The 142,057-nt window shown below is 41.6% G+C and overlaps 8 protein-coding genes across 25 annotated transcripts in view; 2 read left to right on the top strand and 6 right to left on the bottom strand.

The window, feature by feature from the left end:
- Window positions 1-32,676, bottom strand: part of stx3b (syntaxin 3b) — a 36,597-nt gene extending 3,921 nt beyond the window's left edge. For 2 of the 10 annotated variants that reach the window (XR_009790411.1, XM_061787103.1), the window contains exons 1-10: window positions 32,212-32,672; window positions 12,672-12,746; window positions 12,490-12,589; window positions 11,881-11,955; window positions 11,678-11,748; window positions 11,494-11,602; window positions 11,336-11,409; window positions 4,579-4,713; window positions 2,836-2,946; window positions 2,513-2,623 (exon numbers count right to left, since the gene is read on the bottom strand). Coding sequence is in view for 9 of the 10 variants with exons in the window: in XM_061787103.1 (XP_061643087.1) it covers window positions 2,513-2,623; window positions 2,836-2,946; window positions 4,579-4,713; window positions 11,336-11,409; window positions 11,494-11,602; window positions 11,678-11,748; window positions 11,881-11,955; window positions 12,490-12,589; window positions 12,672-12,746; window positions 32,212-32,241 (891 nt within the window). In the remaining variant the exon portion in view is untranslated. Of the gene's footprint in view, window positions 1-2,512; window positions 2,738-2,835; window positions 2,947-4,578; window positions 4,714-11,335; window positions 11,410-11,493; window positions 11,603-11,677; window positions 11,749-11,880; window positions 11,956-12,489; window positions 12,590-12,671; window positions 12,747-12,865; window positions 13,154-32,211 lie in introns of those variants that run through there. The other 8 variants (XM_061787106.1, XM_061787104.1, XM_061787105.1 and 5 more) reach the window with 8 other exon arrangements.
- Window positions 32,677-33,183: 507 nt separating this feature from the next.
- On the bottom strand, window positions 33,184-39,644 carry ran (RAN, member RAS oncogene family). The gene is made up of 7 exons (XM_061787112.1): window positions 39,527-39,644; window positions 35,824-35,896; window positions 35,656-35,740; window positions 34,407-34,532; window positions 34,126-34,313; window positions 33,876-34,046; window positions 33,184-33,801 (listed from the first exon to the last, which is right to left on the bottom strand). The coding sequence occupies exons 2-7, from the start codon at window positions 35,857-35,859 to the stop codon at window positions 33,757-33,759; spliced, it is 651 nt and encodes a 216-aa protein (XP_061643096.1). The 5' UTR covers window positions 35,860-35,896; window positions 39,527-39,644; the 3' UTR covers window positions 33,184-33,756.
- Window positions 39,645-47,573: 7,929 nt separating this feature from the next.
- On the bottom strand, window positions 47,574-54,890 carry ndufs8b (NADH:ubiquinone oxidoreductase core subunit S8b). Its single transcript, XM_061786713.1, has 7 exons — window positions 54,787-54,890; window positions 53,613-53,661; window positions 53,465-53,524; window positions 53,298-53,387; window positions 48,410-48,582; window positions 48,204-48,332; window positions 47,574-47,996 (listed from the first exon to the last, which is right to left on the bottom strand). The coding sequence occupies exons 1-7, from the start codon at window positions 54,832-54,834 to the stop codon at window positions 47,865-47,867; spliced, it is 681 nt and encodes a 226-aa protein (XP_061642697.1). The 5' UTR covers window positions 54,835-54,890; the 3' UTR covers window positions 47,574-47,864.
- Window positions 54,891-55,014: 124 nt separating this feature from the next.
- tbc1d10c (TBC1 domain family, member 10C) lies at window positions 55,015-63,506 on the top strand. Of its 2 annotated transcripts, none has more exons than XM_061786703.1 (10): window positions 55,015-55,277; window positions 55,437-55,580; window positions 56,781-56,880; window positions 57,023-57,130; window positions 58,101-58,207; window positions 58,299-58,413; window positions 58,497-58,562; window positions 59,227-59,416; window positions 59,902-60,059; window positions 61,715-61,851. In XM_061786703.1, exons 1-10 carry the CDS (start codon window positions 55,252-55,254, stop codon window positions 61,715-61,717), a joined length of 1,017 nt encoding a protein of 338 aa, XP_061642687.1. In that variant the 5' UTR covers window positions 55,015-55,251; the 3' UTR covers window positions 61,718-61,851. The 2 variants fall into 2 exon arrangements, with proteins under 2 accessions (XP_061642687.1, XP_061642686.1); XM_061786702.1 differs by having other exon boundaries at window positions 55,030-55,277; window positions 61,689-63,506.
- On the bottom strand, window positions 61,238-71,697 carry rad9a (RAD9 checkpoint clamp component A). Of its 6 annotated transcripts, XM_061786708.1 has the most exons (13): window positions 70,947-71,565; window positions 70,764-70,834; window positions 70,616-70,689; window positions 70,472-70,520; window positions 69,544-69,658; window positions 69,324-69,423; window positions 68,166-68,272; window positions 67,950-68,056; window positions 67,788-67,852; window positions 67,592-67,678; window positions 64,449-64,665; window positions 63,619-63,709; window positions 61,238-61,383 (listed from the first exon to the last, which is right to left on the bottom strand). In XM_061786708.1, the coding sequence occupies exons 1-13, from the start codon at window positions 70,978-70,980 to the stop codon at window positions 61,373-61,375; spliced, it is 1,128 nt and encodes a 375-aa protein (XP_061642692.1). In that variant the 5' UTR covers window positions 70,981-71,565; the 3' UTR covers window positions 61,238-61,372. The 6 variants fall into 6 exon arrangements, with proteins under 6 accessions (XP_061642692.1, XP_061642691.1, XP_061642696.1 ...); XM_061786707.1 differs by lacking the exon at window positions 61,238-61,383 and having other exon boundaries at window positions 63,339-63,709; window positions 70,947-71,559; XM_061786712.1 differs by lacking the exons at window positions 61,238-61,383; window positions 70,764-70,834; window positions 70,947-71,565 and adding an exon at window positions 71,620-71,669 and having other exon boundaries at window positions 63,339-63,709.
- A 129-nt stretch (window positions 71,698-71,826) lies between these two features.
- zgc:113229 (uncharacterized protein LOC550612 homolog) lies at window positions 71,827-79,532 on the top strand. 2 transcript variants are annotated; one of them, XM_061786705.1, is made up of 6 exons: window positions 71,827-73,073; window positions 73,137-73,261; window positions 74,386-74,803; window positions 75,071-75,179; window positions 75,283-75,467; window positions 78,194-79,532. In XM_061786705.1, exons 1-6 carry the CDS (start codon window positions 72,288-72,290, stop codon window positions 78,443-78,445), a joined length of 1,875 nt encoding a protein of 624 aa, XP_061642689.1. In that variant the 5' UTR covers window positions 71,827-72,287; the 3' UTR covers window positions 78,446-79,532. The 2 variants fall into 2 exon arrangements, with proteins under 2 accessions (XP_061642689.1, XP_061642690.1); XM_061786706.1 differs by having other exon boundaries at window positions 75,071-75,193.
- Window positions 79,533-82,886: 3,354 nt separating this feature from the next.
- On the bottom strand, window positions 82,887-103,475 carry p2rx3a (purinergic receptor P2X, ligand-gated ion channel, 3a). 2 transcript variants are annotated; one of them, XM_061787962.1, is made up of 13 exons: window positions 98,312-103,475; window positions 96,000-96,135; window positions 95,159-95,230; window positions 94,701-94,770; window positions 93,215-93,311; window positions 93,053-93,130; window positions 92,841-92,982; window positions 90,340-90,476; window positions 90,163-90,256; window positions 89,315-89,380; window positions 89,156-89,233; window positions 88,933-89,070; window positions 82,887-83,548 (listed from the first exon to the last, which is right to left on the bottom strand). In XM_061787962.1, exons 1-12 carry the CDS (start codon window positions 98,434-98,436, stop codon window positions 88,942-88,944), a joined length of 1,224 nt encoding a protein of 407 aa, XP_061643946.1. In that variant the 5' UTR covers window positions 98,437-103,475; the 3' UTR covers window positions 82,887-83,548; window positions 88,933-88,941. The 2 variants fall into 2 exon arrangements, with proteins under 2 accessions (XP_061643946.1, XP_061643945.1); XM_061787961.1 differs by lacking the exon at window positions 82,887-83,548 and having other exon boundaries at window positions 86,445-89,070.
- Window positions 103,476-103,608: 133 nt separating this feature from the next.
- ssrp1a (structure specific recognition protein 1a) lies at window positions 103,609-141,445 on the bottom strand. Its single transcript, XM_061787960.1, has 18 exons — window positions 141,362-141,445; window positions 139,972-140,045; window positions 132,438-132,623; window positions 121,219-121,324; window positions 115,118-115,311; window positions 114,937-115,037; window positions 114,653-114,782; window positions 114,028-114,131; window positions 113,066-113,194; window positions 112,743-112,964; window positions 112,336-112,408; window positions 111,144-111,276; window positions 109,643-109,688; window positions 109,430-109,562; window positions 109,177-109,344; window positions 105,140-105,237; window positions 104,864-105,047; window positions 103,609-103,999 (listed from the first exon to the last, which is right to left on the bottom strand). Exons 2-18 carry the CDS (start codon window positions 140,023-140,025, stop codon window positions 103,931-103,933), a joined length of 2,130 nt encoding a protein of 709 aa, XP_061643944.1. The 5' UTR covers window positions 140,026-140,045; window positions 141,362-141,445; the 3' UTR covers window positions 103,609-103,930.
- Between the last annotated feature and the right edge of the window lie 612 nt (window positions 141,446-142,057).

The following is a 142,057-nucleotide window of genomic DNA, read 5'->3' as shown; positions in this document are numbered from 1 at the left end:
CTTACCTTCACAGGTCAATACAAACTCTTTAAACACACAAGCTCACAGAGAAATACAAGTGTAGAAAATAGTGTGTGTGTGTTGTAGATAAGTGTGGTCTAGTTCTGCAGTGGCTGGGGTGGTGGGATCAAAGAGGAAAAGGTAGGATTACAGTGAGTCCGGGGAAGGGTACTGATATCCCAAAAGCATGCTTCAAGAAGAATTTGGCTTCTATGCTTTTTTCTTGTACCGACAGGATGTTTGTGAAGGAAACTATTATAAACGGATATATGGTGACACTTTCATTAACTGCATGTATTTAATACTGTAGCACTACTCAATATTACATATAAATAATAATCTATCACCATGAGGGAAACCTATGCAAATAAACTTTGGAAGTTACAAAATTGGGAAAATGGAATGGGTTCCTAGACATGTGTCCAAGTTTGGTGGCATTTTGTTTTGGTCATGCCGCCCACTAATATTTTTGGTCATCTCAACTATAGCTAAAAAAATATTGGTAACAGCTTGGAGTGGAGTTATATACCACAACAACAAATGAATACCTCTTTGACTGAAAAGGCAGACTTTATGATATACAGTGCAGTGAAAAACTATTGGTCCCCTTCTCAAATTCTTATATTTTCACATAGTTTCCCCACTTTAATGTTTGAGATCACCAAACAAATGTAAATATCAGACAAATATATCCCAAGCGAACTTAAAATGCTGTTTTAAAATGGGGATTTTATTTATTAAGGGGAAAAAAAGTTACCTGGCCCTGTGTGAAAAAGTAATGGCCGTCTGAACCTAATAACTGGTTGGGCCATCCCTCAGCAGCAACAACTGAAATCAAGCGTTTTCTATAACTGGCAATGAGTCTTTCACATCTCTGTAGAGATATTTTGGCCCATTCTTCTTTGCAGAATTGTTTGAACTCAGCAAAAATGGAGAGTTTTCGAGCATGAACGGCGTATTTAAGGACATGCCACTCCATTTCAATCAGATTCAAGTCTGGACTTTGACAAGGGCACTCAAAAACCTTCATTTTGTTTGTTCAAGCCATTCAGAAGTTGACTTGCTTGTGTGTTTTGGATCGTTATCCTGCTGCAGAACCCAAGTGCGCTTTACCTTGAGGTCACAAACTGATGACTGAACATTCTACTTCAGGATTTTCTGTTAAAAGAGCAGTATTCATGGTTCCATCAATCACAGCAAGTTGTCCAGGTCCTGAAGGAGCTAAGCAGCCCAACACCATCACACTACAACCACCATGTTTAACTGTTGGTATGATGTTTTTTTTCTGAAATGCTGTGCTACATTTACACCAGATGTAATGGACACACACCTTCCAAAAAGCTCAACTTTCATCTCATCAGTCCATATAATATTCTCCCAAAGGTCTTAGGAATCATTCAGATTTTTTTTTTTTTTTTTTTTTTGCAAAAGGTAAGACGAGCCTTTATGTTCTTTTTGGTCAGCAGTGGTTTTCGCCTTGGAACTCTGACATGGATGCCATTTTTTCCCAGTTTCTTCCTTATTGTTGTGTCATGAACACTGACATTAACTTCGGTAAGGGAGGCCTCCAGTTCTTTATACGTTGTCCCTGAGTTCCTTTGAGTCATTGCTGTTCTCTTGGGCTAATCTTTTTGGCCGGCCACTCCTGCGAAGGTTCACCACTGTTCCATGTTTTCTCCATGTGAGGATAATGGCTCTCCCTATGGTTCGTCGGAATCCTAAAGCTTTAGACATGTCTTTTGTACCCCTTTCCAGACTGATAGATGCCAAATTATTTTATTTATCAAATGTTCTGCAATTTCTTTGGCTCGTGTCATTTTGTTGCAGCTTTTTTAGATCTTTTGTTCGACTTGACTTTGTTGGGAAAGATTCTATTTAAGTGATTTCGTGATTGAACAGGGGTGGAGGTAATCAGGCTTATGTGTGATCAGTGAAAAGTAACCAAAAATTGTGATTAGCCACAATCAATTGATGATTTCACAAGGGGGGTAATTACTTTTTCACACAGGGCCAGCTAACTGAATAGTTTTTTTTCCTTAATAAATGAAATCATTTAAAAACAGCATTTTAAGTTCATGTGGGTTATATTTCGATTCTGATATTTACATTTGTTTGAGGATCTTAAACATTAAAGTGAGGAAACTAAGCAAAAATATAAAAATTTGAGAATGGGTCCAATACTTTTTCATGGCACTGTAGCTCTTGTATTAGCTCTCATTAGCATGAGTTAATCTGAATGCTTTTTTTAAAATGACACAATTTTAGTCCTCATTCAAACAAAACAGTGTTCCGAATACCATTTTAATGCCTGACCACATTGACAACTTTAGACTTATTATGGTGCTGTATCATATGGCCGCTTTGATTTTATCGTCGTTATCGGCTGGCTGACTACAATAAAAATAGGATACTCAGTTCAGGCCTTGCTGTGTCACAGTTTGAGTTGACTAAACAGATTTATTTCCATGCTTTTGGGAAATTTGAACCACTAATTTCCACAGTGGTAACTCACGCGTCGAGCCTCTTGCTGAAACTTTGCCGCTTTCTTAGTGTCTGCAACGGCTCGCTCCACGAAACCCACCGATTGGTCCATGTTGCTCTCAATCCGGTCAATCATTCCACCCTTTCGTGGTGCACGGTGCCCATAGCAATTACAAATGAATTAATACAAAATAAATTCATAACATAAGAGGGGGCATGTTGAGATGAATGGATTTTAACTGCTGTGTGGCTAGGCCTGTGTGCGCGTGTAGGGCGACAGAGAGCAGGCAGTCAGAATAAGTGAGGAAAAAAACAGGAAGTTCAACTGATTATCAGTTGCCTCAACAACATTACCTTGCGTGCCTTGGTCTGGTACCTTAGAGCCTTTTTGGTCTGCTCTTTAGCAACCATGATGTGGTCCTCTGACTTGGAAACGTTCTGCTCTATGTTGTCTACTATGTCACCCTGGAAAAATATAAGTAGGTCAACTTAGATAAAGTTTAATTAGCAGGCAAAAGAAATACAGTAGTGTCTTAAGATACAGGTTAAATTTGTTCGGTGACCACGCTCGTAACTTCAAACACTCGTATCTCAAATTATTTTTCCCCATTGAAATGAATGGAAAAGCCATTAATCCGTTCAAACCTCCCCCAAAAAGGTTTGTAATGTAATTTTATTTTAGAAAGAAAAAAACTGCACTCTGTAATATTGTACTTTATAAAAACATTCATTAATAATGTAATTCAGTAAAATGTAAAGAATTGAATAGTTTTTTTGCCACATTTTTTTGTTGTTGCTTCAATTCAATGGATATTGTGCTGCTCCTTCTGGTGTGCGGACCTTGGCCACCTTGGAGAAGTATAGACATAAGGCTATAAATGGAGCGGCTCAAAAGTCCTCAGTCAGTCGCAGAAATATTAGGGACATCTGTGGCTCAGATGGTCGAGCGGGTCATCCGGTGACCGACGGGTTGCCAGTTCGAATCCTGGTTCTGACTGTCCGCTGTCGAAGTGTCCTTGGGCAAGAAACTGAACCTTAAACTACTCCCAGTGGGCGTGGCAGTGCCTTGCATGGCAGAAACTGCCCATTGGTGTATTGGTAAATGTGTGAGCATATGTAAAGCACTTTTGGCACCGTGATGGTGCAGATAAAGCGCTATGTAAGTGCAATCCATTTACCATTTAGGCATACTTCACAGAGGACACTGATGCTATTCATTAGCCCATCTATTGCGTTTTGCATTGTTTGTTAGCATTAAGCTAAACAGACTTAGCTAAAGCAAAGCTATGTGATTGTTTTAAATACAAGACGTGTAATTCTCTTTGTTTCATGTTAAGTTTGACAGTAAACTTTAACGGACAGTGGCATTAAACAACTTCAAGCCTCTTTTTTTAGAAAAATATCTGACAAACTGCTGCTTGTGTAGTGAATTGCGTTTACTGCCCCCATACAGCACTCCAATCTCAAAATACTGCATGTCAAAGCAAAAAAAATCTCTATAGTGAAAAACCCATATCTAAAGGCACCACTGTAAATTACTTGAGGGATTAAATACAAAAATGCAAGATAGTATTTGTTAGTTTTTTTTTACGGTCAAATGCACTCGTATCCATATCGAAGTCAGAGAGAAAGAAGAGTTTCTGAGGAAACAGTGCAGTTAGACACATACACATCAAATGTCCCTTACCTCAATAGAGACTTCCGCTCAGAAAGCATGATGCAAGCAAATATATGCAATTATGCCAGATGTGTCGTTTATATGCAAAGATTCATTACTGCAAAGCCTATTGTGAGAGCTACTCTGATGCTTTGCGTCTAACAAAATGCTTTCATGTTGGCCCACAAATGATGAGTGATGAGATGAAGGTGGTAGAAGACAGTATGAGGAAAAGTAAACATTTCATGGCACTGAAAAAGACAGAATGGAGAAAGACAGTCAGAGCACAACACAGACAGCACACAAAAGCAGAAATGAACTAAATGCAGACTCAGGATCCACAAACCAGAGGGACAGAAGTCAATGAATGGAAAGTGTGAAGTACTCAGATGAAGGTACTGATTTATAGATGGGAGCTATGATGGACAGGTGGGGCATACCTGGTTCTCCACAAGCATGGCTATGTCTACAAACATGTCGTGCAGCTCCTTGATGCTACTTTCCAGGCGAACAATGTCTTTGTGCCGGGCTTCAATTTCACTCAGGGCTTGTTTAGAAATGCCAGAGTCCACAATCTGCAGTGTCAGTACAAAAATAATAAACATACAATTAAATGTTTGGAAACAAGGCTCCATCTTGTGATACACTCGCTGCTTTATTAGGTAGACCTGCACAAACAACTGAGATCCTTTACTGTATCAACTATTCCACTTTTAATCAGATAGTAATGCTCAGTTTTGAAGTCAGAGGAACATGAGCTGGTAGTCGCTTGCAATGGTGGTGAAGGTATATTTGAAGTCCCTGTAAAGTGAAAATAAGTATGTCTACTAAATTTGACACACCACATACTGTAGATCAGTGTGGTTAAAACGCTGCCAAATTTGAATGTTTAAAAAAATAAATCACCAATAATATAAAGAGGCTTCAAAATCATAAAATGTATATATATATTTTTAATTAAGGTGTTCTCTCTACTCTCAGATGCTGTGGGCATCTCCGCTGAACTCACTGAAACCACAAGGTCAAACAAACACTACTTCTACAGCCTGGAAAAATGGATGCTATTTTGTCGAGCATCGTTCTTATGCCTTCACATAACTATAAGTTTGGGCCCCAAAAAAAATATCTGCTCAAATCCTCCTGTGGTTGGAATATATCTCACTGGGTCGTCGCGGGGCTTTTCCACAAGGCGACAACGAGGCGCTCCAAAGCGGCCACATCAGCCCTAAGTACCCGTCCACACGCTGGCTGTCACATCGGACTTCAGAATTATTTTGTATTTAATTTTTTTTAAAACTCGCCCTTCCACCATCTCTCCATGACACGCACACACTCACAGCTGACAACGAGGTGCTTAAAGTGGTCATGCCAGCAGACTAGCCCAAGGGAAGATGCATTTTTGGGGTGCACGCACAGCTAGCCGGTGGGAACGACTACCCCGGTAGCGGTCGGGTGCCACCCCGCTGGGGGTCAGGGCCACCCTGTGGGTGTTCCCAAGTATTGTGTATTTAAAAGCAGAAAAGTTCGATCAGCACCATATGTTTTGGGTCATTGTCTCGCTGCAAGATGAATCTCCTTTCCAACCTCAAGTCTGTTGCAGCCTCCGGCAGGTTTTCTTCCTGGCTTGCCCTGATAAACAAAATATATGGATCTAGGTTTCTCTTGCCCGGAAGTGGGTCACCGCCGCCCCCCTCTGGAGCCAGGCCTGGAGGTGGGGCAAGAAGGCGGGGGCCTGGCTGGGTACAGCCCGAAAGGGTAACGTGGGTCCCCCTTCCCATGGGCTCACCACCTGTGGGAGGGGCCATAGGGGTCAGGTGCAGTGTGAGCTGGGCAGTGGCCGAAGGCGGGGACCTTGGCGATCCGATCCCCGGCTACAGAAGCTGGCTCTAGGGACGTGGAATGCCACCTCTGTGGCAGGGAAGGAGCCCGAGCTGGTGTGTGAGTTTGAGAAGGTCAGACTAGATATAGTCAGGCTCGCCTCCACACACAGCTTGGGCTCTGGTACCAGTCCACTTGAGGAGGGTTGGACTCTTTTCCAGTCTGGAGTTGGCCATGGTGAGAGGCGCCGAGCAGGTGTGGGTATACTTATTGCCCCCCGGCTCGAAGCCTGTACGTTGAGGTTCACCCCGGTGGACGAGAGGGTAGCCTCCCTCCGCCTTCGGGTGGGGGGACGGGTCCTGACTGTTATTTGTGCCTATGCACCAAACAGCAGTTCAGAGTATCCACCCTTTTTGGAGTCCTGAGAGGGGGTGCTGGAGAGCGCTACCGCTGGGGACTCCATCGTTCTGCTGGGGGACTTCAATGCTCACGTGGGCAATGACAGTGAGACCTGAAAGGGCGTGATTGAGCGGAACGCCCCCCCCCCCCCCCCCCCCCCGATCAGAACCCGAGTGGTGTTCTGTTATTGGACTTCTGTGCTCACCACGGATTGACTGTAACGAACACCATGTTCAAGCATAAGGGTGTACACACGTGCACTTGGCACCAGGACACCCTAGGTCGCAGTTTGATGATCGACTTTGTGGTCGTGTCATCGGACTTACGGCCACATGTCTTGGACACTCGGGTGAAAAGAGGAGCGGAGCTGTCAACTGATCAACACCTGGTGGTGAGTTGGCTCCGATGGTTTGGGGAAGATGCCGGTCAGACGTGGCAGGCCCAAACGTATTGTGAGGGTCTGCTGGGAACGTCTGGCAAAATCCCCTGTCAGAAGGAGTTTCAACTCCCACCTCCGGCAGAAGTTCACACACGTCCTGGGAGAGGCAGGGGATATTGAGTCCGAGTGGACCATGTTCCACGCCTCTATTGCCGAGGCGGCCAACCGGAGCTGTGGCCGTAAGGTAGTCGGTGCCTGTCGTGGCGGCAATCCCCGAACCCGTTGGTGGACACCAACGGTGAGGGATACAGTCAAGCTGAAGAAGCAGTCCTATCGGGGCTTTTTGGACTGTGGGACCCCTGAGGCAGCTGATGGGTACCGGCTGGCCAAGCGGAATGCGGCTTTGGTGGTCGCTGAGGCAAAAACCCGGGTGTGGGAGGAGTTCGGTGAGGCCATGGAGAACGACTTCCGGACAGCTTTGAGGAAATTCTGGTCCACCAGCCGGCGTCTCAGGAGGGGGAAGCAGTGCACCATCAACACTGTGTATAGTGGGGATGGGGCGCTGCTGACCTCGACTCGGGACGTTGTGAATCGGTGGGGAGAATACGTCGAAGACCTCCTCAATTCCACCGACACGCGTTCCCATGAGGAAGCAGAGTCTGGATTCTCTGAGGCGGGCTCTCCTATCTCTGGGGTTGAGGTAACCGAGGTGGTTAAAAAGCTCCTCGGTGGCAATGCCCCAGGGTGGATGAGATTCGCCCGGAGTTCCTAAAGGCTCTGGATGTTGTGGGTCTGTCCTGGTTGACACGCCTCTGCAACATCGCGTGGACATCGGGGACAGTTCCTCTGGATTGGCAGACGGGGGTGGTGGTCCCCCTTTTTAAGAAGGGGAACCAGAGGGTGTGTTCCAACTACAGGGGGATCACACTCCTCAGCCTCCCTGCTAAGGTCTATTCAGGGGTGATGGAGAGGAGGGTCCGTCGGGAAGTCAAATCTCAGATTCAGGAGGAGCAGTGTGATTTTTGGAACAGTGGACCAGCTCTTCACCCTCGGCAGGGTCCTCGAGGGTGCATGGGAGTTCGCCCAACCAATCTACTTGTGTTTTGTGGACTCGGAGAAGGCGTTCGACCGTGTCCCTCGTGGAGTCCTGTGGGTGGTGCTTCGGGAGTATGGGGTACCGAACCACCTGATACGGGCTGTTCGGTCCCTGTACGACCGGTCTCAGAGTTTGGTACGCATTGCCGCAAGTTGGATTCGTTTCCAGTGAAGGTTGGACTCCGCCAAGGCTGCCCTTTGTCACTGATTCTGTTCATAACTTTTATGGACAGAATTTCTAGGCGCAGCCGATGCGTAGAGGGGGTCCGGTTTTGTGGCCTCAGTATTGCATCTCTGCTTTTTGTAGATGATGTGGTTCTGTTGGCTTCATCAGGCCGTGATCTCCAACTCTCACTGGAGCGGTTCGCAGCCAAGTGTGAAGCGGCTGGGATGAGAATCAGCACCTCTAAATCTGAGACCATGGTCCTTAGTCGGAAAAGGGTGGAGTGCCCTCTCCAGGTCGGGGATGAGATCCTTCCCCAAGTGGAGGAGTTCAAATATCTTGGGGTCTTGTTCACGAGTGAGGGAAGAATGGAACGGGAGATCGACAGGCGGATTGGTGCAGCGTCTACAGTGATGGAGACTTTGTATCGGTCCGTTGTGGAAGTCTGGGCATTCCTGCTGAGGCTGTTGCCCCCGCGACCCGACCTCGGAGAAGCGGAAGACAATGGATGGATGGATATATTTTCCCAAAAACTTTCAGGATAAAAGATAGTATCATTGATAGTTTTTTTTTTTTTAATGCCACTGAAATAATGATTAGAGCATAATTGTAAAATTATGAATTGTACATGAATAAGAATTGTACATATCTTACAAATTCTGCCCTGGTAATCAAACACATGAGCACAACTGTGCAGAGGTGTGGACTCGAGTCACATGACTTCGACTTGAGTCATCAACAGTAATGCTGGTAACGCGTTACTCCAAAATGACGCCATTTTGAGTAACGAGCAAAGTAACGTGTTACTTTTTCCGGGAAAGTATTAGACTACAGTTACAGTACAACATAAATCAACAATTAATGTGACAGCTAAATAAGGTATACATTCCAAGAACCACTGTTAACATACATACACAGAAACGACAACGACATTTAACGTAACAAGGAGGACGTTAATTATCGCAAAAAAAACACAAAAAAATCCACATTGCATCGCGGAAATCGGGCGGGCTTGATGTCACGTATGCTTGCATTCGCTAGCTGCTATCACGCAAATAGTTACACGCTGGGCTGGTTGTGGGCTGTCTGGGCTTCCTGTGCATGACAGTCTGGTTTAGCCAGTGTAGTGTTCTCAATCAATCTTGTACTGTATTTATTTTTTTATTCACATTATTTACCAATCGATCAGCACACATCTAACATCTATTCGACATGAAACTACATTCTTCTTTGTGTAATTTTCTTTGCCTCTTTTTGACGTAATATTTTTTTTGATACAAGAAATGAAAAGTTTAAAATGGAATCTATATATATATATTTTGCAATTGCCTCACTAGAAATGTTTGTAGACAAGAAAATGCATTTTCCTGCTATATGCACAATGTGATTTTAAGAAAAATAGTGTTGATTATCTTAAAGCAGAAACCAATTGGTCGTTCATTATGAAGTGAATATCTAATTTTCTCGTGTATTCATAATTGCTCTTTAACCAAGCCAAAATATATTTTATCCTTATACTTGATTATTCCAATGGAATTGTCAGTAGAATACTCAATTACTAATGGCAGCACTACTGGATGAAAATTCTTATTTGTGCCAGGTCTGTTTAAAGTCACTTCAGAAAGAAAGTGAGGAAAAAGTAACCTATTATCAATCGGTTTTGAAGGGGCAATAAACTAAGATTGGCTAGGGTTAGTTTTTCTTATGAAGGTTCTACGCACTTGTTTATCTTTTTTTTTTATAAATAAATATGGATTTTAAAATATATTAAATATATAAATGCAGTATATAATATTCATTTATTCGTTCATTTTCCGTAACGCTTATCCTCACTAGTCTCGCGGGCGTGCTGGAGCCTATCCCAGCTGACTCTGGGCGAAAGTCGGGGTACACTCTGAACTGGTCGCCAGCCAGTCGCAGGCCACATATAAAAAAACAACCATTCGCACTCAGATTCACAAATATGGGCAATTTAGAGCTTTCAGTTAACCTACCATCCATGCTTTTATCTAGACTTGACTATTATTATAATGGTCTTCTGAGTGGACTCCCCAAAAAGAGAATTAAACAGTTGCAGCTCATTCAGAATGCTGCAGCTCGGGTTCTGACCAGAACAAAGATGTCAGAGCATATTACTCCAATTCTAAAGTCTTTACACTGGCTTCCAGTCAGCTTTAGAATAGACTTTAAAAGTTCTGCTACTGGTCTATAAATCCCTAAATGGTTTAGGTCCTGAATACATGAAAGAAATGCTAATGGAACATAAACCCAGTGGGGCTCCAAGATCGACAGACTCTGGTCAAATAGTGGAGCACAGAGTCCAAAGCAAACATGGTGAAGCAGAATTTAGCTATTATGCCGCACACAAATGGAATAAGTTGCCAAAAGAAGTGACATCAGCTCCAAGTGCGAATGTTTTTAAGTCCAGGTTAAAAACTCTTCTTTTTTCCCATGCTTTTTAGAGGATTTCCACTTTTAAATGATATTTCTTGCACTGTACGGTGGGAAAAAAAGTCTCGTGTCCATTGTATTTACAAAATGATAACCCGCCTTTACTCTTACTATGATTGGCTAGCACCAAGACAGGACTCCTACTTTTAGTGGATAATGATTTGCTGAAGCACTTTAGCAACACACACATATGTAGGTAAGAGATGCTGCGCATCAGTGGACGCAGATTCACCATGCTTTATGCGTCCCTCATCATTTTTGTGCATCTCAGACGCAGGACGCACCTCAAATAAGATCCCCGTAGATGTACCCTGTCAGACATTTTTTTTCCGGATTTATTCAAACATGCAAGGGATTGAAAACAGTTAATTAACTCTGAAAACTAAAGTTAAATAGAAGTTAATAAATTTAATAAAATACTCCTCTAAACACTCTTGTACCGGATCTCATTAGTGTGTGTAGGCGTTTCAAAGTTTCCAGTGAGTGCAGAATTGCAGTCAAGCAGCCTCAAGTGGAATGTCCAATTTCCATCCCATAGGACATATTTCAAAGAAGCAGTCTGCTGTGGCCATTTAAAAAAAAAAAATAAATAAAAAGCTTTCCACCCATGTTGAGATCAATCCATGCGTCAGCGGAGGTGCACTGGTGAGCATTTATTAGTGGCAATGCTGAGTTCCATCATTTGTGCAGTAAAACTAAAAGTAACCCTTCTCTAAGACTGTCTGTCGGCTGGATTCAAGGCTCAACAATTCGAACTGACTTTTGAACTCACTTGACCAAACCCAAAGCTAAACATTAACCAGTCGTTTTGTGTATAAATGAAACACCGACAGCTTGGATCGAAACGGTTAATGAGCAAAGCAAAGTGCAACATTTAAAGTAACACACTCACCCCTGCAGTAAACACAGCAGCATTGCCGCTCTCCAACATCTCCTCAAGTTCTTCATCCGTTGTCGCCTTCCCAGCTGGAATAAAGATAAACTTAATTGTTTGAGACAAAAAAAAAACATGACTGTTACACTTCTTCCTGGATTCTTCACATCACTCACTGATCTCAAGCTGTCTCTGAATACGTCCTTTACTCCGCTCCCTGAAGTCCACCTGGGCTTCATTATACTTTGTCATGACCTCCACAAACTTCCTCGACAGCACTGCATGCTGGTAGACAGCAAAATTAAGTGAGATGCTGTTACAGAAAAAAGCTATTACCCCAAGTCAAATTAGATTTTCAACCTGTGATTTACGTATCCGCATGTCAGCTGACACCCGCTCCTGTTCTTCTGACTCCAGATTCCTCTCGATAGCTGCAATTAATTAAAAATGAACTAAAAAAAATGAATTAAATCCAGTTGTGAACATATAAGGAGTGCAAAACCTAAACCTAAGTCCCTCTCATGTTCTTGTTTGTGTAGGTATATTGAAATATGCAGCCTCACTCTTGAGTTTGTTTCTAGCGTTGTTTGCCATTTTCTTGATGTCATTGGTGATTGCCTCCAAGTTATCCTGTGTTTCTGAAAGGAAAAAATACATGTTTGTCACATATAAATATACATTTAACTAATGTATTTACCTTTAAAACAAAATGTTTTTAAGCCACCCTCCATTTATTATTCTGATAATATTTATTTAACAAACGTGTGTTTTTGTGTGGATACACAAAACATGCAGTTTTCTCAGGGCAGAGTACACTCACCAGACACAACATTAGGCACACCTACAGTTTAATATCATCCTGTACAAAAGCTACGTACAAAATTCAGACTTAAATAATAAAGAGGAAAACTCTCAGTTGTAATTGAGGCATTCAATTCAAATGTGTTTAATCTAGCCAGTTTGTAGTGGAGTTGAACTATACGGCATGCTCTGCAACCCGCCACAGTGGAAATTGACCCAGATGTGGCGGTTTGGCAGGTGTTAATGGTCCTGGACAGGACCATCTAAAAAAAATATATAACATTTAACATTTAACCATGCGTAAGTACTGTAGGATAGGTAAGCAAAAACAAATGGCATTATCATAAAATTGTGGAATCTAGATGTCTTACGCTGCTCTGACGTGGGAGCAGAGAGAATGACGGAGAAAAGCTTTTTGACTACAGCCACATTCTCGTCAATTTTGTCGATGCTGTTCCTGATTTCCTCAATCTGAAACATCCAAAACAAGCCAGCTGTCAGCTAATGTCTGAAAAAGTTAACTTGCACAGAAATCTGAACTTTGAAAGCTCACCTGGGAGAAAAACTCATCCATGAAGGCGGCGTTGTCCATAGCAATCTCCACTTCATCGTCATCTTGATTGCATGTCTGAAGCAGCAAAAGCAGAACAGATGTCAGTATTTGCAAGCCAAAATAAGCGCGTGACGATTACTTCACGAATTAAAGGAGACATTTTATGCAATTGTTCCATAGAATTAAAACAGTACCCATGTTTCTTTCCCATTCACAGGACAGGGAGGAAAAAGTAGGTGAACCCTTTGATTTAATAACTGGTTGACCCTCCTTTGGCAGCAATAAGCTCAGCCAAATGTTTTCTGTAGTTGCAGATCACACGAGCACAACGATGAGGATGAATTTTGGACCATTCTTCTTTACAAAACTGTTGCAGTTCAGCAAGATTCAGCAGATTCCTGGGACGTCTGGTGTGAATAGCGCTCGAGGTCATTCCACACCAACTCAATCGGGTTACAGGAAACGTTTGGTGTTGGTTATTGCTGCCAAAGGAAGGTCAAACAGTTATTAAATCCAAGGGTTCACTTACTTTTTCCCTGGGTTCCTGTGAATGTTTACATACAATTGTTTGTGTGGCGGTGGCACGGTGAACAACTGGTTAGCACATCTGCCTCACAGTTCTGAGGACCTGTGTTCAAATCCGGCCCACATCCCCTAAAATATGAGTGGTAGGTTAATTGAAGACTCTAAATTGCCCTTAGGTGTGAATGTGAAAGCTTGTTTGTTTATATGTGCCCTGCGATTGGCTGGCGACCAGTTCAGCGTGTACCTTACCTCTTGCCCAGAGTCAGCTGGGATTGGCTCCAGCACACCTGCAACCCCAGTGAGGATAAGCGGTACAGAAAATGGGTGGATGGATGTTTGTGTGGTATTAATATAAGCGGACTGTTTATTCTTGTCATTTAGATGAAGATCAGACTACATTTGTTGACCAATTTATGCAGAAATTTAAGAAATTCCAAAGGTTTAATATACTTTTTCCTCCCACTGTACGCATGTGACACAAGCAGTGGACACATTACTAAAGACAAATACCCCTCAGGCCCCAAGCTCTCGTCCCCTTGTCGTCAACTTCACTATACAAGAGAGTACATGCTGTTTATCAGAAACTAATGGTGTTAGCTAATTCTGAACGGCTTGCTTCCAGACAGTTTTTTTTTTTTTAATGCTCACACCCAAAAAAATCTTGGTTGTGCACTCTGCTCCGGATACCCAACTATTTGTATGCCATCAATTAAAAAGTTAATTTGTTTACTTCTCCGTCTCCTGAGTTTGATGTGTGGAGGGGAGACATTTTATACATATCCCTCCCCTCTAAGCAAGCTAACACGATAAAGCAGTAAAATGTACACATTTCCCATTAATTCTGGATGTTTCCTCACAATGAAAATGAACAATATATAAACCAAATACAACATAATGCAATTCAAATGTTTTACCATTCAAATGACATCAAACCAATTAAATTACAACACTTTCTGGAGGTCAGAACACAGGACCATTAAAGCCAGTCAGTGCACAGTATGTGGGTCAGAACATAGTACAATAATAAGAGCCAGCTAATACAGTCTGGGGCTCAGAACAGTGGCCTATCAGAACCAACATGAACAGCCTGAAACTCAGAATAGGACTAGACCCACCTAGATACAAACTAGGCCTACCCAAAGTCCACTCTTTGTTGCTCTCTCTGTGTGGTTTCTCGTGGCCTTTTAGGTTGAGGCAACTTTCACCAGATCTCTTTCAGAGACATCTGCCACACCATTTTCTCTAAAAGCAAACATCTCCCCGGATTCTTCTGAGAAATTGCATGCTTATGTCGTCATCTCATCATCAACTTTCTAAGCCATGCCAATGTAACAGACAATCCTGTGTTTAGTTGGAAAATTGACCATGTCACCCAGAGACAGATCTGTGCTTCCTGGTTGACTTAGTTCATCCTTGGAGCGCTCTTTGATACATCAAGTGGAACAGGAACATCACTCTCTGAGCTGCTAATATTTTCTTTTTGGTTGCTTTGATTTATGAAGAGAGACAAAGTTTGTCTCTCTTCATAAATCTTTTTGATTTCCTGCTTTTCAGGAGTATTAGTTAGATTATCTCACTTTACCCCACAGCCACCATTTTAGAAAAAAAAATGATGTCGTAATGACTTAGCAATTCAGGCTAATCTTCAGCTACATCAATCACATGGTTTTATACATTGGTTGGAAGATGGATGTTTTTCTACCAGCATTAATTAGCTTTGATACAACAATTGATTAAGTTGAAACAAACCCACTATTTTAAAGAATTAAGGCACTAAAATTATCATGACAACAGTTTACTGCTGATTAACTTTAACTGAGGAGGGGAAAGGGGAGGAGGACTACAGCTGCTCAATGAAGAAGACGATTCATCCATAATAACACGGGGAAATTCTGATTGAGGTGTTTTCTTCTTTTGCCTGTTTCTTTTCTAATTCATTGGTTGATTTTGGCACAAGAAACTGATTCAGGGAAAGTTGTCTTTTTCTGTTAAGAAAAAAAAAAATGAAAGTGGGACATCACATTGTCATTTAAAAGTTGGAATTTCTCTGTTGGCTAATATGCTGCACATTTCTTTTGATCCATTTTATTTTTTATTGCCTCGCTCATGCTATCACCAGCGAGCGCTTTCTCATGTTTTATCAGTCTAACAAAGAGCAAAAAAAAGTCTACCTTTTTAGTTGCATTGTGTGACGCACAGTCAATGACTGTTATATTATGACTGATTATAATTCAGTTACTGGTTTAGTTCATATCATGTCAGAAAATAGGGGGAAATTATATTTCTTTTCCAAAGTGAAAGCAGATATTTGTAAATGTCCTTTTTGTTTGTTTGTTTTGTAAACACAAAGAATCAGCCTGCTTTCATAGAAGACTACATAAATCAGATAATATTTACTGTTAAGAGGCTGAAATAAGAGGAATCCGGTATATGCACCACCTACTTCTGCATTCGGCAAACCGGTTAAAGGCACTTCCTCCACTCTCGAGTGAATGGGGAAGGGGAAAGCGTTTCAAAGCACCTGTAGGGAGTTTAAACCTCTACAATGACCCCACCGAGCCACCAAAGATGACAATAGATGGTTTTTAAGCTTTGTTTGTGTTTACGTCTCATATCATATTTGTATAACTAACTTTTTCCAAAGACACCAGTCCTAAATCATATTTTTTTAGCAAGTTCGGCTTCAAACAATCGTGTCATCAATCCAAATTATGCTCGTTAGCGTAGCATACACAGGAAGTCAGGTATTCTGTGTTCTGCATATCCCGCATATAGCGGATTGGACAATTTTAAGTTAAACAATGGGTCTCAACGGTTAATCAATTCTCCAAATAGTTGTTGATTAATAGCCCAGACGTGCATATTTTTCCACCGAACTAAAACTACCAAAATAACATAATGTCATATGTTGATTACACTGACGGTCTGCGGCGCCCAAGTATGCACAGCTCAAAGTAAAGAATCATTTAATATAAACAAGCAATGCCCATCGAGCTTTGCTGATTATCCAGTTGAACTTGACTGGGAGGTCACTTTATTACACTACACTCACGGTTTGATAATGACATAGTGCCATCAATCAACTATAAATGGGAAATAAGCATAAATGTTAAACAACATACATTCAACAAACTACTGGTAACACATAAACACATTAATAAAGATAAATGTCTTAATGTAATAATTCAAATTTGCATGTTGCAATGAATTATGGGAACCGCGTGGCTTTTCCGTCATCATGCTAGCGGTTACTAGCCCAAACGAAGCGACCCTATTGTCGCCCAACCTCGCTGCTTTCGGCTGTTCGGGGGTGAAATGCTTGTTGCATGGTATTTTGCACGGCCCAACATACCTACAGCTAACGCAGCTGAATATGATGGCCCGGACCACGTGTCTCCATCCTGCCTCAAAGTCTGCGCGGACCAGCTCACGCCAGATCTTCAACAGATCACTGGAAATGTGCGAAGTTCCATCCTGCTTCAAACGCTCCACCATCATCCCAGTCCCCAAGAAACCTGCAATCTCGGGTCTGAATGACTACAGGCCTGTCGCTTTGACATCTGTGGTCATGAAGTCCTTTGAACGTCTTGTGCTGGACCACCTCAAGAGTGTCACAGGTCCCCTGCTGGACCCCCTGCAGTTTGCCTACCAAGCGAACAGATCTGCGGATGATGCAGTCAACATGGGACTGCACTTCATCCTAGAACACCTCGACAGTGCAGGGACCTACGCAAGGATCCTGTTCGTGGACTTCAGCTCAGCGTTCAACACCATCATCCCTGAACTCCTTTCATCCAAGCTTCTCCAGCTCAGCGTCTCACCTGCCATCTGCCAGTGGATTTACAGCTTTCTGACGGGCAGGACACAGCAGGTCAGGCTGGGGGAGGCCACCTCATCCACACGCAGCATCAGCACTGGGGCGCCCCAAGGTTGTGTCCTCTCTCCGCTGCTCTTCTCTCTCTACACGAACGACTGCACCTCAGCGAACCCGACTGTCAAACTCCTGAAGTTTGCAGATGACACCACTGTCATCGGCCTCATCAAGGACGGTGACGAGTCTGCATATCGACAGGAAGCGGAGCGGCTGGAGCTGTGGTGCGGCCGACACAACCTGGAGCTGAACACGCTCAAGACTGTAGAGATGATCGTGGACTTCAGGAGGCATCCTTCGCCACAGCTGCCCCTCACGCTGTCCAGCTGCCTTGTGTCAACCGTCGAGACCTTCAAGTTCCTGGGAATTACAATCTCCCAGGACCTGAAGTGGGCGACCAACATCAACTCCGTCCTCAAAAAGGCCCAGCAGAGGATGTACTTCCTGCGGCTTCTGAGAAAGCACGGCCTGCCACCGGAGCTGCTTAGACAGTTCTACACAGCGGTCATCGAATCAGTCCTGTGTTCTTCCATCACAGTCTGGTTTGGTGCTGCTACAAAAAAGGACAAACTCCGACTGCAACGGACAATCAGAACTGCTGAAAGGATTGTCGGTACCCCCCCTACCCACCCTTGAGGACTTGCACGCTGCCAGAACTAAGACAAGGGTGTGCAAAATCCTCTCGGACCCTCCCCACCCCGGTCACCAGCTCTTCCAGCTCCTTCCCTCAGGTAGGCGCTACCGATCAATGCAAACTAGAACTAGTAGACATTCCAACAGCTTATTCCCTCTTGCAATCAACTTCTTGAACAGCTAACTTACAATTCCATTACAACAAGCTGGCAATTTTTTGACTTGAGTTCGTTGTCACATTTCTGTATTATGTATTACTCGTGCACTCACTGTAGTTGTCTCGCCGTGCTGCACTATTTGCATATAGTGGCCACTCATGCCAGAGTAGCATCTGCTCCATTTGCACACTGATTGAGGAGTATCTGTAACATTTGCACAACCATTGTCCCAGATTATCGCAGTACTCGTCACTTTAAACCGCATACACTCCTTGAAGTCTCAGTGCCCTTTGCACAATGGTCATTGCACCGGACTATTGCGATATTAGCCATTCGAACTGACGACTCTGCATCTTTTTGCACAATTGTTGTTTGTTGTTGTTTTTTGTCAATGTCTTTATGTCTCCAAAGTGTTCTGTAAATTGACTGTCTGTTGTACTAGAGCGGCTCCAACTACCGGAGACAAATTCCTTGTGTGTTTTGGACATACTTGGCAAATAAAGATGATTCTGATTCTGATTCTGAGCTGCAAAGGCTAATGTGCGTCCTTTGTCAGTGCAGCATAAGTCATGAATCATCGCCTCCATGACAGCAGATAAACTGCACTTTTAGACAAATATCTTCATCATCACGATTCACAAAGGATAGGCGGATGATAAGAGACCGATGGGAACACCATGCTAATGACGAAGCTATCACATGACGTCGCAAAACACCAATATAAGTGATTCGGTACAGTACACTTTTCACATTGGTCTGGCTGGAACTGCGTTACAGCAGAGATGAGCCAACTTTGAAGAGTAAAGTAACACAGGCAAATTAGTATGTTTCTCTTCTTCTTTTCCTTACGGCTTGTCCCATTAGGGGTCGCCACAGCGTGTAATACTTTTCCATGGAATTCTATCTCCTGCATCCTCCTCTCGAACACCAACTGCACTCATGTCTTCTCTCACGTCATCCATCAACCTTCTCTTTGGTCTTCCTCTAGCTCTCTTGCCTGGCAGCTCCATCCTCATCATCCTTCTACCAATATACTCACTCTCTCCCCTCTGGACGCGTCCAAACCATCGAAGTCTGCTTTCTCTAACTTTGTCTCCAAAACATCAAACCTTGGCCGTCTCTCAGATGAGCCCATTTCTAATTGTATCCAACCCGGTCACTCCTAGAGAGAACCTCAATATCTTCATTTCCGCCACTTTCAGCTCTGCTTCCTGATGTCTCTTCAGTCCCACCGTCTTTAATCTCTACATCATGGCTGGCCTCACCACTGTTTTATAAACTTTGACCTTCATCCTAGCAGAGACTCTTCTGTCACATAACAAACACACCTGACACCTTCCTCCACTCGTTCCAACCTGCTTGGACTCGTTTCGTCACTTCGTTACCAGACTCGCCATTGCTGTGGACTGTTGATCCCAAGTATTTAAAGTCCTCCACCCGCGCTGTCGCTTCTCCTTGTAGCTTAACTCTTCCCCCTCCACCCCTCTCATTTATGCACATACATTGTCTTACTTCGGCTAATCTTCATTCAATCTTCAAATTAGTACGCATTTACAGAGGAAAATACTGTAATATTCAATGCTAGACAGCCATAACAGGGACCGGAAACCAGAAAAATATTAGTACGTCACCTCTGCTTCGTCACTTGAAAAAATGAACATGTAATTTTAAAGTAAAATTACATAATAAATCTTTATAAGATAACCTTTATTAGTCCCACAATGTAGATATTTGCATCATTTCAGCAGCAATAATGGATACAGGAACTACATAAAGAGCATGAAAGAGTTGCTGCAAATGCGTCCGGCATTACAAGTTTGATGCAATGAAAACTTTAAAATGACAAATATGGAAGACATCTTTATTAACGATTATAGAGGATTAAGTACGTTGTAAAAACTGAACAGTATGCAAATTTTTTTAATTATTATTCTATTACATAATATAATCATGCAATAACTGTCCTACGGTAATGTTCTTGACATAATTTTAAAAATATGGAATTCTGACAATTCTGGAAGTGAATTTTCTATAGGTTGGCAGCTCTGCAGTTATAGCCATAAATGCAATATTACTAAAAAATTGGCATAGTTTTATCATTAATAACTGATGGTTTGATTTATTTTTATATTTTCATTCATATAAAGCGCTTTGTGTTGCATTTTTTTGTATGAAAGGCCGCACTTAGAAATAAAATTTGACTGATAGGTTGACAATTTCTTTCTGTGTTTCGGCTTTTGGCCTTGGGTTCCTCAGTTCGGGTTTCAGTTTTGGTCAAGAATTTTTATTTTTGTGCATCATTATTGATGCAATTTTCAATTAATTGTTTCATTATTGCACCTACAGTATATGTATTAGGGCTGCAACAATTAAAATCGATAAAAATCAATAAAAATTGAAAATGAAAAGTGTTGGTAACGAATTTCATTAGCAATTAGCTGTGTCGCGCGACTATGATGTCAGTTACCCGCTGCATTGCGTCATTATGACGTCAGTCAACCGCTCCGTTTCACACAGCAATGGACCCAGACGCTCCCGAGTCATGGGCATGACATATTTGCATCTCTTAACGAATCAATATGCTGAATTTGGATAGTGTCAGCACTGCTGGTTAATGATTGCAGGTTGATTAACCAATCACAATCAAGTTCTGATGCTTTAAATGCATGCAGAGGCAGAGTGGAGAGACAATGGGCGCCTATTTTCAAGTCAAAGTAAGTGTAAATTTTTTATATAAAAAAATACATATTTAGGCTCGTGCCAGCCAAACAAACTTGCTCCGAGTATAAATTTAAGTCTGACAAGTGGTAATATTTGAAGTTATTTTGAAACTACATCACTAATTACCTTGGGATTTTTGGGGGGGATGTGCCTCCCAGTGGACATCCGTGGAAAGGCAGGGTAAAGGCACTCGTCTGTTTATTCACTTTATTGAGAGTTAATTTAACAAAATACGTGTATGTTGTTTTTCCATAGATAAAGTATGACATCACCACTTATCAAGATTTTAATTTTTATTTATATATTTTGTTCATAATGTTCCTGTAGTTTATACAATTCAAAGACTTCCTTCAACATTTGGTAAATGGAGAGTTATCTGGACTTGACTACTTCAATTCAGAAAATGAGTATCATGATTGTGTTATTTTACTTTTTAGATCTGAATCGAATGCATAAGAGGTCAAGAGTGATAATGTGATTGTTTTGTTCCTAGAGTCACAGAGTGGTGAGGTTTCAGGCACGCATGAAAATATTGACCTGGCATATGAGACTGAGGAGACAGACAGTGTAGTGTAGATGATGACAAAAAAAATATTTATAAACAGCTTAGTATAGCATACATTTTGTTTTACATGTTTTGGTGTGGTTGGTCCATGGCCTTTTTAAAGCTATTTGACCTCAATATTTAGTTTTCGATTTTTTTGGAAATAATAATTTACTTTAAAAGGTGCCATATTTTGCCAAACCAACCTTTTCTACTATTTGGGATGTAATATTGTCTTTGTGGTGCCCCAGTAAACATGTGAAATATCAATTTAAATCATCCTCGCATTCTTAAGGACCAGACATTTTTCTGCCGAAAGGCCTGAAATCAGGTCATTCGAATTTCTCAAGCTTATCTAAGCTACAAACAAAGATCTCCAACTTCCCTTTCCCGAGCCAGCGCTGTCACCATAAACACGTTTGCTCTCACAAGTGGGTCTCCTACATGGAGGCAACCAATCAGAGGAAAGAGGGCGGTCTTGGCTAAATATGGACAAAGCGGATACAAAACTGGGTCAAACAGAAGTACCATATTCTCACGACCATAAGGTGCACCGTATTAAAAGGTGCAGTCTCAGTTACGGGGTCTATTTCTGTATTTAACACATACATAAGGCCGTATTATTGGGCGCAGGCATGGTAAAACATACGCTATCTTAAAACATACGGTAGCTTGCATGCATGCTAAAACATACGCTATCATGCATGCTAGCGTATGTTTTTAAAAAGGCAGCGGGAGCAAAACTGACTTCGGTTGTACTTTATTGAAGTATTTAACAATGTACTCACGTTATCTTTAGATCAATCCTCATCCATAAATCCATCAAAGTCCTCATCTTCTGTATCCGAAATGAACAGCTGGGCAATTTCGCCATCAAACATGCTGCGTTCACACTCGTCATTGTCGGAGTCAGTCTCGTTTCCGGGGGCTATTCAGCAATGATGCCGGCGTTTTCCTGCTTCCTCCACTTGCGAACCATGGATTCGTTGATCTTGATTTCTCTCGCGGCTGCTCGATTCCCATGTTCCTCTGCGTAACTGATAGCTTGCAGTTTCAACTGTCCTTAGTAAGCGTAAGCCTGAGCCAAACCTATGTTGCTTTGCACAATGCACATACCGGCACTATATACCTACTGGGGCCGTGCCTTTAGCGTCCTCTTTCACGCACACCCTTCCCCCTTTAATGTCTGCATGCTGTCCTCAGTCACGTCCACCTTTCCTCTATAAGCAGCGTGTCGGCAGGAAATACTCCCAGTCAGTCAAGCGGAGCCCTCATCAAAGTCACACAACAACATTTACAGGTTTTGGAACTCAGTGCACACACAAGGCGCACCACATTATAAGGCGCCCCCGTCCATTTTGGAGAAAATGTAAGACTTTTAAGTGCGCCTTATGGTCGTGAAAATACGGTAGCTGTCAGAGCCTTTGGAGACTACTAGGATGACAAAACGAAGGTGTTTTTTTTTTTTTATTAAATTGACACTTTTATATGATGTCCATGTTAGAGAGTCACTATATCGATGTCTAGCCCAAATATGGGACCTTTAAGAGCTATGGTATGTTTACGCAGCAACCATTTTGTGCACTTTTCTGCATTGCCAATTTGAAATAATGTCCTGTTTTTGAATAAAGGGATGGAAATTTAAAAGGTTTATCCGATTCATCGATTAATAAAAAAAAAAAATAGATTATTAAAATAATCGTTAGTCGCAGCCCTTCTATGTATACAAGAAATGCTGATATTGTTGAGTAGAGTATCCATTGTTACATCACAATCAATAAAAATGTACAAACAGCTAGAAACACACACACTATGCTACAAAACTTGGGAGCAATATTAGACGAGGATCCAGAAGTGTCAAGTTAAAAAAATGGTGCTAAGATTATTACCTTTTACATTTTATAGATTGTGTTTTGCAGGCAGCATTGGACAGTATGTTCATGATGTCTATCTCATAATCAAAGGGGTTGGATCTCGGCTCCGGGCCGCCATTGTGGGGACTGCATGTTCTCCCAGTTCTCCTTGGTTTTCTACAGCTACTCTGGCTTCGTCCCACTTTCCAAACCACCATAAATTTCAGGTAATTTGAAGAGTCTATATCCCCATAGGTGCGAATGTGAAAAGTTGTCAATATGTCCCCTGGAGTTGACTGGTGATCAATAATCCTTCAACAAGACAAGAAAGTTTGATAATAATAATAAATTAGATTTACATAGCGCTTTTGATGACACCCAAGGACGCTTTACAAATAAAAAACAAAAAGGGGTTGAGCGTATATTGCGGGAGCCGGTGTCCATGCAACGTCAACCACAGAGACTGAATGCCGTCCACCGCCGCAGACCTGCAGATAGTGCCTCACCACCTGAATTCTGATTTTGGCCTGTTTTATAGCCACTTCTCTTCTTCCTCACTTTGCTCATCACCACATTTGCTAGTCCCCTCTTGAAGTAAGAGAGGGGACTAAGGGGCGTTGAGCCATGTAAGGGTGTTACACTACAAAGGATTCTGCATCAACCAACATGGGACAAGACCTGAGGAGGACCACTCCAATTGAGGTGTCGCTATGGAGGATTCTGCATCGACCGACCAGGACAGGCCCTGACGAGGACCACTTCTCCGTAGTATCTACCGCCAGTGTTTCATTTCATTAAATTGGCTTGATACTGTTTAAACTAAAATTGTACAGCATCAAGACATGTGACTAATGCAGCCCACTCCCCATCTATTACAGCCTGGAAGGGGGAGCTCTGCCTCTATTGGCGATCCCTTCCTGATGTTTTTTCCTTTTTGTCCCCCAAATAGGTTCTCTCTGAGTTATTCCTTGCCCTGATGAGGGGGTTTAGACTAAGAAATGTTGATTGATTTTTTTGTGAACTGTTGTGCTTGTGAAGGCCTTCGAGATTTTTGTGATTAAGGGCTATATAAATAAACTTGACTTGACTACTTTGCCTAGCTGTGATAGGCTCCAGCTCCCTGTAACCCTGAACAGGATAAGCGGTGGGAAATGGATGGAAGGATCTGTTTTGCACTTTTTGCTTAGCTTTCCTGAAGCAAAGACAAGGTATCAAAATAAGATTCGTACAAAACCTCAGAGTTCAAACCGCCATGATGAATGACATCACGGAGGAGTAGCAGAAAAACTATCGTGTCCATTTTATTTATTGAACGATAAGTCGATATAGTAATTATCGTGACAGGCCTACCACTGTGTTTCATTTAATAAGGACTACTTAAAGGTTCAATATTTTGGCTATTTAGACTTCCATAGAGTGACTCTCAAACATGGACTTAGTATAAAAGTGTCAATTTCATGTCATATTTTTGTCCAAAAAAGACCCCTCTGACAGATACTTCTGTTTGACGCAGTTGTGTATCCGCTTTGTCCATATTTGGCTAAGACTGCCCCCATTCCTCTGATTGGTTGCCTCCGTGTAGAAGACCTAGTTGTGAGAGCACACATTTGTTATGTTGACAGCGCTGGCTCGGGGCGGAGGGGTAGGCGGAGAAGTAGCTAGTGACATAGATATGGTCAAGAAATTCGAATTAACTGATTTCAGGCCTCTCAGCAGAAAACCTTCTGGAGCTCAGGAATGCGAGGACGATTTTAATTCATATATTTATTGAGGCACCATAGAGCCAATATTACATCCCAAATACAAGAAAAAGTTGGTTTGCTAAAATATGGGACCTTTAATGACTTTTGAAGTTTATCTGTCGCCCTTTGCTTTTTGTAACTGCTTGGTAAAAAGAACTCCATCCTTATCAATGTTTGTATTTTTACACCTTTAACATTCAACTACTGAACTCCAACTTGGATTGTAAATGCAGCTTTCGATATTTGACTTTGGCCTCTGTGGTTACATTCAGCAATCGTGAATTTTTCTGATGCCTCAGCGAGTCATTCCCAGAATATGAAAACCTAAAGAGAACATTCTGAAGCGTGAACAAGCTTGATAAGAGAAATCGCTCACTTCCTTCCACTACCCTTCACTCAGCGAAATGAAGTCAGGAAGCGGATGACGTCCAAAACAAATGCAAGTCAGAGTTGGACAGTAACATTGAGAAGTCTTGCTCATACATGGACTCAACTTTGATCGGAATCAAATCAGCTTTATTGGCCAAATATGTTACAAGACACACAAGGAATGTCTCCGGTAGTTGGTATTGATCATGCATAAATGGTCAAATAAAAACTCCATCCACCCATCAGTATTGTTCATCCATGTGAGCTGAAGCCTATCCCAGTTGACTTTGGATGACAGTCAGGGTACACCTTGGACTGGTCACCCGTCAATTGCAGGGTACATAAAGACAAACAACCATTCACAGTCACAATGGCACCGATGGGGAATTGAGTGTTTTTGCAATTTGGGAGGAAACCGGATGACCTTTAGAAAACCTATGCACGCACAGGGAGAAAATGCAAACTCAACTTGGGAAGACCCCATCAGTACAGTATAGTATGAACCAAATTTTACAAAAACGCTATAACCTGACCTAGATGTCATAGTACTGGACCATTGTACCTTTAAACTAGTGTTACAGTGACTTGTTACATGGGTGGTATTGTCTCAAAGGTAATGTTTTCACTCTAGACATTTACAGCTTGGGAACATGCATACCTTTTTGAACCTGGAAAAGATACGGACACATTACAATTATATTGGTGTCCAAACATTAACCCTATGTTTTCCAATACTGGCACTTTTAAATTTACACCTACTAGTACAGTGCAGATGGAAGAAGAAGGGGGAAAAAAATTCTATTGGTCATCAAACACACAATGAAACATTACTACTATTGTTATGAGCACAGACGTCCATTGTAATCCAATCATTTCCCTTATCTACTCCACATCTATTTAAAGGTGTTAAACTGTCAGACTTTGTCTCCATAAATTGTGGAAAGCAAATGACTCAACAGCAGCAAACAGAGGCCGGGCAATTCCACGTTTCAATTTTTATTCTATGTACTGGCAATTTTTAAAGTAACATCTTAATATTGTCTACCGTATTTATCAATAATGTGAGAAAATCCTAATCCAAAGTGTCCTAACTTTAATTACAATTGTGAAGGCAAAATGACATCTCAAATTTTAACATTCTTAATTAGCGCATTGTATATGCCTTAAAGGAGGTGTGGGGTCTTAAATGGTCAATTTTTCACCAACAAGTACATTTTATGTATTTTTTGCTCAAGAAAATCAAACCGCCAGTCATTTCCAACCCATTCCAGGTTTGGCATTGGGTCATGAAACCTCTTAGCCAATGTGGCTAAACTGTCTAAAAATCTCCCAGCCACACGTGTAGTTAGCCACAACATCATGTGCGTTTATGTGGCTAACCCTTGAGGAACACTTAGCCAGGCCTCACCACTGGGAACTAAGCTGAGAAGTTTTAATTGTGTGGGCCCAATTAAAACTGCCTAGTCATCAATCAGGAGTAGGGCTGAATGATTTGGGAAAATACTCTTAATTGCGAGGTATTTTGTTGTTATTTCTTTTTAAACAAATATTGCGATTTAGCATGTGATTTTTCAGGAGCAGGTTTGTCATCTTTAGCATTATTCACTAAACACGTGAAATAAATTATTCTATAGTATGACCAACCCAATATTGGCTATAGACAACAGATAACACTTTCCTGTTGGCAAGGCCTAAATGTTATCATAAACTGATATGAAGAACAAATCTTAATTTGACTATTGAATTGCAAAAAGAAAAACCTTCCGTCACAGTAGAATATTGAATTATTGATTTAACTCCGGCGGCTGACTGGTTAGCACGTCTGCTTCACAGTTCTGAGGACCCGGGTTCAAATCCGGCTACTGTGGAAAAAGGAATCTACTATACTATAAAGTGGCAGTATTTCGTCATATTTTGTATATTGTTGCAGTCAGGTGCAATCTCTCCACCTCCAAAGGGGGGTGGAGACGACGACTGGAGACACTACATAGCCGGTGTGGACAAAGGAACATAAAGTGGCAGGATTTAGTCATATTTCATATCATAGCTGTCGGGCAGAATCCCTACATCTCCAAAATGACAACTATTCAGGAAATTAAAAGAAAACAAAAAGAGCTTGCTTGAGTTTCCACACACCACTTTGTTCAACTTGGTATTATACCTTTTATTCTTTGTCCGAAATTAACTTTCTGACTCACCGGCCAAGTTGGCCGGGAGATGAAAAAAATAAATAAATCCACCGGCCAAGCATATTTTTTTACCGGCCAAAAGATTAAATCATTTTATGTGTTATTTCTATAAAACGGTATTATAAAATAATTCACAAACAGCGAACAATTAATTAATAACTGATCGATATAGATATGATATATATGATTTTGGCTCACAACACAACAACTGTTTAAATTTTTTTTTGCCAATTACATTTTTTTTGTTTGGATTTTCTGTTTCTTTTTATTGAGGGGAGTGGTGGGGAGACCACACCCAAAAACTTTTTATCCCCGTTTATCCCCAAAATTTGGGGTTTTCATCTTCTTCATCTTTTGATCTGAAACCCAAATGTCTTCAGTACACAACAAAACCAAAGGAATTGACCTTGCCGTTCCAATACTTTTGGAGGGGACTGTATGTAAAAACAGCTCAGTAGAACATCACTTAACCTTGTTACGACGGCGACTTTGTATTGTCACTGCATGGATTGAGCGGTATTAGGTCAGTAAACACCAAAGTGCTGACTGCTACGTCAGCCCAGCGGGCTAAGAAGTAGCATGGGTAACGTGGGTCCCCCTTCCCATGGGCTTACCACCTTTGGGAGGGGCCATTGGGGTCGGGTGCAGTGTGAGCTGGGCGGTGGCCAAAGGCGGGGACCTCGGCGATCCGATCCCTGGCAACAGAAACTGGCTCTAGGGACGCGGAATGTCACCTCTCTGGCAGGGAAGGAGCCCGAGCTGGTGTGTGAGGTCGAGAAGTTCCAACTTGCGGCCGCATGTCTTGGACACTCGGGTACAGAGAGGGGCGGAGGTGTCAACTGATCACCACCTGGTGGTGAGTTGGCTCCGATGGTGGGGGAAGATGCCGGTCCAACGTGGCAGGCCCAAACGTATTGTGAGGGTCTGCTAGGAACGTCTGGCAGAAAACCCTGTCAGAAGGAGTTTCAACTCCCACCTCCGAGAGAACTTTGATCATGTTCCGGGGGGTGGGGGGTGACATAGAGTCCGAGTGGACCATGTTCCGCGCCTCCATTGCTGAGGCAGCCGACCGGAGCTGTGGCCGTAAGGTGGTCGGTGCCTGTCGTGGCCGCAATCCGCGAACCCGTTGGTGGACACCAACGGTGAGGGATGCCATCAAGCTGAAGAAGGAGTCCTCTCGGGCTTTTTTGGTCGGTGGGACTCCTGAGGCAGCTGACGGGTACCGGCTGGCCAAGCGGAATGCAGCTTTGGTGGTCGCTGAAGCAAAAATTCGGGAATGGGAGGAGTTTGGTGATGCCATAGAGAAAGACTACCGGACGGCTTTGAGGAAATTCTGGTCCACCATCCGGCGTCTCAGGAGAGGAAAGCAGTGCACCACCAACACTGTGTATAGTGGAGATTGGGTGCTGCTGACCTCGACTCGGGATGTTGTGAGTCGGTGGGGAGAATACTTCGAAGACCTTCCACGCCTTCCCATGAGGAAGCAGAGTGTGGGTTCTCTGACGCGGGCTCTTCTATCTCTGGGTTTGAGGTCACAGAGATAGTTAAAAAGCTCCTCGGTGGCAAGGCCCCGGGGCTGGATGAGATTCGCCCAGAGTTCCTAAAGGCTTTGGATGTTGTGGGGCTGTCCTGGTTGTCATGCCTCTGCAACATCGCGTGGACATCGGGGACAGTGCCTCTGGATTGGCAGACTGGGGTGGTGGTCCCCTGTTTAAGAAGGGGGACTGGAGGGTGTGTTCCAACAACAGGGGGAATCACACTCTTCAGCCTCCCTGGTAAGGTCTATTCAGGGGTGCTGGAGAGGAGGGTCCGTTGGGAAGTCGAATCTCAGATTCAGGAGTAGCAGTGTGGTTTTCGTCCTGGCCGTGGAACAGTGGACCAGCTCTACACTCTCGGCAGTGTCCTCGAGGGTGCATGGGAGTTCGCCCAACCAGTCTACATGTGTTTTGTGGACTTGGAGAAGGCGTGTCCGTGTCCCTCTGGGAGTCCTGTGGAGGGTGCTTCGGGAGTATGGGGTACCGAACCCCCTGATACGGGCTGTTCGGTCCCTGTACGACCGGAGTCAGAGTTTCGTCCGCATATCCGGCAGTAAGTCGGACTCGTTCCCGGTGAGGGTTGGACTCCGCCAAGGCTGCCCTTTGTCACCGATTCTGTTCAGAACTTTTATTGACAGAATTTCAAGGCGTAGCCGAGGCGTAGAGGGGATCCGGTTTGGTGGCCTCAGTATTGCATCTCTGCTTTTTGCAGATGATGTGGTTATGTTGGCTTCATCAAGCCGTGACCAACTCTCACTGGAGCAGTTCGCAGCCGAGTGTGAAGCGGCTGCGATGATAATCAGCACCTCCAAATCTGAGACCATGGTCCTCAGTCGGAAAAGGGTGGCGTGCCCTCTCCAGGTCGGGGGATGAGATCCTGCCCCAAGTGGAGGAGTTCAAGTATCTTGGGGTCTTGTTCACGAGTGGGGGAAGAATGGAACGAGAGATCGACAGGCGGATCGGTGCAGCGTCTGCAATGATGCGGACTCCACATCGAGAGGAGCCAGATGAGGTGGCTGGGGCATCTGATTCGGATGCCTCCTGGACGCCTCCCTGGTGAGGTGTTCCGGGCATGTCCCACCAGGAGGAGACCCCGGGAACGACCCAGGACACGCTGGAGAGACTACGTCCTTCGGCTGGCCTGGGAACGCCTCGGGATCCCCTCGGAAGAGTTGGATGAAGTGGCTGGGGAGAGGGAAGTCTGGGCATCCCTGCTAAAGCTACTGCCCCCGCGACCCGATCCGGATAAGCGGTAGAAAATGGATGGATGGATGAATAAAATAAAATAGGGGAGGGGGTGCGGGGGTGTTAAAGGGGCCAGCTTGTACAGTACGGCTGTCAACAGAGTGGAGATTGTGACAAATCACATTGCCCATCTGTGCGAGGCCCCCTGATAACTACTACTAGTGCATTGGTTTTATATAGAGCTTTTCTAGCTATGTAAAGATGCAAATAAACTATTTAAAACCACAATAGTAAGGTCAAGGTCCGATTTGCGAACATATCACATTATTGACACTCAAGTAACTGCTTTAAAAAAATATATTGAAAAAAAAAAATCAGCTTCCAACAGTTTGTTCTTGTTTTATTTCAACATGTGGAGATGTGATTCCGCTGCTGCTCAGTGCTAGGGCAGCTTTATTCTAGTGAATAGACTACAGCAGTGATTCTCAACTGGTGGGTCGGAAATGGGTCCATGACCCATTTTGAGTGAATCGCAGACAGTCAGTAATAAATGACATTGGTCATATTCTGATTTTTTTGGGTACAGTACAGAGGCGTATCAAGTTCCCATACAGAAAATATCAGATAAGGAACTTGAAATGTTACTCACGTGTGCTCTAGTCACTACTTTACTCCATAAACAAATACAGTGCAGCTCAGCCTCTAGCTACTGGGAGTCATGCCTAGAAATTTGCTTTTGGCAGTGTGTCAAACTCAACTGAAATGGCATTTAAAAATTTGCTATCAGAGGCCATTTTCAAACTAAAAACAATGTTTTATTGTTTTTCTTGCATAAAAGCGGGTCGCAACCACAACAAAATGCAGGTCCTAGGGTGACAACAATTGATAACCATTGGGCTATCCTGAAGGCAGCGGGCCACCTCAAAAATACTAACTTTTAACAGAAAGCTGTGATGTTTTTTGACAAAAACTATTATTTAATAAATATAATTGCTTGATGGACTGGTTTTAGTGTGTTTAATAAATTAAACCTGAAGTGTATCTTTAAATTTTTTTGTATATGGCCCTTGGAGGAAAAAAGTTTGGACACCCCTGCAGTATGGGAACATTTGAAATGTCAAATACACTTGACCTTTGCGTAACCAGCAGTGTTTTACATCACAATGTTATCGCATGGACCAGGTGTTACAAGTCGTGTCTTGTTGTACATGGTTTTTAACAATGGAAAAGCTTTAAAAGCGACTCGTGGAAAAGGGGCAAAAGACAACTGGCAAACGTCAGGTGACCTTACAGAGTAGATCACATGAGCGATATACAGCCAGAGAGTAGTTCCAGATTTGATAGGGATCATTGCACAGGAAATAAAACTCTAAGTTGAGTTCAGAAGATGGAAAAAAGAGATCCAGTAATTAACGTGGCTTCATGGGCTCCAATAAGTTCAAATCTATGAACTTGCCACCACAAGTTTGGCTGCTATTTGTTCTTCGTTTCCCTGAAAAACAGGCCAGCTGTGGGAGACACAGAAGCCCGGGGTGATACCACAGTTGAACTACTTCAAACACAACAAATATTTGGCCAGGACTTTTACGTAGCTATGGCAACACATCCCGAATTGGTACATGATGCAATAACATTAAGGCCTCGCCCCCTTATTATAATGGCTCATATGATTTAGTCACTAATATTTGAAGTAAGGTGAATGCTGAAGAAAGTCAGTGAGGCTCTGCATTCAGTCCACCGTTGGTGAGGAACAATATATTTGGTATTTTCTCCTAGCAAGTGCTGTTTTTCTTATCTTGAAATTAACAGTCACGACGTGGAAGAAGCCTTACCCATATCAGAATATATGCGACCTCTTTAATTAAGACTCTAAATGGCAGTAAAGCGTCAATTGTAAATCAACTGCATGTGGAATCTGTTTCATTTGATTGCTCACTAATTACAAGTTAATCAGATATCATGACCATATATAGATCACGTAACATACAAATTGATGCAAGAATTTGAATTGAATATTGTCCGCACGACACAAGTCACACGTTCATTTTCAAACGATGTAAATGTTACATGAATAAACTTGCAATGGTGTTCAATATTTAAAACTTGTTTGCAATTCCCGCGGATTATATTTTCAATCACCTCGGTCCGAGGTTTTATGCAGTGAAGTAATAAAGGGACCGCGTCAAAGAAATACGCTGCACACTGTTGGACTCACCGCTCGCAGTTGTTCCAATCGGTCCTTCATCTTTCAACGTGTACAAGGAACTCCTCCGATCCAAAGAATTGAGCAAAAACAATTGGAGAAATTTGTCCTCGGTCTCTCTCGTCTTGTTCTCAGCCAGCTGGCGAAGCTAGCTGACCGACATGAAACCCACTGCCAGTGGCCTTGAAGGCGAATTTAAACTCTTTAAAAGTCCTGTCAGCGTTGCTGGATAAAAGTACGTTTTTTTTTCTGAAAACCAGAGTCCACTTGTCGTTTTTCCATACAATATGGCTGCTGGGTTCGAAGCCAATGTTTTCTCCTGTGTAAATCTCCTCTGGGGATTAAAACAACAGTTGTGTAGAACCGTATAATCTGTCTCTCCGATGGCCTCCGCCGGTAATCATTCTAAAACGCACTTTTGCCACTCGCGCATGCGCACACGAATCCCAGAGCACAGGGATGAAGCCACACCCACCGCCACCTGCACTGCCGGTGCATTCGAGTGTTGTGGGATCAACGACACTCAGAAGTGCCCCTGGGACACCTTGCACAAATTCAGGCTAACTGTTTTTATTGTTCCATCCAATGATATTAAGGTTAAATTCATCTTTGGGTATCCAGAGAACGAACTAAACAAATTTTTTACCTGGCTCCAGATTATCAATACTGGCCTCAAATTGTTACACAATGATAAAATTTCTTGATCACGTTGACAATCCACAGTAAATTATGTACCAAGTTGTGTGATGAAAATATATGGTTCTCTACTCCACAAAAACTGTCCAGCATGAATAATGCGGTAGCCCAGCAAAATGTATTTTGAATGGGCATGCAAACAGCATTTGTAAATCCAAATCAGCAGTGGGCATCTTGGTCCCAGTGTGTATAAGACTATTATATAACAAAACAACAACTACATACAGTTGCACTCTGAACATGACTGACCCCTGCTGGTCAAATGAATGAAGACGCGTTGAACTGTACTGTTTTTATTTTTATTTTATTGTACATGGGGGTTGGGGAAAACAGGCTAAAGAACGTTTGTGAGCCAGGCTGACATTAACATTGAGTGTAACATCCATACTTTGTCCCCCCCCCTTATTTACCAAAACGTACTTAAATTGCTCCAATATAAAACGCCTTGTGGCAATCCTGGGCTTCATCTAGCACTGAAAAGCTATTCTTCTGATAATGACACCACAATGCCGCCCCCAGAAAGAAAAGTGAACATTAATTCAGAATGTTTTTATTCAAGCTTTCCTCCTTTATCGTTTCCAACACACCGTACAACAGCATTACAAGCTGGCTAAGTGCAGTGGATGGTGCTCAACAAAGAAGCATGTCATGCTAACAACACTAAGGTGGATGGTGTCTATACAGTGAAATTCAACAGCAACTTTTCCCACCGAGATTTGCTTTTTCGAAACTGAGTTTTAAGACGAAAATAATTCAAAAATAAAACAAAAATCTCAAGGGTTTAACAGTTATTTGGGGGGGGGGGGGGGATTCCAACAACTTGACTTCCACAGAAGGAGAGGAAAGGAGACTCGGAACATGTTAGAGGTCATCTTCTTCCTCTGGGAGTGCTGTATTTGACGCAGCCTGGAGAAACAAAAAATGAGATTAAATCAATACTTTTGAGGTCTGAAGTCGATTTTGTCACATATTTAACTTACTTGAAGCTCCTCCTCATACTTGGCAGCCATGGCTGGGTCCATCGCAACTTCTGGGGGAGCGAGAGCAGGCATTTCCACAAACTCCATGTTAGGATCCCCAGTTAATTTCTTTGCTAGCCACAGGAAAGGCTTCTCAAAGTTGTAGTTGCTCTTGGCAGAAATGTCATAATACTGCAAAGAGACCAGTCAAAAGGTCACATTCGGGATTTGCATGATTTACGCATGATGCAAAGTCAGTTGAGAGGATTACCTGAAGGTTCTTCTTGCGGTGAAAGACAATGCTTTTGGCTTTGACTTTCCTATCTTTGATGTCGACCTTGTTACCACAGAGCACGATGGGAATGTTTTCGCACACGCGCACCAGGTCGCGATGCCAGTTGGGCACATTCTTGTAGGTGACTCGCGAGGTGACGTCAAACATAATGATGGCACACTGGGCTGTGAGAGAGAACAGTTTACTTTGGCTTGAAAAGAAGTCTACAGGTCGGTTTTGATTCCTTTTAATGCCATGTAGAGTATTATGAAGGGCACCTTGAATGTAGTAGCCATCTCTCAGCCCTCCAAACTTCTCCTGACCAGCTGTGTCCCACACATTAAACCTGATGGCTCCTCTATTGGTGTGAAAAACCAGCGGGTGCACCTCCACTCCCAGAGTAGCTACAAATACGAGAGGTTACACAATATATGTATTGTCATCATTACCACGAAATGTAAGTTTAGGACTGAAAGCGTATTCAATTGTTTTTTTTTTTTTTTTTTACATCTCAAAAGTATTTTTTGTCAAATGGCTGCGCTATTGTCAGACTAGAACGGCTCCAACTACCGGAGACAAATTCTGTGTTTTTGACATACTTTCCAAACACAGATGATTCTGAATTGGCAAGCAAAAATTCAATAAGTGAGCAAATAGGTTAAATTGTTTTTACTATAACAAAAAATGATTTTTCATAATTAAATTTTTGAGCTGCAGGATTTAATAATTTTTGTTTTAATTTTTAATTGACCGAGTTTGCGTGACCAAGACGTTTGGTAGTGAGCAGCAGTAAAGTTATGTTAGCCTTCACAAACAGTCCAGACCACCAATTCAGCAGCCATACATTTCAAGTTTGGTTTATTTTTAGCCTTGTAACGTGTCTTTTGACGTAGTACTGTAACTATCTGACAGTACCTTAATTACAATAAAGTAATGCAACTACAGTAAGTTCGGTCCCTTTATTTCTGTCATGCTGTAACGTTGGTTTGACTAATGTGTCACGGCACACCGGCTGGGAAATCACTGGACTCGAGAAGATACTCAGTCTACAGTACACAAGTATATACAGTAAATGAAAAAGCCATTTAAATAGACATTGTTCCATCTGGTGATCGGATTGATTTTTTTTCTTTTTTTTTTTTCAACTCGCTGATCAGTCCCAAAAATCATGATCGTGTAAAGCCTACTTTAAACACTTGGATAAGCACTGGTTTAGAGGAAAAAATGCATTATCACTTCACGAACACCATGATTTTTATTTATCTTTCAACTATTGCGTAATAATATGGAACTGTGTATTTGTCTCGGGTGACCGATTGTGGCAGTTAACAAGCGAACGAATCAATACTAACGTCACCAGTACCAATTAAAATAACGTTTGTCACATGTGCTAGTTTAAAAAAAAAAATAAACAATTCACTCTTTTTTTGATTGCCAAGTGAAAAAACAAAAATGATACAAAGATTTACACGGATTACAATCCCCTCAATGCAGCTTGTTGGTTTCTTCTCAGTAGCTCTCACTCACCAACATATTTCTTTTCAAACTCTCCTGTGAGATGTCTCTTCACAAACGTTGTTTTACCGGTGCCTCCATCACCCACTAGCACAAGCTGTGAAAGCAGTTAAAACTGGAATTATTCACCTTCACATCGTTTGGAGAAAAAAAACATGGTATTTAGCAGAAATGACCTACCTTAAAAACAGCCACTGCAGTACCATCAAGAGACATGTTTGCAAACTACTGGACAATGGCAGCTGTCAATGACCTGTGTATGAAACCAGGGCAAGGAAGAGTTGTGAAAATTGCTGCCACTGTGCACGTGGTGGAAACCAAATGCTGTTCCCACCGTATACTGACAGTAAAAAATAACTGAACATGAACTATTATTTTGCACTATAAAAGTATCATTTGGATTTATTTGTCTTTTTTTTTTTTTTTTTTTAAATAAAAAAATGCTTGTTAAGCATTGTTACGTAGCAATTTAAATATATTTTAATGAAGTTATTTTTCAGGATTTTGTGATATTTTATTCAATTATAGTATATTCCTACGTTTAAAGTTACTTTATGTAACCAATTGATTAATTAATGGGTTAGTTTTTGTCATACCTACTGTTGCTTGCTGAGTAATATCACTTGATCAAGCCTTTTCTCACATTCCGTACTCAAAAATAAGTTAACTATGTATGATTATTGCTGATAATCACATCGGACCGATATCGGTATCAACCAAAACTCAAGGCTGCAATATCTGTATCGGATCGGAAGTTGGATCAGGACACCCCTTCACGCACCTAATATCCCCCCCCCCAACGGATTTTTACTTGTGTTGCAATTTACTTTGCTGCGGACTTGACTACTTGTGGACTTCCCCTCAATTCAATAACAAGTACAGTCCCCTCCAAAAGAAGTGGAACGGCATGGTCAATTACTTTGTTTGTTGTATACAGAAGACCTTTGAGTTTCAGATCAAAAGATGAATATGAAACAAAAGTTCAGAATTCCAGCTTTTATTTCATGGTATTTACATCTAGATGTGTTAACAACTCAGGACAGAGCACCTTTTCTTTGAACCCACCCACTTTTCAAGTGAGCAAATGTATTGGAACATGTGACTGGTGTTTCTAGTTGCTCAGGTGTTGCCTTTTAGAGTGATTGCTTAAACAGTGCTTTTTTTTTTGGGTGTTTCACTTTTGAAAACTGCATTTGCTGTTCTGCAAACGAAGACCAGAGCAGTCTATGGGAGAGAAGCATACCATTGTGAAGCTGAGAGAAGAGGGAAAATCAATGAAAGCTATTGCAGAAACAGTGGGCATAGCCAATGCAACAATTTGGAATGCCCGGGGGGAAAAGGAAACTACTGGTGTACTGTGCAACAGACATCGAAAAGGTCAACCGAGGGTCTCAACAGCAGTTGACAAACGTGAGCTGTGACGAAACACCTAAAGACAGTCAGTGACATCACTGCAACCTCCACAGGGCTGGGGCGAAGGTATCACAATCCACTCTTCGAAGAAGACTGAGAGAGAATAAATATACAGGCCATATGACAAGATGCAAACCACTCATCAGCTAAAAGAACCAGAAGGCCAAATTGGATTTTTCAAAGTACAGAGATGAGCCACAAAAGTTTTGGAACAAAGCTTTATTGACTGATCCGACCAAGATTAACCTCTACTAAAGTGATGGAAAGGTCAAAGTTTGGCGAAAGAAAGGATCTACTTATGATCCCAAACACACAAGCTCATCTGTGAAGGATGGTGGAGGTAATGTCATGGCTTGGTCTTGCATGGCTGCTTCTGGAACGGGCTCACTAGTCTTTATTGATGATGTAACTCATGATGGTAGCAGCAGAATGAATTCTGCAGTCTAAAAAAAACATTTGGTCTGGCAATTACAGAAAAATGCATCCAAACTAAATCGGGAGAAGCTTCATCATACTTCAACAAGACAATGACCCAAAACACAGTGCCAACACACAAAGGACTTTATCAGGGGGGAAAGAGGAAGGTCTTAGACTGGCCAAGTCAATCACTGTACCTTAACCCAATAAGAGCATGCATTTTACCTCCTGAAGAAAGAAAACCCCAGAAACAATAAGTGAAAGAGGATGCAGTAAAGGTCTGGAAAAGCATTTCAAATGAAGACTGCAAGAGTCTGGTGAAATCAATGGGTCACAGGCTTGAAGCAGTTATTGCAAGGAAGTAGGGATGGGCGATATGGCCTAAAAATAAAACCAATTTTTTTCACCCAAAAAAAAAAATATGATTTGTTCCCCCCCCCCCCCCCCCCCCCCCGTTTTTTGGGTACTTTTTCCTAAAGAAAACAGTGAATACAAATGACAGAACACTAAAGTTTTGTTTTTATGAAAAACTAATATAACCCATACTTCCCTCCTGTAATTAAAGTTCAAAACCTAATCAATGCCAAGATGCATAAATTGCAAACTTACAATTATTGTTAGGCTTTGTTTTCAAATAAAGAGTACCACTTGTATCCATGAATAGCTGAACAAAATATTATATTTTGGTTGAGGGGTAGGACATTAGGTCTGTGCTTGTTGTCTATATCTTTTATACATTTAAACTCGTGTCTGGCTGCATGGTTCGACGGGACCACGTCTGTCGTTGCAGAATAATACGAAACACCCTCCATCTCTCTGATTTTCTCACACGTACTACTGTACAAATACTGTAAGGGAACTTGAGTTAAATACTTGTGGCTAAGTAGCATATACTGTAGCTGGCGCCAAGTGTAGCTACTCCACCACTTAAGACGGAGCAGAGCTTTTGGGTGGCATCTTGTTGCGTTAAACTAAAAAGCAAAAAATATATATCCCGAGTTGTTTAACACATCTAGATGTAAAAACCACGAAATAAAAGCTGGAATTCTGAACTTTTGTCACATATTCATCTTTTGATCAGAAACCCAAATGTCTTCAGTATCCAACAAAAACAAAAGGAACTGACCTTGCCGTTCCAATACTTTTGGAGGGAACTGGATATATTTATGCCGTTGCAGCTAATGTGCATTCATCCTGTCTGATGAGTTTTGTTTAATTAATTTTTCATTAATTAGCGCCGAGTGAAATTCCTGCGCGTTTGTCCAATAAAATTATTCTGAAAATTAGGACAACAAGGCGGTGATTAGCAGGTTTGTACGCCATCCTCGGCTACATGCTACGTTGTGCTATCAAAAAATCGAGCCAAATACGACTTGCTTCTTTTTTGATTAACGGAGTATTAACAGCTACATTTCAACATCATCAAACATGGTCGTTACCCAGTGACGTCCATTTGCCCAGTCCTAGTAGGTTTCATTGGAGCCTAGCTAAACTTTAGACATGCGCACTTTAGCACATATTACATATTAGGTTACGATAACATGCTATGAAGGCGGGTGGCAAAAAAACGAGAGGAATCTAGCTGACACGCACGTAGCTTTGTTCGAAGCCATCCAAACGCACGAGTGCACTTTAGCTGAACAATCGAAATGGAAGAAAAGTCCCACACTGTAGCAGCATTCAGGCGTCAATCAGCCCACACGGCAATATATACCGTGGATGAGGGGACTTCGATACACTTAGAACTTGGGTACTAGCGAGGTTTAAGCCGACAAAGCAGCGGAAATAGGGCAAACGTCTGTTGCTAGCCGCGCGAGCACGCAGCATGGGCGCCTTTCTTGCTTGACGCCGTGCTAACAGGCTAACTCGGCTAGCAGTTACACAAACGGCCACCGAAATGCTTCCAACTGCAGCACAGAAGGACGACCAACAACGCAGCAGTGGTGTTAAAAGGCACATTCGGACTTGCTGGGTTGTTAAAACACACTTAAAAGGTTTGTGTGAACACTTAGAAAGTGGACAGGCCTACGCCAGAATGAATAGGCGGACTTACCCAGTGGCGTCGAACGAAGAGAGGAAGCAAATGGCTGCGTGCGCGGGAGATTCGGCGTGGCCTATGAGTCAGTTTCCGCCCTTATCGATCATGTGACCGACGCAGCGGCAAAAGCTCCCTCCAAAGGCAGCGACCAGTTCTTGTGACGTCACCACTTTCGACAACCGCGTCGCCTTCACAGTTGTGTCAGACGTTTGATGTCACCTTACGTGTGCTCTCTGTCGTGTTTGGAGATAAACATGACAACGTTTCTGAAACCTCCAGTTGATTCCAAAACACGCATTATTATTTTTTTTTGGTATTCCACACAATTTCTCTAACATTTGAACATTTTAGTGTGAAATTTAGGGAATACAGTAGTTCCTAAGATCTCCTTAATAAGCTGGTTATTATTTAATGAATAATGATTTGAATCAGTCAAAAAATGTGGAAGAAACTGAATGTACGAACCCCAATTCCAATGAAGTTGGGATGTTGTGTAAAACATACCTACTCTAGATAAAAAGAATACAATGACAATACAATGATTTGCAAATTCTTTTCAACATACATGCAATTGAATACACTACAAAGTCACTATATTTAATGTTTAAACTGATTTCTTTTTTTTTCTTGAATTTGATGCAAGAGTGACCACTTTGTGAACAAGTGTGTAAACAAATAGTCCAGCAGTTTAAGAACGTTTGTCAACGTACAATTGCAAGGAATTTAGGGATTTCATACTCTACTGTTCATAATATCATCAGAAGATTCAGAGAATCTGGAGAAATCTCTGCAAGTAAGCAGCAAGGCTGAAAACCAACATTGAATGCCCATGACCTTCGATATTTCAGGCAGCACTGCATTCAAAACCGGGATCATTGTGTAAAGGATATTGCCACGTGGGCTCAGGAACACTTCAGAAAACCAGTCAGTTTTTGTTTTAGACGACATACTGTATGCTGCAATCCAAGCAGCGTCTTTTTCAGGGACGTCCCTGCTTATTTCAGCAATACAATGACAAGCCACATTCTGCACATGGTACAACAGCGTGGCTTCGCAGTAAAAGAATGCAAGCACTAGACTGACCTGCCAGCAGTACGGACCTGTGTCGCATTGAAAATGTGTGGCGCAATATGAAACGCGAAATACAACAACCGAGACCCCGGACTGTTGAGCAACTGAAGTTGTACATCAAGCAAGAATGGGAAAGAATTCCACCAACAAACCTTCAATAATTAGTGTCCTCAGTTATTGAGTGTTGTTAAAACGTGATGTATCAGAATCAGAATCATCTTCATTTGCCAAGTATGTCCAAAAAAAACACACAAGGAATTTGTCTCCGGTAGTTGGAGCCGCATTAGTACGACAACAGACAGTCAATTGACAGAACACTTTTGAGACATAAAGACATTGACAAAAAAAAAACAGTCAATGAACAATAAAGGGTTGCTAGATGTCTGGTAATGCCAGTAATTTTTTTTTTTTTACAATTGTGCAAAATATGCAGAGTCCTCTAGCACTTAGAGCAGTTCGAATGACTAATATTGCAATAGTCCGGTGCAATGACCATTGTGCAAAGGGCGTCGAGACTTCAAGGAGTGTATGCGGTTTAAAGTGGCGAGTAGTGCGATATTCTGGGACAATGTTGATTGTGCAAATGTTGCGGATACTCCTCAATCAGTGTGCAAATGGAGCAGATGCTACTCTGGCATGAGTGGCCAGAGTGTGTGCACAAGTAATATATAATTGGCCCCACAGAAATGTGACAACGAACTCAAGTCAAAAAATTGCCACCATGTTGTAATGGAATTGTAGGTTAGGTGTTTAAGAAGTTGATCGCAAGAGGGAAGAAGCTGTTCGAATGTCTGCTAGTTCTAGTTTGCATTGATCAGTAGCGCCTACCTGAGGGAAGGAGCTGGAAGAGCTGGTGACCGGGATGCGGAGGGTCAGAGAGGATTTTGCATGCTCTTGTCTTAGTTCTGGCTGCGTGCAAGTCCTAGAGGGTGGGTAGGGTACCGACAATCCTTTCAGCAGTTTTGATTGTCCGTTGGAGTGGAGTTTGTCCTTTTTTGTAGCAGCACCAAACCAGACTGTGATGGAAGAACACAGGACTGATTCGATGACCGCTGTGTAGAACTGCCTCAGCAGCTTCTGTGACAGGCCGTGCTTTCTCAGAAGCCGCAGGAAGTACATCCTCTGCTGGGCCTTTTTGAGGATGGAGTTTGATGGAAAAATGTAAATAAGTTATCATGTGTTGTGCTTTTCTGCTTACTTCTAGTTAGAGAAATGTTTTATCACTGCGTGCAAAGTTTTCTCCCACAGGATGAGTCATGTGCTTGTAGGTGCAAGGACAAATTTGAGCTGGAGTCTTCCTGTGTCTTAATAAGAAGTATATAATTCTACTGTCTCAACCACAACAAAGAGTGTTATGTGCTGATCAACAAGCATGTATTCCCCCACCTTTTTGACGTTGTAACTCATATGTAACAAGGGAACTGCCCTAAAGTAATAAAAAGAGAGAATCCGGCAGAGTGAACTCAGAAAATGGTTGGAGACTGTAACTAAGTACACTCTTGGCCGTTTTCTCCTTGCAAGTCTGAAAACTGAACTACCTCTGTGTGTGTCTTGATTTTTTACAAGTGTTTTAGGTGTCTTGAACCTGACATTTACTTGGTCCTTCGAGCTGGATACCAACATACCCAACGAATCCAGCGGGCGGGTGGATTGCAGTATAAAGACCGTGGCCATGGCGGACTCCATTTAAAGTGAGTCCAAAAGACCCTTTCCGGGAGTGAAATCGGCCCGCCAGCTGGAATCCAAAGGTTGACGGTACTCTGAGAAGACAGACAGGGGTGAGTTGAGTTTTCATTTAAAAAGGTATGAATGAATAAGGAAAAGGTTTGCGAAACCTGAGAAAAAAAAACCTTTGAATACTAGTCAATGGCGGGTCAGACAAGAAACTAAGAAGGTTTCGTGGCGTCGTAATTAAATTCCGTATAGGACGGCGGAGTCCTCTAACGAGCTGTTGACAGACGTAGTTAAATTCCGTATAGGACGGCGGAGTCCTCTGACGAGCCAGTGTGAATGAAAACTGTTTGAATGAGAGTGTAAACGGGAAATGGGAAACCACTAGGTTTTCCATTCCATACCAAAACAGTGGGATTGTAAACAGCAGACTGGTGTGGATGCGCAGGCAAGAATTCTCCACCTGAAAAGGTTGAAGTGAGAATTACCACAACAGAAAATTTGAATCACCGTCCTACTGAAAAGAATCCGCATAATCCACAAGGCAATTTGAGGCCCAGGAGAGGTAAATTTCCTGCACCTCAATACCCTTTTCAAATAATTCACATGGACTTTATTGCATTAAACCAAAGTGAAGGGAAAAAGTATTGTTTGGTCATCATTGATGCATTCTCTAAATGGATAGAGCTGTTCCCCACAAAACATCCCGACGCACTAACAGTAGTGAAGGCGTTATGTAAAGACATTATACCGCATGGACCTTGACATGATTGTTACTGCTGTTACTTTGTTATTGCTTTTCGGATGCTGTATTATTCCATGTACGAGGACACTGTGTGTCAAGATGGTGGGAAAGAATATGATCCAGCCGGAATCACAGATGTTGATGACCTCCGAAGGAGCTCCTACTCCTGAAGTTCTGCTCACACAAGACGACGACGTGTCCAGATGGATGAATTATTGATGAAGAATATACAGTGTCTTTTCTCTTAGCATGTTACGGGACGTGTCTTTTTCCCTCCTCAAATCAATATTTGGGGAGGTTTTTGGCCTGTCTCAAGAGTAGTACCACTATGTAAACAGGGGAATTGTTGGATTGTTCTATTTGTACTCCTTTCTTTAACAAATAAGTTCCATTTCCAAAACATCCAAGGGCAGAGAGAGGGGTGCCCACATTTTTAGGATGACTCCCTTTTTCTTCTTTATAGCACCCAAGGTAGATTACTGAAGAATGATGTTCTTAGGATGACTCCCTTTTCTGATAACACCCAAGGCCAGAGGTACCTTCTGCTGAAACATATATCAAAACTTTCTCCCAGGCAGATCCCACTTACATAGATGCAATTGGAATTCCAAGAGGGGTACCTGATGAATACAAATTAGTAAAATCAAGTAGCATCAGGGTTTGAATCTACAATCTGTTGGTGGTGTACAACCAATAAAAACGTAGACCGAATAAACTACATCCACTACAATGTACAGCGTTTGGGAAATTGGACACAGGACGGTTTTGAGGCCGTACATGAACAACTGGCTACCATATCTTTAATGTCATTTCAGAACAGAATTGCACTAGATATGTTTCTTGCGGAGAGAGGAGATGTGTGTGCCATGTTTGGAGAACTGTGCTGTACGCACCGCTGCAGATGGCAGCCTGACCAGGGCCATTGATGGCCTGCGCACCCTCAACCGCAAGATGAAAGAGCTTTCTGGCGTGGACATCCATGTGGGACGAATGGATGAAAGTGTTTGGCAAGTATAAGATGTTGGTCTCATCAATTTTAATATCATGCTGCAATACTGACATTGTGTGGATGTTGCTGTATTCCATGTTTACGAGCACTTCTGAATAGATGAATCACCACCGCAATCCAACCTATGAGCAATCGTGCAGAACAAATGTACCCCCTTCTAACAAAACAGAACCTGATGACGATGATGATGGGGAAATGGAGATCGGGACATTATTTGATTCAGCTGAGGAGATCAAATAAAGCATTTCATGTCTTGTGTTCATGATAATGATCTACAGCCAAAAATCAGAAGAAGCGGCTGCTAAATAAGTGATGTGAAACATGAGCAAAAAAAAAACATGATAAACAGGAGGGAAATGATGGAAAAATGTAAATAACTTATCATGTGTTGTGCTTTACTGCTTACTTCTAGTTAGAGAAATGTTTTATCACTGCGTGCAAAGTTTTCTCCCACAGGATAAGTCATGTGCTTGCAGGTGCAAGGACAAATTTGAGCTGGAGTCTTCCTGAGTCTTGATAAGAAGTATATAATTCTTCTACTGTCTCAACCACAACAAAGAGTGTTATGTGCTGATCAACAAGCATGTATGCCCCCACCTTTTTGACGTTGTAACTCATACGTAACAAGGGAACTGCCCTAAAGTAATAAAAAGAGAGAATCCGGCAGAGTGAACTCAGAAAATGGTTGGAGACTGTAACTAAGTACACTCTTGGCCGTTTTCTCCTTGCAAGTCTGAAAACTGAACTACCTCTGTGTCTGTCTTGATTTTTTACAAGTGTTTTAGGTGTCTTGAACCTGACAGTTGATGTTGGTCGCCCACTTCAGGTCCTGAGAGACTAATTCTCAGGAAGGTCTCGACGGTTGACACAAGGCAGCTGGACAACGTGAGGGGCAGCTGTGGCGAAGGATGCCTCCTGAAGTCCACGATCCTCTCTACAGTCTTGAGTGTGTTCAGCTCAAGGTTGTGTCGGCCGCACCACAGCTCCAGCCGCTCCGCTTCCTGTCGATATGCAGACTCGTCACCGTCCTTGATGAGGCCGATGACAGTGGTGTCATCTGCAAACTTCAGGAGTTTGACAGCCGGGTGCGCTGAGGTGCAGTCGTTCGTGTAGAGAGAGAAGAGCAGCGGAGAGAGGACACAACTTGGGGCGCCCCAGTGCTGATGCTGTGTGTGGATGAGGTGGTCTCACCCAGCCTCACCTGCTGTGTCCTACCCATCAGGAAGCTGTAAATCCACTGGCAGATGGCAGGTGAGACGCTGAGCTGGAGAAGCTTGGATGAAAGGAGTTCAGGGATGATGGTGTTGAACGCTGAGGTGAAGTCCACGAACAGGATCCTCCCGTAGGTCCCTGCACTGTCGAGGTGTTCTAGGATGAAGTGCAGTCCCATGTTGACTGCAACTTCTGCAAACCTGTTCGCTCGGTAGGCAAACTGCAAGGGGTCCAGCAGGGGACCTGTGACGCTCTTGAGGTGGTCCAGCACGAGGCGTTCAAAGGACTTCATAACCACAGATGTCAAGGCGAAAGGCCTGTAGTCATTTAGACCAGAGATTGCAGATTTCTTGGGGACTGGAATGATGGTGGAGTGTTTGAAACAGGATGGTACTTCGCACAGTTCCAGAGATCTATTGAAGATCTGAGTGAAGACTGGCGCGAGCTGGTCCGTGCAGACTTTGAGGCAGGATGGGGACACATGGTCTGGGCCTGCCGCTTTGTTAATCTATTGTTGTTTGAAGATGCGTCTCACATCCTGTTCGCGGATGGTTAACGCAGAAGTCGGTGGAGTGATGGTGGTCGGAGGTGCGGCCAGGTGGGTGTGGGGTTGGCTAGTGTGCGATTGTTCTCAGCTTGGGGGGATCGTCGCTTGTAATTAGTCAGCGATTGGAATGCATGCCAGACTGATTTAGAGTCATTAGCGCTAAACTGTTTTTCCAACTTTTCTGCATCGTTCCTCTTTGCAATGTTAATTTCTTTAGTCAGCTGGTTTCTAGCTCGATTATACAGGGCCCTGTCCCCGCTCTGATATGCGTCCTCCTTAGCTTGGCGAACTTGCTTAAGTTTGGCAGTGAACCACGGCTTGTTGTTGAAAGTGCGAAATGACTTTGTTGGTGGTAAACCAACAGTGGTAAACATGCCCCTGTCCCAGCTTTTTTGGAACGTGTTGCAGGCATCAAATTCAAAATGAGTGAATACTTGCAAAAATAAAAACAACGTTCATCAGTTTGAACATTAAATGTCTTGTCTTTGTAGTGTATTCCATTGAATATACAGGTTGAAAAGGATTTGTAAACCACATTTTGTTTTTATTTACATTTTACACAACACCCCAACTTTATTGGAATTGGGGTTTGTATAAAATGTTTCTAACATTTTGGAATTTTACAATTAAAATGTTGGAATTTTGGGAATGGGACATGTTCCCAAGATGTCTAGAATGACCTGAATATTTTGAAGTTCAAATAGATTGGATCAGTCAAGAAATGTGGAAGGTTTAAAATAACTGCCTATTTGTGAATTTTATTATGAAAATTAAGGAATTTGAGGCATGGGAATAGTACCCAATTTGTACTGAATGAGCTGAATATTTTGAAGAACAAATGCTTTAAATCAGTCAGGAAATATGGAAGGATATAAATATGGAAAGTAGTGTATCTCCTAATTTGGGACTATTATTGTGAGAATTTATGTAAATTTCTGTAAAGTGTGGAATTTTTGGAATGTGAGAATGCTTGGAATGTGGAAATTAGTTCCCAAGGTTCAGTATTTTTTAATGAGCTGAACAGTTTGAATTCAGAATGGGAACAATGGAGAAAATTTTGTTGAATAGGGTTATGACATACAGTACATTGTATATATGTTTTTCCATAAATAGGTATCAGACTTTGTTGAAGTTATTTTTTCCTATTGCTGCATAATTCTTTATCCTTCCATTTTCTAGACCACTTATCCTCAGGTGAGCTGGAGCATATCCCAGCTGACTTTGGACCAGACCGGGTACATTCTGGACTTGTCGCTAGCCAATAGCAGATCATTCGTTATTAAGATGAAAATATACCGCCAGATAATGTTAAACGTTACAAGGTTAAACAAGAAAAGTATTGGACACGGCTCCACCAACAGCAATCAGAACTTGTAAATTCAATAGTTTAACCATTTATAGGGGCACTACAATCAGAATCAGTTTATTGCCATTGTCAGTGAAAGGTACATTCACAACTAGGAAATTTTCTGTCCGATGGTGCAACATGAAATGCAGATGGCATGAATACAAATGAAAACATATATAGACTAAGAAGAGGAAAAATAATGTGAAATGCAAAAACAATGTGCAATGAGGCTCATAAAGTTGTTTAAAAATGTAGCCCCCAAAAACTATCACTGGACTTTTCACCATTTTTTTCTCTTAATGCATAATCATTATTTTTTCCCCCAACTATCAACCTCCTCTGTATTCGTGGTACAGTCAAACAGAGTACACTTATTCACATAGTCCCCCCCCCCCCCAGTTGTGACATTCTCAGTCTATTGCAGATCACTAATGACAAAAATGAAAATAAATACTGCAGTCAAATTTTGAAAACCGACCGGTACTTTATTTTAGGATTTTCATGGCATCAGGAAAAAGAACCATAACGCTCTCTTAAAGTACTGGCTGTAAAACAAATACAATGAGTTATGTAGCTGGAAGCGTGTGTAGAGACTGTTTAGCTATAAAGCAATATGTCATGTGTCAGACTTAATGCCTTTTACGTGACAAATATTTGTGATGCAACAGTCTTTGATGCACTGGAGGATAAATGATGTTTTCACGGTGAACAGATAGAGACAGCTTGGCCAGGCAGCTACACCCCATCAGTCTACCTGTACAGGTAGTCTGCTTGAATGTTGGCTGCAATCTCAGCCTCCCATTGGTCTCCATTGTTGAGAAGCTTCTCCTTGTTGTACAGCAGCTCCTCGTGTGTTTCTGTTGAAAACTCAAAGTTCGGACCCTGGGTTAAGAACAGAGAACAGCCACAAGTCTTCAACTTCTTTCAACATTTGTACTTGAAGAATTAACACGCAAATAACGTGAATATTATTAATGCTCACATGCATTTCACAGTTTGTTAAACTTAACTTTAAATGTTTGTTTGTAAATCTAAAAGGATTGCCCAGCCCTACACCACTGTATTTCAAATAAGCACTAAAGCTCCCACCTCAACAATGGCATCCACAGGGCAGGCTTCCTGGCAGAAGCCACAGTAGATGCACTTGGTCATATCAATGTCATAGCGTGTGGTCCTCCTGCTGCCGTCAGCTCGAGTCTCAGCTTCAATTGTGATGGCCTTTATTGAAAAGAAAACCTCTGATTGGACATGAATGCATCATCACTACAGATACAAAATTATTTCATCAAGTTCACCTGAGCCGGGCAGATGGCCTCGCAGAGCTTGCAAGCGATGCAGCGTTCCTCTCCGCTGGGGTAGCGACGGAGGGCGTGCTCTCCACGAAAGCGAGGCGACAGGGGGCCCTTCTCAAAAGGATAGTTGATGGTGGCTGGTTCACGGAACAGGTAACTCATGGTCATACCCAATCCTGAGGGAATGAGGGGAGCCCAACAATGTAGCAGACAGTGTATTTCACCATGAAGACTAATTACATCAGAATCATCATGATTGGCCAAGGATGTTGAACACTGAAAACGCACAGGGAATTTGTCTGCGCTAGTTGGAGCCACTCTCGTATGCCAACAAACAGCCACTATGACAAAACCAAAAAAAACTCGAACAATGAAAGGGTACCAGTCATGTGGGAAATGCTGATTCAATGACAATTGTAAAAATGATGTAGCGTTGTCAAGCAACTTAAAGTGACGAGTCGGGTGATATGTAGAAAGATACTAAAACTAAAAAAGTCCCTCACAAATTGCTTGCAAATGCTAAGAAATGCTGTTTCCAACTTAGCCAAAGTAGTTCTAGTTAAATGGGGGCATACAATGGCAATCCTCAAAAAATTCCAAGTGGAGCGTTTCCTAATTCCCAGGAGTCTTGAAAGCAGCATACATAATAAGGCAAATGAACGATTTTATATACACGATCTACTGTGGGCTTTGGGGTGCCAATCTTTTTAGCTTTGACTGTGTAAAAAGACATAGCGGAAAACCATTTTTCCTAACGTTAAATCAGAATACACCTTTCCTTTTTCTGTCAATTAGGCTTACAAAAAATTGCTCTATTTCCTAAATGCCAGAATGACAGTTTTTTTTGACAAATATATAGACAATATAGCTAAAAATATCAGCACCCCTGGGTTGCCAATATTTGTAGCCATGACTATATATTAATTCCTAAGCTATTTTATTGTTACTATTATTTGACCCAAATTGGTGTTGCGCGTCTCTCTGCATTCACACGTTAAGACAATTTTTGCACAGTGGTACCTTGACTCACGTTGCATTTGTTCTGACCAAACTCGTAACTCAATTTACCCGTGTATTTCCTCACTAAAATGAAATTAAATGGCAATCCATTCCAGTCTGCAGTATTAGTGTTGGGTGTGTGCCTTTAAGGGGCGACCCTCGTGAGTGCCAACAGGTGCTGGAGTCGGGTTGGCTGGTTACAACTCAGTGGGAGCCTCTCGGCATGAGTTGTGGCTTATAGCAGCCTCTGGGGAGTGTTCTCTTTTTGTATTTCTGTATTTGACTGGTTCTCCCGTTAAATAAATGACAAAGTGCATCAGCGACTGTTGCTCTCCTTGCCCACATGCGAGGGCATTACAGTACATTAATTGAAAAAAAACTGCATTTGCGGCTAAGACTGCAGCGCTGCCAACCTATAGAAATTTACTTGCAGAACAGTTTGTCTGAATTTATGTTTAAAATGATGTCAAGAAAATTACCACAGGCCAGTTATTGCAGTAAATTATGTAATAGGATAAAAAATAATTCTACATACTGTTCAACTGCAAAACAATCACTACTTTATAATTGTAATCGCAAATAAATTATGGTTTCAATATTTATTTAAATGTATTTATTGCATTAACCTTTTAATGGTGGATATATTTGCCACTGTAACGGACACACCATTGACCGATGGCACTGTGACCCCAAAAAAACTCCAGACCAAGCGGCATCACTATCGCCCCCGCCCCACCACGAGGTGGCAGAGGGCTGGGAGACGCCGAACCTCCAAGCGTGGACCGCAGAAAGCACCTCCCAACTCTCCAAAGCTACCTTTTTGGGTGTGGGGCAGTTTACGGACGAGGCTCCGTTGGGAAGTAATTGCGGTGAGAGTGTTTCCCTGACCGCGTGGCAAGCATTGCCACTGCCAGCGCCGGCCAATCTGCACTTGAAGTGCGTCTTTTTCTCTTTCCTTCTTTTGCTTGCAAACCATCCCTCGTGAGCGCTCTTGCCAACCCCGGAAGGTCGACCTGCCTGCCTGAATTGGTCAACACGTTAGTCAAGTACAGAGTAGTGCATATTTGGGTTTTAAAGCAACGAGAACAGGAATGCCACCTATATGCATGTCATCCCATACTCACGACCAACCTCACATCACAAGCCAGTTTCCTTTGCCAATGTTTGTCTGTCCTTTGTTTGTTTTATTTCTGTATTGTTTCCCTGTAGATTCCCCATGTTAGATCATTAAATTTTCCATAAAATTCACAACCTGCATTGATTTGCATTTGGGTTCGAGGGGGGAAAAAAAAACAAAAAAAACTCTGGTCATCTAGAACTCATCTAATTCATGTAGCAACCTTCAAATTACGAGACTGAGGATAAAAGGTTTGTTGTCACCTTGTCCTTAAGTTTTATACATCTAAAAAGTGACGTGGTGCCCCTTTTCTACATAAAACTTTATAGTCAAAGAAAAAGGCTGCCAGTAATAAGATACTATTTGCTTTATTTGTGTCTAAAGCAAATACTTTTATCAGTCCTCAAAAAAAAAAAAAAAAAAGTTTTTTTTTTTTTTTTTAGCTCTACATTTATAAAGATGTGATTTAAAATTACGCTAAACCGGAAGTAATGCAGGCGTCGCTTCCAGCTTATTATTTTCTCCGAAATTAATTACATTTTTATTGAACAAATATACGCTACACAGCCAAATGTCTTTTCTTCCATGCTATTTTTGTATTTCTTTTATCCACTATTGCTGCTTAAACAATGCAAAGTTCACCATTGTGGGACTAAGAAAGCTTTTTCTTTTAAATATTTATTATATTCATCTATTTTTAACCATGTAGACCCATTTCCTCAAGTGACGTAGCAGACTAGCGGTGACCAACTAATTCATTTCCGTTTTCTGGTTGCAGTCTCTGTGTGTCTGTCAAGCGTTAGTGTATTACAGTATTTTCTCTCGAGACATTAATTTTTCCACTGTTTTGCTCTGCAAAGTTGCTTACTCTCCACAATAACGCTGGTTATAAAGCCCACACTGTTTACATATTTGTAGCTATTACCGTTTAGATCATTGATAACGTTTTTCTGTCAGAGTTTGAAACGTCCTATTGCCATTAACCGTTTGTGCAGCAACCTCTATAGTTAGGTGTCCCGATCTGATCTTTGAGATAGGATATCGGTCCGATCCCCTGCTCCGCTCCAGCACTTTTATCCAGCAGGAAGGAAAAGCCAAACGGATGCAAAACGGGACAGTGAGAAAGTTAGAGTAAGCATGTCATGAACAGTATTTGTTAAAGTAATTTAATTGCAATAAAGTAATTTCATGACAGTAAAGGCTTCTTTATACTCGTGCGGACGGCGACCACGCTGACGTAACTGCGGCTATCTGGTGCGTAGTTTGCCTTTATACTTGAGCGCAACCCACACGCGCAGTTTTGAAAATGTACTGCAGTTCACCTCCAAGTCGAGGGTGTCGCGACTGCTGGTATTGGCTAGGACACCACAGGGTGGAGTTTCCTTTGCATTTTTTGGCCACTTCCGGTAGCCGTTTTGACTTTCCTTTCAGCAACAAGGAACAAACCAACAACAATGGCTACCGTGGAACAGTGTCTGCTAGTACAAATGGACCTAGATGACCAGATGATACGTTTAAATATGCTGCAAAATCGATCGAGAAGGCGGCGGCGTAGATGGTATGTAGAACCGAGGGGCACGCTGAGTACGTCTTCACAGCATGCGACTAAAACACACCAATCACGAGAGATGAGCTCTGCGGCGTTCGACGCGCAGCAACTATTTTTGTCGTGTGCGCGGCAAGCTACGCAGAGGTGCTGTGTGGAGCAATTCGTCGGTCACCTGCTGCAATGCGGGCGTTGTCGGCCGCACGACCGCGGGAGAATTAAGAGGCCTTAAGTTAGCACACATTATTTCTCTCATGTTGTAATGTTGATTTGACCTAAACTTATGTCAGTGGCCAATCGTTGAATGCTCCCTTGAGGTCATTGTTTTAACTTTTGTCTAAAATGAGAATACTTTATACTAGAGAATACTTTAAGATACTCAGTATACAGTACACAAGTATATACAATAAATGAACAAGTCATGTAAATAGACACATTGCTCCATCTAGTAATCGGATAGCTTTTTTTTTTTTTTTTTTTTTAAACTTGCTGATCGGCCCCAAAAATCCTGATCGTGTAAAGCCTAATAATTACACGTATTGAATGTTCAAATAGATCAGACTTCGTGTCGTTCTTCATTTTTGGTCACAGAAATTGCTAGCTCAAAGCTAACACACAATGAATGAAAAACACCAAAATGATTGAGTACGCCAGTGAATATGGTCCAAATAGTCACCACTTATTCCATTCCATCGGAGTCGCTTTAAGAAAGCCCAGCGCAGGCAGTTCCTTTATCAACTTCAGGCTAACCCCAATTCGTGCCCGTTTATCCAGTCCACCTCATGCCGGTTGCAGCTTTTCCTCCCGTCTCGGGCCACCCTGTCTCAGGAAGGCTCGGTCGGCTGTTCCGGTGCACTTTTGGGCCACTTTCGGCCAAAACATTTTGGTGGCCTAAATTTTGGTGCATCACCAGCAGTTTTATCTATTAGTTTTATCGAACAAGCCTCTGTCCTTCAAGGACAATCCACAACATCCACTGCACAGCACCACCTCCAGGCAGAGGAGCAGCTTCGGTGATAGGCTGCTGTAACTGCCCTGCTCCACCACTCGGGCCAGACTGAGGAATTCCTTCCTCTCTCATGCCATAGGGCTTCGTAATTCCACTCCAGGAGGAATGCTGGCATGCTCAGGCTCAACTCTGTACTGTCACTATCTATCTATCTATCTACTATTAAAAAGACATCTTTTTAAAATGGGGGTAATCGTATTAGCATATTGGAATACAAGACCTCTGAAGAGTTCGGTCCATAGGAGAGTCGTTGCAGCACGGTCAGTGATGGACTTGAGGTCTGTCTGCTGCTCCACGGCATTAACATATTCTGTATTTGGAGGGAGACATTTAAAAACACTTATTGAATGCAGATATACGAAACAATTAGCTGGTTGAAAGACTCACTGAAGCCACTGCGCTCCACACCGACACTAAAGGGACGTACACTGGTGCATCCCAGCGTGGCTGCAAACACATAAACAAAATTTCTGTGTTAAATTATTAATGTCCTTATTTTTTTACCTAAGAGTAACAAAGCAAAATAAGGCAGTACCTGGCTTAGAGTAGCAGTAGAGAAGACGCAGCCCCAGTGAAGCAGACATCTGAAAGTCATTTTGAATAAGAGTAAGGCTGTTTATAATTATTTACTCATTCCCTACTCTGTAATCACTACAGGGATTTTTGTATAGTGGACTATATCGTTGACTCATCATCCAAATGACAAATTGTTTTAGGACACTATTTGTTTGCACCATTATTATGTTGATCCTGTCGTATAATTACAACGTACCGAATCAACACCAACATGATATTGTTTTAAGATGAGTGTATGTTACAAAATGAATACAAACAAAAGCACTTTATATTCCTCAGTGTTGTGATGATGTTGCTGTACTTATGTTCAAGATATTTTCGCATCACAACTCATGAATCTGTCTCGTACCAAAAATCAAACAATACCCCTGAAATGGAAAATCATTTTCCTGTTTTTCAGGGCGATGCATCATGGGACATATTGCTTTTGTCGTACTCATCGGTTGGTCACTACTTTTCAAGATGCATTGTGGGATACATTGAGGGCACCATATAGGGGATAACCTATATTCACTACAAATTCAACCGCCCTACAAAATGGCAAACTCACTATATAGTGGATAAGGAATGTTTCCGGAAAAAAGTGGCCCATTGCATACTTGTGGTTCAGTATTCACAATTCACTTATTCGCAGACTTTTTGTGGAGCGTGCGCTCCAAACCCCCCTTCATTTGTTTTTGTTTTTTAACCTGACCCCCCCCCCCCCCCCGCTTCTTCCATGTTTAATAACGTGCCTCATCGAGGTTAGTTTCGCAATGAACACGTCGTGTCGGCGAAATTATATAAACCCACTTAAGCAATCGTGCGAATATTGAGGTCACCCTCGTTGAATAATAATAATAATAATAATAATTAGCCGCGGCCTAGCCAACGGATAGCAGTTTTGATGTAATGATAGGAGAGTGCTCCCGACGTTTAGTAGAAATTAAAGTCATTCGCCGATTTAAAATCTTACAGGCTACCACACAAGCTAACTTAGCAAAATAGAGGACACGTTCAAAAGCATTAGCCGTCCCCGTTATTTCTTGTAGCGCAAAACAGTGGTTATGAGTCACTCGTCAGTTCTTTATGTTGACCTCTGAATGAACAAATGCTAACTCATGTTGCTGAAGTTGACCTTTGGAGAATCTTACCTCTGCTGTGTGTAGAGCTCCTAACCCGAAAACACCGCTAACGGTCATGCGCAGTGAGGGCCAAGATGCATTCAAAAGCCCTCGGTAATTTATGTTTCATCGGGGAGCTTGCAATTCAAAATAAATAAATAATAATAAATCACATTCCTCAAGGCGTCCTCGTCATTTTCCACGGTTGGATTCTAGTTTCGAATGTTTAATGCAAAATCAGCTTTTTTCCTAAACCAAGTGCATTGTTACTCACGCTGATGTCATGGTGAATGTGTCATCTTCCACCAATAACTATGCCCCAGACTAGTTGATTTTTCCATAAAAGAGCACATGGTTCAGTTACAGAGAAGTTGATTTAAGGCAACACCGTGCGTCAGTAATAGTGGGAGATGTCAGCAGAGAGAAGGGGAGGCGTCAAAGAGGAAGCTGTTCATTTTCCACCACGGCAGAATCTCACACACCTTCAATTCAGTGATGAAACAGGACGGACACGCGAGAAGGTAATTCCTTTGAAAACAATGTCTGTCAAACAACCCTTATGTATGTTATTTATTGTCAATGTGAGAAGTTGTCAAAGATTACATGGAGAAAGTTGACCTTTTTTTCAATGTTGTGAGTAAAGCGACAAATCAGTGTCACTATTTCTCATCATCTTCCAGTAAACTGCTGAGGCCACCAAGTCGTGGAGGTCCAAAGATGGTCACTGTTGAGGACAGTTCTGGCTCTGAGGCAGGGTCAGAGGTCAGTCCCGAACATGAGACGGACCGCTTTGGCTTCATCGTGTCCAGTGGAGCTGAAGCTCGGTGAGCAGGTCGTACTTTGAGATTGCGGGTAGCCTCACTTCTGATTCATCCTTAGATATTTGGATGAAGGTTACTTATGAGATTTATTTGAAAACACTGAAATTCAGGGCAGCGCAGTGCAAAATGGATGGGTGCTCATTGAAATTCCGATGTTTTCCACTTGAGTGAGTAACATGATTACCACCATAATGTTTTCTTTACATTTTTATGAGCCACACACACAAACCGTTATTGACGAAAAATAAAAAAAAAATACAATAAAACATGCTTTCTAAAACATGGAAATAATAACATTAAAGGTCAACCAAGCCGACAGGTGAAAGTGCAGTTGACACTTGAACACGGTATATGTACTGGAAGTATTTTGTATTTGGTGCCATACTCCTCTCTGATTAGACACCCCGACCTGTTACCACGGAGCCATCACACCGTGTGGTTTTCCTGTTTCCTGTCCTGCTTCTGCTACATACAAAGCAGACACACAAACCCTGCATGCACTAACTCGAGTCTGCGCCACTCATTATGCCGACATTGTGTACAATACTGTGCTTCCTGAGTCTAACGCTTGAATGCAGTGATTCCCGACAAGTGTGCTGTGTGGCACATTGGTGTGCCATCCGATGTACTGCGGGAAATTGTCCAATTTAACTTCATTGGTCACAAAATGATTGATTTACTCCAAATAATGTCTCTTTGTTCCTCTATCTATGCCAGTGACGTATAGTAACAGGCGGACCAATTGAATGCTCGATCACTCTGTCTCTTTACCACTAGATGGCAAGCAAGCTGTGTAGCTACTTTTTGTGATTCTGTTGCTTGGTGGGGTTCTATGAGATATTTTTTTTTCTCATGTGAAATATATGCCTCCGCTCAATAAAGGTTGAGAAACACTTCTTATACGGAGCCATGGGTGTAATAATACAACAAGAGTATTGTTTATGATATAAACAAAACATTCCAATCACAGCCTATATAAGAAGGTTCTAAGTGTCGTAAAGCAGGGAAAATTTAAGTGTCATAAGATCGCGACACTGATGCTTTTCATTAGCCTGTCTTTAGTACGATGCATTGTTTGTTAGCAATAAACTAAATGGACTTATCAAGAGCTATAATATTTTGTGATCATGTGCTAATTAACATGATGCCATTTTGTGACATTTGTGAGGGAAGTGAAATCTCCACTTGCTTGTTTGTCATCAGGATTGTGGGCCCACACCCTCAACTAGTCAGGCAGAGGGAGGCCAAGTGGATCAACATCATGGACCAATGGCAGAGCATCTTGTTAAAAAAGACTAACATGGTGTGTGGTGTGATGCTCCAAATGATCATGATGCATGGCCATCATGCTGATCTTTGCTCTTTTTACATAAAGTTAAAATGCCAACTGTATAACGGCCGTCCAAGGAATATCATCTATAGAAACACATGCGACATCTTTGCAGGTCAAAGTGCAATGTCAGAAAGGCATCCCGACTTCGCTCAGAGCAAAGTGTTGGCCTCTGCTGTGTGGTGCCACCAACAGGATGAACCACAACAAACAACTTTTCCAGGTATTAAAAAGAATACCACAACAACAGACGCAACTCAAAGTTAAAGCTGAATAGAGTCATGAACGATTTTCATGGCGACTGCTCAAAATGATCATAAAACATTTTTGCCATGCTCTTAGATGGCTTCGCTGAAAAAGCTTGGAAATTTAGCGTCACCGATGGGTTTAGGACAGTGGTTTTCAAACTTTTTACACCAAGTACTACTTCACAAAACACTTAGCTGTCCAAGTACCACCATAATAATGACCAACCTTAAAATACAGTAGCATTGTAGGCCTGCAGTAGATAGTGTGCATTAAAAAAAACAAGACAGAGGTTTTATTCCTAAAAAGTATATTTAATATTTATTATCAGTTACTCTAACACCTATGCAGAGTTTAAACATTAACACTGCACTTAATTATAGGAAAATAAAAAAACTGTACTTAAATAATTCCATTAAAATGTATTGCACATAAAATTTAAATAAGTGTACCGAAATAAATGCTTGAAAACAAACAATTCTAAATGATTAAATACAAATGTATTGCACTTAAAAAGTTAAATACAAACGTCCTGTTCTCGACAAAAAAAATAAAAAATAACGTTTTAACCACTCTAACATGCAGTTTGAACGTCTAGTTCAGTCATTTTTGCACATACCACTAGATGGAGCCTGCGTATCACCACTGGCACAGTATCCACACTGAGAATTACAGTTTTAGGATACTTGCTTCCAATTAGGGCTCATTTGGGCAATATCCCCTGGAGACATTTGTCAAAGTACAAACCCTGGAATTCGTTGGTTGGGACTCTAAAATAAAAAGGTGTTCACCATTACGCGCTCTGGAAAAGCACAATGCCCGGTGGCGCGCTTAAATGACCTTAACATTGCAAGTCTCATACTTTTTTTTTTTATCATTCACTGATTAATCTTACTTTATCATGCCATTATTCTGTTTATTTTATTTTGCTTTTTTTTTTCTGTCAGTCTCTGGACTCAAAGGCTGCTCTGAAAAAGTGGGTGGACATTATCGACAGAGATCTGGACCGACAATTTCCTTTCCACGAGATGTTCCTCTCCAAGGATGGACATGGGTACGGGTTCTCTCTCCCGACACAAGTGACACAATAAAAACGTTCAAGCGTGAAGGTTGGCAGGCAGTAATCCTGTCTTGCGTCTGTTTAGGCAGCAAGGTTTGTTCCAGGTGTTAAAAGCCTACACGCAGTACCAGCCAGAGGAAGGCTACTGCCAGGCACAAGGGCCAGTGGCTGCTGTTCTCCTGATGAACATGCCAGCAGAGGTAGTCATAATTATTGGCTAATTAACATGAAGAAGCTTAAATATGGTTTTTGGACATTATCTTATGGTGGTTGACCTTGGCAGGAGGCCTTTTGGTGTCTGGTCCAGATTAGTGAGCACTACCTACCTGGATACTACAGTCCTCTACTGGTGAGTGCACTCCTGAATTGACCCAAGGGACATATTTTCCATTCGAAAAATCTCACAGCACACCACCGAACTAGTGACGCGTCAGTCACGAACACAGCGGCTCTAAGATCCGGCTCTTTGAAGTGAACGATGAGAGCCGACTCCTGATCGGAACCCGCTCTCGTCTTTTGCTTAATAGAGCTATGTGTGGTGTCGTTTCTCTCTCTCTCTATCTGCGCGAAGCAGAGAGAGGGCCGGCAGCACATCACAGAGCACACAGACAAGAGAAAGACGAGAGAGACAGAGCAACGGGCCGCAAAAACAGAGGCAACACGAGCATGCTGATAAGGAATTGTTACAAAAAGGAGTTACAGCAGGAAAAGGAGTAAAATCTGGACACATTTACACTTGATTGGCAATTCAAAGGCAGTGTAAAGTCTGCAAGAAAAAAAAATCTCTGAACTAGCTGGCTGCACAAACAAGGTCACCCATCCGTGCAATGGGAGGAATAAAGACGAGGATTTCAACCTCTTGTTAACAAATGTGCTTGAGATCTCACAGGAGGGTTTAACGTGCATGCCGTTGTCATGTAATACCCAACACATGTACGACGTAGCACAATGCACAAAGCTGGATATGTTCAGGAATGCTCGGACCTTTGATAAGAGTTGCATGTGTGGTGCAGGAGGGAGTCTTGTTCGACGCAACCATGCTGACCTGGGTTTTGAAAAAGACGTGTCCTTCTGCGCACAAACACCTGCAGCGCCACGAAGTGGAGCCCCTGATGTTCGCCACAGACTGGCTGATGTGTTTGTTCACACGCCACTTGCCCTTCAACGCTCTCCTCCGAGTGTGGGACCTGTTTTTCTGCAACGGTAAATCCCTGTCTCAAAACACTAAAGAAAAAAAGTGCTGAACACTCACTAGATACATGCAGTTTCATGAGATTCAATACAAGGACAATATCAAAAGACCTGAGATAATAATGCTCAGTTTTTCTTAATGCTGTGAGAGGAATAGCACTTCAAAGGGGACATATTATGGAAAATGTACTTTTTAATGACGTGCCCAGTTGCTATTAAGTAACTGTGGGGTTAATTGATAATATAGTGAAGCCTCGCTATTCACTAAAAAGGTTTACAATTGGCTAGAGATGCAACAAGCTGCCAGTAAAATAATACATGCCGCTCCTCAAAGCACCTCCTCATAGTTCCTTGGCACCAAGATGGCACCAAATTTTGACAAGACACCTCAGAGCTGTTTTAAATTGTGAACTGAATGCATAATATTGTTTGTATTAGGACAAGATTTTCTTCAAAGACATTTGACTTTCTGTGGCCTTCCCTCTATCCTGTACAAGGTGTGCAGGTGCTGCTGCAGGTGGCGGTGGTGTTGGTGCGTCACGTGCTGGGTCGGGACGAGCAGAGGAAACAGTGCCAGGGCCAGATGGAGACCCTGCAGAGGCTGAGGGATGTCAGGTGTGAGGTCCAAAAAGAGGACGAGGACTTCATAGCAGAGGTATCACTACTATAGAAGGCCTTTACTGTACATTTAGGAAGGCAGGCGGGGAACCATTTTCCTATCGGGACATTTTCATTTCAGTTTTTATGAAGTCCTCCAAGGGCCATGTTAAATTCATGAAAAAATATGCAACGATCTGAGAAATGTTTGTTGTTTTATATTGTGAGTGCTTGTGAGTTGTGAGCGATTCGTCAATTTGATTTTATTGCTCACGAAAATGTTTTTTAGCAGCTTGAAAAAGGGTTCAAAGCGCTGTCTCGCTTAAGTGCACGGCTTTCACTATGAACATGGATGCCAACAAAGAGGAGCTAGTTTACAGAGGCAAAGTCAGTTTTGCCATGTTATCGACTTTTCTGGACCCTTTAGTGACTATTTTCAAACAATGTGACGAGTGACCTCAATTCCTGCAAATAAATGGACGACAAGAGCGGAATTATTTGCATATTGTTTTCCGTATGACAAGAAAGGAGCCCGTTTAAAGGCCATCACAGAATCAATCGTGCCAGCTTTGCCAAAGATACTGCGCCCATTTATATGTCGCAAAAAAATCATTTATCAATGTTATAAACGTTTGACCTGAGGTACATATGTGCTTCCAAGCTGTATATATTTTCCTAAAGTCTCCCTGCCTCACCTGTACATCTCTACATGAGATAAGAATGTGAGAGAGCTTTTATTATGTCAAGTTGATGAACATTTTAAAAATATTTATTAAGGATTGGGTTTACATGTTTAAAAAACAAGGGACTTTTTTTCTCCAAGGAGAAGTGCTTATTTTCCCATTATCAGTAAAGAAAAAAAAAAAAACTTTCTGTGGAAGTTTATGCACGTTAATGCTGGGAAAAAACAGTGTCAAAGCTTTTTTTTTTTTTTTTTTTTTTGGTATCAGGAGAAATCAAGGAAATTCCAGAAGGCAAAGAACAAAACACATTTTAAATAATGTCACTGTTATTTGCTTTTTGATATCAGCGAAAGAAAAAAAATCTGATATTTTATTAATTTTATTTCATATGGACCATATATGGCTGTAGGTTCCTCCAACCCTGCTCTCGAGACAGCAAGTCTCAATGGCTTCATAATTGGGCAATCTGATGAAATCTGATACAATGTCTCAAGCGCTGCTTTAAAAAAATACTAGGATAGGTACAATTTAAATGAGACCAAGGAATACATACATCCATCCATCCATCTTCCGTGCTGGTTATCCTCACTAGGGTTGCGGGCATGCTGGAGCCTATCCCAGCTACCTTTGGGTGAGAGGCGGGGTACCCCTGAACTGGTCACTAGCCAATCGCAGGCAAGACATTAGCTTAAAATTTACCTAGAAAAAAAAAAAAAAAAAGCTAAATGAGAAAAGCTGTATTAGAAGGAAAAATATATTTTTTAAAAACTCTCTCCATATGATGCAGTGCAAAGTACAACTACAATGTTATATGTATGTATATTATACAGTATTTTATAACCTTGTAAAATTAATACCTCTTTGGAAGGATTAGTGAAAAATGAAGCTGAATCTTCAACTCACTAAATTATACCTAATAAAGTGACGAGTCAATGTAGTGTATGATATCCTTTGCCATTAACATTTTTACCCGAAATGAGATATGAAATATGTTCTAATTACAGGTGTGTGCTGTGCCACTTTCCTCCAGTGATCTGGAGAAACAAACAGAGAAGGCGCTGGCAAAGTGGAGAAAAGACAGACCCTCGTCCACTTTTGACCCCAGAGGTCGCTGCCACGGATATCGTGTGGCGTGGGAGAGGGCTCAACTCAACCTGGCGGAGCTGGACAGGAAAGAGAGAGAGACGGGCAACCTGTCTGTGCCTCTCGCCCGCTCGGCCTCCTGCTTGTCGCTGTCGCCTTCGCTCCTTCACAAGAGGTGGAGGAAAGGGGGGAACATCAGAGTACAGAAGGCCAGCGGCGGGGTTTCGAGGCATCGCTCAATGGGAGGAAAGGATTGGAGAAGCTCCAATGAGTTGAATTTGCAGGAGAAAAGGGAGGATAATAGTAATAAACAACAAAGAGGAGTCTCTGATGAAAAGAAGCAGACAAGTGTGCCAAGAGAAATAACCCAAACTCCAGTTGGTCAACATATTCGTTTGACCGAACATGACGCTCACCAGGACCTAGAAGAGGAGCTTTTAAGTGATTACAGAGACATAGAGGTGGCAAGGAGTCCTTTGGAGACAGACCAAGGAGAGCCTATAGCTTTAAACAAGGATGACATCAAATCAGAGTCAGCAGCGAAAAATGTGGCAAAGAGAGACAAAACTGAGGCTGTTTCAACATCTGAGCACCAAACAAGATCAAAATTGGATCAGGATACATCTAGTGAAGCTGTCAAGCTGTTGGGGACTGACTGGAGCTTGTCATTGGGAGACACTTCCGGAGCAAAATACCATAGGACTGAATCATTAACAGAAATGAACCCAGAACCCCAGATAGAAACACAAATTCACATCCTGGCGCAGACCCAAGAAGATGAGGTCGGGGAACACAAAACCACGCAGCATCATTTAGATGACATTCGAAAATATGACAAGCTATGCTACACAAATACTACGTGTAAGTCCTCGCTTCAATGCATCCATCAGGTAAGAAGAAGAAGTGAAGCGTGTTGTCTTTGTTATGAGACACAAAACAACACAACTGAACAAAAACAAACAGATAAGGAAATAATTCCCAGCCTGAAACAAGTCTCTGTGAACAGGACTCCCCGCTTTTTTGATGACGCCTGGCTCCCCAAGTCCTCCAGCTCAAAGTTAACGCGACGTCTTGCGCAAGATCTCTTCACCCACCCCGGTCAAAGTGTTCGAGACACCCACTCTCCAAACCCAACTACTCATCAGACCGTAGCAGCACAACATGGGCCGCTCGAGCCTGCTAAACATTTCAGTCTTTTCCGCAGGCAGCCCAAAATGAATACAGAGAAGAGGGCAGCCAAAATCCAAGTCCCCACCATCTTGATCCAAGATTTCAGTGAGGGAACGGGAAAAATAGTTGAGGAGACAGCGAGCTCCAGGGAGAGCAGGAGGTGGTGGCAGCGTGAGCGAGAAATGAGGGCGAAAGAGGAGGAAAGGTTGAGGAGAAAGAGAGAAAAAGAGGTGAAGAAGGATGGAGAGAGAAGGAAACCGCAAACAAGGGGAAAAGGTTTTCAGGTGCAAGGAGACACATTGGAATGCTCCTCCTGTTATGCTGAAGCTTACTTTTAATCCATTCTTTTTGCTTAATATTCAAGTTGGATGAATGCATTTGAATGCTGTGAGTCACGTACATTAACATTGTTTACTTTCGTTTGGTTTATTCAAAGGAAATGATTTGCATCTTGTATACAAAACAAACCCCAAGTGCTTAATGTTTAGTTTTAACATGATTCCAAAAGTTTGCAATGTAACAACCCAATAACAATATTCATAAAAAAATAAATTGCCTATTTTACATTAGCAATGGTTCTCCCCTGCATGATTTCTCAGGGTAAAAAGAGGAAAATCTCAGTCTACCACTCAAGAAATATTTTTTCAACCATCAATCAGTCCATTTGTGTGTCGTCCTCACTGTCACTGGCAAGCACTTCCTGGTTGCTCATTGGCTGAATGCTCATCTGAGACGACAGAGGAAGAACCGATCCAAACAACAAGGAACAGAACTGTGATAGTACACAAAAGGAAAAGAAATACTATCAGAATTTCAGCATTTCTTGGAGATACAATCATTTTTCTAACTGCAGTGGTGCCTTGAGATACGCGTGGACCAACTTACAATTTTTTGAGATGCGAGCCGTTCGGCCGTTTTTTTTTTTGCTTTGGCTTTTAAGCAAAAATTTGAGGTCCAGCTGCCAAATGGTGGCAGTGAACTCATCTCAACTCTCTTCAAAACAAGCAGCAGTTTGGCAGCTAGTGAACAATTCCTCAAAACAGAGGCTAAAAAGAGGCTTCAAACTGTCAACACATGTAGACAGACAATATAACAATACTCACAGGCACAGATTCTTTATCCTAGTTGAAAAACAACAAATATTACTACAGCTTACCGAGTCACTTTTACAGTAGTTGTGAAACTCTTCTTCATATGAGTTTGCATACTGCCCCCTGTTGGTCAGGTCGCGGACACCAGAAGGCGTCAATGAATAATCATGATGCACAAACTGTAATTCTTTACTTCTATATTCTACTAAATGATTTTTTTACTATGTTTTTATAAAGGACAATATTATAGCAGGCTAATTTGCTCATTAAAAACACGCGCATCAATGACATTTTCATGTATTTCAAATATGAAAAATGCTTTGAGATGAGTGTTTTGAGTAACAAGCATGGTCACAGAACCAATTAAACTTGTATCTCAAGGCACAACTATGTTTTTTTAGAGAAAGGTGAAAAATGAACCTTTTTGTTTGGTGGTCCATCTTTTTCGGCCGTTTCCTCTCCCTCCTCACCTTCACTGTGCAGCCTTGCCCTGCGATTGGCTACCGTGTGCCGCTTTGAACTTGTGGACTCAGCTGTGGATGGACCCGGTGCAATACTGTTATCCATGGCGATGAGATAGGAGTCCATGTCGTCGTTCATAAAGTCGTCGGGAGGGGGCTCCGGAGAAGTGGGCCCTCTTGAGGAGTGGCATTAGGAAATATGATGAAAAAGAGGAAATTAGAAAAATGGTTTGTGAAACAAAAAAGTTTGGGAATATACAGGGTGTCCCAAAAGTCACTATATACTTCCTTTTATCTATGTCATTTCAGTTACAGTATTATTAGGACAGAAGTGAGGCCATCAGCATTTGACAGCTTAGGCTTTTCAGCTCACCAGTTGTTATTGGACCAACGTTGCAAAATTGCTGCTTGCCAAGAGGTTGTTCCGTCCCCAACTGAAAGTCAGGGTAGGTTTGAGAAGTTTTTTGGCCGTCACACACAATTAACGCTATCCATGGCAATTTTCTCAAAACAGGACCTGTTCTTGACGAACCACACTCTTGACAAATACGTTTGTCCACGGCTCATCAATTGAAAGTGGACATTGGAACTCAGCATAAAAAAAATCTCAATTCAGCTGATGCTTCACAGAGGACGCATCCGCTCAGTCGAGCTTTTGTTGATGCCGAGTTGCAGTGCAGCCCTCCAGAAAAACGTTCCCTAGCTTTGCAGGAACGTCTGCTCTAGAAGTTCAGTGTTTTCAACAGTGGTGGTAGTAGTAGTGCTTCCACTTTATGGTTTGTCAACAACATATCCTATTTTGAGAAACTTGCCGTGCATAGCGTTAATTTTACTACGTATTGGAGCAGTGTGACGGCCAAAAACAACTGGTGGGACAGTCGGGGATATACAGTTCCTGCAAGGCAGTAATTTTGCAACTTTGTTCCAATTGCAAAGGCTAAGGCTAAGCTGTCAAATGCTGATGGCTTCACATCTATCCTAATGATCCCTGAAAAGAAAATGAAAGCAGGAAGGAAGTTTTAGTATGAGGCCCTCCCCCACTATATAAATACCAAGCGCCCCTATTCCATGCAGTGGCTAGTCAGCGGAATTGCCACTTCCTCATTCCTTTTAACTTGAACCCTTTACTACCAGTGTAGCATGCAATTGGCCATGAAACTATGCCCACAACTCTAAAAAAAAAAATACATCTTTCCTGAAGTGTAGTGTTTTGTATTATTTGGGCTAAAGTGTCTCTGCCGTCTGGTCCCACACGCGCTGTCTTGCGAGGCAGCGGCAAACCAAACGGGATCCGCCCCCCTGCAGGCCTTTGCTAGCTTGCCAGTGGTTTGAGAAGCAGCCGGATGTCCAGAGCAACGGGGTTAGAGATGTCAGCCTCACACGTCGTGGGGAAAGGAAGAGGGGAGAGAAAAATATCTGGCTGTTCCTGCCGAGGGGCAGGAGCCTTGGAGGAGGCATGTCTTGGATTACAGTTGAAAGTTCCGGGGACGTGGGATTTTGAAAGCGAATAGGGACTGAATAGCGACAAGCCCACAGCGTCCGGAAGATGAAGGAATGTCTCAATTCTTGACCATTTTGAAGCCTGATTTCGCATACTTGCATACATTTTTGTATCCATTCATTCATTGTCCTGCTTGTTAAAAAGACTCTTTTCTGTGATGTGCCAAATTTTTTTTGGTCTGTTTGGTTGCACATACAGTAAATACTTTAATTTTTTGCTGTCTGTTAGGCCACGATAACAATTTTTAAGACGATATATGTTCCCAAAAACTGTCACGATAAACGATAATATTGTTTTTTTTAATATCTCTGAAATCCCGGGTCCTCAGAACTGTGAGGCAGACCATTCATCCACCGCCTTATTTTGTATTATTTATTTTATTTTATTTTTGGGCTTTTAAATCAGTATTGTTATTATTATTATTATTGTTGTTATTATTCTAAATCCCTTTCTTGTTTATCTATCAAATAGTTTTCCTTTACTCTGTGATATGGCTCTCCCTCGGTCTGAAATAAAGAATAAAGAGCTGCAAGACTAGCCTGGTTAATATGTAGCCTTCTATTCGTGATTATAATCAGTTTAGAAGCCCAAACCGAATGTAAATACTCCATATAAAAACCTCAATTGGAATAAACAGGCCAAATCTGGTTTATTTGGTTTCAAAGGGGTAGAATATTCCTTTTTCCAAACTGTTCAGAAGTAATTTTTCGGCATTCGTTCTGTCTGCGCATGCTTTGTCTCGAGGTAAATGCGCAGTGACGTCATCGTTTATGCACGGCGTAAATATGGCAGCTCCCGAACAGAGCTCGTATGCGACGAGATCTTGTTTGTACCTACTCATAATTTGTTTTCAATCAAGCGTTTTTTTAAAAATAAACATAAAAAAATCTCAACCACTCTGCTCAATAGACGACGGGCCTCCATCTTGACGTGACGTTCATGACGACGTGCGCATGTCACACTGCCGTTCCGATTAAATGTAGTGCATATCATGTATACACCTATTCAGAATAGATCATGTCACATGAAACAGTTGACCAGAGATCTTCAATTGGAATGAGTTCAATTGGAATGACAAAACAGTCTCCATGTAAACCCGACTACTGTGTGGTTGGTCTGCTGAAAACGAGTCCTTCACCTGTCAATCAAATATACGTTGACGTTCGCTGTCGTCAACTACTGGCTGAATAACCTGTGCCACTGAGGTTATGCTTAATAAACCGTTAACATACACACATTGAAACGATATCGCCACGGTGGAGTAAGCTGCTTAGCTCAACTCACTAGCTTGTTAGGTCGCGACAACAAACCGTTAATTTTCTCTTAAATGTCTCACTTGCGTGAATCTACGCTCTGCATATGGAGCAAGGCGTGGAGCGTGGAGAATTGGACGGAGCCAACACCGGAAGGAGTGTACCGGTACGCCGGCGTTCCATGAGCCCACTAACGCCTAATTACACAAGCGTCGGGTAACTGTGGGATCCGCTCGCCGGCTCACCACAACAATGACGATTTATCGAGTCCGGAAAAACTATCATGTCCATTTTATTTATTCAATGGTAAGTGGATATAGTAATTATAGTGACAGGCCTATTTGTTACCTTGTGTTGTTTCTGGTATCGTCTGAAAGTGTGGCCAGCACAAAGTTGCCTTCCAGGACGCTGTCTGATACTGAGAGCACAAGAGGGCTGAAACAAACAAACAATCAAACAAACGCACACACAAACACAGGCAAATGTCAATAAATAGCAGTGAAGTCCATTCAGTTAACATTGCTTCTTAAGTCATCATGCATACCTGCCCGGCTCATTGAAGTACATAGAAATAGGGAGACCAGTACTATCTGCAAAAAACAGCAAACCCTGCAGGAGAGATGACAAAAATCAACTCATCAATCCTTTCTTCTCGCAATGAGCCTCTTTAAATAATAATTTAAAAAAAATCATCTTTAGTTCTCACCCGTAGCTCCTTTAGACAGAAGGTGATGCTGATATGAGCTTGGACAGCAAAATTGTCAAACTCGTCAGAGGCCAGACACAGTTCAGTCAGCATGGCCTTGGACTGCGCTGAGTGGGAAAAAAACACTATCTATGCGTCAATTATGAGATCCTTTTTTGGATCACCGATTCACTTGAACAACAATTGATGAATAGAAAGCAACATTTCTCAAATCACCTAATTCCTCATCCACATGATTCCTGAGCCACATTCGTTCATCGCTGACTGAAAGAGTTACTTCCTCCAGAGATACCGGGAAATGTGCAACTGTGTCCACCAGCAACCTGAGAAAGACAAGCAATGGCACTGAGTGAATCTCATTTTGTATGGTTTGTGTATTCATTTAAAATGTTTATGTACCAATTCTGGTTTCTTCACAATTGGAAAATGAATATGCGCCACAGGAAACCTAACGTGTTAAACAATAGGGATGCAATATAGGTGCCGATTCTGTACGTTTGAGCTCCAATACAACGACCCTGATACCAGTTTGTCATATACAGACCCATCCATCCATCCATCCATTTTCTGAGCCGCTTCTCCTCATTAGGGTCGCGGGCGTGCTGGAGCCTATCCCAGCTGTCATCGGGCAGGAGGCGGGGTACACCCTAAACTGGTTGCCAGCCAATCGCAGGGCACATACAAACAAACAAACCATTCGCACTCACAGTCACACCTACAGGCAATTTAGAGTCTCCAATTAATGCATGTTTTTGGGGCGTGGGAGGAAACCGGAGTGCCCGGAGAAAACCCACGCAGGCACGGGGAGAACATGCAAACTCCACACAGGCGGGGATTGAACCGGGTCCTCAGAACTGTGAGGCTGACGCTCTAACCAGTCGCCGTCCCGCCATATACAGACCCTTTCCAAAAAAATAGAATATCATGGAAAAGTTTATTTATTTCCACAATTCCATTCAAAGAGTTAAACTTTCATAGATTATAGATTCAGGGCCCAAAATGTAAACAATTTCAAGTATTTATTTATGTTTATTTTTACATAATTTGGGGTTCCAGCTCATAAAACCCACAAAATGTATAAGCGAAACATATGCCGTATTCAATACAAGTTTTTTTCACCAATATTTGATTGTGTATAAAAAGTGTTATATTTGAGGAAAACGTATGCCATATTGAAGAAAAGTTTTTTTTTTTTTTTCAAGAATATTGTATTAAACTGAAACACATTTTCATCAAAGATGCAAGACGTAATGGCATTATTAAGAATTGGTACTCAGTATCTGCGAGTCCTCAAATGTGAGTACAGTACTTGTACTCACACTCGGTCAGCAAAAAAAAAAAATAGTATCGGTGCATCCCTATTCAAAAACAAACCTTGGATTGACTCGAAATACGTTTCCGCAACTGTCCTTATCAAACACGGCCTGTAACCGCTCACTGTCCTGGAAAGACAGGTTGTGAGTCTTTAAGAGGCCTGCAGATAACAAAACAGTGGAGTAATGCAAATAAATGAAGAATGTGTCAGTGTCAAATGAGTTTAGACATGTTTAAAATGTGACGTGATATCAGCCAGCAGGAGGTGACGTGTTCATACCGTGTTTGCAATGCAGCGTGAAGGTGAGGCGATCCTTTTGCTTGTCCAGCTGGATATGACACTTTTCTACCGTCTTCTCCAGAGATGCCAGAGACCTGAACACTGCCTGCACACTCTGGATATTTGTACATTAAAAATGCACGCACGCACATGCACAAACAAAAGGACATTCAGAATTACTGTGGACGGCAACATTAGGCTATTCATCGTCTAATCAATTACCTGTTGGCTGAAACACTATCAAAAGCACTGACTTACGTTTACAAGCTAAATTTGAATATTTGTTCCATGAAATTATATTAAGTTGTTGTAAACGGTCTATTATTTTCATTTTGTAGCTTTTCTCTTGGTTGCACTGCTTCCAGTACGTGTATGTTCGATTTTTATTTATTTTTTTGTTCAATCAGATTGCAGCCTCTATGTGTTGCTATGTGAATCTGATCCACTCAGAGTCTTCAGAATCAGCAGTTCTGGTCACCCATCCATCCATTTTCCTTCCTGCTTATCCTCACCAGAGTCGCGGGCGGCTGGAGCCTATCCCAGCTATCTTCGGGCGGGAAGCGGGGTACACCCTGAACCGGTCGCCAGCCAATTGCAGGGCACATACAGACAAACAACCATTTGCACACACATTCACTCCTACGGGCAATTGAGAGTCTTCAATCAACCTACCACGCATGTTTTTGGGATGTGGGAGGAAACCGGAGTGCCTGGAGAAAGGCACGGGGAGAACATGCAAACTCCACACAGGCGGGGCCGGGATTTGAACCCCGGTCCCCAGAACTGTGAGGCTGATGTGCTAACCAGTCAACCACCGTGCTGGTCAATGTAATATAAACTATATTAGCAATAAAATAGTTTCTTTAACCAATCCTAGTCCACCGTGCTGAAACCAGATGATAGATGGAATTCCTGTATCCTAACACACCTTTATTGACATCTTGCAGCGGAAGCCACGCCCATTGGGGACAGTGTACCTACGCAAAACAGAAAGAGAGGTCCACTTGCTGTCAAAGTATCTCATGCAAACGTGGACCACGTTCACTGACACATATGCACACACAGTCTGCACCTGCTAAAGAAGAGAGGCGCAAACAGGAAGCAGCCGTAAACCGACCGTGAGGAGTTCACAGACCGCAGGGCTAGCTTCAACAGAGAAGAAAACGACAACACTCATCATAAATAACAAGCGTCATTCGACGTCCATTGAAGACGCTTACCCCATCACCCTGAGGCTCGACGTAGAGCTCGTCGCCGATTCTGGACAAGGAGTGGATGGCTTTGGCCAACACTGCACCGTACATACGCACACGGAGTGTAATTATAACTTGCAAAATGACAAAAATCAAGGCACGAAAATGAAAAACGTAAAATTAATGAAGGGGAAAAATAAAACTGTCTACCTTTTACGTTTCCACCCGTCACAACGCAGTCCATTTCTGCAGCTACAGCAGTTTAACTAGCAACTAAAGGAGTAGCTCCGTGCTAAGGAGGCACATCATAACAATATAATCCATATGCCGTAAACATACTCCGTTTTGGGATATATTTAGTTCCGTTAATCTAAAATAGTGACCCGACGGGAAGAAGCAGTGTTCTTTAAGTGTTGTTTACGCCGCCACAAATCACTTCCGCACTGTGTACCAATCGGAAAGACAGACTAGCAAATAGGGGCGTGTTTTAATGTCACGCATGCGCATTGAAAATACCCCGTGAAAATAAAAGTGCGGTTCCTGATTAGATTTTTCATTGACGACAGAGACCATTTGAAAACTAAACGATGGCTGACAGAACACCGAATTCAATCAATTTTATTTGACTCTTGTGATACTATTTTCAAGATCATAACTTCCACTTCTTTTTCTGTTGTAAATGGCAAACATAAGGTCGTCAAGTGACTCACTCACTAAGGTTTCCATTAGTTTACGAAATTGCTTTTAGAGGTTGCTCAACTCAACCCTCATAATCAACCCCATTTTAGAGGCTATTTGATATTTTTGGTTCCTCTAAGCGGCATTAGGTACCTTTAATCCACTCACCACTGTTGCCATTTTGTTGTTAATAAAAATAACTCACAAGGCAAATAGGTAGCGTAGCTCCCCCAGATGTTCTCTCCGCCACTCAAGTGGAACCATGGATACAAATTGAAAGGAAATAAAGTGAGAGAGCTAGAGAGTTGCTGTCAGGGCACAATTATCTCACCTTACTGGTCTTTCTCGTCAGTCCGCTTCGATGTTCCACCTAACACCAGGAACGTTGTTGTGCACCGTCTCTCCGCCCATCACTGCTGACATAAATGTCTGCTTGAGCTGAGTGCAGCCACTGAATATGATGTGGAAAGACGGACAATTTAAACGACAAGACAAGGCAAAAAAAAAAGTGAGGAATCTCGGGGGAACTGGGGCTGGACTCAGCTGATATTTCTGCAAAAGTTTCTGAGAACTAGGAAGAAATTTGCACAGGATGGCATTCACTTCGTCAAGAAGGTCTCACTTGTGGAAATGTAGAATTTCTATCCGAGTTGAAGAGGATATATCTTTCTTAACATGAGGTAAGGAGAGCGAAGAAATCATGGGAACTGACTAGAACAAGTGAATAACAACTATTCTGTGATTATTTTAACAACATGTATCCAACAAACTCAGTTTTCAACCACATTCCTTAAAGAACTGAGTGGGTGTGTCTTGCCCCATGCACTCTATACTAACACTTTTGGACTTAAAGTCTTACAATTTTGCAACTAGATGTCTCAGTCGAGCAATCCGCCAGACAGTCAGGCCTTACTGCAGTCCATGTTGGAGAGACTGAAACTCCAGCCGGGAAGAGAAAGGCATGCATACGAGCATACAGGTGAACCGCTCCCCCATCCCTCCACATTGGGGACAGATGGAGTGGGATCAGTCCCAAACCACAAGAAAGAACGAGATGATCTTACCAATGGTCATGTGTTTAGTCTTCCTGCAAAAAGATTTGGGGTATCTTCCGGGGATACTAGTTTTACCTCCAAATATGGAGAGAGACTTCAGCCAGTCCATGGCTTTGAACAGTACAGGGGTCCCTTTTTCTTCCCACCCCAGAGGGACAACAGCCAGATGGATGGAAACACAGTGTCGGAGAATGTCACGTTGCCTCGGATCTCCAATGCTTCAACAGGGCAAGACTTTTTGTCAAAAACCTTCCATTCCTTTGGGAGAACTGATACTGGGGAACAGCGGGACAACATATCTGGATATAAAGACCAGGACCATGGGTTTCAACACAATGTTCATGACTGGTCATGGGGGAGCACAGATTTTTCTGCGGACAGTCAAGGGAATAAATCCTTTCATACGGAAAATGGAGGATTTGGAGATTTGTCTAAATGGAGAAACATGGAAATGATCCCTTATAAAGACATCAGCATGACCAAGAGAAAACAACGATCATCTGAAAACAAAGCAAGGAGATGGACTCAGAAACTCAAGGAGAGTTGGATGGAAAGAACAGGTAAAAAAGGAAAAGATGAGTCCAAGGAAGGTGGGATGAACAAGGTGAGTTGTACAAAGTTAATTCCTTCCCGCGTAGGAAACTAAAATCCTCTTTGTGATTCCCAGACTTCAGCACAAAACCATCGCATCAACATATCACATCAAGATATAAAATGGACCCTGCCGTCGCCAGACAGTGGTGAAAACCCTACTGCACAATCAGAGGATGACACGATTGACGCATTTATAAGGTAATCATTGCGCAGTACTGTACTTAAAATGAGTTGAAACTATTGCCGGAGTCTGCAGAACACTGGGTGAAAATTCTCTCAAGCACTGCACACCTTAATCAAAATATGTAAGATGTTTTTGACGTGTTTCCAAATAATTGCTGTGACTGTAGTTGGGCTTTTTTCTCCTGTGGCTGTTTGATGTGGAACACACCCTTGCCACTGGCAGCCTCTGCCAATGTAATGTTGTCAGATCCTTTTTTTGACTTTGTGAGGATACATAGATACTTTTTTCATGAAGATCGTACACTAGACTACAAATTGCAATTACTGGTATCCTGAAATTAGAAAAAAAATGTTGTGGTGTATTACTTACTATAATACTATAATATATACCAGAGCTCTCAGTATGATGCAGTGCAGTGCTACACCACTGCAGACTTCAACAAAATTCACATTCAAATTCCAAAAATATGCATGTTTGATGAATTCGAAGATTCAAAATTGTCCATAGTTGTGAATGTGAGTGTGAATAGTTTTTTGTTTATGTGCCCTGCAATTGGCTGGTGACCAGTCCAGGGTGGACCTAGCTTCCTAGCCAAAGTCAGCTGGGGTAGGCTCCAGCTCACCAGTTACCCGATTGAGGAGGAACAATTTAGAAAATGGATGGATAATACCTTTGCAGGTGCACTGAAGTAACTTTCTCAGGGCATTGAATCGATGAATAGGAGATAACAAGTTGGGTTTCCACACCAACACTCAGGCTAGAACTGTCCTACCAACCCTATGTGCCTGAAGTGATTAACCAGGCCCGGATCAGAGGCGAAACGTCCTCTAAGATAACCAGAACATTCCAGTTGCGATTGATTCAATGTCTTTTGAATGAAATGAATGATGAATGAGAATAATCAAAGGCAATTGAAGAAACTATAACTGAACAACAACAAAGTGTCCAATAAGTAAAATGATTATGATCAGTCTGTGTTGATATTTAGTCTTGTTTTTAATGCTTTGTCATGTTTGTAAAAGTTAGGGTCACCAGAATTTTCATTTAAGTTTCATGAACTGTGTGGAAACAGGGCAATGCCAAAATTTTGGAACTGCAGCAATTGCATGCTCTGAATTTCAATTTTCTTTCCTTCCAGATCAAGCGACGACTTTCAGTTTGGCTTCAGCTCCGTCAGTTTGCTGGAAGAGATTGTATCGGGTCAAGAGTGGGCCAAGTTTCTGAGCCTTTCCCCTTCAGCCTCCTCAATCAACCAGAAAACACAAGAGAAGAAATTTAGCAGTCCGAGTGTCACACCTAAACCAAATCATAATGGTCCATCCACTTTTGTTCTGCACCAGTCAGGAGGTTTGAGCAGAGAGTGGAGCTTCAGGAGTTGCGAGTCATTTCCAGTTTATAACATTCCTGTCAGTGTGAACCTTCCAGACGTGCCTACACAGAACAACACAGAACACAGAGTTGCCAATCAATCAGAGCCAATGGAACAAGGACAAATTCAATCACATGTGCAATTGAGGGAGAGTGGACTTGTGCAACCAAGAACTTCCTCTGTGGAGGTTAGATACCACTTAACTGTTAATGGCACTGCCCAACAAGAATGATGTCAATATTATTAATGTGGTGTTTCCCAACCTTTAGTGAACCAAGTAGTAAATAAATGAGATTTTTTTGGATCAATTCAATGAAATTAGAGAATTTCCCACCACACTCCTGATGATGTCTCACAGCACGCTAATGTGCCACGGTACATTGGTTGGGAATCACTGCATTGACGAACGTAGGCAAGAATAAGACTTTGCATCGTATTGTCGTATTGTTTGCAGCGAGCAGACATTCTGGATGACTCACCGCCCACCAGCAGAGTCAACAGGAAGAGACAACATCAGTCAGCTGAGATGTCTCTAATGGGCTGGTCACGAGAGCGACAAGGGGGTCAGAACCCAAAAGTTAACACAAACAAACACAAATAATAGAAGTTAAAGCATATGATGGATGAAGCTAATGGGTGGAAACTGTATTATTTATTTGGTTTCAGAAGCGTTGCCAAACAGCCATGCGATGGCCGACGCAGACGAGCAAAACAGCGCGCCCTTTTTCAGCCCAAATGGATCTTCAACACCGCATGTTCCCTCAAATCTTACTCCTTGTGGTCCTGTGCCCCGGGGTGTCCTCAGACACTCCACATCCCAGAATTCAGATTCCTCATGGGAAAGCAAAAGGGTAAGTGTAATGTCATGAAACTCTGAGGAGGAGTAGCTCAAGCTTGGCCTCATGGTCGACCAACGAAGTTGACAGGGATTTGGGGCCCCAGAACAATATCTCAAAAAACATTACTTTCTAGGGCCCTTGTCAGTGTTAGGCCCTTATTAATCCATCCCTCAACCCCCCAGTACAGCTACACACTACTAGCGCTATCTACTGAGCAAAAAGTAATTCAAAACCATTTGTTCAGCAGATAGCTCAATGTGTGCTTGTATTTTTTGTCGAGTTTTCTGCCTTACAAGACCTTGAGACGAATAGTTATCGTTCGATATTTTTCACCTTGGGAATTGAAAATTCTGTGTACATATTACTTGAGCTGAGGGGCAGAAATTCAGGTGGCCAGATGTTGCCTCGTCTGATTTCATGAATGAAACTGAAGACACTGCCAAAAGAGTGTTACTCCTAATATTATTCATTCATTTTTACCATCTTTTGGAAAGCCTTCTGGCACTATCCCTGTTTTTAAACTCAAAAGATGTTAAGTCATAGAAGCATGTAAAATCTGGCGACGTATTGACGAATTATTTCTCTAAGACAGGCTCGCAAGCCTCTTTCGAGGACTACATCTGGCTCGCAGATAAATCTTATCTGACAATTCCTTACACACTGAATAATGAATAATTCCGCTGACATTTTAAATTAAAACATTGCAGAAATTAGAGTGTTAAAAATAACGTTCAAAATATAAAAATTTTCAGTCATGCATTTTAACCCATCCATCCAATTCTACTGCAATGGGGGAGACTGGAGTCAATGCCAGCTGTCCTTACAGGTCAGACTATTTTTATTGGATAATGTGGCAGCTTACTCGGGTCCATGTGAGGACAAGAAGCAAGATGATGGCGAAAAGAAAGAAAGATGAGGAGTACTGAGCATTTCAACACGAATGGACAGAGGAATTCGTCTTTGTGAATTGAAGCAGCTTCTGCGGTGTGTCTAATATGCAATGTTAAAATTTCATTGAAGAAACGGTCCAATATAAAGCGGCACTCCGACGCACGCCATTGTGATGGCAAATCGAGTGGTTAAACACAAGTGAAGGACATAATTGCAGTGCCAAACTGCCTTGCTTTAGATGAGTCAACAGTCAGACGTAAGCCATTTATCACAGTTGAGCGTGATTACCAGGTATGCTGCCGGCGACACACTGCGTGATCAAAGTCTTGCTGTTTTACGAATCAAAAGATCAACAAGATCTTTCATTGAGTTCGTGAAAGAAAAAAATAATCTACCGATGGCTAAACTTATTTTGGTGTGTACTGATGGTGCTACGTGTATGGTGGAGAAATACAGAGGATTTGTAGCGCTTCTTCGTGAACATCAAAATAGACCCATCCTAATATTATATGGCTCTCACTGAACTACATTTGACTTGTAAAATATGTGGTGTTCATGGCTCTCTTGGCCGAAAAGGTTCTTGACCCCTGCTCGAAGATGTTGTTGCTGACAACTTTGCTGGGGGGGGCTGCCATATCTTGAAATCACGTGAACTGAGGATGCGTTTTGAATGGCCACCTGATTTTCTGCCCTCAGCGTGTAGCGAAAGCAACGCGCACATGGTGAGGTTTTCACCTTAAGAGGCGAAAACAATATTAAACATTTAAGATATTCGTCTCAAGGCCTCGTGAGGCAGATAACAAAAAAACAAGGACCTAGAAAAACTAAATTACACGCACACAGACAGCTATCTGTTGAACAGTTTGTTCAACAGACATAACAGATGTCTCGAATTATGGTGCCACCGTAGCTAACCATCCCACTTCTGAAGCCATTTGTCACAGAAATCTGAGGAGTAGAAGCCTCTCAGCCAACTCAGATTTCGATTCTATTGGATCAAAAAACAAATCTAGATCCCCCCCCCCCCCCCCCCCCCCCGCAGTACTGTATTATTATACATATATATAATATATTATTATTATATATTGGAATATTATTGTATTCCAATGAAAAGTGCATCTAAGCACTACAAATGCTCAACGTAAACAAGTGTATGTTGTTATTGTTGTGTTGGTGATCTTCATGTTGACATTCCAACTGTGAATTAATATTGGGAACAAAATGCGCCCTTGCTAAAATATCCCTTATATAACTTTTGGTCACCTTCTGTTTGTAGTTTGATCTTTCAAACATTGAGGCTCATGATGAATGGTTGGTTGGACTAATTGTGTGGAAGCATTTATGTAATTTACGGCGGCACGGTGAGCGACTGGTTAGAGCGTCTGCCTCACAGTTCTGAGGACCAGGGTTCAAATCCCGGCCCCGCCTGTGTGGAGTTTGCATGTTGCCTGCGTGGGTTTTCTCCGGGCACTCCGGTTTCCTCCCACATCCCACAAACATGCATGGTAGGTTAATTGAGAACTCTAAATTGCCCGTAGGTGTGAATGTGCGTGCGAATGTTTGTTTGTTTGTATGTGCCCTGCGATTGGCTGGCAACCAGTTCAGGGTGTACCCCGCCTCCTGCCCAATGATAGCTGGGATAGGCTCCAGCACGCCCGCGACCCTAGTGAGGAGAAGCGGCTCAGAAAATGGATGGATGGATGGCATTTATGTAATTTAGTTTTACTCCTTATACAGGTTCTGTCTTCATTGTATCGCTCTTATGTTATTATGACCGAATGCTGTGAAAATTCAGTGGATTACCTTTTTTTTTTTTTTTAACTTAGACATCTCTTTCTTTGCTTCAGAGACGAGTGGAGCCCAACCGCCGGGTTCATTTTGCAGAGACAGTTCAGGAGATACCACCAGTTTTAGGGGATCTGGATACTTGGGACTCAGAGGAGGAATATGGGACAGAACTGGGTTCTGGATTGGAGGAAGAGGAAGAGGAGGCATGCACGACAGCAGAGGAAGAGAAGGAGGCGTCAGCACGCCGACCTGCTCTTCCTGCCTGGTTACGGGCCCTGAAGAGGAAGAAAACTGGAAGGAAGCACAGATAGTGATAATGCCAGTGAAATCTGTCTTTTACACACTTATTTACACTACACTTTGATAAACCTATCTATGACATCCAATGCAATATGTTTATCGAAAATTGTGCCTTTACAAAGATGAAAAGCACAATTTTGATTGACATAAAGAGGTACTCGCTGAACAGTAAGTTTATTATTATGGTTGTTTGCAGTGGTGTAGAATTGCAGTCCATTATATAGAGAGATGTTTCGAGTGCAGTATTTTGGGTACCTCATGTAGTGACATAACAGAAATCCAACCAATAAACACAGCTCTTGATGTGATGCAGTTTAGTTCAACACCACTGCAAACTACACGAGCCTTAGTAAACCTATTGTCAAATGAACCCCTCTCACCTGTCAATCAAAACGGAACATGATTACCTTTGTATAGGCAGATTTTGTTGACACAGCTCTTTGTTTCATATCATTACATGGTGCAAGTGGTCATAATGTTGTGATTGGCTGACATATAATACAGACTCACTGGCGACTTCACAGTCTCACAATACAGTATTTTGATCTTTACAAAGATGATGCTGTTTTTTGATCGATATTGTCAGTATTAACTAAATATATTTTTATTATTGTGGTTGTTGTTTGCAGTGGTGTCGAACTACACAAGAGGGGCAAAAATATTATAAGCACCCCTCAACAGTTTTGGATTGCCTCACAATACTGGAAGCACTGTTACTGGCCTTACTGGTATTCTTTCCACCACCTTGACCAACAGTGGTGCGGATTTCAAAACCTTCATGACCAATATGCAGCAACACGCGGCTTTCTTAGCAATTTACACTAAAATCTCAAAATTAAAGTATCCTCAGTAATCTATAAGGACTTCTTTTTCCAACTGCACTTGTTGTTTGCGACAGCTACTAAATCAGTATTTGTTTTGGTTGAGGACTCACTGTTCTCTCATAGAGTACAAGTTCCAATAGCTTTAAAAGTGTCAGATCACTGTGGGAGTGGCAGCCCATGTAATGAGATTTTGAAGGGCGTTTACTAATAGAGATCAAGAAAGTACTGTTTCTCATAACTGTTTCCTTATTTCTATATTAAAAGTATTTTTGTACTCTGGGTTTTTTAATTGGTCTTAAAGGTCCTGTATTTTGGTTATTTAGACCTCCATAGAGTGACACTCTAACATGGACGTAGTATAAAAGTGTCAATTACTTTTAAAACAAAACACCTTGGTTTTGTCATAAGAGTGTCCAGAAAAGCCCCGTCTGAAAGCTACTTCTGTTTGACCCAGTTTTGTAGCCGCTTTGTCCATATTTGGCTAAGACCGCCCCCTTTCCTCTGATTGGTTGCCTCCGTGTGGAAGACTCGCTTGTGAGAGCACCCATGTTTGCTTTGCTGACAGCGCTGGCTCAGGAGCGGAAAGGGAAGACGAAGATCTTCACTAGTGATGTAGATAAGCTTGAGAAATTCGAATGACCTGTTTTCAGGCCTCTGGGCAGAAAAATGTCTGGAACTCAGGAATGCGTGGACAGTTTTAATTCATATTTCACATTTTTACTGAGGCACCATAGAGACAATATAACATCCCAAATACTGGAAAAAGTTGGTTTGGCAAAATACGTCCCTGTTAATTTTCACAACTTCACAGGCAAATGCATATCAGAAATCATTGGATTATTTGCTAATTTAAACATTAAAGCCCACAAAAGTATTATTATTTATTATTATTTTTTGTTTTGTTTCTCTGGCTCCTCCTGCATTCCAAAAATATGCATGTTAGGTTAACTGAAGAGTCTAAACTCTCCACAGGCATGAATGTGAGAATGAATGGTTGTTTGTATACGTGTCCTGTGATTGGCTGACAACCAGTCCATAGTGTACCCAAGCATACAGGGTGTGACACGAGGATAATCATGTAATGCCACTAGTTCTCTGAAGTTGTGCTCAAATTAGGGCTCTAAAACTTCCCTTTTCTACTTCATGAGTAGCAGCAAGTAGCATGCACACCTGTTTGTGAAAGACAGTAAAATAAATACAACTTCACATGTCCAGCATGCAATGTGACGGCAAGCCAGGTAGCCTGAGTTTTATCTCCTCTTTTTGTAGTTTAATCATGATGACGCCAGCACAGATCTTTGCGCATTTAGGGCGAATATCAATTGTTATTAAATAAACCCGTCATCCACAGCCGCAGGGTATATTTTGAGCAACACCTCATGGTGCAATGAACAACACCTGGCCCTTTTAACGATTTTTAATGCCTGCGTGTCAGATCTGGCCAATTATCAGATGATTAGCCGCACTGGCTGCAGAGAAAAAGTACACGTACACGTACAGATTTGTCACATCTTTTAAAATGCACGTTACAAGCAAAAAAAGGGATAATGTATGCTTACTGCACTTACAATTCGTGATGTACTCGAGACGACCTCCACAGCACACCAGACACATGACAATCGCTTCACTAACATCAATGAATTTATGAAGTTATACAAACACTCAACACAACAAGTTGCTCGTCCAGTTTGCTCCTGAATTGGCAATCGTTCAGTTTTACATCACAATCATGCAGTCCTTGTCTCAACCTCATGATGTTGACTTTACACATTAGGATTGATGACCAGAAACTATTGAACAAGTTTAACATTTATGATTGTTGCCCGTGGCCATTTTCTGAGCAGATCGGGGACGAATAACCTTTTAAAGACATCCGAAATTTTGCTGAAATGCTCAAATTAACAGTGTGTGTGTCCCGCTGTAGTTCTACAGTGAGGGCTGTGATATCCATCCATCCATCCATTTTCTGAGCCGCTTCTCCTCACTAGGATCGCGGGCGTACTGGAGCCTATCCCAGCTGTCATCGGGCAGGAGGCGGGGTACACCCTGAACTGGTTGCCAGCCAATCGCAGGGCACATAGAAACAAACAACCATTCGCACTCACAGTCATGCCTACGGGCAATTTAGAGTCTCCAATTAATGCATGTTTTTGGGATGTGGGAGGAAACCGGAGTGCTCGGAGAAAACCCACGCAGGCACGGGGAGAACATGCAAACTCCACACAGGCGGGGCCAGGGATTGAACCCGGGTCCTCAGAACTGTGAGGCTGACGCTCTAACCAGTCGGCCACCGTGCCGCCAGCTGTGATATCCATTGTTACATAAGATACGAAAGTCAAAGTTGTATAAAAAGAATGTCTGGACAGTGACATGCACACTACACGATGTAATGCAATGCAATTGATTATTTCCCAAATTTGTATTTTCCACAAAATCCTCACAATATTTGCATTTTATGTACTCTGAGACTAGGTAATCACGGTTACAGAAAACAAACAAAATAACTAAAGCTAAAACAAATAAAACATTTTTGTGAAAAACTAAAAATGAGTGTTTAATAAACAATATCTAACAAGCTACATTATATGTTTACAAAACTAACAGAAACTAAATGTAATTATAACGAAAATGTCCTTTGTTTTCGTCAATTAATTAGATGAACGAACTTTTGGGGGTTAATTTTAAATGTATTTATTTAGGCCGTTTTTATGACAGCTGTACTATACAGCCATACAGACAAAGGAAGGTCGACCACTCATTTTTTGACAGTAACGGATGACTTCTGAATTAGAATCGAATTGTTACTATTTCAAAATAATGACGTCATTGTGCAACAAATGAAAAATCCCACAGTATTTGATTACTTGAAAACTATCCATTGAGTGGGAAAAAGAGTATGCTGGTGCATTTTGGAAAGTTTTTTTCTTTTTAGTTTGCAATGGCTTACTTTCGACAGGATCAAGGCCAATGGTACAACCTAGAATGCTTCTGCACCTGTCGGTGCGGTAAATCCTCGGTGTCTTGGACCAGCTGCCTCCTTTCTATCTAGATGGCTGGCTATCGTCATGTGCCACGCTATGTTGGATCAACTTTCTCCCATTCATTCTGCCGCGGTCGCCCCCTAGAGCGATAGCTCCTTTCCGGCTTCGGTTGACGCAATGAATAGCCGTGCAAAGAGCTATAGGACGCCTAATTAACTCCGCCGAGATCATCGTCCAGGTGGAGGGCTATCGACTTCATCGTTGTCACCGCTGCGGCCACCGAGGCCAAATGCGCACATGTGGAGAAACTATGCGCAGTAAGTCAAAATGCATCCAGCCATAAACACAGGCTAAAAATCGTGAAACACTTGTATTTCTTGCTTCGTCAACTGCTTTTCCACGCCCACTCAAATCACAATTCGAGTCACCACCGATTCACGTACTGTATAGCCCTTCTATCTATCTATCTATAATAATAAAAAATTATAAAAACAGGTAACAGGAAAAAAAAGGAGTAAAACGGATGCAGAGAAATTTGAAAGTCTAATTGAGAAGTTTGCAATTTAGCAGCAAGGGAAGGAAACCATGCAAATAACGACTTGAATTTGTTTATTTGTTGTTGTTGTTATTTTTACAAAAATGGAGGGAAGGCTATGTAAGTTAAACATAAAAACATTAAAAAAAAAAAAAAAAGGACATACTACAAGCATGCCTCATGAATGGTTTTACTGGACGTTACGATGCATGTAATCAAAGAAGCAATATTATGCACGGCACTTATTGCACTTCAAATTCTGTGGACTGTTTTTCAGTACCTGAATTTGATTTGAGAATGGTTGTTCATCTTTTTAATTGTATTTTTTGTTGAATTGTTATTATTTTGTTGAGTTGTTATTATTATTATTTTTTTTTTAAATCTTGCACATGACAAATGCCCCATATAAAAAAAAAAATTAAATACTGAAACTAAAACAAAGCAGTTTTGAAAAAACAACAAACAAACCTGCTCTGAAAACGAATCAAATCAAAACAAAATAAAAACTAACTATAATGGAAAATATAAACCTACTCTGAGATTATCATCGTGGCCAGTTAGTGAACTACAAGAGAAATAGGCTACGATTATTAAGACATTTTTTTTTCTCTCACGAATGGAGAGGAGCTGGACCCAAGAGCAGGCGGAGGCAGGTTATGATGAACAGTTTATTATGGAAGGTAATGGAGGTGGTCCTGGGTGCATTGGCAGGCAGTGGCGAGGAGAGGCGGCTGGGTGGCAGGAATGACATAGATCAGGAACACGGCGGAAACACTGAGGAGGAGAGACACAGGAGTCATTAAAGGGGACGAGGAATAGTGTGGCAGGTGGGCCGTGGTACCGCTTGGAGAAGCTGCAATACTTCGGTGAGGATTTCCGGGATCAGGCAGGCTTATATGCAAGTGGTGACAGGTGCGCGGCTTGAGGAAGGTGCTGGAAAGAGAGCGGGGAGGGCGAGAGGGCGCAAAGCGCCACCCAGCCTCCAACATCGGTACTGCAGGGCAGTTCACGACTGTTTTGGCAAATCTTTTTCTGACAGAATAAGGAAGAAAGCAATCTTGTCTTTGTGGGCTTTTATTACAAAAAAGAAAGTAAAGTCTTTGCAAAGAGAGGAAAAAATACCAAGTCTCACGAGTTGTCACCCCTTACTGAAGCCCAGACTAAAATCCCCCTTGTTGTATCGAAGTGAGAGAGACAGAAAGAAAACAAAACAATTCTCTATGTCCAGCTGCAACAGGTATTCCGCACACAGAGCTAGTCGTCATAACATAACAACATAATAAAGCACATGAAGGTTGCCTAAAACTAATTGAAGTAATATTTGATATACATACTAAACATACATTTTCCAACACAATGACATTTTATTTTCTTTCTTTTTACCAAGGCCATCAGAAGGGACTGCGGTGTGTGTAGTATTTTATAAAATATATCCTTGGTGTAACAAAATAATTTGGTTTAATATTTGTTTAATTTTGTCTGGGACAAGGGGAGCAGCCTACAGCCACACAATGAACCATTTTGCCAAAAATCGCCAAGCATCCACTTACAAAAGGCCAGAAACTGACGAAAGCTACCACATGCAGTATTTCTATAGTATAAATTAGCGGTAATTGAGACACTGGTTCACAACATGATGTCCATAAATCATGTGACATAATACTTTACCATTTCAGTGTAGTTTTATCGTTATGGTAACATTTTTGACTTATTTTCTCAGAGTTGTCTGGTTTTACAATCAAATGAGATCAAAGACCGCTTTGAAATAACTTTTCAATAAAAGTTAGATTTGATCCAAATTAGCCTCCACCCTAAATAAAAATTATTGGCTTTAACCAGCAACCCGAACTAAACCAAATATATTTTCCTCACTTGACAAATATAGAGCTGTCTGCATTTTGCATTTGAACTCTTCATATTGTTCCTTGGCCTTTAAGGGGCTACAACAAAGAACATTTCAAGGTACCGCCAGTAAGGAAACTTGAATGCGAAACGACAGTGTGTTTGATGCTGGCGTCCAAATGTTTTTATTGATACATTCAGGCTTTTCCGTTTTGCTTCAGATAGTGACCATGAGAAAGCATTCAGTGAGTTAGACTACTTAATAGCAGTGCCATTTCCACTACATGCATGATATTGATTGCTGTGATCAAATTAGTACAACCCCAATTCTCATGAAGTTGGGACGTTGTGCCGAATTAAAACACGGGGCGTGTGTGTGATGCATTTAAAATCCAGGGGGGGGGCAGGCAGGGCGCACGGACCGGGAAACAGCACAGACGTGCTGAAACCCGATCCGACACCCACACCCTCCCGATGCCATACCAGTCACCCAGGAACCCTTTGAAACGTGTATGTGCCCAGATGTGATTAGTGAGAAAATATATACAGTGAATGGTGTGAGTGTGCGCTAAGTGAGTGATTAAGAGGCATGGCTCCTGCAGGTCAGGCCGATAAGGCCGGACAACCACCGACGAAGAGCTAAACCCACCCAGACCCGCAGCACCGACCACGCCTCCCCCCCACATTCCCGCCAGCACCCACTACCCACCCCTGAGTGTGGGAGATGGACGCCCCCCCAAACCAAGCAGGGAAAAGAACCCCACAGCAGGTGCCCACGGGAAGAGGAAGAAGCAACCGCAGCGGGACGCAAAGAACGGAGAGTAGAGGACGGAGCAGGCCCGAGGAGCGACAGGGAGGCCCCACCACCCCCACCAGCAGCCAGAGCGGGGGAACCAGGCGGGTGCCGCCCGCCCCAGCACCCACGGAACATGAGCGAGTCACCATCACACCGCCGTTACTCCCCAGGAGGTCGCCCCAGTGATTTCACCCCCACCCCCGAGATCAGGAAGGACCGTAGATGGTGAAATCTCTAAATTCCTTGCAATTGTTCATTGAGGAACATTGTCCTTAAACTGTTCGACTATTTTCTCACACACTTGTTCACAAAGACGTGAACCTCGCCCCATCTTTGAATGACTGAGCAATTCAGGGAAGCTCCTCTTATACCCAATCATGGCACCCACCTGTTCCCAATTAGCCTGTTCACCTGTGGGATGTTCCAAACAGGTGTTTGATGAGCATTCCTCAACTTTCTCCGTCTTTTTTGCCACCTGTCCCAGCTTTTTTGGAACGTGTTGCAGCCATAAAATTCTAAGTTAATGATTATTTGCTAAAAACAATAAAGTTGATCAGTTTGAACATTAAATATCTCGCCTTTGCAGTGTATTCAATTAAATATAGGTTGAATAATGATTTGCAAATCATTGTATTCTGTTTTGATTTATGTTTAACACAAAGTCCCAACTTCATTGGAATTGGGGTTGTACATCAAACCTTGCAATTGCAATCAGAAACATAAAGATGCTGATCGAATAGCCACTTGGTGAAAGGAGGACTGTTCTATTTCGACATTGCGCATGTGTTTATAACAGACAATCTAGTTACTGTCTGAAATGAAATTGGGGCTGTGCGACTCAAACAGAAATCCTCTCTGCGATATGCGCTTTTGCCCCGAACAAAAGAGGAAACTCACATCAGTCCATTAGAGCCCCTGCTGACCACGATTGACCAGGAGAAGACTAACAATGGTCCATTTGAAAATCTCAAGCGAGACACACATTTGTCCTAATGGTGCCATGCGCACACACACACACGCACAGTCTAAAGGGCTGGAAGTAGCTCAATTTTTGTGTGGTTCAGTCACAATGTCCATGCAATAAAGGCACACACGAAGACACACATGAATATTTATTTTGTGTCAGGAAGAGGACTTACTTGCAAGTATGGGTGATACATTTCTCCTCATTAGGCTTCAAGTAAGCAAAGCAAACAAGAGAAGCTATAATATTATGGAGGTTACGGGGGCTCATCGTTAACTGTCGTAAAAATCCTGTAAAACGGAACCGCTTGCAAATGAAATAACAGCTTTAATTATTTATTAATGTTTCCTTTTTTCCTTCTTCTATAAATAAGCAAAAGTAGTTTTTGTTTTAATTCTATGGCAACGTTTCAAAGAATCTTGCCTGTGCTGTAAGCAAAGCAAAGGACATTTATTTATATAGCGCATTTCATACACAAGGTAACTCAATGTGCTTTATATGATTAAAAGCATTTAAAAACAAAGAAAAGAAAACAGTTTATAAACATTTAAAACAAAGAGGAAACAAAATAAAAATACAATTAAAACAGCCTACAGTGCAATAAATATCATTTAAAAGTGGAAATGCTCTAGAAAGCATGGGAAAAAAGAAGTTTCTAACCTGGAGTTCAAAACATGCACACTTGTGGCTGACGTCACTTCTGTTGGCAACTTATTCCATTTGTGTGCAGCATAATAGCTAAATGCTGCTTCACCGTGTTTGCTTTGGACTCCACTATTTGACCTGAGTCTGTCGATCTCAGAGACCGACTGGGTTTATATTACATTAGCATTTCATTCATATATTCAGGACCTAAACTGTTTAGTGATTTATACACCAGTAGCAGAACTTTAAAATCTATTCTAAAGCTGACTGGGAGCCAGTGTAAAGAACTTAGAATTGGAGTAATATGCGCGGACCTCTTTGTTCTGGTCAGAATCCGAGCTGCAGCATTCTGAATGAGCTGCAGTTGTTTCATGCTCTTTCGGGGGAGTCCAGTCAGAAGACCATTACAATAGCCAAGTCTACTTGAGATAAAAGCATGGATGAGCTTCTCCTGGTCTGCTTGGCACATGCAAGCCTTCACTTTGGATATGTTCGTCAGCTGATAGTAGGCTGTTTTAATTAATTGAAGACTGTAAATTGCCCGTAGGTGTGACTGAGAGTGCAAATGGTTGTTTGTTGATATGGGCCCTGCGATTGGCAGATGATGTAAGATGAATATAACATTTCTACCTTGACTTACAAGTGCCCAACTTGAACCTGTTCAATTCTATTTATTATTTATTATTTTTGGGGAAGGGCTGGAATGGATTAATGGCATTCCCATTCATTTCAATGGGGAAATGTATAAATTGTATACATTTGCGATATGAGTAATTTACATGACGAGCGTGTTCACGGAACGAATTAAATTCACAAGCCAATGTACCAGTGAACTGTAAATGTAATTATTTCCATTACAGAAGACTATTTTGAGCACTGTTGGGCTAGTCATCACAACTCCGCAAACATCAACAGCCTGCAACATGTTTTTGGGAATGGGTATGGGTACGTTCAAAAATTCAATCTGATGCCCTAAATCTATTCTGAGAGTGAAGTGTTCTGAAAGGCAGAGCGCGCTGGCTTTCTTTGAATTTACAAATAAGCGCCTTGCTTGGTCATTCTGCCTGACTGTCTGACGCTCTGTCTCCCCAATCCGAGCGTCCAGAGTGCGCTCTGAATAACCCACCAAACAACACAGTCCAACAACGCGCTGAGTTTCCCAACAGTCTGGAGAGTACAGAGCGTGCTAGGAGTGCATTTCCGAACATACCCCATGTGTCTACATCCCTTTAGATAATTCATTTTTATTAAAACGTACCTTTTCTTTTATCAGGTTCACCCAACCAAAGTGACTTTCATGTAGTTTAGCTACATTTTTCATTTTTAGTATCTTACTCGGCTATCTTTCTCTTGTCGGTAGAGTTGGAATTGGGCAAATATTCTAGCTAAAGAAATAGTTCCGTGTGTGTGTGCGTGTCTGTGATCTTGTAATCTTGTTGAGTTCTGGAGCAATTGAAATGATTGTGAGTTCATTCTTTGGTTATCTTTCATTGGAAAAGCAACGAACACGCAGCGGGAAGTTGTGGCGAGAGTTGTTCAATAAGGGTAAGGAAAGGGTAAGGAAGACTTCCAACAGTAGCTACATTTAATGTTGAATACCTTGTAGCTCAGTTTATTACATTTTGGAAGATTGGTGACTTGGTCATTGAGTGAAAATGTGTTTTGTGCATGTTTTTGCTCTTTTGCTTGTATCTTGTGAGTAAACAAATAAAAATAAAAAAATATAGAATTACTCATGAACGTTTCTTGAATGTTTTCTTCTGCGTTTGCTTATCATACTGTAAATACTCCAGGAAGTCGCTCTGCAGCGAATTCCATCTTTACACAATTCCTTAAGCTTGTTGAACAAAATCCACAGTATCCTCGGTCTTGAAAAGGCTTAATGATTGGAGGGAACAGTAAAACCCACACCTGGCTGTGTCACACAGGCTGGTCAGCAGTGGCCAGAGAATGGGCTCCAGAGTCGCAGGAGCTCTTCATACCTTCTTTGATGGATATCTGGCTGCTGGGGCTCTGCACAAGGGACGCTTCTATCTGAGCCTCCGACACCTAAAAGCATGGGTGAAAAGAAAGACAACAGTGGTTGGTCACAAGACATTATGAACTCAAGGTTAATCCATACGCATGCTTTTACCTCTTCAAATTTCTTGGCTTTGTACTGGTCTGCGCCTTTTAGGAAGTTTAGGAGGATGAGGTCGCAAAGAACTGTACCCTGCCATAGCCAGAAAATAGAATGAAAACTGACAGCAATGTGGCAGATTGAAACATTCATTTTGATCATTTAGAAACTTACGAGTCCAATGGAAGTGAAGGCAGCGACCAGGTTGATCAGAGTTGGGATTGTGTTAAACTTTCCTGCCTGAAATGAGACAAACGCAAGTTTACATTTAATTTATATTCATTTAAATTTAAATGGAAGGAATTTAAGGTCTTGCAAAGTTCAAAATATCTGGCATTATATAGTTTCCAGGACCGTGTTGTAGCATGCAAATAATATTAGGAAAATATCAAGGATATTAGTGCTTGGTTCACTAGAAGAAGAAAAAAAAAAAAGGAAAAAGAAGGCTGAATTTAAAAGTGTCTACAGCTGATTTCATCAGTTTATTGCAAACCAATAAAACAAATACAAGGCAAAATAATTTCACAATAGTAGGAACGTGGAAACTATTGTACATATCAATATTTGATTTACACCTAAAAAGAGCAGAAAGAAGTCCAACTTTATTCCCATCCTTTCTCTAAGAATTCATAGCAGTCAAGGAGTTAGCGTCTTTATCAAAATAAGGCTATAAAATCATTGTGATGATGTCATATATTAATATTAATTATCAGTGCTGTGTTACAACATGCTATTTCTAATCTTTCATTTTCTTTATACAACACTATTATTCTTGTAAATCGCTGAAGTGAATGTTAAATTAAAATATAAATTCTCATGTATAATGTTTATTAAAACTATGCATGTATTTTAACCTTTCATTGGTTTAACCATAACAAATTGATACCTAGCCATATTCAAACACTTTCTTCGTTTGAATACCTTGTGGAAATTATACTTTTATTTTAAACTATTCCACAATTACATGTACGTCAAACTATGGTGGTCAAAAGTGGGTTTAGACAAACTCCACGTCAACTCACTTTGCCGGTGACCATTACATCAAAACGGATGGCAAAAGCTTTGTGCAGTGTCCGATATTCAGTGCCGTTCTGAGTCTTAAAATATTTGGCAAACCTACGTCAAGAGAAAGATAACGTGAGGCAAAAAAAGACAATGAAAGGGAGCTGAATGACAATGTGAGACAATGAGCAATCAACCTGAAGTTGAACCCCTGAGAGACAGCGTTCTTGGCAAAAGGGGCATCGAGTCGGGTGAAAGCGTACTTGGGTACGCAATACTCAATGTCCAGGTCTAGATTACACTTCCACTCAATGTTTATTCCGATTTCGCCACCCTGGAAAGGAGAGGTCAGAGATGAATAATGACGATCTGTAAATACAATGATAAAGGAATGAACCAAAGTGAAGAAGCTGAACACAACATAACACACATACTGTAAATGCAGGTGCATCTCAATAAATTCCAATATGGCAACAAAGTTGATTTGATTTCAGGAGTTAAATGCAAAAGGTGACGGGTATATTTTAAACAATTTCATTAAACACATAAAATGAAACACAAATACATTTTCCAGAAGGCAAAACCCCTGTCTAATTTCTTTTGATTGTTTATTACGAAATAATCACATTTCTTGAGATGGTGAGGTTTGCGTTTTCATTAGCTGGAAGTTACGATCATCAAAATTATAATAAATAAACAAACAAAACCACAAACAAACAAACAGACAAATAAATAAATAAATAAATCATGATATACAGTACGTCACTCTGTGTGGCGAGTGTAAAATGCTGGCATGTCTCTTTTGTTTGTTCGAGTTTCAGTTTTTGAAGTGAATAAATGAAATAAATTCAGCTTTTCACAATATTCAAATTCATTAAGATACACTTGTATGTTACAAATACCAGGCAAGCCTCAGCACTCCCTTTTACTGTCTGATGTGCTGCTTTTAAAATGACTTTTTATCCATCCATCCGTTTTTCCATACCGCTTATCCTCACTAGGGTCGCGGGCGTGCTGGAGCCTATCCCAATTGACTCTGGGCGAGAGGCGGGGGTACACACTGAACTGATCGCCAGCCAATCGCAGGGCCCATATCAACAAACAACCATTTGCACTCTCAGTCACATCTACGGGCAATTTAGTCTTCAATTAATTAAAACAGCCTACTATCAGCTGAAGAACATATCCAAAGTGAAGGCTTGCATGTGCCAAGCAGACCAGGAGAAGCTCATCCATGCTTTTATCTCAAGTAGACTTGACTATTGTAATGGTCTTCTGACTGGATTCCCTAAAAAGAGCATTAAAGAGCTGCAGCTCATTCAGAATGCTGCAGCACGGGTTCTGACCAGAACAAAGAGGTCAGAAGACATAACTTCAATTCTCAAGTCTCTACACTGGCTCCCTGTCAGCTTTCGAATAGACTTTAAAGTTCTGTTACAGGTCTATAAATCACTGGATGGTTTAGGTCCTGAATATATAAAAGAAAAGCTAATGGGATATAAACACTGTCGGGCTCTGAGATCTGCAGACTCAGGTCAGATAGTGGAGCACAGAGTCCAAAGCAAACACGGTAAAGCGGAATTTCGCTATTATGCTGCACACAGATGGAATAAGTTGATAACAGAAGTGAAGTCAGCTCCATGTGACAATGTTTTCAAATCCAGGTGAAAAACAATTGTTTTTTTTCCTCATGCTTATTATTGAGCTTTTTAAAAAGCACTTTAAAATCTTTTACTTGTGCTCTACATTCTATTAATAATTTTATTAAGCTCTCTTATTTATGTACTTTGGTTTTAATGTTGTTTGCGCTGTCTTTTTAAATGTTTTTAATCATGTAAAGCACATTGCGTTACCTTGTGAATGAAATACGCTATATAAAGAAAGCTGCCTTGCGCTTTGTATTATTTAAATACTAGTACTACTACTAATACTAATAATGGATAATAAAGACATTTTTATATTCACCACAGATACAGTATCATTTTTATAATCATTTTGCAATTGTATTAAAGCTCTGCATTAAATATTAAAACCCCTACCTGTCGGAGCAGAAAATGTGTGTACGGTGTTGCACATGGTGTCGAATGTCACTGGTTGATTTGCAGTCAATTGTATTTGAGTAGGAAGCTGCCTTTGCCTTTGGTGTTCCAGTCGGAAGTAGGAAAGTAGGAGTTTTTTGACCGCTGTCGTTGTCAACCCGTAACAGCTTGTCGCTGCCGTGTTTACGTTTATTCCTTCAAACTATTGGAAACGTATTGGAGTTGAGCGATCAACAAAGAATGTATAAGGGAATAAATGGACTGCATGTTCAACTGGCAAGTTTGTCTTGGAGTCTCCTTCATCAATCACGGTAACAAACAGCGCGTCAGTGAATAAACTCTAGCTCAGCACCTCAGTTTGCCTTCAGCTTTGGCTTGGCCTCTACACTACCTAGAATGCAAATTTGCCACAGACTGTGATGCTTCATGTTTACAACGCTCACTAATAATAATGATTAATTATATATCATGTTAATTTAAAATAATTTAAAGCTTTCAATGAACTCAAGAAGCATGTTTTTGGAATGTGGGAGCGAGCTGAGGGCTGGGTCCAAACCCCCCTTAGAACTGCGAGGCGGATGTGCTGACCACTCTTCAACTTGTCGCATTTTAGCACACAAATATATCAAATCAAAGGAAGTTAAGAAGCTATGGAAGACCTGTTTCGCCAGGCCAGCCACATTCTGTCCAGTGTACTTCAGTATGTCGCCCACTTGAAAGATGGGGCAGAAGGGGTTGGTTTCAGTGTTGTATTTACACTTCTTTATCTCTTCAGACGTCACGTTGGATGGAAAGTTTCCTCTGGAGGAGAAATAAAGGCGGTTACAACGCAACAAAGCCGTCGAGTGTGTGGCGTGTTTGTGCGACTTACCTGGTGATGTTGAAGAGAGGGAAGCGGATGCTGTTTTTGATGAAGATTGTGAAGTTTTCCACGTCGACCATGGGATCCCTGGAGGAGCATGCGGACAGAAGGAGGATGCGAATGGAGCGAAGCGACACCTTTGATTATCAGGGTTTGAGTGATGAGTCTCACATCTCGATGCTGTCGTTCTCGACCGGACACCATCCCTCGACCTCACACTGACCTTTGGACCTGTCACCGCCGTGAAGACAAGCACCTGTAATCCTCCCTGGTGCATCAGAGGGAGCGAGAACAGCTATGAGGTCACAACAACGGCCGCTGTAGCGACAACCCTTTAACAGAGGTCGGTAGTAACGCGCTACATTTATTCCGTTACATTTACTCAAGTAACATTTACTCAAGTAACATTTTGGATCAATTGTACTTGACAGAGTAGTTTGAATGCACCGTAGTTTTTACTTCTACTTGAGTATTTATGTGAAAAGGAATCGATACTTTTACTCAGTTACAATGGTCGACATGCCGCTTGCTACTTTTATATATCCATTATTGCATGCGTGATCTATTTTTAGACAGATCCTTAGTATCATTTCACTCCAATTCACCAATCACATGGCACAAGGCAGTCACATGACCGCACACAAACCCTTCATGGGCCAATCCAAGTGAATCATTATGGGGGGGAAAGCCGTGTGTGTGTTTACAGATCCCGAATAACAGCTTTGTCATGCAGCGTAGTCTTAAACTGTAACCGCCTAAACTTTGATATTTCAGCCCACTTCTAACTTGAGAAAACACCTTGCGGTAAGTTGCAGATGTTTTTGTCGTTGTTTTGGCTGTGTATCTGGCAACGTTAGCCCTGTTTTATGGTCATAAGTCACTGTTTTTTTTTTACGAGTTACTCTTGAGTAGTTTTTCCACTGAGAGCTTTCTTACGCTTACTCAAGTAATTACTTGGAGGGGTACTTTTTACTTTTACTTGAGTCATATTATTCTAAAGTAACAGTACTCTTATTTGAGTACAATATTTGGTTACTCTACCCACCTCTGCCCTTTAGTTAGGTCTGAATTGGGGCAGAATTTAGTAGTGCAGTGGAACCTCCAAAGTGGAACGTTACAAATGTGGTAAAAATTTTGTTAATCCAAAATCCATCCAACCAAGTATTTTCTATACTAGTGATTCTCAAAGCGTGGTACGGGTACCAATAGTGGTACATGGGCTCGCTACAGTGGTATGCAAAGAATCACATCCTAAATCGAGTTCAGTTGTATTTAATTTTGAAGTTCGATAATACACTGGCATTTAATCTTTACGAACTGTTACAAAAAACATTTATTTAGGTAAATTTGTTTCTACTTTTATGTGCAGTACATTGTAAAGACATCACTGTTTAACTGTTTTTTATTTCAGGGTGCGTTGCCACCCACAGCAAATCCACCCTGTGCAGCCACACATAATGGACATGCCAGAAACCACCACTGTACCTAACTTGTCTGTGTTTGGAATGTGGGAGGAAGCCACAGAGTACCCGGAGAAACCCCACTCAAGCACCAGGAAAACTTGGAACCCAACCCACTTGGAAGCCAACCAGCATCACTGGCTTGACTTCGGAGGTTCCAACGTGGTCATACCCTCAAGAAGAAAAGGTTCTTTTACCGTTTGTAAGGATGGAACCAAGATGTTGTTCACAGTCGGTGTCTATGTTACAGCTATACCTCTTCCCAGTCTAAAACATGCAAAGACACATTTGTGTTAGGGTCACTTCAAATCACTTTACATCGCACTCATTTTCACACAGTCATTAAGTCAACACCCACTTGTATACAAATCAAACCAAGCAAACTTATCTTACAAAAAAGACCAAGCGAACGCATGTTCTCTATGTTCTACTTTTTAAACATAATTACACACAATTATTATTATCATTATTAAATAAAATATATAAATAAATAAACTGCACTACTAATTTGCTACAGAAATTCATGAGATGAGAACAATGGATGGAATGGATTCTCTGTTTGGCTTCATAGTGTAGCCTGCAGTTCTAAAAAGTATCATGAGTAAAAATATACATCAAGGGATAAGAAAAAAAAAAAAAAAAAAATGTCCCTCACTTCTGCACATTTTCCTTGGAACTGATTCTCAGTGATGATGAGTTTGGTCATGATGCAGAACACAGCTGCACCCTGCAAAACAGACACACACACACGCATAGAATATTTTCAAAGTTCAAAACATTCCATGTTAATGATCAAAAATGTATGGGAATAAAAAACAAACCAGAAATGTACAAAATTGAAGGTTAGCTTTCAATCGGGAATTTCAACATAACTGGAGAAAAAATATTTTAGCGTAATATTGAGTAAAAACGAGATTTCAGGCAAGTACAGTCGTACTTCGACTTGACTATCCCAACTTATTTGTTTTTTGAGTTACGGTTTTTGAGTTGCGAGCCGAAATTTGAGCTACAAGTAAGCTTCGGACGCACTGCCACTCGAGTGAAGAATTATTATTATTATTTTTTAAATGGAGCATTTAAGTACTGTACTGGGATGCCTTCGCATGTGAGCAAGGACAGCAATATAGTTTGCCAGGATGTCTACTTATGACAAAACTAAATGTTTTTGTAATTCATGTTTTAATATGATAGCTTTCCATGAAATTCCCAGTTAATTTCCTTACATTTCCATAAATCCCATTGAAAGTTTTCAATTTCAATTCCCCGTTGTAACTCTCCACCCCTTTTAAACTCCACACTACAGTATGATGCAAAGCCCTGGGACCAATTAAGTGACATCAAGTCAAAGCGGTAGCTTTATCGGAATGGGCCGACAACATTAGGTACTCCTGCGCCAATTCAGAATAAGAATACAAAAGAATAAGAATACAAAAAACTGAATCAAACATTCTGCCTTTCCAAAGAAAGTCATGCCGAGTGTTTTGTGCTTCTCATACCTGTTGGGGGAAGATGTAGTCCGCCACATCCATGAGCTGGTTTTGATGGTAGCCGAAGCCCTTCACTTTAGTCATGACGGACGACTCTATGCCGGTGTCGGACACCTGGTAGGCTTTTTCATGAATGAACACCCAGCTGCACGACAGATAGTTCAAAGCAACATTTTAAACAAAATATACTTCATGGATATTGTCACGATATTGGTAACTGGTCTAAGAATGTTACCTTGATTAAACCATCCATCCATCCATTTTTTTTCTCATCTGACTGACGGGCGAGAGGCGGCGTACACACTGGACTGGTCGCCAGCCAATCGCAGGGCGCATACAAACAAATAACCATTCACTCCAATGGGCAATTTAGAGTCTTTAATTAACCCAAGAAACATGTTTTGGATAATGTGGGACCAAGCTGGAGCAGTACCCAAAGAAAATCCTACAAGCACAAGGAGAACATGGAAAAACCTACACAGGAAGGCCAGAGACAGGATTCAAACCCACAACCTTTGAGGCAGATGTACTAACCAGTCACCACTGGATGACTTATCATACTGCGATGGAGCTTGATTTGTTCTCCTGTTTTGATGTTTTGTGGTGAAGTGTCATTGACTTTTACAGGAAGTCGTGTACATGTGTCATGTCTTTTTTCTCTTCTAATTTGTCCTTTTTGAAAGAAAAGTACTCGTTGTTTTGTACACTTTAGTTTTTAATCTGTCTAAATATTTCCTAATAATCACTATTTGTTCATGTTTTTGGTTTTAAAAGAAAGAAAAAAAAATTATATAAATGACGAATGAAGTGAATAAATGAACATTCACTTTGACCTTATTGAAGAGGAAGAGGGAGGAGCCATTTTTATACTTTGCTGTGAGTTCTTTCTTGAATTCTATCATTTTTCTAACCTCAGCAAGTTGGGGGCACTCAAACAACTTTGCGCTTGATTGCGTGTGATTGCTAAATACGACACAAATGAAAGTGAAAATTGCATTATACGACTTTTATTTTGATGGCCTGACTTTTGACAGGATGCCGATGTTGCCCGTGTGTTGCCGAGCAGACCCTGAGGGTTGTTATTGCCTTGAGTTGGTGATAAAAGCTTCCATTGTGGTGTAATCTACGGTCTGTTGAACCCTTTTTACACAATTTCTGGAATGTTGCAGATGAAAGCACGGGATGATGCCCGTTCAACAAGAAACAACGGCAGACCGAGTCACAAGCACAGCGCATCGATTCAAGAAAATTAATGGCCGGTTGTGTTTTTGTTTGGGGAATAAAACCGAGTAAATGCACAACAATTGGGACATTTTGATGAAAAAGGTCATTGATAACAAATTTTGGCTTTTCAATGTGATCGTATAATACCTATTTTATATCCATCCATCCATTCATCCATTTTCTGAGCCGCTTCTCCTCACTAGGGTCGCGGGCGTGCTGGAGCCTATCCCAGCTGTCATCGGGCAGGAGGCGGGGTACACCCTGAACTGGTTGCCAGCCAATCGCAGCCTATTTTATATGAATACTAGAAATATGTTTCATTATAATATCGTTAGCCTCATAGTACAATTGCCCAAGTCATTTTTAATTGTCACAATATCAATAAAAAAATAGCAACGTGCTTGCTAAAAATGTTTTTTTTTCCCCTATGTCCGTGAAGATTCCCAATCGCAGGTCAGAGTAACAGAATAGAATAGAATGCCTTCTATTGTCACTGTGCCCATATACAATGAAATCGAAAGCAGCTCCTTCTCCAGTGCAAACATCTATGTTAAGTATTAAAGAACAAAATAAGTAAAAAAAACAAAAACAAAACAAAACAATATAAAATCAAAATCGAGGAAACTGGACTCTTTTTGTTGAATTTGAAGTGTTTTTGTTTTTTTCTTCAGAACATGTTCATTACAGACTTGGTCAATTATGCTATTAGGCTAAAAATATACAGTATTATTGTACTATACTGAGAGCTGTTTCTAATATTTCGCACATCTCAAGTAACACATTTTAGTACAATGTGCATTTCTTCAAGCTGCATATTGGTAAATTACTGTCTCCATTTGTTCCTTTTTTTTAAATATATCATTAAAGGATCATTTCAACCAAATGACAATATATCTGAACAAATTTTTTCTTTTAATTTACATCACTTTTGGTCAACACTACAAGCAATTTTATGATACCTATGATTCCTGTATGAGTTCCAAGTTGAAGCATTATTGTCAAAGTACAAGTACCTGTTTCGCTATTGCAAAGTCATTTTTCAACATGAAATGACAGATTTTCTGTAAGCTCCAGGCATATCGGCACCAATCACTCACCCAACAAAATAAGTGATGATCAGGACTTGCACGATCCTGTTGATGATGCCCACCGACCAACTCTTGACCACCACGGATTTGGTGGTCTCGTAGGTGAAGAAGTTCGTGACCCAGCCCCACACCATGGTGGTCTTGCTGGAAAACACCGGCCGCTTCTCAGGTGTATGGGACTAAAATATTTGAAGATTTCTATGGCAAAGATGTGGAAGCCAGTTTGATACAAGGGGACTCCTCTTTGAAGACTGACCTGAGCTCAGCTGGGATTTATTGAAGATATGGCTGATGGTTGTCCCTCTTCTTCTGCCACTCCATCGCTGGACCTCCCCTTCCTCTGTGCAAATGAGGGGAAGAAAGTGTCCCTCCCTCTTTATCCTCATTCTCCATTTACCACAAACCCCCAGTGCCAGAGTGCATTTGCACAACAGAAAACACACATACTTCAACAGGAATACAATATAATAAACAATAGCAATGATAGAATGACATAAAAAACCTCATTGAATATATATATAGGGCATATAAGCAATTAAATACTAAAATAACAAATGAAATGGAATGATGAATAGCAGCATGTATAAAATAAGCCTAAGTAAAATACATGAAAATAACTGAAAATAAAAGGTGACAAAATAATGCTGAAATACGGAAACATTACAAGAAATAACAATAAAAGACAAATAATTAGCATTAATAATAAATAATAAGATAAAATGACATCTTAATATCTTGAATGAAATTAGTAAAATCAATCCAGCCATTTTCCGTACCGCTTGTCCTCACCCGGGTCGCGGGTGTGCTGGACACCCTGAACTGGTCGCCAGGCAATCACAGGAAAGTACTAAAATATTAAAATCAAATAAGAAAAAAGTTATCAAATGACAAAAAACGATGCACATTAGAGTGCACTTTAATGTGGGCAGCTTAAGGCACACTTGTGCAAAAACAATACTGTCTAAACAGCATGTTGATATAGCACACCTGTAAGGTAGATGGATTGTCTCGGCAAGGGGGAGGTGCTCCCTGACACATTTTTAAACATTTGAGAAAAATAACCATTTTGTGTATATGGAAAATGCATTTTTTTTTGTTCAATATATAAACATTTATTCTGTTTAAATGATATTATAGTAATGATGATAATAGCCAATAATGTATGAGATACATACCTCATAATTGTAAATTGACACAGACAAAGGAATCGAACATTTATAAAAACACGTCAGACAAGTACCAAAAAATAAAATAATTAAAAGTAACACCCTCGTGGACACGTGGTGACTGTCACACTTGCTTTTCATCCTGGTATCACATCCAAATATGATTTTTAGATTATGTTTAAATAGTTTCATGTTTGAACAGTTTTAATCTCTTCTCCTGTTCATCTAGTCTTCCTTTTGTACTTCCATTATCGTTTTGACAGGAGCATTTCCATCCAGTCGTCTTAGTTAAGAGAAGAGTTTCTTAAAACTTGAAAACATCAAGAAAGCGCTACCACTTCAAATAGATCACTATGATAAAACCAAACACTTAAATTGTCATCATTAAACATCACTTGTACCGCATCATGTAGCGTAATGCACAAGTACAAATCAAATAAATTGGATTCCAAGTGTGCATGCCCTCATAAGGCCTCATTCTAAATGTATTGTAATGCATTAGAGAGAGTAGTATAATTGACAATAACGGCGACATACTATACGACCACTTCTCAATACACTCATGCGCACCAGCAGTATTAATGCTTGCGATAATGTAGTCATGCAACGATAGCGTATGAACTGTATGTGTGTGTTCGACTGGACTGTCATTGCTTAAGTGGGTCCATTATGTTTGCGGTCAGTTCATTGCAATGCGATCCGTGACCAAACACGTTGATGCTTATACGAGGGGTGGCAAAGATCCCAGAAGTAGACGATTAGACTTCCTGTTATTGCCCCAGTGAAAACTATGAAATTGATGCAAATATGACACACCATTTGTTTTTAGCCCTTATGCAAATAAAGGTGATATGCAACCCCTTGTCCTCGTGCAACTTCAGAGCGTCTATGAACATACGTATACATCGATCATAGCTTGCAGAGGGAAGAAACGTTGTGCTCTGCACTACAGTGAAACATACCAAATGTTACAAAAAAAAGGGGTAATATTAGCAGAAAAAATATCCTGAAACTACAAGAAAATGTGATCGTAAGACACTATAGTTAATCTTACGAGAATAACTGTATTCATATTTTTCAGCCCCCCCCCAAAAAAACACACACACACACATCAGGTTTCCTGGTGTCACCTAACAAAAAAAAAAAGAAAAAAAAGAAGTGGTGGATTTTCATCAATTACATTTCATCAAGAACACTTGGAAACCTTAATTTCACCTCCTCTAAACTTTTAAATGCAAATGTCCAACTGAGTATCACAGTGTCATTAGTAGGTTGCAACAGTGATATGGAGAGACTGGAAGAGTCACAGAAAGGCATAGAAGTGGACATCCTTACATTGGACCATAAAATCTTCCAAACACATTGGAAAATGTGTTACAGTTGCCAAGGTTGACATTTTTCGACTTCGAACATCTGAAATGTATTTGTAGTGAATTTAGACCGGTGGGCGACTGGTTAGATCGTCTGCCTCACAGTTCTGAGGACCCGGGTTCAATCCCCGGCCCCGCCTGTGTGGAGTTTGCATGTTCTCCCTGTGCCTGCGTGGGTTTCCTCCCACATCCCCAAAACATGCATGAATTGGAGACTCTAAATTGCCCGTAGGTGTGCATGTGAGTGCGGATGGTTGTTTGTTTGTATGTGCCCTGTGATTGGCTGGCAACCAGCTCAGGGTGTACCCCGCCTCCTGCCCGATGACAGCTGGGATAGGCTCCAGCACGCCCGCGACCCTAGTGAGGAGAAGCGGCTCAGAAAATGGATGGATGGTTATTTCTGAACACAGCCACATCACAATTACGCATAAGAGGGTGCAACTGTCTTATTTATTTTCACTTCCCCTCTTGAAAAGATGGGGGGAAAAAATCTGTTATTTTGTTCAGGTTATACAATCTTTGAAATGATTTATCCTGGTCCATTTTTATTTTATTTTTTTTTAAATCACACAAACCGGGCATTTAAACAGGGGTGTGTAGACTTTTTGTATCGTGGGATGTGCCATAACTCAATAAAGGTTGGTAACACGCTGCCTATTACAACTTTTCCCTTGAAACGCTGCCTCTCTTCTAGTTATCCAATGATACTTCCCATTATTGTTCATTTCTTTCTTTTGAATTCAGCCATGAAAGTTGATGACAGCGGAAGTGACAATGTGATATAATGTGGCAACATGCAGCAAAACCGATGAGGAACAGGAGGAGTTTACTCAAGAGATAAGCCAACAGGAAGTGGAGGAAGAGCAACTCATGACAGAAATTGGAGTCCGAGTGCCAGGATGCCGACAACATGTGCGGCGGGAGTGTCTGCATCTTAAAAACCAACTTGTTGAACCTCGAATTAAGCCACCTTTTAACAAACCTCCGTGTACTTAGGCATCATCAGCCTCGCGTTTGAACCCAAACCTCTCTACCACCACCAGTGTCGTCGGCCGACTTCCCCCCGTTAGAGCACACTGGCAAACCGCCTGCCTTGTTAATATGGCCTGATGCACGACACCACAGTGCAGCGGAATCCTGTGGGATTTTTCCGAAGGGGAGGAACTACACTAAAAGCTTTTGGTAATGGAGGAGAGGCCATCTCAAGATGTCAATTAACCTGTGCCCCATTTAATGTGGTGTATCATTTAAAAGCTGCTCTTCCGAAAATGTAAAGAAGAGGGGAAGGAGGGTGTGAATGCCAAATCTGGCAGAAAAGCCTGAATGGGCTTGTGTAAACTTTAGAAATAATGCAAAGACGACAACAACACATCTATTTTCTAAAGCGCTTGTCCTCACTTATGGGTTAAGCTGAGCCAGAGCCTATGCCAGCTGACTTTGAGCCAGAAGCGGGGTACACCCGGGACTGGTCAGCAGACAATTACAGGGCACATATAAACGAACAACTATTAATCCACATTCACTTCAATGAAACAAACATCTTTTTTTTGGGAGTGGGAGGAAGCTGGAGTAACCTCAGAAAACCCACACAAGCAGGGGAGAACATGCAAACTCCACACAGGAAGGCCAAATGCAAAATTCAAACCCTCAGAACTGTAAGGCAGACGTGCCACCCGTAAAATAACCCGATTACTCAAAACACGTGGAGCTAAAATTAAGTACAGCAGTGCCTTGAGATACAGGTTTAATTTGTTCCATGACCACGCATGCGCTTAAGAAGAATGTAAAGTATTAACTGTTTGTGCATCATGATTTAATGCTGCAATCCAATTCAGTGTGCTGCTCCTTGTGGTGTGCCCGACTTGGCCACCGGGAGGCAGATACAAATGAAAAAGACTTCTACTCAAGCTGCTGTAATATTAGTCATTTTCCATAGGATGTAAACTATATGCCTATGAGTATTGTTATATTATGGCTACGTGTATTGTTCCACCATGTGTCCCAATATACATTGCTTTAAAGGGTTGTAAAACTATGACTATCCATCCATCTTCTGTACCGGTTATCCTCGATAGGGTCGCATCGATGCAAAATTTTCATGTCAATGGGATTTTTCATTATAAGTTAGCATTAAGCTAGCAGGCCTTTCTTAAGGCAACCTAGTTTGTTTTAAATATCCAAGTAATTCTATTTGTTTTGTTTAGGTAGACAGTAAACTTCAACTAGAAGAGGCATTAAACAGCTTGAAACCTCTTTTTTGATGAAGTTCACTATTTGCCAAAGTGCTGCTTATTGTGAAGCGAGTTGAATTGAGTTTATTGCCACCATAAAACGCTCGCATCTCAAGTTTGCACTCACAAGAAATCATATCTAAAAAAAACTTTGCGTCACTCATACCTCAAGGCACCACTGTTATTCTACACCATTTTTTTTCACTTAACTGTGGTGTCGAAATACACATCACAATGAAAGTTGTTTTGCTTATTTAGTTCATCTTATTTGGAATATGAGATAAAAAAAAAAGTGCATGTCAATGAAGCAGTAGAGTATAGTGTACACAGTACATCCCACACAATACTAAAGTGAATTTAGCTGCACAGAACATGCGTGTTGCCGATTTTTTTTTTTTTTGAAGATATTAGCTGTCATTTCCCAGCATGTTTGTAATTGATTTGAAGTGAATTACAGGCGAGCATAAAACTACAACTCATCCTCAGAAAATTTATCATGGATGTAATGATGCAGCTAAAGAAGAACAGTCAAATATATATAGATTTTTTAATTAAAAATGTTTTATTTTTATTCAAGCCTGGAAATTTGATGACGAAAACTGAACTCCTTGCACATTTAAGTGCTACAAAACTACAAGTATCCACATACAAATAGAGTGGGAAGGGCAAACAAACAAAAAAACAACATCATCGGAAATGCCAACACCTATCTCAGTGAGGAAAGATTCCTCAAGATGGAGAGTCAGGCACATTGTGCGAAATCTTAAAGCAAAATCAGTCCAGTTATGAGAAATCAACATGAGCGTAAACGTTTGGTCCTTGAGTGTGTGTGTGAGTGTGTGTGTGTGTGTGTGTGTGTGTTTAGTCAGACTCTTCCTCTGAGCTTGGAGGTGTGGATGCAGCCTCCTCCTCCTCCTCTTCTTCAGATTCCTGGTTCAAAAAGAAATGTAAAGAAACTTGAGTGGCACTGAAACCATAGCAGCTAGTTCGCACCAGTTTTGAGTTCTAGCTTGCTTGGCAGCGTAATAATTTGTCATCAGTTGCGCATGTTTTTTTTTTTAACATCTCAAAGAGAATTACATGTATTGTTAAAACAATGGAAAATTAATGAATTTAAAAGCTAATGAATAAGACCTATGTTTCGGCATTGCAATGCTTTAAAAGCAACAGATATTTCAGGGGAGCAACACGTTGAAAATGTCAAAATAACTAAGACGCATACATTCATTATACGATTAATATTAGACTTTACACCGATTTTATCGGGCTGATCGGTATCGGCCGATATTTAGCATGTTATGCTGATCGGCTTTAATGTCATAATTCCGATCCGGCTCCGCAAAAGACATTTACTCCGCGTCGCCGCGTGCACAGTATATTTGAATCCAAAAGCTAGTTTCTTTTTTGCCTTGTTGTGTGTCTTTTGACGTAGTATAGGAAATATCTGACGGCCAATAAAGTTATTTAAAAAAAAAAAAAAAAAAAAAAAAAAAAAAAAACGTTGGCGGTGTGGAACAGACAACACGTCTGAGACAGACAACACATAATCCGGATCAAACTACAAGAAAAAGTTGCTCTTTCACGATTGCAGGCCAAGTTGAGGTTTGCTTTATTTTTGGCTTCATGGAGTTCATGGACATTACTCAGAAGCAATTTGGAACTTGGGACAGTAAAGATGTTGTGCAGTGATTTGTTTTCAACCACAGAAGTTGCTGGTGCGCATCCAGAAAGTAAAAGAAAGACACAGATGAAGTGGATAAGATAACGCATGCCGTCATTGACGCTTATATTCACCTTCTTCTTCTTCTTCTTCTTCTTAGACTTGCTCTTGTGGTCCGAGTCGGACGAGCTCTCGCTGGTCTCGATGAACTCTTTGCTCTTGAAGCTCTCGTTGCCGCCCCCACGCTCCCTTTCCTTGTCTCCTCCTGAAGACTTACGCTTCTTGTCATCCTTTTTGCCTCCAGACTTCTTGGCCTCCCTGATGTGAGAGAGGGGGTGTCAGATGAGGACGGGTTAAAGAGAGTAGCTCGACCGGCATAAGCCATGTGAGGTTATGACTATGAGTCTTACTTCTTGGAAATGGAAGACTCTCCTCCGCCACTTTCTTTGTACTCTTTCTTTGCGATGTCATATTGCCTCTTGGCTTCTCCCGCCTTTGTCTCCCACTCCTGAAGGAAGAATTACACATCGTTACTAAGAGGTCTGTTTTTAAAACCCCAAAAATGGAGCCGGGCACAACAGAATGTAATGACAATTTATTTAAGCATGCATCTATTGAATATTTTCATAATTGAGTATTCTACCAACATCCATCAAGTAATCGGATAAAAATTGCTAATGCATTATTAAACAACAACATACAGTATACATGTGATGTGCAAGTATTATTTTTGTCCACATGGGGTTGCCATCCTCACAATTTAATACTGTATAGCATCTGTGACTTTGAGTGTGTATGTCTAAAAGCTGGGGCCTGGCCTGGTGAGTAGGGATGAGTATGCTTAAATTTTAATGATACTACTACTCTTAATGACACTGCTTATTTATAAGATACTATAGCAGTATTCGTATCTGGATTTTTTGGGTTGTTGAAAAACACTAAAACAAATAAGAATTAACACAGCTTTAATTTTTTTTATTTAAATTGTTTTCCAACAACAATGTAAAATTAAAACAATGATTTACAGAAAAAGAAATGTATTAAACAAATCATTATAATGTTAATCATTATATAAACAATTATTTAATGCAAAAGAAAACAGTGGTGTAGAACTGCTGGAAGATAAGGTAGCGAGTTTGTCTTTGCTTGCCTTGTCTTGTCTTCCAGCAGGACTAGTGTTTAGGCAGTCGAAAATGATGGATTTTTCCCACTTGAATGTGATGCACTTTTGCTAAATGTTTGTTAAGGTTGCTTTATGGAAATATACTTCCATATTGCTTGGGTCCAAGCATTGGAACATATAAACGCGAGAGATCGCGCATGAGGTACTTCTTTGTTTCTATCATGCAAAGAAAACTATTGCGGTCGCGTCAACTCATCGTAAAAAGTCGCTGGGTAAAGAAAAGACAGGACGTCATTTCCCTGTCCCTCTCAAGGCATAACCAAACTAAGAATAACCAAAAGTATACAGTAGTGTAATGGTTGGATTGCGTGTAAATTGATGAGTCATGCCTGGAGAGGGAGACACAATGAACACTTGGATGCTACGTTAACATAACAACAGCGCTAACCCAATACCAGCTGTTGCCCACACAACACAAAATAAGAACATTAAAACTAGACTTATATTGCTCGTCATGGCTCGCCTCCTATTGTGAAAATGTTTCTTAGACAAATATCTTCATTTTATTGCAAGTTTGAAACGAGATCAGAGATGTAAAAAGTGCCAAATAACTTTCAAATAGCCTAAATAAATCCAAAATAAATTTCAGTAATTTCTCCAAGACAGTTAACAGAACCATTTAGGGTGGAGCTTTTGAATATTCTGGTCTTGAAAAATTGTTCCCGGAGGCTAGTTTACTACCCGGGCTCGGACCCATCCCTACCGCTGAGTGATGTGGGTGTCATCGAATGAGTGTTGCGTTGGCTCGCTGTTAACTCTCTGTGTTGAATGACTGCTGTATCCATCAGCACCTCTTACAATACACTATTACAAGACATTCTAGATAGCGCTGGTAGGCTGTATTAAATTAACTAACACGTTACCTCGTGTCCCCATTGAAAAAAAATAAATAACAAAAATCCAGAATCAGAATTATTGCATTTGAAACAGAACAAATCTACTTTATGCTGACAAGAGCTGCCACTTGCGTTGTTTACGGCCGCCGTCATTTTGATGTAGCGCACATTGTGCATTCATCTTCCTTGTTAAGTTTGAAATGATCCCAAACTTTGGACATTCTCTGTCAGACTTCCTTCTGGCTCGCATAAACTTATTTCTACATGGAGTGACTGTAGTAACAGTCCGTGTGGAAAAATTATCCCTGGGAAACTTTGAGGCAGAGCTTTTGCTTCAACCATTTTTATATTCAAATTATTTGAATATAAAAAGTTATTTGATTAAATGTTCCAGCCATTTCCCTTTAATTTTTTCTACTGACAAGAGTAATTCTGCGATATTCCTTCCATCTTTCAAAAGCAATTAGGCATACTTATCAATGAAACAATTGTAATAATATTTGAAAAAAATAAAGACTCTAAATTGCCCTTAGGTGTGAATGTGAGTGCGAATGGTTGTTTGTTTCTATGTGCCCTGCGATTGGCTGGCGACCGGTTCAGGGTGTACCCCGCCGCCCGCCCGAAGATAGCTGGGATAGGCTCCGGCAGCCCGTGACCCTAGTGAGGATAAGCGATAAAGAACATGGATAGGTGGAATTACTTTTCAACCCCTCCTTGAGCCGTCACCTTATCGTGGTGGAGGGGTTTGTGAGTCCCAATTATCCTAGAAGCCAAGTTGCCTGGGACTTTATGCCCCTGGCAGGGTCACCCATGTCAAACAAAGCACGGCTCAAAAGACCCCTATGATGTATAAAAATATTGGAAGACGTTTTCCCTTGCCGGACACAAGTCACCGGGCCCTCCCTCTGAAGCCAGGTCTGAAGGTGGGTCTCGAAGGCGAACGCCTGGTGGCCGGGCCTGCACCCATGGGGCCTGGCCGGGCCCCCTTTCCATGGGCCCACCACCTGTGGGAGGGGCCATAGGGGTCGGGTACAGCCTGAGCTGGGTGGTGGCCGAAGCCAGGGACCTTGGCGATCCAATCCCCGGCTACAGAAGCTGGCTCTAGGGACGTGGAACGTCACCCCTCTGGCAGGGAAGGAGCCTGAGCTGGTGTGTGAGGTCGAGAAGTTCCAACCACATATCGTCGGGCTCGCCTCCACATACAGCTTAGGCTCTGGTACCAGTCTTCTAGGGAGGGGTTGGACTCTCTTCCACTCTGGAGGTGCCCACGGAGAGAGCCACCTAACAGGTGTGGGTATACTTATTGCCCCCCGGCTCAGCGCCTGTACGTTAGGGTTCACCCAAGTGGACGAGAGGGTAGCCTCCCTCCGCCTTCGGGTGGGGGACGGCCCTGACTGTTGTTTGTGCCTATGCACCAAACACCAGTTCAGAGAACCCACCCTTTTTGGAGAGCGCTCCTGATGGGGACCCCATCATTCTGCTGGGGGACTTCAATGCTCACGTGGGCAATGACAGTGAGACCTGGAAGGGCGTGACTGGGAGGAACGGCCCTCCCGATCAGAACCGGAGCTGTGTTCTATTGTTGGACTTCTGTGCTTATCACAGATTGTCCATAATGAACACCATATTCAAGCATAAGGGTTTCCATATGTGCACTTGGGACCAAGACACCCATGGCCGCAGTTCGATGATCGAGTTTGTGGTCGTGTCACTGGACTTGCGGCCGCATGTCGAGGCGCGGAGCTGTCAACTGATCACCACCTGGTGGTGTGTTGGCTCCGATGGTGGGGGAAGATGCCTGTCTGACCTGGCAGGCACAAAGGTATTGTGAGGGTCTGGATGCCTCCTGGACATCTCCCTGGTGAGGTGTTCCGGGCACGTCCCACTGGGTGGAGACCGCGGGGACAACCCAGGACACGCTAGAGAGACTATGTCTCCCGGCTGGCCTGGGAACGCCTCAGGATCCCCCCGGAAGAGCTGGATGAAGTGGCTGGGGAGAGGGAAGTCTGGGCTTCCCTGCTAAAGCTACAGCTCCCGCGACCCGACCTCAGATAAGTGGAAGAAAATGGATGGAAGGATGAATTACTTTTCAAGTGACATAATTACACTGTAGTTCAGCTGACAACAAGCACCCTAGCAGCATTGACTTGGCGTCAATGTCGTGTTTCTTCTCTCTCTCTCTCACACACACACACACACACACACACACACATTTTGATTGAATCTAAACTGGAATGTTAATACGCTGTGCAACGGAGATTATAATTTTGAATCTCGTCAAAACCAGTGGCCGACTGATCGGTCGCTAATGGAAAGAGTTGCCAAAATGCGCCATAGTTCAGCTGGGTTCGGTGGCGGTGCTCGGTGTGCGCCAGCCTTAACCACCTTAACAATTTGTTATATTGTTTTGCACTTCCTCGTTCCTCACCTCTTTCTCGTCTTTGCCCAGCTGCTTCCACATTTCTCCAGCCTTCTTAGAGATCTCTGTGACTGAGATTCCGGGATTCTCAGACTTGATTCTCTCACGGCTGGAATTGAGCCACAGCATGTAGGCACTCATTGGCCTCTTGGGGGCGCCTTTGTCTTTCTGCTTCTTCTGTGGTGGTTGAAAAAATTGTGTTACTGCTGCTGCTGTGCGAGCACTGAGACATTTTGTAGCATTCCAAGTTCCTGATTTTCACCTCTTTGCGTGGCTTCCTTTCTTTTTTCTCCTTCACCACTTTTTGCTTTGCAACTTTCTTCTTTTTTGGACTGTCACCCTCACTTCTGTCGCCTTCGTCGCTGCTGTCGCTGGCTGATGCCTTGCTGTCGTACCTGATGAAGGAGGTGTAAATGTTATCGTCTGCGTGGGCAAAACCGTTAAATGCGTCTCCAGGGGTCGAGGTCTGCCTTACTCCTCTGCAATGTCATCATCCTCCTCGCCAGGGTTGAAAGACTCATCTAAAGAAAGGGAAACAAATGCCTCAACTTATTATAAACCACAAGTGTCAAACTCAAAGCCTGCGTTACTTTATCAGTCCCGTAATAAATAAATAAATATTTTTTTTTTGTTTAGTTACATTCCAAACTAGCAATAAAAATTGATAACCAAATGCAGGGTAATTTAGATAATCTGATAAGGCGGTCATTTAGGTTCCCACACGGAACATATCAGGTCGGAGTCAAGAAGTGTGACTGTTACGTGCTCTAGCCACAAGCAGAGTCCGTAAATAAAAACAACTAGCTTTTTTTCTTTTTTTTCTTCTCTTTCTTAAGTAGCGGGGAACAAACGCAACTTCCAGCACCATTTAAACAGCCTCTCCTGGATACTTCAGATTGAGACAATGCAACTGAAGCTGTTGATGTTTCATTTTAAACATCATTAAATCTATCCCCGTTTACATAAAAGATGAGGTTGATGGACTAGTTTACCTCCTACAGGCTAATAGGATTTTATACTTTCAACTACCCCCCAAAATGTGTCTACCAACTACAGCAGAATTTCTGGGCAAAATAGTCACACATTTTACCTGTTACAGGCGAGTAGTATTTTAACCTTTCAACTAACCCAAAGAATATGAGCAAAATACTACTGAAAAGACTCACCACATTTATACCAATAATAAACTAGACAACAAAAACTTTTGATCTGGTCGTCATTCACGTTTTTGCGATTTTCTAAAATCACTGACAAACCATAATCTTTTTTTTCCAACTAACTCACAAAATGTCAGTTTTCCACTAATCACAGGGGAATTTTGTGCAAAATGTTACTAAAGAAAAACCTTGCGTCATTTTTTAACCTCTATTCTAGGATTATGATGATATAGTCATTAGGGTTGGGCATCGTTTGAATTTGAGCAAGTCCGATTCCTTAGTTCGATTCCGGTTCCAAACTATTCTTGATTACGATTCTTTTAGGGGCTGGGTCAAAAAACTTCTTAGCGGCTGGAAGACTAGGCATCGAAACTGGGAACCAAAATCTTTAAATTTGAACAGTTCCAGGAGAACCAGAACGTTATCTCCGGTTCCAATTGGTTCTCGATTCTCGATGCCCAACCCTAGTAGTCATTCAAAATATTTGCTTGACTTTTTACTTAAAACACTGTAACTGAAATCTTGTCAACCAAATGAAAAAATATGACAGTTTTCCAATAATTTCAGTGTAATTTTGTGCAAAATACTACTAAAAAAAGAGAAAAATCTGTCCCTGTTTCATAAAGTAATGTGTTCTGCATTTTGTTCCTTTACTATACCAAATGTGAACCGAACTGTGAACAAAAGTACGTACCGAACTGCGACTTTTGAAGTACTATTACACCCAGAACGATTATACATTTGTGTTTTCACCGTTACCACCGCGATGAAAACACGTTTGTTGCCTCCGTTCTAAACAACGTGCGCTCGTCAACTGACCGCTGCCACTGTCGGAATCGTCGCTGTCGTTGCCCTCTTCTCTGATCTTGCCCTCAGCCTTCATGCGCTCCAGGTAGGCGTCGTGCTTGTCTTCGTCAGAGTCGCTGTACTCGTCGATCTTGCCCTTCATGCCCTGGAAGCACACTGCCAGGTTAGAAAAAAATAAATAAAAATACACTCCCTACACAATCCACCATTCCCATGGAGATGTTCCCACTTCCCACTGATTAAGTTAAAAAAAGGTGTGTGTATTCAATAAATGAGGAATGGTAAGAAAATTTTAAATAGTTGTGAAATTTTCTGCACATACTTACAGGTGGTTTTCTCTTCATAAAACAGTAAGAAATGCAATACTGTAGCATAGCCAGCATTTTTCGTATATTGATGCCTTTTTGTTGGAATCTTTACATTCATAACATTTGTGGGTACAAAATGGGTATACAGGAACATGCGCATGAAATACTATCGTGAATTTGTGATCTTAAAATCACAAATTATTATTTTCTGTGCGCGGCTCATCTAATTTGTGGCCACAATTTATAATTTTCCGCATTATTCCCATTTCATAGGCACAAAGTAGCATTTTATGCACATATACGGTACATATTGTGGCCATATTAAATTTTTTTTCCACCCATTTTGTGTTTGAGGCCCCGTAGAAACCGAATTGTTTAACTCAAACTTTGACCCATTCTGTTACATTCACGCTCTTTAGCAATACGTTCCCGCTTGCTTTTTGCGCCAGCAACGTTAGTGTATAAAATCAGTAATGTGTGTGTTAGCACTCCTCAGAAAACGGTTGTGTTGTGTTACTGCACACCAAAAGCCCCCTCAGGCCACAAATCTGCACAATGAAAATACACAGTTATCTGTCACACTCCCACACCCACCCAGGTACCAAAGTTAGCCAAGAATCATTCCTTGAGATTTTTTTTTTTCCCCCCACCAGTCCAAAACAAATCTTCTCATCACACCCACCCAAAATGTAAATCAAGAGTATGGGGCTGAATGTCAGGCAGCACGCCATGCAAGCACAATTCACACCAATCACGAGAAGAACATACGCACCTTCTTCTATACAGGTACAAGCACACGCGCACAAGTACAAGGAGAAGGGCGACAAGTGTCATTAAGTAGGATGGATTATGATTGACAAAATAGCGTCTCGGCTGAGTGAGGGGGGCCGCGTTACCTCTTTGAAACCTCTGTTCTTGATGTTGAGCTTCTTGGCATTGACAAAGTCAAAGAGTTTTCCGTACTCCTCCCTGAAGGGGGAGGTGTGAGGAATATGTTAGTTTGTGTGAAGATGAACGTTGCATGGGAACATGAAAATGAGGAAGTGAAGGTGCTCATTTACACTACTCACAAAAGTTAGGGATATTGGGATTTAAGGTGAAATTTTCGAATGAACCTAAAATGCGCTATTATCTTGACAGGTGAACTTAATTTGACCAATGTTTCAGTACTGTAAAGGTTATAGCACATTTGAGATTCATCCTCAACTACTTCTAGTGAGTAGTGTATATTATTGAAAGCGTAAGCTATTCTTGACCATATAATTCACTCATGAACAATTTGTCAAGGACAAGACATGGTCACCTCTCAATGCTGCTGAAGGTGTACTGGTTGCCCTGCTTGGTCTCAATCTCAAAGTCGAAGGAGCGAGTCGTGGTCGTGCCTCGGGCGAAGTTGACGCAGGAGATCTCCTCAAAGCGCAGGTGCACGGGGGGCTTGTGGACGTAGATGAAGCCCCTCTCCAGCGGATAGAGGAGGCCCGAGGTTGCCTTGTAGGAGCATGTGATGCACTGAGCACCAGAGTGACTGAGCGGGAAGTAAGAAAAGGCAACATTATTTACTTCAGGTCTATAAAAAAAACAAAAAAAATACGATGTGACTATATGAGCGTGTGTTTCAGGACGCACCCCTGGAAGTTTCCGGGCACTGTGATTTTTCTGTTGACCAGAGCCTTCATCACCCTGCTGACCAGCTCATAGAGCGACCCAGACATATTCTTACTGAGTTTGCCCTCAAAGCGGCGCTCCACATCTTCCCTGATGACACATGAGAAAAACTACTGTCAACCATGCAAACTTTGCTTCCCCCTAGTGGAAAAACTCCTTAGAAACTTTGGGTGTACTGTGAGGCAGAGAGGGTAGCAACTTGGACAGATTTTATACATTTAATGTAAACTTCATTAGGTATAACATCACAATTTATTCTAATGAAATCCAATACAAGCGTTTTAAAAATTCTGCCTTTACAAAAAAGAATAAAGCGCAGTTGAAGCTGTCGGATGTATATTTATTTAATAAACTAATTAGCCTGGATTTAAACTCCATGATTCAAGTGGTACACTTGAATCTTTGCTCCGCGCCAGGGTAGCATAAATATAAAAAACACAAAATCAATCATATCATTAGATCGGAATCAGGCCCCTTCCTAATGCGGATACAAATCAGATATGTATAGAGTATCTGCCAATGTGAGTGCAGCGTAAATGCACAGATCGAATGCAAGCAAAGCAAACATTAATGCAAGCCTCATATCGTCGAAATAGATGGATTGGTTGGCATTAAAATGGAAAAATAATTGTTTAAGTAGTAATGTAAACTGAAATGCAGTCATAATGTGGACAATGTGCGATATGTTTTAATACGGCTTCATATTAATACAATACACGCATAACTGTGATTACACTACTTCGGAAACATCTAGGTTCTAAGTATTTTTTTAAAATACGGCAGTATTTAGAGGTATTATTTATTAATACATACATGAGTATATGCAGAGTAAATCAGGTCTTATTCTGTTTGTAGTTTGCAATGGTAGTACGCCGTAACATCATGAAATGTCCGTCGAGTGTCCTTGCAGCACACAAACTTACTCGCTCATGTTGAGGGAGAGGCTGATGTTCTCCTCTTTGGAGAAAAGCAGAATAAGGAAGTGATATCGCGTCTGGCCCTGCTTAATGGGAGGATCCAGACTGATCTATGCCCAAAGACAAGAGGCAGAAAGTGAGCATGCCTGATGTTAAAGAAAAACGTGATAGAAATACAGTGTTCCCTCATTTTTCACGGTTAATGGGGACCATAACCCCCCGTGAAAGGCGAAAAACCGCGAAGTAGGATTTCATCCACTCGTGCTCTCATTGGTCGATGTCGCGCTGGGAACCAATCACCCGCCTTGTATGAGTGCCCGTACAGTACAGGCATGTACAAAGCCTCTGAGTCAACTCATCTCTTTGTTTGGCATGCAGGGAAACCTTCTCTCGCACGCATCAACATGAAACAACACGTCTTTCCATAATATGGCTGCTGATATGGCTGTATTTTGTTAATGAATATTTTGGAAAAACCTGCGAAGCACTGAAGCCGCAAAACGTGAAGCGGCGAGGGAACACTGTATTAGGTAGACAACGATGTAATGTAACTCACCTCCACCTGATTAAAATATTACAGTGAGAGCTGAATTAGGTTGAAAGTAAAGTTGAAACAAAAATGCCCACTTACCACAAAGAACATCTGCCTCTGGTCCTTGTGTGGCAGCAGGAATAGACGGAGGACAGTGGTGTAGGGAATCTTGTAGTCAAACGTCTTACCATGGAGGTGAAGGAAGGTTGGGTAGATGCGGATGTCGTATCTGACAGATAGAACATGTTCAACAGAGTTGAGGAGTAGGATCAGGGGTGTCAAGGGCCATATTTGATTTTGGACAGATGAGAGTCAAGTCATTTGTAGCTTAAAGAAGAGAGCGGGCCATACTTTGCCCATCCCTCCTTTCGATGATACTTTACCTCCCTCTGGGCGTAAGACACTGCAGCTCTTTGAAAATACACACAGCATCTCCCGTGGCCTGGATCACATCTGCCTTGGATAACACGTTCTGGGCGAAGGCCTGAAGAGAGGAAACCTCGAGATTCAGTGGAGTCGCCAAACCGCTTTACCGTGGAGGCGGCAAAGAAAATGCCCTCACACCTCCACAGGGTCTTGGCGCTCGTCTGCCTGTCCAGGTGGGACATAGAAGCGGACCTCCATGAGTGAGACCTCAGCGTCGTCGTTCTGGTGGAACTCCAAGGTGACTTCATTCTTGCCCGTGGCGCACTGTGACACGTTCGATAGGGGGACCTCGAAGGCTGTCGTCTCATTCACATCAAACAATAACAGCGGACCTGCAGTGGAAGAAAAAGTGGTAAACAGGTGATAATAGGGGTGAGTAAAAATATCAATTCATCAATCCATTACAATTTTTTTTTCTATATTAATTCATCAAATCCTCTGAATCAATACACCTCCTGGCCAGTGGGGAGCACTATGCACGTGATTGTCATCTTATGGACGGAAGCTGCACTCGACCAAACAACAACTGCAGCCGCAGTGTGAAGCGAGTGACTTCGGGATCTAAAATCTATGGTGTTACCACCATTATACAAGCAGTCCATTCCATGCGCCGTTCCGGCACTTCTATCCAGGAGCGCCCGGACAGCATTCAGAGCCCACGTGATCACAACAACAGGTTGCTAAGCTGCTAAACATAGTAGCAAGAAGTAAGAAATCTTGCTTGCTGAACGTCGTTTATTGATACTCCAGTTAAAATTCACTGTAAAACTAAACACACATAACAAAATAATTACAGATTGAATGTTCAAATACAGCCGACTTCATGTCTTTCTTCGTTTTTGTTCACCAAAATCGCTAGCTCAACACTAACTAGCACACAATGAAAAAAAAACACCATTGACGAGCTAACGAAAAATTAGCATCATCTTGCGGCACTTCTCCCTCTCTCAAATTAATGAATATTGGTAAACAAGCACATACAAACAGGCAATATAACAATACTCTGGCATACATTCTTCAAACTCGGTGAAAAACAATATATATATTGACAATATTCGATCGTGACTATTTTCTTTGTTACTGCAAGTTGGTGTTGTTTCGTTCCCGAACGTTTCGTTCAGAAGAATTAATCTTTTTAGTGAACGAACTCAACTGAATCAGTTTATGGAATGATTTGTTCGTTTAGCTTGGCCGCCGCCATGAGGCGAGCGAGTCGGCAGGGTGTGGAAACGGAACTGGAACGCGGATGACCAATGTAGTGTTGTTTCGTTCACGAACGTTTCTTTCAGATGAACAAATCGTTTTAGTGAACGAACTGAACCGAATCAGTTTATTAAATGATTTAGCTTTTAGCTTGGCCGCCACCCGCTGCCGTGAGGCGAGCGAGTCGGCTGGGAGCAAAAACGGAACTGCTGAAGCGTTCTGTCACACAGTTGAATCTTAGGCAAATGACCAATGAGCAGCCAGCGTGCAGGCGGGGGCGGGACTTCATTAAACGTACTGCCATGTGATTTGAGATTCGCCAGCGTTGTCACTCACTTCGGCAAATGACCAATGAGCAGCCAGAGTCAGGTAGCGACGTGCATAAAGCGGAGGGACTGAAGTGAACTGAGTGATTCGTTCAGTGAACTGCTGTACTAGTGTACTGAAGACCTGAAGAGTGATTCGTTCAGTGAACTGGTGTACTGAGGAACTGAAGAGTGATTCGTTCAGGGGAGGGACTTAAGTGAACTGAGCGATTCGTTCAGTGAACTGGTGTACTGAGGAACTGGAGAGTGGTTCGTTAGTTGAACTTATCGTTCGCGAGCCATTAGACACGAGTAGTTTGTTCGTTGAACTTCTTCGTTTGTGATCCGCTAACGAGCGATGTACTAGTGCGATGAGTGATTCGTTTGCGCAAGGAACGATGTACTACGCAGTGAACGTACTCATGAGTGATTTTAACCGCAAGTCCTGACGTCCTCGCGCAGATAGCTTTCACTCGCAGCTTTAAGCTATCGGCTAATTTTGGAGTCGGTCAAGCACATGAAAACAAGCACACATTTAAAATAAATGTAAATTAACAATAAATGTTTTTACATACATATCATTCCCTCTCTGTCTCTAATGCGATTATTAAAGCTTTTTATTTTATAATAATAATAATAATAATACATTAAACCTATATAGCGTTTCTCAAGACACTCAAAAGACGCTTTCCAATAATCAGATGACAATAACAGTAAAGTGAGTGAGCAGAAATCCCGGGTGGCGGGTGCTGGTGTCAGCGACGCTGTCCAATGCGGTGGGATGCAGAAAAGTCACACCGGCTGGCGAGAGCCTAGCTGGACGTCAAGGGACGCGGAAGGATGTTCGGTAGCTGAGCCCGCTCCACATATGTTCACGACTCACAACCAAAGCAGAGTGTTCGACAGCTTGCTGAGAGAGAGATAGGTAGGTGATAATTTAGCCAAAGATATTTATTTATTTATTTAATAATCTCCCCGCCTTTCCTAGTTTACAATACATGACAACAACAACGCATAATCCTTTGGCGAATGTGTTGAATGAACTTGAACCTGGATGGATCATTAACTGAATGAGGTAGCACTTGAAGGATTTTGTGAAAAAGTACAATGATTCGGTGAACGAATCTTTTCAATGAACTGATTCAAATGATTCAGTACACTCAAAAGAACTGCCGTGCCCATCACTAGCCCAATGAGCAGCCAGCGTGTAGGCGGGTGTGGGACTTCATTAAACGTACGGTCATGTGATTTGCGATTCGCCTACGTTGTCACTCACTTCGGCGAATGACCAATTAGCAGCCAGCGTCAGGAAGCACCGTGCAGGCGCGGAGAGACTTAAGTGAACTGGTGTACTGAAGAAAAGAAGAGTGATTCGTTAGTTGAACTTCGTTCGTGATCCGCTGAGGAACAATGTACTAGTACTACGAGTGGTTCGTTTACGCAAGGAACGACGTACTACGCAGTGACCGTACTCATGAGTGATTTCTCCTCCAAGTTTCTCCAGCTCAGCTTCTTGCCTGCCATCTGCCAGTGGATTTATAGCTTCCTGACAGGCAGGACACAGCAGTTGAGGCTGGGGACACTACCTCATGCACACGCACCATCACCACCAGGGCTCCCCAAGGATGAGCCCTCTCTTCGCTACTCTTCTCCCTCTACACGAACGACTGCACCTCAACGCACCCAGCTGTAAAACTCCTGAAGTTTGCAGACAACACCACAGTCATCGGCCTCATTAAAGACAGTGACGAGTCTGCGTATCGACAGGAAGTGGAGCAGCTGGAGCTTCGGTGCGGCCAACACAGCCTGAAACTGAACACGCTCAAGACGGTAGAGATGACCATGGACTTCAAGAAACATCCTACGCCATAGCTTCCCCTCACGCTCTCCTACTGGCCCTGTGTCAACTGTCGAGCCCTTCATTTCCTGGGAAATGAAGTGGGAAACCAACATCAACGCCATCCTCAAAAAGACCAAGCAGAGGATGTACTTCCTGCGACTTCTAAGGAAGCAGGGCCTGCCACAGGAGCTGTTGAGGCAGTTCTACACAGCAGTCATTAAATCGGTTCTGTGTGCATCCATCACAGTCTGGTTTGGTGTTGCCACAAAGGAGGACAAAATCAGAATCAGAATCACAATCAGAATCATCTTTATTTGCCAAGTATGTCCAAAACACACAAGGAATTTGTCTCCGGTAGTTGGAGCCGCTCTAGTACAACAGACAGTCAATTTACAGAACACTTTGGAGACATAAAGACCTTGACAAAAAACAACAACAAACAACAATTGTGCAAAAAGATGCAGAGTCCTGTAGCACTTAGAGCAGTTCGAATGAAATCAGACTGCAACAGAGAGTTGAAAAATGTATAGGTACCCACCTTGCCACTCTTGAGGACTTACACGCTGCCAGAACTAAGACAAGGGCATGCAAAAAAACCCTCCACATCCTGGTCACCACCTATTTCAGCTCCTTCCCTCAGGTAGGCACTATAGAACAATGCAAACTAGAACCAGCACACTTTCCAAAAGCTTCTTCCCTCTTGCCATCAACCTCAAACAGTTGACTTACAATTTCACTGTAACATTCTGCCAATTTTGCACATCTCTGTTGGGACACTTCTACATTATTCGTGCAGTCAGTTTTATCACGCTGCACTATTAGGATACTGTTGGTGATGACTACTGCCCACTTATGTGTTTGGGAACTCTCTGCACCATTTGCACAATCATCACTGTACCAGATCATTGCACTATTGGTCACTTTAAATTGCTTGAGGACTGCATCATTTTGCACAATTTCCACTATATCAGCATCACCACACTGGTGGTACACTTTCATTGCTCAATTAATTTCCATACTCATGTTTATTATGTCCTAAATGTATATTTTGTCAGTGGCTGTTTGTTGTCATACTATAGGGTGGCTCCAAATACCAGAGACAAATTCCTTGTGTCTCCTGTAACATACTTGGCCAATAAAGCTGATTTTGATTGTGATATATACCGTTACAGTTAAGGGATTCAATTTATACCGTGAATTTCAGGTCAAGTCACTGATGGTGTAGTGGTACACTCGCCTGACTTTGGTGCAGGCAGCGTGGGTTCAGTTCCCACTCAGTGACGTTGTGAATGTGAGTGCGAATGGTTGTCCGTGTCTATATGTGCCCTGCAACTGACTGGCGACCAGTTCAGGGTGTCGTCCGCCTTTCGCCCGAAGTCAGCTGGGATAGGCTCCAGCGTCCCGCGACCCTAACCAGGATAAGCGGTGTTGAAAATGGATGGATGAATTTCAGGTCATATCACCCAACCCTACTCACAAGCATATACAGTGAAATCTCTGGTCAGAAATGACTGTTTACGAACAATTCAGGTTACGTAAATTTTTGGAGAAAACTTACCTCTAGTTAAGTATAATTTTCGGTTTGAAAACGGTCTTGTATGGACGAACGGAAGGATTTATGGTGTGCTTCTAGTCGCGCTGCATGAAAATCATTGACTGTGCATAACGCTTGGTTGTAGGGTGAAAACTAGTCTGCTCCAAGGCGTAAGGCGGAAATCTGTTCTAGGCGCAAGTTCTGCCTTAAAATCCTTGATCATCCAATCACAAATCTAATAGCGTTTCTGATTAAAGTCGTATAATAAAGTCCAGAAATCATTTTATTTTCTTTAAAAAACACTATTTAGAGTATATGTTATTTATTGACTTGTAATGCAGCCCTATGGGGGGCACAAGCCAGTGCAAATTGTAGGCCTGTGCCCAGCCCAGATAAATGCGATAAATGGAGAGGGTTGCGTCACCAAGGGCATCCGGGTTAAAACTTTGCCAAACAAATATGAGCGCTCATCTAAAGGACACGCTGTGGCGAACTCTAACGGGACAAGCCGAAAGGAAAAGAAGAAGAAGTTATTTATTGAATTGTAGAGTCTCTTTAATTAAAACAACGAACGGTTAATATTGGCATAATTACATCAAAATAGCTCTACACGGAGGCGTTCGCAAGGCCGAAGTTCTGTCTATACGCACATATTTTCCAAAAAAGTAATCCAAGTATGTCAAAATGGCATCCAAGATAAAAAGGTAAACCACCAAAGAGTGTTAGGAAGCACTAGATGAGCAGAAAAATCTGTGCATTGTTCAACCGTCATTGACGGTGTGGCACGGCACGCAATGCAACTAAGGTAGGCACTGTATCTTTGTTGTTGTTTTTTTGCTCTTTAGTAGACTGGCAAAAATGAGTAAGCGCTCGCTGTTGATAGCGTGAGCGAGGCAATACAAAAAAGGAGCAAAAGAAATATGCAGAAAATTGGCTAACAGAGCAATTCATCTTTCAAATGACAATGTGACGTCCCAGTTTCTGATATTTCTTTCTGAACAGAAAAAGAAAAGTTTCCCTGGATTGGTTTGTTGTGCCACAATCAACCAATAAAGTCGAAAAGAAACAGACAAAAGAAAAAAAAAACCCGAATCTGCATTTACCCATGTTATTCTAGAAGAAGGCTCTTCCTCAATGAGTAGCTATAATGCTCCTTCAGGCACACCGGCTTAAATGTGAAATGTCATAAGCAAAATTGAAGGAAATACTGTTTTGGTCCCATGTTGTAATCTGTAATCTGTACTGTCACAAACACAAAAATGGAACGTGATCCAATTCAAACTGTGACCTGTGTTCTGTGCCCTAAAATGATTACAAACCCGTATTATAACAACTAATTGGTGTGATGTGTTTTTACCAGAGAATTTGGCCGTTCCCCAGTTCCACCCCTTCACGCACATGTCCTTCTCTGTCAGCTCCACGCTGTAGTTTGCTTTGAAGAACTCCGAGATCTTCTCAAAGTCCTGATGCAGGAAGACAAACATGGAGAATTCAGAGTTTTAAAAACCTTGTGGTGATGCATGGGTCAAAGCTTAGCAAAACATTTCCTCACCCACTAGAAAAAAAAGTGGACGAGGGCTCGGGGGGCTAATTAAATTGATGCCGTTAAAACCACGCCTGTCATTTGGGCCTCCCAGGACCACAGGAGGTGAACATAATCCATCTCACTGCTTTGTCCTCCTCCTCCTCCTCCTCCTCCTCCTCCTCCTCCACCTCTCAAGACTGCCGCTGACAGACAGAGTTTATTTAGATTCCAGGCTGGCTTACAACCACACAACACACACCTCTTAATACACACACACAGGCCTTGTCGTCGTTGTTCACACACATGTGGAAGTGATTCTGGCATGCACGGAAGAAGAGAATGAGACTCTGTAGGAAAGAGTTTACACACCTGGATATCTGCCTTTCTGCGTGCTTATTACTGCTAATTAGAGCCCATATAATCAGTGTGTATATGCATGTGCGTGTGAGGCTTATCGGTATGTTTGTTAAAACCGAACAAGACGTTTAAAAGGAGACCATGTGTTTTAGTGGCGAGTGTTTCACGTTTGGCTCATTGTTGACCGTTTTCTCTGACTGTTCAGCACCACATCATCACCGTTGTTGTTGCTTAATGTCCTAATAAACACACGTCTTACAATAAAACAGTCCAGAGTAGCCAGCATGTCTAATGATTCAATTTTGCAGTTCAAACAACCAACATTTAAACAGTAATGCCAGTTAGCATTGTCTAGCAGTGCGTTACCATTACGTTACATTTATTCAAACCTGAATCAGCCTAAACATGTCTTGGTCATTATAAATAAGACACCAACAAGATGAAGACCTGTACGAAAATCCTGTCTACCAGAGGTGTAGTACAATACTTTCATGTATAAAACTTTGCTTTTATATACGCTAGTATTTCTATGATATTTGTTGATACTACATGCAGCAAAATGCATTCTTATTTTATTTTTTCAGCCAAACCAGTTGATTAAAAGATCTAAGGACTTAATCGATGCTGCTATGTGCTGTGGTCACATTTGCGATACCATTTTCATTCACTGGTTATTTTTATTTAGGAAACCAATCATGCTTTACACGGAGCAGTATGTTGATGAATGAAAGCAAAACATTTTTGTTGATGCTCCTTGTGAGTGTTCGACCTGAACGAGTTCAATGAACGAAGGTTCATGAAGTAGTTTATATTTTGTGGGAACATGAACTGAAGTTAGTTAATTTCTGTGTGATGACCGTTATTGATCATTCTGGTGTCTGTGAATGGTTTTCGAAAAAAAGTTCATTTTCATTCAAGAGTGCAAGGTTTTGTTAGGGACCTCCGCGACAAAACATGGCTGAACACACTATATATGAGCCTTCATATGTCGGGGTAAAAACACCATATTTGGCAACACATTCAGTGTGGGCACAAGCACAGTTTTCCTCCATTCCTCAGGCATCTTCTCACGCACTAGAATTCTATTGAACAAGCTGGTCAAAAACTCCACAGCTACCTCTCCTTGATGCTTCCATACCTCCACAGGAATGTCATCAGGACCAACTGCCTTTCCATTTTTCATCCTCTGTAATGCCTTTCTAACTCCCCCCTCACTAATCATTGCCACTTCCTGGTCCACCACACTTGCCTCTTCTACTCTCCCTTCTTTCTCATTTTCCTCATTCATCAACTTCTCGAAGTATTCTTTCCATCTGGGTAACACACTGCTGGCACCAGTCAACATATTTCCATCTCTATCCTTAATCACCCTAACCTGCTGCACATCCTTCCCATCTCTATCCCTCTGTCTGGCCAGCCTGTATAGATCTTTTTCTCCTTCTTTAGTGTCCAACCTGGCATACATGTCATCATATGCCTCTTGTTTGGCCTTTGCCACCTCTACCTTTGCCCTGTTTCGCATCTCAATGTATTCCTTTCGCCTCTCCTCGGTCCTCTCAGTGTCCCACTTCTTCTTAGCTAACCTTTTTCCTTGTATGATTTCCTGTACTGTGTGGTTCCACCACCAAGTCTCCTTCTCTCCTTTCCTGCCAGAAGATTTACCAAGTACTCTCCTGCCTGCCTCTCTGATCTCCATTTCTCTTCCCATCTACACCACGGTAAAATAATTTAAACCCTGCCCCTAAACTTCTAGCCTTACTGCCTTTCTACCTGGTTTCCTGGACACACAATATATCAACCTTTCTCCTAATCATCATGTCAACCAACTCCCGAGATTTTCCTGTCATAGTCCCAACATTCAAAGTCCCCACATTCAGTTCCAGGCTCTGTGCTTTCCTCTTCTCTTTTTGCCGAAGAACACGCTTTCCACCTCCTCTTCTTCTGCGACTTCGACCCACAGTAGCTGAATTTCCAACGGCGCCCTGCAGGTTGACGGCGTCGGTGGTGGACGTTGTTAACCCTTGCCACAACCAATCTGGTATTGAATTCTTTGGATGAACGCTCATATTTATTATTTGTATCAGAATGCTTTAGTTAAAACACTGTACGATCAGACTATTATATGGAATCATTTTTTTTTTTTTTTAATTATAAGAAATGTTTGATTGAAGACTAAATTGCCCGTAGAATGTGAGTGCGAATGGTTATTTATATGTGCCCTGCAATTGGCTGGCGACCAGTTCAGGGTGTACCTCTCGCCCGAAGAATGCTGGGATATGCTTCAGCACACCCGTGATCCTCGTGAGGACAAGCGGTACAGACAATGAATGAACGAATTAATGGTTTAAATATTTTGTTGTTATACTCAGCTAGAGCTGCAACAAATGCAGTTTTTGCCCGTTCCTGTCACACAGTGTTTTTGTTTGCGCATTAAGGAAAAAAGTCCCCTTTTTGTTTTATTTTCTCATTTATAAAAAAGACTTCAAGCAACAACTTTTTCCTCGTTTTTGGCTCGGGTGAAAGCTGCAGCTGGAAACTAGTGTGGACTAAATGGGTGACGGCAATGAGAAAATGAAATGTATTTTGAGGGAAATAGCAGTTCAGCACCATATTGAGGAAAAAAAGAACTATGAACTAGTTCATTTTTTGAACAATTAGTTCAAAATTTTGAAATATGAACTGAACTAGTTCATTTTTGGAACGGTGAACTGAAATTTGAACTACCTCAATTTCTCATGTATAACAGCAAAACACCTTTATCTGACAAAGTGCCATCCAAGATTCAGTCACACAAGACCCTGAAACAGCGCCACGGGAGCTGTAGATGGAACTGCTTGATCTCCAGTGTGATACTGTCTTAAAAGAGAAGTTCAACACTCAAACTGGATAAGTTTTATGCTTCAGACAGATACATTTCCAAAAATCCGGAAGATGGCACAGAGGATGGTGGTGGTGTTTGGCGCTACATGTGTGTGAACAAACTTTTAGTGTGATGAACACCAACAAAACATTCTAGAGATTCCAGCTGAGTGATGAACACCTCAGATGTGTTCTGAGAATTGCCACAACAAAATTAACACCAGACTTTGATGCATTGGCAAAAAAGGTGATTAACAAAACAATACTGTTCCCATTAAAAGTAAATCTAAGTATTAACACCACAATGCCTTTTTATGTTTTGTTTATTTTTTGTATATGTAATCATCTGGTCCTGGCTTGGCCCGCCTGTCAAATTTTAAAAGTTAATGTGGCAAACGTTTGCCCACCCCTGGTATAGGGGGAAATAAAAAAATAATAATAAAAAAAAAAATCACACTTTATAAATGTATGCCGCCATCTAGAGGTTATGAAAAAGCTGTATACTTTCATTCCAATTTGCCATCGCCATCTTGAAGTGATGAGAAAGGTGTAGACTTTCATTCTAAAATATGCCACTGCCACCTAGACGTTATGAAAAAGTACTCTTCAACCTTGCAACCTTTCATTGCTCATTTTCTCTTCGTCCATCCAGCCCTTTTGATTGGCCTTAACGACGACTTCGGCTGGAAATCTCTATTTAGGCACTGTCTTCTTCTTAAAAATTACCATAGATGGCAGTTTCTGTCCATTACAATGGCAACCAAGCTCAACAGTAAAAGCCAACTCCTTGTGCCCAGTTGTGCGTATCGCTACCGTGGTGGTCCCCTTCTTCTCTACAGTGTGGTTCACCGGGATGTCGAAAGTGAGCGGCACCTCGTCCATGTTGGTGATGTGGTTGGGCTGGATGTGTTTGTCGGCAATCTTTTTACTGCAGTAGGAGCGGAAGATGGCCAGCTTTTCCTTGTAATCCGCCGGAAGTTGCTACGCCACAGTAGTCCTTGCCCGGATGGGTAGATGCCGCCATTTCATAAAACGAAAGCACCAAGACGGACCTCCTTGAAAATGTTCGATTTTCATTTCTTCTGCAAGCGTTATTGCCCTCAGTCGAATGGTGACTGTAGAGACGCTTGTCCCGGCTGTTCTTTGCTCATTAATCCATTGCTCGAGTTGGTCTTCCAACTCGGGCCACCTCGCCTTGTTTCCGTGGAAACTCCGCTTCGTCTTGTTGAATTGGCGAAGCTCGTTTTCCTGCTTCCTCCACTTGCGAACCATGGATTCGTTGATCTTGAATTTTCTCACGGCTACTCGATTCCCATGTTCCTCTGCGTAACTGACAGCTTGCAGTTTAAACTGCTTCGTAAGCGTGTCTCTTCGTAGGTGCCATTTTTGGGGGTCCTTAGCCAAACCGATGTTTTGCACAATGCACATACCGGCGCTATATACCTACTGGGGGTGTGTCTTTAGCGTCCTCTGTCACGCACACCCTGCCCCCTTTTACGTCCGCATGCTGGCCTCAGTCATGTCCGCCTTCCTCTATATAAGCAGCGTGTTGGCAGGAAATGCTCCCAGTCAGTCAAGCGGAGCGCTCAATAAAGTCACACAACAACATTTACAGATTTTGGAACTCGGTGCACACATAAGGCGCGCCGCATTATAAGTCGCCCCGTCCATTTTGGAGAAAATTTAAGACTTTTAAGTGCCGCCTTATGGTCGTGAAAATACGGTAATGAAAATTGGTACACAAATGCACCCGGCAAGGTGGACGACTGGTTGGCACATCTGCCTCACAGTTCTGGGGAACAGGGTTCAAATCCTGGCCCCGCCTGTGTGGAGTTTTTATGTTCTCCCCGTGTCTGGGTGGGTTTTCTCCGGGCACTCCGGTTTCCTCCCACATCCCAAAAACATGCATGGTAGGTTGATTGAAGTTTCTAAATTGCCCGTAGGTGTGACTGTGGGTGCGAATGGTTGTTTGTTTTTGTGTGCCCTGCGATAGGCTGGGGACCGGTTCAGGGGGTACCCCGCCTCCCGCCCAAAGATAGCTGGGATAGGCTCCAGCAGCCCGCAACCTTAGTGAGGATAAGCGGTAAAGAAAATGGATGGAAGTTACACAAATGCTGTATAAGCACATATAAACACACAATATAACAATACTCTGTGGCATATATTCTTCAAACTCTGTGAAAAACAAGTTATAACAACAATATTCGATCTTGAATTCTACTTTGTTATTGCAAGTGTGTATCTCATTGCGTGCATCACACAGCCCATCAGAGGCCAAGACATGCACAGCAGGGACAGCGATTGTCAATAAAATTAAACCCCAATTGCATCAATAAGTTCAAAAGTGTATTGCCACATGTGGAGAAAGCAAATGATATTCCCACCATATACTGATGATAAAAAAATAACTGAATGGAACCTTAATTGTTATATTACACTTTAAAAGTATAATTTGTATTTATTGAGATTTTTTTTATGGTTTTCAAAATTTAATCTATTCAAATGTAGAATATGCATAAGTTTAAGTTAAGCAATGGTTATGTAGTAATTTAAATACAGCTTTTATTTTTATTTTTTGGCTATATTGAAGTTATTTTTCAGGATTTGCCAATATAATTTTTATAATATAATTGTTTTTTTTAAAGTTACTCTTTGTAACCCATTGGTTAATAGTAAATGGGTCAGTTTTTCCTCATACCTACTGTTGCTGAATATTGTTCTCGGTTTAAGTACCGTAATTTCTGGTGTATAATGCGCAATTCCCCCCCCCCCCCCCAAAAAAAAATTGTCAAAAGCCAATAGTTCGCATTATACATAGATATAGGGGCAAATGGGAAGAAAAACTCTCACATTTTATAAATGTATGCCACCATCTAGTGGTTAAGAAAAAGCTGTACACGTTCATTCCAAAATGCCATCGCCACCTAGAGGTTATGAGAAAGGTGTACACTTTCATTCTAATATGCCACCGCCACCTAGTGGTTATAAAAAAGGTGTAGCCTACACTTTCATTCCAATATGACAAGGGTACGTATGACTGAATATATGTAGAGTTGTGCTCATAGGTTTACCTACCCTGGCAAATTTTGTGAATTTTATTTTTTTCCCCCCCAAATATGACTGAATAACAACCATCATTAATTTTTTTATGGTTGTTTTGTTTAATGATAATGCTTTTCTGAAATGCTTGACCGTTTAATTTGAATCCCATTAAAATAAAATTAAATGTGCTTCACCTGGTCCTTCATGTTTTCTTGAAAGAATTGTACCCATCTTACAAATTCTCCCTGGGTAATCAAACATATGAGCACAACTGTGTTTTCTAATTTACTAAATAAAAGTAAGGCTGTGAGTTTCAAAATAAGAGTAAATTAAAAAGGATTGTGTTCAAATAAAGTGCTTAACTTCAAAATTATTCTTAAAAAAAAACTAACAAAATACAGATAATATTTCATGTTTTGATCATATCGGTAGAAGCAAAATCATGCATTGTAAAAATGCATTATATATAGGTAGAAGGGTTTTCCAGAATTTTGAAGGCAACTTTGGGGGTGCGTATTATACATGGGTGTGCATTATACACGAAAAATTGCGGTAATATCACTTCATCAAATCAAGCCTTTTCTAACATTCCATACTACAAAGTAAGTGTATGATTATTGCTGATATCGGATCGGATTGATCTCGGTATCGGCCAAAATTCAAGGCTGCAATATCGGTATCAGATCGGAAGTGAAAAAGTTGAATCGGGACATCCCTATTACTGGGTATCTTCAAGTGAATGGAGTCAGCGAGAATCCTTTCAAATGTCCACACTCACACTTTTATTCTCATCCGCGTCCTCTCTCTTTAGCAACCCACCTCTTCCTTAATTATTAGTCGATCTTTTTATGGTTTAGGAAATGTGATAAAGTACAATATACTATCAATACAGCATCGAACGCCTATACAGGCTCGCTGTGCAGAGCGTCCGTATATCCAATCGCTCAATGTGAAGGGTCGCATCAGCAACTAATTTTTATGCGATGGTCTGGTCCAGTCAGGTTCGACTGCATCGCGCAGTGTGCAATAGGCTTTCCCTGAAATTGCTTGAACACAGTATTTTTATCAGTTGGTGTACTAGAAAAAGAAATAGTGGATAGTGTGTTTTGTAACTTTTGGCTTTGGGACAACCTAGATTTAATTTCTGACTGCCAACAAAGTATCATCTCGTGCAATTAAAAACCGGTGGTAAATGTTAACAAAAATGACCTTTTTTCACATTTAAATGTGAGCTTGGTGATCAACAGAGCTGCATCCCTGGCTTACATTCAACATTTCGCTAAGGATCCAACACATCACAGTGTCTACACAGCCAGAGGCTAAACTAGCAGTGATTGACCAATTACTGACACTGGCTGAGGGATACTAAACAATGACATCATGCTACAGTGTGCAGCAATGAGAGGATTTATCTTCAAAAAGTGGTCTGATTAACCCCAGGGGACGCTGCTCACGCCACCTCGGGTTATACCAGGGCCTTCTTTCCACTCATTTACTGGCATCCTGACGAGCTCCGTGCACGCACGGCAGCGAGGGAGAGGGAAAAAGAAAAACACAGGAAGATAAAAACATTTTTTCTCTCCTTTCCAGCAGTCTGAGCCAAATTGTTTCAGTGAACTGATATAAACACTGACTTACACGAGCCCATGATTACGCTGTTTATGGAGCACATGTGCCAGCGTCGCTTTCGCTCATTAATCCTATTAGAGGCTGACACACACGCAGACCTTTGAACAACGCGTTTACATGGGGCAGCACAGTGGCGCTTTATTTAACACTGAATAATTCTAGGTTGGTATCTCAGCTCAGAGTTTGCATGTTCTCCCCATGCTTGAGTTTTTTTGAGACAAGCTGTTGCTTGTTTTCAGAGGTGGGTAGTCAAATATTGTACTAAAGTAGGAGTACTCTTACTTTAGAATAATATGACTCAAGTAAAAAGTAGGCATTAAAAAATTTACTTAAGAGTAGGAAAGTACTCAATGAAAAAAACTACTCTACTAAAGAGTAATTCTGATTTATTTAATTATTTTAATCAGAGCATGAAAATAAAGCAAATAAAAAAAAAAAAAAAACAATAATATATGGGAGTCGACACATCTGCCACCATTTCAATTTTAAACTGCCCAAAACAACAACACATGAACTGGGCCCTAAAGAAACATTATTTGCTTTCTTCACTTAAATGACTTCATCAAGAAGCTGTTTGCTGACCAGAATGAGTGACTGTGTGTGTGTGTGCGATACAATAGGATAGGGCTAATGTTGCCAAGTCCACTGCCACAACAACAATAAAAACATTTGCAACTTACCACAAGGTGTTTTCTCAAATTAGAAGTGGGGTGAAATAGTTTGGGCAATCACAATTTAAGAGCTGCATGACAAAGCTGTTGTTTTTCAGTCTGGAAAGCAAACACACTCACGCAGCTGCTGCCCCCCCCCACCCTCCCCACCCCACATTTTGATTGGCTCGCAAAGGCTACGTGCGTGGTCATATGACTGCCTTGTGTCGTCTGATTTGGCGCAACGTGCACCCTATGCGGAAGTCTAAGATGGAGTTTAAAAATAGATGTGCACACGCAGGAATGGATAAATAAAAGTAGCGAACGGGATGTCGATCATTGTAATGGAGTAAAAGTATAAATCCTTCTTCACATAAATACTCATGTAAAAAGTAGGGTGCATTTAAAGTACTCTGACAAGTACAGTTTATGGAAAATGTTACTTGAGTAAATGTAACGGAGTAAATATAGCACGTTACTACCCACCTCTGGTTGTTTTTCAGTTTAATACTATTCCTGCATAAAGTACCTTGATAGCGATATTGAATAGATACCATGGCAAAAACCTAAAACATCAGGAAAAGCAGTAGAATCTTGCTGTACCATTATTGTGTGGTGCCCGGGGGTTGAATAAGGTATGCTACAGTATGCTATTGTCTATCGCAGCATGTTTGCTGGGTATTGTTTCATTTTTAACAGTGAAGTCCCGCTGTACCTTTGTAGCACTGATATACTGTGGAATCCCAGTTACAAGCTAGCTTCAGATCGCAACAGTCGACATTTTCAGCCATCAACTGAATGGGACAAATAGTCAAACACACAAATACAAAATGAAAACACTCGCAGGGAGCATGGAGGAGATGCTAACACTGAACCAGTCGCATGGTAAACAGCCAATGTGACTGAAACCAGGTACCTCTGGTCACGCACTTGGCCACGCCCCTTTACACAAATTTACTACAGTCTCTGTGTGTGCTCTGTGTGCGTGTGTGTGTGTGTGTGTGTGTGTGTATGGCTTTCGGCTGGATTACACAAAAAACACTCTCTCGTTAATTATGTTTTGTATGCATATTGCACGATACAGTGCTATATTTCTTTATTAAAACTTGACAAAATAGTGGTGTTTTTTAGGAGGCTAGAACGGATTAATGGCATTTCAATTTATTTCAATGGGGAAAATTGATTTTAAGGTGCTGGGAAATTGAGTTACATGGAACAAATTAAATTTATAATTCAAGGTACCACTGTACTCTACATTACTCATAGATGTAAATGTCTGTCTGCCTGTATGTACAGTCATGCTCACCATGATTGGCACCCTTTCATTTTTTGCATAACCTGTATATCATCAGAATTTAATGCAAATCCAACAAACGTATAACATCAGGATCTTTTAATTGGAGGTCCAAAGTAATTTAACAATTTTTTTTTTTTAAACTTATTGTAATTTCAAAGAAAAAAACTAAATGTGGAGCAATATTGGCACCGCTCAATATTTGGTTATACACCCTTTGGCAGTGATAACAGCCTCCAAAAGTTACTTGTATCCATCTATAAGCTTTTTGCACTTCTCAGGTGGTATTTTCTCCCACTCTTCCTTTGCAATTTGTCCAGGCTCTTGAACATTTCCAGGGTTCTTTTCCCCAACGGCAGATTTCAGCTCCCCGCAAAGATTTTCTAATTGCATTGAGATCAGGACTCATTGCTGGCCATTTTAAAACAGTCCATTGTTTCCTTTTCAACCATTCCTGTGTGCTTTGGGTCTTTGTCTTGCTGGAGGACTCATGATCTTCACCTCAAACCAAGTTTTCTTACACTGGGCAAGACATGTTGCTCTAAAATCTCTTAATAAATTTATTATTTCATGATACCTGTCATACAGTCAAGGCTTCCAGCACCAGATGGAGAAAAGCAGTCCCACAGCATTTTGGATCCTCCACCATGCTTGACTTGGCAGGGTGTTCTTTTCCTTAAAGGCTTCATTGCGCTGTCTATAAACATACTGTTCGTGTGCATTGCTAAAAATCTCTAGTTTTGTTTCATCTGTCCATTAACTATTGTTTATCATTTGCTCTTTTCAAACAAGTTCTCTGTAGAAAAATGTTGTTTCACTTGATTCATTTTCTTCAGGAGATATTCCACATTTAGTACTTAAACTTCATGGGTGCCAATAATGGTGAGCACGACTGTATGTGCCAGACCTGTGACTGACAGCTTTCCCAGGACCCAAAATGGATGGGTTGGATATTGACTGAAATCTTTACAGAGACTATATCTCACACAAACAGGGATGCAAGTAGTTTATAAGAACCCAGTAGGCTAGCGTTGCATGCCAGATTCATTAACTAGACAAGCACTTTCCAGAATAAGGTAACATTTATTTCATGGAAACATTTCGCTCCCAAGAGAAGAAAACTATGCCACGCATTAACACAAAAACAGCTGCTGGATCACTCCTCTAAATGTAGATCTAGGACCTGTGGTATTGATGTGAATGTGTAATTGGAAACTCACCGTGTCCCTGAAGCCATCGTATTTGTAGATGTGTCCCGTATTGGTGCTCAGCTTGATGCCGTGACCTAAACAAACGCGCCGCCACTGAGCCAGGCTGAGTTCGCCCGCCGGGATGCTGTCTACTTTTCCAGTCTTGCTACTCTTGTAGACCACGTTCTGTTTGCCGAAGCGCAGTCGGCCGTCATTCTGCAGAGAAAGGAAATTTTTTTATTATGTTTGTTATAAAATGCCCTGTATCATAGCAAGGGCTAATTCTAATGTTTTGTTCCTCTCATATCAGTAAATAGGATGGCCACATGGTAGCTTAAGTTAATACCAGATATATATATGATAGAAAACGTGTTTTGTATAAAGGACAGAGCCCTGCCACAAGTAGCGAAAAAATGCAAGTAATTGCCACCCCAATACTGTATGTTTATCATTGCCTGTATTAAGATAGTGGTGCTTTGAGATATGAGTTTATTTCATTCATGATCATGCTTGTAACTCAAAAGACGAAAGAGGAGTGAATCTCAAAGTGTGGAACTCGTAAGAGTAGATAGAGGTACGTGAAAGAACTCTACTGCCCAAGTATAGTTCAGTTGTATTTAACTTTTTATTACAATAAAGTGGTGCCCTGAGATACGAGTTTATTTCATTTCCTGACAACACTTGTAACACAAAACACCTGTATCACAAATAATTTTCCCCCATTGAAATGAATGTAAATACCATTAATCCGTTCCAGCCTCTCAAAAAACAATATGTAGTCTTGTTCAACAATAAACCAAGACAAAAATAATGCACTTCATAAAAAAATAAAATATACATGATTATACAGTATTTGCCACATTTTTTGCCTCTATTCAATGGCCATTTTGTGTTGTTCCTTCTGGTCTGTAAGCCTGGTCCACGAGAGGGACATGATAATACAGTACAGACATAAGGCTATATATGGAGACGGTCACTCCTCAGTAGGCCACATAATTATTAGTTGACTCTCAAAGGGAAAATAATTTATGGCTGAATATTGTTACATCATATGGCTACGTGTTACGCCGTTTATGTTCAAATATCCGATGCTTAAAGTGGCACAAAACAGGCCCACAAAATTTCATGTAAATTTGACACACCACAGAGAAGAGTAATATTAACAAGTCTTCCAAATTTGAATGAATTAAAAATAAATAAATAAAATAAAAATAAAAATCACAAAGTATATAAAATCAGACTTCAAAACTTGAACAACAAGGGCCACCTCTAGGCTCTCAGACGCTGTGGGCGTGTGGAATGGATATGGCAAAAGGAATCAAAAATACTGAGGGGGGTGATAGCTTATACGATGTAAAATCACGTTAGGAGGCTCAACTTCAAAATGTAATTGTTATTGTGGGCTATAATCACAAAACTAAGCACACGTCAACTCACTCTGATTGTTGGTGACAATGTCACAGCCGATTACGACACCTGACGACAGCGGGATGGTAGGAGGAAGCCCAGATAGACAGTCGCCACTGACCCCATTCACGAGTATCAAGTTACCCACGAAGCCACATTGTTTCTGGTGAAAGTTTACAAAACTATCTGTCGTAAAATGCGCACTGCAGAATCGGGTGGTGGTGGTGATGTCACTTTGTCCTTATATAGTGGGGGAGGGAACTCTCGCTAGAAATTATACACCCCAGCCCGTGACGTCACTGTTCGTCAGTTTTAGCCCTGCCCACAAAATCAGGAAAATTCAAAGGGTGAAAAAGATGTTTAAGCTATATATCGCAACAATTCAGCACTACAGTATATTGTTAAAAGTCTTTGTATGTTTTCAGCACTTCAACCACAATTAATGTATACAAAACACGGATATTTGCTTAGTGCCACTTTAAAGGGTTGTAACAATTCATTCACTACATCAACGCTTCGATCTAACTGCATCAATCTGGGCTCGGAAAGTTGGCCTCTCGGACGACATAGCTTGATTCATATCCCTTTGATCCAACTGCATCAATCTGGACATGGTTGCGTTTTTTTTTTTTGCATTTTTAAAGACGTAAAGCGTCACTCGATTAAGGTGGTCTGTCTGTGACATTGCAGGCGATCATGGGAGTATCAAACATTGTAGTTTCTTTCTGGCGTTATTGAGTGAGCTGGTCTGAGAAGCAAACCACATCTCCCATGATCCCCTGTGAAGTCCGCAAGTGATCATGGGAGATGCACATGTGCAGTGCCGGACATATTGACTGAGCAGAGTGCTGAAGTAAACTAGTCTGATGTCCTGTTAGGCTTAAATTACAAGTATGGGCTCCTGTGTGTTTTGCAGTAAACAAAAATGATCAAAGAGAACACGAGGAGCATGCAAAAAGAAAAAAAAAAGAAAAAAATTGTTTGCAGACCATGGTCCTCTGCAATTCAGGAAATAGTTTGAATAATTTGACATGGGCATTTGATGAACTATCTCCCGGAAAAGATTTTTGAGGATATACACATTCACATACACACAGGAGCATATCTAAGCTTCTGAACGTTCCAGTGAGCACAGTTGGGGCCATAATACGTACATGGAAAGCCAATCATACCACCATGAATTTGCCTCGATCAGGTGTTCATCACAAGATTTCTGACAGAGGAGTGCAAAGTATAATCAGAAGAGTTGTCCAAAAGCCAAGAACCACCTGCGGAGAGCTTCAAAAAGACCTGGAATTAGCAGGTACAGTTGTCACAAGGAAAATAATGAGTAATGCATTTCGCCACCATGGCCTGCCTGTATGCATGCTCACCACGCAAGACCCCATTGCTGGGGGAAAAAAAAGCCTGTCAAAGTTTGCTGTACAACATTTATTCAAGCCAGTAATATACTAGGAGAATATAGTCTGGTCGGATGAGAGCAAAATTGAACTACTGGCATGCCGTAATGCACATCACGTTTGGAGGAGATTTGGCACTGCACATCACCCTAAAAACACCATACCAACAGTGAAGTTCAGAGGTGGGAACATGTTGGTGTGGGGCTACTTTTCACCAAATGGTACTAGTAAACGTCACATTATTGAAGGATGAATGGGAAAATGTATAGACACATTCTTGACAAAAATCTGCTGCCATCTACGAGGATGATGAAAATGAAACGAGGGTGGACAGTTTATCAGGATAATGATTCAAAACATACTGCCAAGGAAACTCTCAATTGGTTTTAAAATAAATATATAAAGCTGCTAGAATAGCCCAGCCAATCACCTTACTTGAATCCAATCGAAAATCAATGGAAAGAACCGAAACTCAAGTCCATAAAAGAACCCCACGGAACCTTCAAGATTTGAAGACCGCTTGTGTGGAGGAAGGGCCAAAACAACACCAGAGCAATCCATGCGACGAGTTTCCCCATACAGGAGGCGTCTTTAAGCTGTCATTGCAAACAAAGGCTTTTGTACAAAGTATTGAATAAATACCAGTTGGCGTGTTCAATACTTTTTCCCTGTGTCATTTCACCAAACTTAATTTCTGAGCTTATTTGTTGTACTTTTTTTTTTTTTTATGTATGGATTTCTTGGGTTGTTCCCAACATATGGTGACATTTTCATGTCAATAGCACCTTGGGAAATATCCATCCATTTTCTTTATCGCTTATCCTCACTAGGGTCACAGGCTGCTGGGGCCTATCCCAGCTATCTACGGGCGGGAGGCGGGGTACACCCGAACCGGTCACCAGCCAACCGCAGGGCACATCGAAACAAACAACCATTCGCACTCACATTCACACCTAGGGGCAATTTAGAGTAGAATATGCAATCTCCACACAGGCGGGGCCGGGATCTGAACCCCAGAACTGTGAGGCAGATGTGCTAACCAGTCGGCCACCGTGCCGGCCCTTGGAAAATATATTTAATGAAAAAAATGGTGACGTGTTAAATACTTATTTCAGCCGTTGTATATATATATATATATATATATATATACATATATATATAACCAACTCGAAATGCTTCACAAAGTGATGATGTGTGTCCTCGCTTTCTTATTGGTTTAACAAGACCAAAACACACTGCCAACACAACAAAGGACTTCATCAGGAGGAAAGAGTGGAAGGTCTCGACTGGCCAAGTCACAACACAACGTCCCAACTTCATTGGAATTGGGGTTGTAAATACCATGAAATAGAAGCTGGAATTCTGAACTTCTGTTTCATATTCATGTTTTGATCTGAAACTCAAATGTCTTCAGTATACAACAACAACAAAAAAAGGAATTGACCTTGCCGTTCCAATACTTTTGGAGGGGACTCTAAATACCATGAAATAGAAGCTGGAAATCTGAACTTTTGTCTCATATTCATTTTTTGATCTGAAACCCAAATGTCTTCAGTATCAGACATGCAAACACCAAAGGCACGAAAAAGGTTGAAAAAAATAAATAAATAAAACATTGTAGGAGGGTCTCGGGGGATCCCCCGGGCCCCCACAGAGAATTTTTGTTTTATTTTAATATAAATTAAGCACTCTGGAAGACTCTGAAGAGTACAATAAGGCAAAAACTTATTCACGCAGCTCAAGTAGATGTTGATGTACAAATTTAAGATTTAAAAATTTTTCTTTGCTTTTTTGTTCTGGCCTCCAACTTGAGCCAGGCCCATCTCCACCTGCACCTGATGCCTGCTTCAAGCTGTGCCACATGAATAGCATCCTCCTCTTTAAGCACTCTCATTCTGGAAAAGAATTGACTAAAATCATTGTCTGTTTCCCTTCATTTTATACTATTAGCAACTTCAAAGGCTAATCTCAAATGCATCCTCCAGGAAAATATTAAGTACAATATTTTTCAGTTTTTATTGGCCATTTGAAGTTAGTTCATTCTGTGTTGTGACATAATCCCAAACATCGCTCTTTCACTTAATAAATTTAACATTTACATCCGTAAATTAATTTGATAATTGTAGGCGTGTTTCCTAATTAATACAAGATGTACTAGTGGATCAGCTCTTGTCGCAGATGTTACGTGTGCTTCGCGGTGCCGCTGGGACCACAACCAGGGCCACGACAAGCAGCAAGCTCAATGCGAAAATACAAAAGACCAGTCCAACAAATACGACACGGCCTGATCTGATGACCAAAAATGTTGCTGCAACGTAAGAGTAGCAATAGAGGATGTCCGCTCCAGAGGTGGGTAGAGTAGCTAAATATTGTACAAGTAAGAGTACTGTTACTTGACAATAATGTGACCCAAGTGAAAAGTAGTCCTCCAAAAAAATACTTGTGTCAGAGTAAAAGTAAAATAAAATAAAAGTGAAATAATTACTCAAGTACTGAGTAAATAGTGAGTAACTTCTGATTTTTTTAACAACAGCATGAACATCAATCACAAAAAATGTGAATCTGCAAATTCTGATGTTGCTGTGTGTGTGTGTGTATATGCACAGTCAAAACTACAAAAAAAAAACATCTACAATTTAATGCAAGGTGTTTTCTCAAGTTATAAGTGAGCTGAAATGTCCACGTTTGGGCATACAGTGCCAGACAAATCCTACAATACATGAACGTTGTTGTTTTTGTTCGTCTAAATGTAAACATGAGTTGCACGCCGTTGCCTTCATGGTAACGACGACCATCCCAACATGGCCGCCACATAGGCACAACAATCAGCCAGGCTGGCCTATCTAGTGTTAATACCTATACCCAGGAAGCCCAATGAAAGACGACGTGTGAGGTTATGTGACTTTCTTGTGTTGTTTGATTGGTGAACTAGACTTAAATGTCACTAGCGCTTAAACTGGATTGGCGCAAACTGCGCCCAATGCGGAAGTCAAAGTCATAGTCTCGCGCACGAAATAGTTGATAAATAAGCAATAACTGATAAATAAAAGTAGCGAGCGACATTTAGATCATTGTACTGGAGTAAAAGCACCGTTACTTCTTAACAGCAGAAGCGGCGGAAGTGTTTTTTTCTGCTCGTCTAACTCATGTGACTCGCATATTAGTCGGCCGAGGAGTAATATTAAAAAATTACATCTGAGTGCATATGGTGGATGTGTGGAATGGATCTTGCTGCCAGCGTTCAATCAGTACAAAACAGCCTATGACACAAGCGACGGCGACCCCCCCAGGAAAAACTCATCGGATCTATGATTCACGTAAATGGCCTATTTTGACTTCAAAACGGCGAATTTTGCCAAAAGGCGACTGATTTGCATGTATGCAGCATACAACAAAAACAAAGGAATTGACCTTGCCGTTCCAATACTTTGTTGGAGGGGACCGTATCCCACTTTCAGATTATTTTTTTTTCTGAACAGAAAAAGAAATTTCCCTGGATCAGTTTGTTGTGCCAAAATCAACCAGTGAATTAGACAAGAAACAGACAAAAAACTCCCACCGGAATCAGAATTTCCCCATGTTATTATGGAAGAAGGCTCCTCTTCAATGATTAACTATAACCCCCCTCTTTCCCCTCCTTGGTTAAAGTTAATGAGCAATACACTTAACATATTTATTTAGGGTTGTATTTTATTTATTTATTTGCTACTTATTTCAATATTGAGCTATATTTATTTTTAACCATATAGATAAAAAAAGGTAAGTATAATTTCACTTTGGGGCTGGAACGGATTAATTGCATTTCCATTCATTTCAATGGGAAACATTAACTCGGGTTAGGAATGTTTCTGGCGACAAACGGGGTCACGGAACCAATTAAGTCTGTACCCCGACATTCCACTGTATATATGTTCAGATATTATTCATCAGCCCAGTTAAAATTATTATAATGAAAATACATAATCAACAACCACATACAACATTCCAGCTTTTAATGAGCTTCCGTGTGCGTGTATGCTTGCAGGACGAAAAGAGAGAAAACACCAGGATGCAGAATTGGGTTGCACGATATTGGGGGGGGGGGGGGGGGAATACTTTTTTTTTTTTTTTTAAACTACAAAATATATTGCGATGTGAACTAATACAGGATCAGTGTTGAGAAAGTTCATTTTGTAAGGGAACTAGTTCAAAGTTCAGTTTATCGTTCCAAAAATGAACTAGTTCTGTTCATGGTTCATATTTCAAAATTTTAAGTAAGTAGACCAGTCCAAAAACAAACTGGTTCATTTTTTTCCCCCTCCAATATGTTGCTGACGTGCTGTTACCCTAAAAATATTTGCATTTCAGTTCCCCATTGGTGCCACTCATTCAGTCCACACTAGTAGCTAGCCGCAGCTTTCCCCCTACAAGCTCAAAAACATGAGGAAAAAGTTGTTGCTTGAATAGTTTGGGTTGCATCCACGATAATGACACGTTCCCAACCCCAACTGATACGTTTTTCACCGACAAGCTGGTCCAGAAAGGAGAAGTGAATAGGTGAATATTCAGGGGATTATTGTACATGAAAATATTACAAAAGGAAAGTCAACTATACATTTGAAACCATTGTATGAACATAAAATAAAGAGGCTGACATCTAACAGGCAGAGATTTTAAGGCCTCATTCCTAGCATGCATCATACTCCAAATCAGGTCTGGTATTCTTTTATTGTTGCACAGTATGTGTGTCTATTCTTGGAATAATTTTTGATACTCACCCATGAGCCTTTGACTTCCTGGTAAATATCATTGAACTCCAGTGTGTCTCCCATCTCAACAACAGGCTTATGCTCTGCAGACACACACAAGAAATATAAATACACACACAAGGTGAATGTTGTTTTCAGACGTGCTGAGTAAATCATGATAGGTAAATAAAAGGAAATGAGAAGGCAATAGTAAAGAGAAGAAGAATCTCCTTTATTGTCATGAACGTGCATGCATGCACATGAAATTCGTTCTCTGGATTTTACCCATCACAGTGAACACACACACTTGTTAGAGAGGGAGGTAACCTCTTGTTCACACACTCGGGGTAATGTTACTAAATACAGAAAAACAACCGCTATTTTCTTTCCATTTCGCTGTGCTGGATTTTGGGCATGTAAATTTCACAGAGGTCCACCAAAATCACGTTTTCTCATGAACTAATAAGACTAATATGCCAGCATTTTTCTACCAAATAGTCAAGATTCAGGTCACAAATTTCCTAATGATTCACAATGATTTCTGGGCAAACATTAGGGCCAATTTTCAACTTAAAAACTGGCAAAAAAAAAATCCTTCATCCTGATCCGATTCAAACTAGGTCTCATTTTATTCGTGTATCACTCCTCTATCCAATGATGGCGTCAACTTTGAAAATTTTTGCAACATACTTCGGTATTTTGCAAAAAATGGTAATGGTCAATGGTATGGTAAATGGGCTTTCACTTGTATAGCACTTTTCTACCTTCAAAGTACGCATCGCGCTTTAACACAGTCTCTTCATTCATCTACTGATGACGCAGCATCAGGAGCAACTTGGGGTTCAGTATCTTGCTCAAGGACAATTCGACATGGTCACAAGGGCTGAGGCTCGAACACACATTCTTAGGGTTGGGAGACGTCCACCACCTGAGCCATCCCGCCCCCCGTAAAGACTCTGTAAACTTGCAGTTTTGCGTATCCTCGTACGTGTTTTTTAAGCAATCTTGCCCAGTGCTCCCGCACACTCTAATACTGAACGTTACCAAGAAACATAATAGCTATTAATTTAATAAAGTAGACAGAACACACACTTATCGCTGCGACATTAACAATAGCTAAGCTAACTTGAATTCCAAGCGGTGCGCTTCTTTTATTACCCAGCATTGCGTTAGTCAGTAAGCCTGCAGCCTATATGTGGGTTCGATTAGAAGGCGTTCAAGCACCGCCTTGTTGAGACACGAAATACTTCACATCAAGCGCTCCGAGCGAGCAAGGCCGGTATAAGGAAACAAAGTGATGGTACGCTCAATTAAATTGCGAATGTAGTCGGAATTAAGACACAGACAAATCCCGTCTTGTTATTTACAGATATTACAAGTGTTAACCCTTCACGTAATTGTGAAAACTTAAAAGTCTTACTGTCAACTTGATGAGAAGGTCTGCCTATTTCCCGCGTCAGGCGCCAGACCTCCGTCACAGGAAGCACTTACACGATGTTTGGTATTACTTCCGGTAAAACGAAGACACGTAATTTACAATATATGAACATATTTTTAAAATTCCAATACAAACTCCGAATTATTATAGTAAATAGTCATATTTTAACAACCAAATTTGTTCACACAAGTTATTTGACAGGTTTGTTTTTGGCAGACTTGTTGTCGAGTGATGCAGTGATCAATTTATACCACTAGATGTCACTAAACCCATCTAATGTAGTAACGTCATTGTCACCTCCAACTTGAAAATGTTCCACTTCATTCTCAAATCGAAATGGAAACACTAATTTGTCTTTAAGCACATAACGAAGTTCTGAATTCTCTTATGGTGATGGGGGAAAAAAGTCAATTGAGGCACAACGAAATGTGAAAATTCGAGGCTCGTTTAGAACCTAGAGTTCAGATAAAACACACTTTCACGAACGACTGCCCATTAACGCAAGTGACGCCGATATTGTGTTATTTATACATCACAGAAAGGAAGAAAATTGAAAAACTCACACTTTTGTACTGAAAACAGACAGATTTTTGAAAAATACAAGATATTTGAAGAAATCCAGGGCAGCACGGACACATGCAACAAGTTCAGTGCAGATCCTGCTTAAAAAAAAAAAAA

The sequence above is a fragment of the Phyllopteryx taeniolatus genome, chromosome 10 (genome assembly GCF_024500385.1).
Source record: "Phyllopteryx taeniolatus isolate TA_2022b chromosome 10, UOR_Ptae_1.2, whole genome shotgun sequence".
In the NCBI taxonomy this organism is placed as follows: Eukaryota; Metazoa; Chordata; class Actinopteri; order Syngnathiformes; family Syngnathidae; genus Phyllopteryx; species Phyllopteryx taeniolatus.
The sequence above is the reverse complement of the archived record's forward strand: the minus strand, read 5'-3'. Positions and strand labels throughout refer to the sequence as shown.

What these genes read in the sequence shown, in the direction of transcription:
- rad9a (XM_061786707.1), bottom strand. Translation starts at nt 70,980, where the DNA reads ATGGACTGCGTTGTGACGGGTGGAAACGTAAAAG. An exon ending in TCGAGCCTCAGGGTGATGGG is followed by an intron (nt 70,690 to 70,763) that starts GTAAGCGTCTTC and finishes TCTCTGTTGAAG; the next exon opens with CTAGCCCTGCGGTCTGTGAA. An exon ending in GCTGCAAGATGTCAATAAAG is followed by an intron (nt 69,659 to 70,471) that starts GTGTGTTAGGAT and finishes ACAAATATCCAG; the next exon opens with AGTGTGCAGGCAGTGTTCAG.
- zgc:113229 (XM_061786705.1), top strand. Translation starts at nt 72,288, where the DNA reads ATGTCTCAGTCGAGCAATCCGCCAGACAGTCAGGCCTTACTGCAGTCC. An exon ending in ACGATTGACGCATTTATAAG is followed by an intron (nt 73,262 to 74,385) that starts GTAATCATTGCG and finishes CTTTCCTTCCAG; the next exon opens with ATCAAGCGACGACTTTCAGT. An exon ending in CCTCATGGGAAAGCAAAAGG is followed by an intron (nt 75,468 to 78,193) that starts GTAAGTGTAATG and finishes TCTTTGCTTCAG; the next exon opens with AGACGAGTGGAGCCCAACCG.
- tbc1d10c (XM_061786702.1), top strand. Translation starts at nt 55,252, where the DNA reads ATGAAACAGGACGGACACGCGAGAAG. An exon ending in TCCAGTGGAGCTGAAGCTCG is followed by an intron (nt 55,581 to 56,780) that starts GTGAGCAGGTCG and finishes GTTTGTCATCAG; the next exon opens with GATTGTGGGCCCACACCCTC. An exon ending in GGACCTGTTTTTCTGCAACG is followed by an intron (nt 59,417 to 59,901) that starts GTAAATCCCTGT and finishes ATCCTGTACAAG; the next exon opens with GTGTGCAGGTGCTGCTGCAG.
- p2rx3a (XM_061787962.1), bottom strand. Translation starts at nt 98,436, where the DNA reads ATGGTGTGGGGCTGGGTCACGAACTTCTTCACCTACGAGACCACCAAA. An exon ending in TGGCTGGCCTGGCGAAACAG is followed by an intron (nt 90,477 to 92,840) that starts GTCTTCCATAGC and finishes TCTCCTTTCCAG; the next exon opens with GGTGGCGAAATCGGAATAAA. An exon ending in TCTCAGGGGTTCAACTTCAG is followed by an intron (nt 90,257 to 90,339) that starts GTTGATTGCTCA and finishes CTCTTGACGTAG; the next exon opens with GTTTGCCAAATATTTTAAGA.
- ran (XM_061787112.1), bottom strand. Translation starts at nt 35,859, where the DNA reads ATGTCTCTTGATGGTACTGCAGTGGCTGTTTTTAAG. An exon ending in CTGCAGTGGCTGTTTTTAAG is followed by an intron (nt 35,741 to 35,823) that starts GTAGGTCATTTC and finishes CTGCTTTCACAG; the next exon opens with CTTGTGCTAGTGGGTGATGG. An exon ending in AGTATGAGGAGGAGCTTCAA is followed by an intron (nt 33,802 to 33,875) that starts GTAAGTTAAATA and finishes TTGTTTCTCCAG; the next exon opens with GCTGCGTCAAATACAGCACT.
- ssrp1a (XM_061787960.1), bottom strand. Translation starts at nt 140,025, where the DNA reads ATGGGAGACACACTGGAGTTCAATGATATTTACCAGGAAGTCAAAGGC. An exon ending in TGTCTTACGCCCAGAGGGAG is followed by an intron (nt 114,783 to 114,936) that starts GTAAAGTATCAT and finishes TCTATCTGTCAG; the next exon opens with ATACGACATCCGCATCTACC. An exon ending in AGAAGAAGAAGAAGAAGAAG is followed by an intron (nt 104,000 to 104,863) that starts GTGAATATAAGC and finishes TTTTTGAACCAG; the next exon opens with GAATCTGAAGAAGAGGAGGA.
- ndufs8b (XM_061786713.1), bottom strand. Translation starts at nt 54,834, where the DNA reads ATGACCGTTAGCGGTGTTTTCGGGTTAGGAGCTCTACACACAGCAGAG. An exon ending in ATGGACCGAACTCTTCAGAG is followed by an intron (nt 48,583 to 53,297) that starts GTCTTGTATTCC and finishes TCATTCCCTCAG; the next exon opens with GATTGGGTATGACCATGAGT. An exon ending in CTGTGGATGCCATTGTTGAG is followed by an intron (nt 47,997 to 48,203) that starts GTGGGAGCTTTA and finishes TTCTTAACCCAG; the next exon opens with GGTCCGAACTTTGAGTTTTC.